The sequence below is a fragment of the Pongo pygmaeus genome, chromosome 11 (genome assembly GCF_028885625.2).
Source record: "Pongo pygmaeus isolate AG05252 chromosome 11, NHGRI_mPonPyg2-v2.0_pri, whole genome shotgun sequence".
NCBI classification, from domain to species: Eukaryota; Metazoa; Chordata; class Mammalia; order Primates; family Hominidae; genus Pongo; species Pongo pygmaeus.
In genome coordinates, this window is record NC_072384.2 from 26,147,327 (window position 1) to 26,291,505 (window position 144,179).

A 144,179-nucleotide genomic window follows, 5' to 3' on the forward strand; every position below is an offset into this window, starting at 1 on the left:
CAGGTGTTCCCCAAGTCCACAGAGCAGACAGGTGTGTAACAGGGCATAAAGGGAAAGCACACCCGACCAGCCACCCACTCCTCTTCCATCGTTTTCCTCCTGAGGGATTTTCAAGACAGGGAGAGAATGAACTGTGAGGCAGATTAGAGAGAGGAAGGAAGCCTCCTGCCAGCCATTCCTGCTAGGAGCATCACCAGCATTGACTTCATTCAAGTCCTGGGCTCCCACAAATTGTACTTCGAATCCAGAAAGAACTCACTGACATGAGCCCAGGGAATCCACTGTGTGGAATCACTGAAGACTCAGAATGGACAAAGGGAGGAGAAGGCTCACAACCAACAAATGCTGTCTGAATGTTCAAAATCCGAAAAAACAAAACAAAGTCAATTTCCAAATCGAAAACTAAAGGCCATTGACCTTGGCATTAATTCCTGGGAAAAAACTCCAAACGCAGTTGTTAAATGGTCCAGTGTGCATGTGTGAGGAGGGGAGCAGCTGGCCAGTGAGGGCTCACAAAGAAGAGCCATGCCACCTGGTCGATGAAGGTGTCTGCCCATCTGCAAAGCTCTTCGCAGTCTCTCAGTATTGTCTGGTTCATGAGAGAGAAGCGTGTGGGCTACATGGCTGCAGGGGGAGGACTCAGGTTGGATTTGACGAGGTGGCCCAGAAGCGTGTTCATGAGGAGACCTGAGTCAGTCTGAAGGGTCTCTAGTGAGCTGTCACAAGGCTGGGTTCAGGCATGCTCTGCTTTACTCAAAAGGGAGACAGACCAGCCAGGTGGTTAAAAGCACAGTTTTTGAACTTGGATGAACTTTCTATACTTAAATCTTAGCTCAATCACTTAGCAGGTGTATGATCAAATAAACTTAATGTTTCTGAGCCTTAGTTTCCCCATCTGTAAAATGGGAGATAATATCTACTTCCACTTACAAAATTATACATACACACATAAATTATACACGTACACACATACATATATGTGTGCGAACATGCATGTGTTTGTATATACATGCATGGCATATTTTACATATACATGTATAGCATATTTTATATATGCATTTATATGTATATATAAATGTGTTTTTATAGACATATGTGGACAATATACTATGTAGTATATTCTATATACACATATGTGTGTGCATGTATATATATCTATACATATATAATGCTTAGCACACGCATGGCGTGTTGCGGGTATTGAACCAGTGATTGTTGGGTGGTGGTTGTTTATCTGAGGGCAATATCACCTCTTCCTCTAGGCAGCAGAGGCAGGAGTTTGTGTCTGTGAAGGACAGGGTCAGGGTTGTTCCCAGGACACAAACGTATGAGAGCATCAGGAACTTTATGAAAGGGGAAAATTTAAGGTTGAAGTAAGCCTAAAAGAAAATAATAAATCTTGAGCAGATTTGCTAAAAGAGACTGGATTGCAGCTCTCTGGCCAGAGGGAAATTTAGGAGTTAGTGCAGCAATTACAGCCCTCCCAGAATTATAGGGAGCACCAAAGTCTTTAACCAATGCCCTGTAGCTGGAAGAATAATTAACAAGCCAGGGCTGTATGTCTAAAGAGAAGCCCCGCTCACAACCAAGCAGTTTTTTCTTCCAAATTAAAAAGCAATTTACATCTGTACATCACAAGCTGCTGAGTTCTCCCCCACGCCACTATGCAAATCTTATTCTATAGGCAGATAGATCGAGACTGCAGTTTTAAAAAATCACCACTCCATACAAGCTTCCAGAGGACACACTCTATGTGCCGGCATGCACCCAGTCCATTCACTTGCTGAGCTTCTGCTGAGCATGAGACAAAGTTTACATACGCATCTGAACTGCCAGCTCAATACAGAGAGCTCACCAAGTCCCAGAGGTCCAGCTGGATCCCAGGGAAGAAGTAGGTGATATTAAAATGAAACAGAAGAAATTCATAGCTGTTGAGCATCTATCATGCATAAGGAGCTCTCAAATAGGAATTTGCACAAAAGAGAGCCTCATAGGTATTATCCCCATTTTACCAACGAAACTGCTGAGCATCAGTGAGGTGAGAATTCTTCCAGATTCAAGGGACAAAAGCCCAATTCAATGTAGCTTAAGCAAGAAAGGACATTTAGGGAAAGGGTCCTGGGGGAGCTTTTGTTTTGTTTCGTTTTTTGTCCATATTCATATATTTATAGAGCTCATATGTCAAAAACTTTACACAGTGATACCATTAGCCCCTGGCCCACCCCTCTCCTGGACACTTATGTGTCCCACCCTGCTTAGACCCTGGCACACAAAGATTGATCAAAGGCAGTGGCCACCTCAGACTGGCACAGTGCTCATCCTGCAGGGGAGAGGCCTGGCAAGGTAAGGGTGAGGCACCCGCAGCCCAAGAGAGGTCCCAGATCTTGACCTATCCAGCGAGGACAAAGAGGCCTCAGGTCCCCAAACTTAGCTCACGTAAGAGCCACCACCCACTATTGCCCCTACCATACCAACTTGTATGGGCAGGACGCTGGCCTGGCAGTGCGGCAGGCTGAGGGCATGGTGGGCTCAGGCCCAAGAGCTGAGGGTGGCAGGTGCAGAGTAGCGCTGGAGAGTGAGCTTCTCACAGTGCAGCTCATCGCCTACCCAGAAGTGCCTGCGCATCTTCAGGTTCACAGAAAGGCAGCAAAGTGTTGTGTGAACCCTGGTGCTGTGGACCCCAGAGCCTTTGGCCCCACCTTGCTCTCTGCCCACCTCTCCTGGCTGTCTCACTCCCTGCACTCTCTCACCCTCCGCCTGGCAGTTCTGATGTTCTTCGATTTATCCAGGTAGGATTACGTGCCCACCCTCTGGACCCCTCATAGTGGCACCATGGCTGGCAAGCCAGTGGTGCAGCTGGAATCTGAAGAGCAGTTTTTCAGGGCAGTGTGTGGGGGTGGGGGTGCGAGTAATGAGTAGGAGGGTTATTGTCGCAGGAGATGAAAGGAGAGTTAGGCTGATGAAAACAACTATTGTCACTGGTTTTGTTCAAAGATACCTGACTATGAAGCGGTAGTGATCAGGTTTGAACACAGAGCAGTCTGCAGGGAAAACTTTCCCTCTCATATAGTGAAAAATTAGCAAAAATATCCACTGGACAACTGAGATTTGCATTGAACTGATTGTGGTGTTTTTTAATGTGTGTTCCAATGTCCATCAACATTGGAATCTGCTGGGGTTGCTTGCTAAAATGCAGATTCACAGGCCTAATGTCAGACCTAGTGAGTCAGACTCTGTAGGGTGAGCCCCAGCAATCTGCGTGTTTAACAAGTCTCACAGGGTGCAGAGGAGGACCTCAACAGTTAGGGCACAAAATGGTTGAGACACATTTTACCCACATCTTTCTTGTCACCGTTACATGGAGTAAACCTCTGTAGCTTTCAAACCAGGATGTCTTGAGGATACCACGGTCCTTTAAGAACATCTGTTCATCCATCCATCTATCCATTCATTCATGCATTCCTTCCATACCTACTGACCATCTACTATACGCCAGGCACTGGGCTCAGTGCCACGAGATAAGTGAGACATGACAGCTCCCATCTTCAAGGAGTCTACAGACGGCAGGAATTACATGTACTGACTTTTAAATCTTCCCAAAGAGGCTAGTTACATTTATTCACCAAGCAAACTCTCTGTAATTGAGAATGAATGAATGAGTGGAGTTTGTAGGACCACTAAGCTTTCATTTACTGCCTATAAAATACAAGCATATGATAAATAATTTTTAAAAACTAGAAAATTAGGGAGAAGACTGGCACCCTATAGAAATATGTATATGTATAGTGGTTTATCATGGGTTGAGATGATTATTATCTCGATTGTGTGAGCATTTAGGGCTCATCAGAGGCCAACCAACTTGCTGGACAAGGGCTGGCCAGATGTGGGATCTATAAAGTGCCTGAGGACATACCCATCACAGGTCTTACCTTGGGTTCTGGTCTATGTCATCAACAAAACCTATCTATTAGGTGCCTAATTGCCTGTTAAGCATGAGATTTCTCCCCCTCCCTGTTTGTTCACTTGCAGCCTACAGCTAATTTTGAGGTAGAAGATAGGGCTTTCCATTTCACATTTCATTACCCTCTTCATCCAAGAGAAGCCAGGAGCCAGCCAGCCAGGGAGAAGCAGGGCCATTGTGCTTCCACGAGAGCAGAGTGTGAGCCCTCTTGGGGTGGGCCATAGTGTCTTCATGTTCAGCTCTGCACACCGTCCCTGCACTGTAGCAGACACAAAAATGCTGGTTGAAAGATGCGGCTGGCAGTCTTGATCGCTGACCCACAATGGGGCAGCCAGCCTGTCTGGCCATCCAGGCTGCCCAGCCTGGAAACAGTCACCCTCACCATGGGTTCTCTGGCCTGTCCAGCAGTGCACCCACCCTCCCATCTGTCTGCCTGTCTCCCAGTCCTCCATGAGCTGCAAGAGTCTGCCAAGTCCTGGGTATGAAGGTTAAAGAATCCGCAGCTGTGGGCTCTCTGGGGTTGCTCCTCTTGAGCACCCTGGTTTCCTGCCTGCCATGGGGCCTTTGGCCTTGCATCCCAGCCTTTAGGTCCTCCTTAGAGGAGCTGGTTCTCATTAAACATCCACTAGCTGGTGTCCCACTCTGGCCAGTTCCCTCCCACATACAGACGCAGCCCCCCAGCCAGCCTGGAAGAGGCTGACCAGCTACACCCACATGCAGAGTCTTCTGTCTGTGGCCTGGTGAGCAGGCTGCTCATCTGCCAGTTGCCAGATGTGGCTGCAGAGTTTCCAGAGAATGAGAAGACAGAGGATCTCCCTCTAGGAGCTTGGAGTCCCTTTCAAGAGACAATGCCTGGGAACAACTAAACCATGGGAGAGCTTCATGGAGCAGCTGGGACTGTAGGTGGTGGGCGATCCTGGGGAATGAGGGCCTCAAGGGGAGGATGGGGCTAATGGAAGGGAAGGAACAATTCCATAGGCAGCTGGGGTGTGACTGGAACTTGGAGAAATGGATGAAGTGAGGAGGGGCATTTGCAGGCTCAGGCAGGCCTTGTGACATGTCCCACCCACCACTACATCTTACACTCAGGCTTCTTGTACTCACCTGGTACCACAAGAGCTGGCTCCCATCCCCAAGCCTTTGCATGGTGGCTTATCCCTGTCCAAATCTCTGTCCCCTCCTGGGATTTCTGCAAAACCCTGCGAGCAGCCTCTTCTCTCCAAAGCCCAAAGCCCAAAGCCCACAGCCCAGGAGACTGAATCACTCCTTCCTGTCCCTCTCCTGCTCCTCATGCCCCCACCACCTGCCACCTGACTTTCATGGCTTGCTCTTCCCCACTATTCCCTCCCTGGGACTGGCTGCCTCTTTGTTTGATTGTTTTTTAGAGACAGAGATAGGGTCTTGCTCTGTCACCCAGGCTGGAATGCATTGGTGGGATCATAGCTCACTGGAACCATAAACTCCTGGGCTCAAGTGATCCTCCCACCCCAGCCTCCTGAGCAGCTGGGAGTACAGGTACTTGCCACTTCGCTCAGCTAGTTAAAAAACTTTTATTTATTATTATTTTTTTTTGTAGAGTCAGGATCTTGCTGTATCACATAGGCAGGTCTTGAACTCCTGGCCTCAAGCAATCCTCCTGCTTTGGCCTCCCAAAACACTGAGGTTGCAGGTGCAAGCCACCACACCTGGCCAAAACTGTCTTACCTTACTCATTTCTGACCCCATCCCACCATGAGCCCTGGCATACAGCAGATGCTCCACAAATGCCACCTGGGTCAAACTGAGTTGCTAGCCAAACCCAGCCCAATGGCACCCCTGCTGTGAGGGCGCTCGGTATGTATGGTGTTGGTCTGGTCATCTCTCCTGGTGGCCCTACATCTCCACTCCTCCTCCCAGCTCTCCTTAGACCCTGCCTGCTGGGAGGTGTAGGAGGAATGAGACACTCTGAACTTCGGAGTCAGGCCTGGCCCTGCCACTTACACCATCATGCCTGGGCCACTTGCTTTGGCTCTTGCGGCCTCAGGTTCCTCTGAATCACTTGATCATCATAAGATCTTCACACAGTTGTGATAGTTACATGGCCCAGTGCCTGGCACCTTGGAGATCCCCAATAAAAATCCATTTCTCTCTCCAATGCTTGACACCTTTCACTGCCTCCACCCATCCCCTCCCAGCCTGTCTTCCCATCCTTCAATGTCATTCTCCACCCCTAACACCTCTCTTTGGCCCAGGTAAGCCTTTCAGGGCCTAGTGAGGCTTGCCCAGATGGGCAAAGCTTCTCTACAGCATCCTTTGGCTTGTACAGTTAAGGTGGGAGAAAACAACCATGGCAGAGGGAAGCCTGGAGACTGCAGAGGTGCGAGCGGAGGGCCCAGGGAGCTGGGCACTCAAAGAGGAAAATAGAAGCTCATCAAGCACCTTACCTTCTTGCTCCTCTAAGGGTGTGTTTGTTGTGGCTGGAGGAAGTGGGTCTGCCCAGTTGCAGACACCCTAGCCCTGTTGAAATGTAACAGAGACCAAGGGCAGGGGAATGTGACAGCAACTACACAGGCACTGGTCAGATCCTGCTTTGGTCACCTACTCTGCTGTGTGACTTCAGGCAAGCTGGTTTAGTTCTCTAAGCCTCAGATTCCCCAGGTAGAAAATGAAGATGGTGCTGGAACAGGCCTCATAGAGGCTGATGTGAAGATGAAATGAAACAATGCTAACACCATGCTTAACATGGTTCAGGGAACATAAGAAGCATTGAATGAATTATACACATTAGTAAATATGTGCATTTTCACAGCTTGAACAAGCCCAAAGAACAGAATGGTCCTTAGGGTGCCTGGAGCCCCAGGAAAACATTTGATTAAAATTGTATCATGAAATCCACGTGGAGTATAATGATTTACTGATGAAGATTTAGAATAACGAGCAGAGAAAAGGAAATTAAGTGTGTGCTTATTGTCCAATCAGTGGCAATGAAGATCGTTTGGAGTGAATAGCCACTGTGTTTTCCTGGTCAGGTCCAGGAGCCATCTTCCTGTCAAATGCACATACCTGGCTTATTTCATATTTCCTACTGTGAGAAAGAGGTGGCAGCACCATTGTAGCTCACAATGCCACAGCTTTTTGTAACCTGTATGGATTGAAACCATATTAGTCTTTTTACCTCTGTGGTTCCTTCATGCTGTTTACTTAACGCTGGTTACAACCTTCCTCACCCATGTGCTGCCCACCAGTGCTGACTTCAGTGACTGTCTCTGAGTTGTTATTGTGCTTTGTTGCTGATGACCACAAGCCTTGCCCTAATGTGCAAGAACTTGCCCTAATAATGCAAGAACAATAATTCATCTTCCAGTCGTGTTAAATTTACCACTTGGAATGTTTTGTAGCATAAACGTAAAACAGCACATCCTCCACCCACATCTTCTCTTGAACTTGTTAGGCTGTGATCGCTGCATCTCTAGAATGTGATCACTGTCATCGTGGCTCATGCCCCTGCCTTCCACACACCATCACAAGGGCAGAGGATAGGCAAGGAGATGAGGGGAGCAAGAAGACTGGTCCATCCCCATTTTAGTGTGTCTTAAGATGAGCGGAGGGAATATGATGTCACTACACCCATCACTACAAGAGCATGCATCCATTGGACGGGTCCATTGGCATTCTCTCCAAAGCCCTCAGAGATGGGCGTGGCCACCCCTGGAGGCTGCCAGACTTGGAATCTGTGGAGGAGGTGGGAGCACCATCCTGGGTCCAGTGACGGAAAGTGTATGGGGTAAAGGATGCCTGCCACCATCCTCACCATTCTTAGGTGCCATAGACTTGAGAGAGCATTGTGGGGGAAACATGCACGGTGAGACCAATACATGGGCACACAAATGTTGCTTGCACCCAAGGAGATAGTGGGTAGCTCAATGCCCTAAATTCCTCCTCTGCCCATCTTGAGTGAGGCTTATCCCCAGTCAGCATGTCAGCCCCATTCTGGAGGCCCATGTTCTTGCCATCCAGTGAAATAAATACTATCCTGGTCAGCAGTCACAATCCGCTCAGCAGAGCACCCTTCTGGAACCATGGGCTAGCCTGGGACAACCCTCCAGGCATGTGTCCTGGAGCTCCTTCAGTTGTCTTATAGATCTTATGTGCAGAGAAGAGGGCCTGCGAGCACCTGGAAGGGGAGAAATATGGACAGAGGCCTTGCTGGTTCAGGTCTGGGTGGCTAGAGATGTCCAGCATAGATGGCTCTGCCAGCCCTGGAGATTTTCAGGTACTAGAGGGACCTTAAGGAAATGTCACTGGGGGTGCTTCTAGAATCTCAGATGTACACAGGACCTGGCCTGGGCCTGGGATGCCCTTCCTGAACAGAACTCCTAGCCCTGACTGGGCCCAGGTACCCAAGGGGAGCTCAGAGAATTTCAAGGAAAGTACCCCAAAGTGGGGACTCCTGAGGCAAAGGGCCAGGGCAGGGCCTCCTTGCCTGGGCCTTAGGGAATACTTCTAAAGAAAGTGCTGAATGAGATTTTTAATCTAAGGTTAACGAAAAACTGAATTGCTTAGGAATCTCTCTGGCCTGTCCAGCATTCAGCCTCACTGCTGTGGGCCTGCTGGGCTGAAGCTGGGCAAATGGGCTCAGCTTGGGTGGTGATGGCTCAGCTCTCCCAGGGAGTCCATTACTTGCAGAGAATAACTCAACAGGCTGGCATTTCTCCCTGGGCCTTGCCTTCCTGTGCCAGGGCAGGGGTTCCCAACCTGGTGGGACATTGGCATTAATTGGGGATGTTCCCAAAGTTACACCAGATCAGTTTAATCAGGTTCTTTGGGATAAAAAGAGGGAATGAGAACAGCAAGGGCTTTGGGGTCAGCAGGTCTGAGTCCAAATCTAATTCCTCCCCTTATAAGCTGTGTGACCTTGAACAAATTAACTAACTGCTCTGAGACCCAGTTTCCTCCTCTGTGAATGGCATGCTTAAGCCTCATAGGACTGTCATGAGTACAGTGATGAAAGCTTGACTTGTAGGTCAAGCAGAGATGCTTGTTTTTTACTGGCTGAATGACCTTAGGCAAGGTACCTAACCTCTCTGAACCTTCATCTCTTCAGTTTTTAAATGGGTATAATAGTACTACCTCCCAGGACTGTGAAGACAGAATACGATAAAGTGTTTTGTTTTATTTTATTTATTTATTTATTTAATTTTTAATTTTTACTTTTTTTTTTGAGACGGAGTCTTGCTCTGTCACTCTGGCTGGAGTGTAGTGGCGCGATCTTGGCTCACTGCAACCTCTGCCTTCCCGGGTTCAAGCAATTCTCCTGCCTCAGCCTCCCAAGTGGCTGGGATTACAGGAGCATGCCACCACACCCAGATAATTTTTGTATTTTTAGTAGAGATGGTGTTTCACCATGTTGGCCAGGATGGTCTTAAACTCCTGACCTCAAGCCATCTGCCTGCCTTGGCCTCCCAAAGTGCTGGGATTACAGGTGTGAGCAACTGCGCCTAGCCAGGATAAAGTATTTTAAATACCTAACACAATACCTACACTTTATAGGAATTTTTACAATGTTTAAAAATAAAGACTGTTCACTTGCCTGTACGGAGTAGAGGATCCAAATCCCCCATCCAGCTCTTAGCTGTCTCCACTGTCGCTCTCCGGCTCCCCCGGCCTGACAACACACACCTCATCAATCCTTCTCTCCCCTAACTGTTCCAGTCATATTAATCTTCCTTGTTCTTTCTTATCTCGGAGCCTTTGCTCCTGTCAGGTGCGACTGAATGATCTGCCCTCTCCTCTCTGCCAAACTAGGATGAGCACCTCATTCACGCCTTTGTCAAATTAAGATTTTCTCCATGGTGAAAAAATACCATGAATGAAGCAAAAGGACAAACCAAGGGAATATATTTACATATTCATATCCATGCAACATGAAGGGCTCTTACAAATTAGTGAAAAAGAACAATAATTCAATTTTTTAAAAAGAGGGAATGAACGCGTTTAGGCAGTTTACAAATGGGGAAGTACAAATGATCACTAAGCACATGAAAAGAAGCTTAGACTCACTCATCATTAAAAAACTCACATCAACACAATGAGATGCCATTTTTCACAATTATATTGGCAAAATAATGATGATGATATACAATGCAGGCCAGGGCATGGGGAGGAAGGTGCAGTCGTGTACTGCTAATGGGAATGTAAATCAGTGCAGCCTCTTTGGATGAGAATCTGGCAATATTTACCAATATTTTTAAAATATTTACCAATATTTAAATGTGTCTTCCCTTTCAGAGGGCAGTGCCACTGGCAGGAGCTATTTTACAGTTGTAATACACATGCACCTCTAGTCACTTAACAAATCTGTAGTAAGCTCCTACTATGTGCCAGGCACTGGTCGTGACATTGGGAATGCAATGTGCAGGCAGCAAAACTACCTTTGTATTAGTTTCTTGTTGCGGTAGTAACAAATTGCTACAAACAGAATGACTTAACACAGATGTATTATTTACAGTTCTAGAGGTCAGCAGTCTACTGTGAAGGTGTCAGCAGGGCTGTGTTCCCTCTGGAGGCTCTTGGGAAGAATGTTTCCTTCTGTTTCCAGCTTTAGAGGCTGCCAGCACTCCTGGGTTCATGACCCCTTCACTCTTGCTCTGACTTTGACCCTCCTGCATTCCTCTTCCTTGGACCCTGGGATTTGCTATTGGGCCTACCCAGATAACCCCCGATCATCTTCCTTCCTCAAAATCTTTAAATGAATCACATTTCCAAACTCCCCTTTGCCACGTAAGGTAACACGTTCAGAGGTCTGGGGACTAGGATGTGGACATCTTTGGGGATCAATTATTCTGCCTGCCACACTGCCTTATGGAGTCAATATTCTAGGGATAGTGATACACAAAGATATTAATGGAAGCATTATTTGTAACCTCAAAGAACTTGAGAAGCAGCGGAATACCAGGCTGCTGAGGATGTGAACACGGTATTGAGGTTGTGGTCACAGGGATCCATCTCCCAGATACTTTGCTAAGTGAAAAGTGCCATGCAGAGCAGGATGAGTACTAAGGTGACACTTGTGGAAAGATAAGCACACATGCTTTTATATGTATAGAATATATTTGGAATGATACACAAGAAACTGTTAACCGAGACCAGGAATGAGAACGAGGGGTTTCAGTCAGGGTGAGACTTACTTTTCACAATATATCCCATTGTGTGGGTTGAAGGCATTTATGGGGCATCTGGAGGGTGGCAGAGCTGTGGCAGTGCTGTGGCAGTGGGCAAGGTGGCCCAGGCAGCAAGGTGACACCCAGGAGGGACAGAGCAGCAGTAGTAATGCTGGAGGGGAACTTGGCTCAAGGTTGCATGCACACATACAACACCCTGCTCTTGCTCAGATGACCCTCATAGAAGTAGCAAAGTCTTTGAAATATGTGTTCATTCAAGCTTTACTTAAGAATGAGAAAACACTCACTTTGCTGCTTTTTTTTCTCCTCTTCTCCCCTCTCTTTCTTCCTCGTCTGCTTTGGGGGTGCTCTTTGGGAGGAAGCAGATGAAGTTGGGTGGTAACCACCCCCAGCCACCCCTTGGTGTCATCCCTGCTAGGGAACATGTGGACAGAGAAGAAAGACGAGGGCAGTGTCAACTTTTAGGGGACAAGCTGTGAGAAAGGAGCCAGGGAGGAAGGCTCAGGGAGAGGCTGGGAGACAAGTGGCTTGAGACTCCAGAAAGGTTGAGAAAATCAAGAGCAGAAAATGTTTCAAAAAATACACAGTGCATTTGGCATTTTAAAACCAGTTTTTTAAATGGGGCAAAGCAAGGGTGAACACTGTAAAATATTTCCTGTATCCATCTATCTATTCATATCTATCTGTCTATCTATCTATCAATCAATCTATCTATCTATCTATCTATCTATCTATCTATCTATCTCGTCTATCATCTATCTATCTTATCAGTAAATACTTTAAGGCATACCTGCCAAACACAAAGCATTGTGTTAGAATCTGCAGGCAACATTATAAGCAGCTTACACTTTATTTGGGTGAAAAGTGAAATGAGCTATAAAATATTTAAATAACAGCTTAACCCCAAAGCCACAAAGGAAAAGACTGATAAATTTGACTACAAGAAAATTTAAAAGCTTTAGTACGGAGAGGGGAAAAAAAAGCTTCAGGATAAACTGTAAAGGTATTTGAAATGCATATGACAGACAAAAGACTAATTTCCTTAATTTACATTGAGAGAATCATTGAAAAAAAAGACCCTAGATGAGCAGATGTGAACAGGAAGTTCTTAAACATGAAAGCTTGGAGGAAAAATTCTCATCTCAACTCATAATTAAAGAAATGTAATTCAAAACAACAATGAACCTTCACTTCGTTAGTCACATCTCAGATTGGCAAATATTAAAATGAAAATTATTACCAAAGGTGTGGGGAAATAGCCACCCTCTTATTGCTGGTGGGAGTCAACAGCACAACCTTATTGGAAGACAATTGAGGAATATGTCAGCATTTCAAGTGCATATACCATTTAATCCAGCAATTCCGCTGCATCTGCCTCTGCAGAGATTCACCAAGAGGCACTGGGCAGGGTCTCCTGGCAGCACTGTTTGCGATAGCCCTGACTGCAAACAACTAACACCACCCACTGAGGACCAGGCAAGTGAGTTATGCAGCGTCTCTACCGTGGAATATGCCGTAGCCATAAGGAAGGATAAAAATCGGCTCGGCAGAGAACAATGTGTTCAGCACCATGCCATTTGTGTTAATAAAAACCTATATACTGTATATGGATTATAGTAAATTATTTTGGGGGAAGAATACATGTGAACTAATAACCACTTCTGGCTTGACACACTGTGTGAATGGTTGCTCCATCAAGTGAGATAAGAAAGCAGATTCCTAAGAAAAAATGTGTAAAAAAAAAAAAGACATGCCCCTTTGGTGTAAACCATGAGTCTGACTTTTGACTGTGGAGTTTAAAGTACATCTGGGAGAAGAACTGAGTGGGGTCAGGGTGGAAAGGAAGGCTAAGGCTGGTATTGTGTATTTTATGTTTTCAAGAACTGTTTTGGGAGGGGAACAACACACACCCGGGCATGGCGGGAGGTGGGGTGTGGGGAGGGAGAGCACTGGGAGAAATAGCTAATGCCTGCTTGTCTTAATACTTAGGTGATGGGTTGAAAGGTGCAGCAAACCACCATGGCACACGTTTACCTGTGTAACATATCTGTACATCCTGCACATGTACCCTGGAACTTAAAATGAAATTAAAAATTAATTAAAAAAAATAAAAAACAGAACAAAAAAATTTAAAAACTGTTTGAACTTTTTAATCAGCTAAATATGTTGCTATTTTATCAAATATTTTAAATAAAATTACATACTAAGACAACAATTGAGTAGCTGGCTCACACAGGAGAAATGTCATTGAATTGCTCAGCGAACAGGGGCCAGGAAAGGGAGTCTCTCTGACAATCCCTCTGACCACATTGTTTCTCTATTTTGTGAAGTCGTTTTGTCACTGTGTCTTGTTCACTGACGCCCTTAGGAAGGTCTCCTACAAAGTGTCTGAGATGTTCCCTACCACCAGCCCCCTTAATCTGGCCCAAGACACTCCCATAGCAGAAGTTTGTTCTGAGTAATTTCCATTTCATTGTGATCTCAAAACATTAAAGATTTGTGCTGCCCATGGACAGAATCATTCACTGATTTGAGCAACTCTGTGTGTGTGTGTGTTCCAAGAAGAGTGGCACAGCTTCTTGAGTGAATGAAGCCCTGAATCGGCAGCCAGGAGACCTGAGTTCTAATCCAGATCAGCAGTCAACCAGCTGTGTCCTGGGGCCAATCTTATTGCCACCGTAGGCCTCCATTGTCTCTAAATGAAGAACTTCAACTAAAGTCATGACGTTATTTATTTATTTATGTATGTATGTATTTATTTATTTATTTGGAGACTAAGTCTCATCTGCTGCCCAGGCTGGAGTGCAATGGTGTGATCTCAGCTCACTGCAACCTCCTCCTCCTGGGTTCAAGAGATTCTCCTGCCTCAGCCTCCCAAGTAGCTGGGATTACAGGTGTGTGCCACCATGTCTGGCTAATTTTTGTATTTTTAGTAGAGACGGGGTTTCACCATGTTGGCCATATTGGCCTTGAACCTCTGACCTCAGGTGATCCACCCTCCTTGGCCTCCCAAGTGCTGGGATTACAGGTGTGAGCCACTGTGCCTGGCCGTCATGTCGTTTAATAATCCTCCCACACTAGTATTCTGATTTTTCTACATTTTGTCCTAGGCCTTGGCTCAAGCCTTGGTTATGTATTCTTCCATTTCTCTACTTTACTTTACTATAGCTGCTCCTGCAGAGCGGAGCCTACAGAGGGCTGGAGTGCATGGCACTGTAGGATGGAGAGTTTGGGCCTTGGAGTCAGATGCCTCTGGATTTGAACCTCTTTTCCTCTCCTCACCAGCAGTGTGGGCTAGAACAAGCCAGTTATCCTTTCTGAGGGTGGTTTCTCCCGCTATAAATTGCCTTCTAAGTGGTGGCACAGATGAGAGATGCTTCATCTCAGGGACCTGGTAGATAGTAGATGCTCAATTAAAAAATTCATATGATTGCACCAGAAAGTATGATAGGGGAGCACAGCGTGCCCTGCTTCCTCCCCTTCTTCAGGTCTTCTCAAATGCCCTTCCTCTAGGCATTTATGTCACCATCCTGTAACTGTGTGTGTCATGCCCTGCTGGAATTGCCTGATGTCCACTAGACTGTGAAGTCCTGAGGGGCCTGGATCTGGACTTTCATCCCTGGATCCCCAGTACCTGGCACAATGCCTGGCCCAAAGAAGCTGCTCAATACACTTTTGTTAAGTAAGTGCATCCCTGTGGTTTCCTGCCACAGATAGGCCTGAGATGCCTGCAGGCTTTACAGGGTAATTTTCCCTCTGGTCTGCCATATGCCTCAGCTCTGTAAGCTAACCCTCTATGGATGGGAGTGAAGAGGGCTCTCTGGGCATACTGATATAAGCAGTGACACCTTGGTCTCCTTGCCCCATGGGGATTTGGCCTTGGGCTGTCAGCTTCTCCGAGGGTCAAGTCCATTCATCCAGGAGATAAAGTGCCATCGGGTGCAGAGCTAGGAGCATCTGTAAATGCAGCCGACCTGGGGAGGAGGCTGATTTTTAATTGCAGCCTCTTTTATCAACGACAGCAGGAGCCACAATCAGCATCACAGAGTTGCCTTTATTGTCTCTGAGAACTTTCCACACTTGGGGTGCCATGGGAGGGCCACCTCAGCAGGCCCAGGTAGCCCCAAAGGGTCCCTGCTGCCCATGCCAGTTGGACAGCTCTTCTCAGGTTCCACAGGGAAACCCAAGCCTATCTCTCCCTGACCTGCCTGTCTCCTGCATTCTCTGTTTTGGTGACACTCCTGGGCACCCCAACTGGGAACCTGGAATCAGCTAGGACCCTGTCCTCTGTTCTGTGCATTGCAGGTCCTCCCATCCCATGCCCCTTGGCCTGTCCCTGCCCCATGCTGTCGTGGCTCGGCTGCTGTGCTGGCCTCCTCACTGGTCGTGTTCCCTGAATGTCCAGCCCCACCCTGGCTCATGCAGCTCCCTCCTCCTGCAGTGTCTGCTTCTCCCCTTGTTGCCTTGTACTCAATTTCCAACTCAAGTGGGGCTCCCAGGGGAAGGCTCTCTGCCCTTCACCAGCCCAGGCGGGTTCCCATCCTCTTCTGTGTCCCTGCATCTCATATTAGATCATCTAGTTGTCTGTTGATGGTTCTGTCCCCCCACTGGGCTGAGCACCTTGAGGGTCCGGCTGGCTCAGGTCACATGCCCAGCACCTGCTGCAGGCCTGGTACTTAGAATGAACTGCCCAGGTAAGTTTGTTGAAACATAATTAAACCAGAAACACTCCCCAGGAAAAGAGCTGGAGGAGTGAGGCAGCTTCCAGCAGAGGGAAGGGGGGCTATCAAATGCCAGAGGGCATGAGACAGTAGGTGGCAATCACTGAGGCCATGGGTGAGTGCCCACTGGTGTGGGCCTGTGCTGCCCGGCCACCCAGGTGGACCTGTGGCTGGGGCCACTCTTCAGGGGCTCTGGGCCTCTGATATCCAGCAACCTCACTTCACAGGTGGCACAGCCCTAAGATGAGTTGCGTGAAGGCCTCCTCCTGGCTCTCTTCTCTTCTCACTAACCAGCCCTGATCCAGGAGTCTTCCATGCACAAACTGTAGGAGATGGTGGTGGTGTTTAAATGACCCAGTCCCACTCTTCCTAGTCCAAAGGAGGAAACAGGACCTGGAGGAGAAAGACTTGGCTTGACGTCATAACCCACTATTTGGCAGACTAGGGACTAGAACTCAGGCCCCTTGACTACTTTGATGCTTTCCCACTACAGAACTGCTAGTCTCCCCAAGCTCTTCAGAAGTCCCTCCGGCAAACCTGCTGGAGTAGCCACCTCCTCCTGCCCAAACTCTTTACCCTGTGGAGGTTGGCATGGGAAGATGGTGGCAGGTATAGGGGAAGACATGGCCTTCTGGGTCAACCTTGGGTTTGGACCACCAGTTCTGTTGCTTACTGGCTCGCTATGTGGCCCTGGGCAAATAACCTAACCTCTCTGAGCTTGTTTTCTTCTTACTAAAATGGGCAGTATAACGTGTCATGGGATTGTTCTGGGGAATTAATGTCTATAAAGAACCCTACAGGGTACCAGTTCACAGTCGGTGCTTAATATGTGGGAGTTTCCCTGCGTCCTAAGGGTGCTGGCCCCCTGCACGTAGCTTTTTGAACGCCATCTGTCCAGGGTCAGCAGTGGATTTGTTATTACTGGAGGGTCGGAAGGAGAGGGCAAGGAGGGAGTTTGGCGGAGCCTGGGGCTGGTACAGCTGAAGAGAGGCGTATGTCTTCCGAGGTGGGTGGGCTGGGTCCAGGAGGCGCCGGCCGCAGGAGCCTTAGCGGGGAGCCACAGCCTTTCCTGGTTCCAGAGCCGCCCGCGAGCGCGGAGACGGGCCGGCTCCTGGAGGGCTGAGCACGGCCTGCAGCGACCCCGCGTGCCGGGAGAGAGAAAGCAACCTCCTGCAGCGCGGCCGGCCGCCACTGGACGAAGCCCCCCTTCTACTCAGAAGGGACAGAGGGGTGGGGCAGCCCAGGTCATGTTTGTGGAGCCCAGCGACCTGAAACTCACCCTTCCCCAGGCTGTTCTTCAGTCTCCAGCCCTGCCACTACCCGCAACAGCCAGTCATCCGCCCAGGGTTTGCCAAGTTCCTCGGGGGCCAAGCACCTGTGTGTACCAAGCACTTTCTGTGTGCCATGGAGCACCTGCTACGTTCTTCCCAAGCCCCACCAAAACGTGTGGAAATGTGGAGAAAAGCTCTCATCAGCTGATCCAAGCACTGCAATCAGAAAATCCAGGAAAATACTGTTTTAACATGCATTTGAACAGACCTGCAAATTTCGTGTTTTATCTTTAATGTTATTTTGAGGAGACAAGGCAATTTTGTCCGTGTTCATTAAGGTTGTACTATATGGAGTTAGGGAGTGGGGTGCAGGAAGGAATACCAGTCTGGCCCTGGGCCTGGTAGGAGTTCACATCAGAGGCCCTGCTGGCCCTCACCGTCCTGGGCCACCCTAGCTCATCACTGTTTTGAAATCACACTTCCTCGTGGTTTTCTGTGGACCTTAGCCTTGGTGCAGGAACTGGGTCTCTGATCTTCCTAACAGCAGTGTTCAGCACAGTGCCTCATGGATAGTAGGCATGTGTCAATATCTGCTAAGTTGCGGTGGGGAAGATGCAAGCGTGAGATGGTGAGGTTGGGGGACACGGTTGTGACTGGTACAAAGGAAAACAGAGGTGCGGCACAGGATGAAGCAGTGAAGAACCCTTGGGTTAGGACATTAAACTATCAGCAGCCATCAATGTATTAGAGCTCCCAAATTTGCCATTCTCAGGAGATGGGACTTAACCAGGAGGCTAGCCATGGCAAGACTCGGTGCCCAGCTGGGTAGGAAGGAGAGGGAGCACATGAAGGTGCTGCGGAGGTGTCTTCAGCAGGATGAATGGAGGACCACTCTTCTCTATACACACCTGGGTTCAAATCCTGCCTCGGCCTCCTACCAGCTGTATAACTGTGAACACACAGCTCCTCATCTGTAGATGGTCCTTGTAGTATCCACCTTGCAGTTTGCTCTACAGATTACACGAGAGAGTGTGTGCCTGGCACAGGGTGAGCCCTCAAACGATAGCCTCCTGACAATCCCCGACACTTCCAGGAAAGGCGGCAGCACACCCTCCCCACTCTAGAGTTGGATCCTTTTCCCTTGACAACCCACCAGCACCTGTTCCTCCCCATCCGCTCAGCTGCTGACCTTGGCTCATGCCCTCTAAGAAAATAGAAGCAATTTTCAGATGAGAATTCCTTCATCCCTCATCTTTCCACCACCAGATCCACTGGTGACTGCATCTTTATTCATAGTTTTGCCTTCCTTACTGCTGTACTGGAAAAACTATTCCTGTTCCCACCAATTGCTCAAGATCCTTTGTCCTCTCATCCTCATAACAACTCTGCTCCTGAAATTATACCTTCTTTCTTGAATTATTGATTTCTCCCTCTCTACTGGGTCATTCCCATCAGCATACAAACAGGATGTATTATATTTTGCTCTAAAACATCAAGTTCTTCCCTGCACCCCATCTCTCTCTCCCCCCATCTTCAGTCCCATTTCTCTTCCCAGCCTGCCCAGTGTCCATGTTCTCTGGACACTGTACCTCCTGTCCTGGAATGGGCCCGCCCACCAGTGACACACAGCAGACCCATGACGACAAAGACCAAAAGCCTGAGCTCAGGAGGAGGAGGAGGTTTCTGGGTTCTTTGATGATGCATATTGCACTTTTATTGTTTGCTTTAACTGGCAATTTTTTTCTGTTTATAAACTTACACTCATGGTAGACAACCCCGAAGCCATGGAAAAGTATAAAAAATAAAATTAAAATCAATCATAATCCTTTTACCAAAGAGAAATATTTTGGTGTGTTTTCTTCCATTTCTTTGTAATATTCCCCTCAGAGTGTACATTTTTTAAACAATTCATTTATTAAATATATATATACACACTGCGTGCCATGCACCACGCTCAACAATCGGGTTGCAGCAAGGTAGATACAGCCCTGCCTCAGAGCAGAGAGAAACAGTGAGCAGTTCCAGACCTCTCTGAGTACCATCATGTTAGCAGAATCCAGGTGTTTGAGCCTCAGGACAAAAAGGGTAGAGGGAGAGATGAATGACCACAGGCACTCTGAGTATTTACACTAAGGTTGACCTCAGGCTGGAGAGTAGATTCTGGGTAGGTGGAAAGTAGTGATCTGAAAGCTGAGAGGTCATCAGGGCCAGATGACCGAGGACCTCTTACACTGTGGCTGGGAGTGGGGACTTCCTTGTAATGGCAGCAGGTGGTCTTGGAAGGGTTTTAAACAAGGGAAGTGACTAGATCTGAGGTCCTTCTGGCTGTTTTGGTCTAATGGATAGAAGGGAGCATGATTGAAGGGACAGAGATCAGTTCAGAGGCGACTGCAGTCTTCTAGGCCACGAATGGTGTGGCTTGGGCATGGAAGGGGTAAGTGTGGAGTGGCTGGGGGTGAGAGATAAGAGGACAGACCCAAGAAACATCAAGGGAGACTCACAGGTCTTTGGTGCTGGATTGAATCTGGAGTGGAGACGGTGAAGGAGAAGGAGAAAACTGTTCTTATTTCATTGTAGTCCTTCTGTACATATTGTTTTACAACATTTTTCCTTAAATATATCGTGAATACTTCCCCATATTCCTAAGCATCCTCTGTAATATGGTTTATAATATTTACGAGTCTGTAATTACATTTAATGTACTATCATTTAGTTAACCAAACCTCTACTGTTGGTCATTGGCTATTTCTAATTCTTCTCTAGAATAGAAGCAAATCTCAGCTCATGCGTATAGTCAAATAAAGTGAAATATCTTGGAAAACCTCTTAAGTCATCCATAAAGTACAGTATTCATTGTTTCATATACACACCATGTATACTAATGTATATGTGTAAAGATATAATGTGTAGCCTATAATAGAGAAGATACATATGAAATAGCACTTTGGACTACTGTTTAAATGGCTGCTTTCTTTACATGTTTCTGAACACAGGTAGTAGAATTTACATAAGTTAAAGGCACATTTGTGTGACTCCACAGTGCTCTTCACAATACTCCGAAGAGCTCACATGTACTTCTGTGGTTGGCAGATTGTCTCATTAGTCTGGTTCTGCACCCCTCCTGTCCACTCCCTTTTCCGTGTGGCTTTACCATGCTTCGACTCTAGGTGGAGTGAACTTCCCTGCTCTGACTTTGGCCTTGACCGTGTGACTTGCTTTGACCAGGGAAATGTGCCACTTCTGAGCCCAGGCCTTAGGAGAAATCAATGTCTTCCTGCTTGCCTTTGTATCCACTACTTTCACCAGAAGAGCTCCAGAGAGAAGACAAATGGAGCAGACCTGAGCCTGAGCCACAGCAAGGAGCCAAGTCCAGCTGGTCCTGTAGCTTGAGGCAGAGCTGCTTAGTCGAGTCCAGCTTAGATAGCCAATCCCCAGCTGATCCAAAGATGTGTGGGTGAGCATAAATAATTGTTGTAACCTACCATCTGAATTTGATTCATTACACAGCAATAGCTGACCAATACAGTGGGCATTTCAATTAGTTTTTTTGTTTGTTTCAGAAAGCTTGGGTTCCATCTTGCCATATTGCCCCTTTCCCTCACTGAAAATCCATCTCTATTTCTATTCCCAGTGGATACTGGGGCCTGTTTTCTTCCTGTCTCATCAACATCAAGGATTTTTTTTTAATTGCCAATTTAACGTGCAAATAAATGTTCTCTCTTTTTTGCATTTCTTTTATTATAAGTGAGGATAAACATTTTAAAATATGCTTACTAGCCTATAGTCTCTCTTTTTGTGAGTTTTTGGTTTATATTCCTAGGACTTGGCCTTATTCACTTCTGATTACCCTGCCACAAAGGGGAACTGAAGAGTGTTTCAACAAATTCCTTGAAGTCGGCTTAATCACCTGGCTAATCCCACAGACTTAGAACAACCCCATCAGGTGAGTGCTATTAGTGTACAATTTTAATACTAAAGATTCCTATATACTGTCTGATTCATTTTGCAACAATGCATGTTTTCTGAATGCCTCTTGAATCTAGCATGGTGCAAGCAAAAATGTATTTAAAACTGAAAGACCAGAAGATGAGTTTTAAAGACCAAAGGAAAATCATTTTATTTCTCTCAGCCTCAGTTTTTACATTTGTGAAATGGAGATAATAATGGAATTTTTCACTCAATGTTGCTGAGAGGAATATAAACAATCATGGGTATTCAGTGCAAAAATACAATGCATCTAGCATCTAGCATGCTACAAACCACATAGTAAGTAAGTCTTAGATTCTCACTGAACTTTCCTTCTTTACATGGATGGGCTATATGGATAAAGAGAAACGAAATACTTATCTGAAGTGAGAGCAATCAAAAAGGTTTTCTAAAGGAGGCACAATTTGAGCTGGGACTTAAAGGGTGGGGAGAATTCTGGAGTAGTGGAAGGAAGAAGGGAAGATATGTTGGGTGGAGATGTGGTAAGAATGAGGCTTGGTATCAGAAGCTATTCTAATCAAACTACAGTTATTCAGTCCCCAGTATGTGCCAAGAGCACAGCAGTGACTCCAGATGGCAGTATTTTCATTATCATTATTCGCACCTTACAGATGAGAAACAGAAACTCAGAGAGGCTTTGTGGCATCCTCAAAGCCACACAGCTGGTCATTAGTGCTGGGATCTGAATCTGATCTCAACTCCCACTCTCTTTTCAGCAAACCACCTAGCAGCCAGGGATTCTCTGAATCTCTCTAGTGCTTCTGAATCTCTGGCCTCTGGAGAGAACCTGCCATCAGGCCACAGAAAGCATGGGAGCCTCCAGCCCTGCAGCGGCACCTTCAGGACTCCCTTCCACTCCCTAGTCAAGGCTGTGCATCTGGGGCAGCCCCCGGCCAGGGACTAAGCAGGGCAGGGCAGGGCACTAGGATCTGCTACTCCTGCCCACGCAGGACTCCTCTGAGAGGCCATCCTTGCTCTGGGTCTCCTTGTCAATGTCTGGGGCATGTCTGCATTACAGTCTGAGGTTCTCCTGCTCACCCTGTTCCCTCCATGTTTTCCCTTTCACAGATGCTACCCCCAATACTTCTCTTGCACTCCTCACTCCATCACTATCGGCTTCTGGAGGAGCCACAGACTCGCTATCCTAGACCTCCCAAGCCTGGTGCTGATGGGAGGGCCTGAGAAGACCCATCCACCGTGTGCAGAGGGCTCAGTGGGGCCAATGTTGGGGTAGGGTGAGCTGGGAAGGGTCTTAAAGGATGACTACAACAAAGGCTGAGTGCCTACTGTGTGCCAGACACCATTTTAAATGCTGTCTTTTTGCTTATTATTTCAATGAATCCTCACAAGAACTCTACGAGGAAGAAACTGTTACTATTTATTTTACAGGGAAGGAAACTGGATCTGGAGAGGCTTGATGCCTTTCTTGTGCAGGTGACAGAGCCATTGCACAGCAGCACCAGGACCCTAACCTGGGCCACTGGAGTCCAGAACTTTTGTTCTCAGCCACACCACTATGATCTGCTGCTGGGAAGTGCCCTGTGGGGTGCCCTGCTAGGCGGGGGAGTGGCAGGAGGGCTTGTGCACAGGGTTTTTTTTGAGAGGCCCACCATCTCTGTCCTGCCCAGCCAGTCTGCCCAGAGTTGCAGGCCGCAGCCAGGAACGGAGCATAGGAGGGAAGACACATTTCAAGTGGACAGTGCAGCCACATCTCCTGCCACAGAGTCATGTGGAGGCCATGCCTCACATTCAGTGGCCCCAGATCACACCGTAGTGCTGATTTTACCCAGTTGCTCATCAGCCACAAAACCAGTGTCCTGACACACAGCAGTCATGTGCATGCGGCAGCCCCTGTGGATCTGAAAGAGAAATCTCTTCAGCTTAGCACAGCCTGAGAGCTTATGGGAGGAGTCACTGGGCAGAGATGCCAGCAGCAGCAACCCTCCTTTCTCTCAATCTTATTGGTGCCAGACGGACCTGGGTTTGAATCCCAGCTCTGCCCTTCCTAGCTGTGTGTCCTCTGTAAACTAATTTTTATCAGTTGCTGTATAACAAGCCACCCCCAAACCTAGTGGTGGTAAGCCACAGCCATTTGTGATTTCTCAAGAGTTTGTGGGTTGGTTGGGCAGGTAGTTCTTCTGCTGTGGGCTGGGCTTGACCAGCTCAGCTGGACTTACTAATGCAGCCGTGGTTAGCTGTGAGCTGGCTGATGAACAATGACCTCAGATGGGGCAACTGGGCCCCCTCCACCTGCTCACTCCCCCACTAATGGGCCAGCCAGTCTTGTTTTTATAACATAGCTTGGATTCCAAGAGTCAGCAAGCGAGTGCAAGGTCCCTTGAGGCCCAGGCTTGGAACTGCTTCCCAGCACTGCTGCCACTTTCTGTTAGCCAAAGCAAGTCTTGAGACCAGCCAAGAATCAAGCTGTGGGAAGCAGACCTTGCTTCTGGGGAAAGGAGCTGCAGTCACATTGTTAGTGTCATGAATATAAGCTGGGCAAAGCGCAGCCAGCATACCACATTGCTTCCCCACTCTGAGGCTGGGTTTGCTCATTTATAAAATGGGAATAATATTATTTATATTATGTGATGCCCTAGTGTAAGGGAAATGCCTGCACTTTAGTCAGGAATAGGCCAAGGCAGCCTGCCGGTGCAGCATGACTCAGTGGGTTTGGAGTGCAGGCGCACAACTCCAAACATTATGTAACCGTGCCATGTGAGGCACATTATGTAACCACTCACATGTGCTCATGTGATGCTTGGAGCCACTGTTGTCTGTAAAAGGTATAAATAACTACCTTGCTGACGCTGTACATACAGCTTGCACTCATGGCTTTCTTGTGCCCGTGGCTCACTTGTGCCCACAGCTGGCTTGTGTCCAGAGAGAGAATAAAGCCATGTCGAAACTCCCTACAATTCCTTGAGTGTTCTTCCAGCTACCTGCCACTCAACCACTGACTCCCCTCAGACCTCAGTCAAAACCTGACACCTGAGGTGTGGAGTCAAGATGGCCAAATAGGAACAGCTCCAGTCTACAGCTCCCAGCATGAGTGACGCAGAAGATGAATGATTTCTGCATTTCCAACTGGGTACCAGGTTCATCTCACTGGGGATTGTCAGACAATGGGTGCAGGACAGTGGGTGCAGCAGCACACCAAGCGTGAGCCAAAGCAGGGCAAGGCATCATCTCACCCAGGAAGCGAAAGGGGTCAGGGAGTTCCCTTTCCTAGCCAAGGAAAGGGGTGACAGACGGCACCTGGAAAATTGAGTCACTCCCACCCTAACACTGCACTTTTCCAATGGTCTTAGCAAACAGCACACCAGGAGATTATATCTTGCACCTGTCTCAGAGGGTCCTATGCCCACGGAGCCTCACTCATTGCTAGCACAGCAGTCTAACTGAGATCAAACTGCAAGGCGGCAGTGAGGTTGGGTGAGGGGCACCCGCCATTGCTGAGGCTTGAGTAGGTAAACAAAGCGGCTGGGAAGCTTGAACTGCATGAAGCCCAACACAGCTCAAGGAGGCCTGCCTGCCTCTGTAGACTCCACCTCTGTGGGTGGGGCATAGCTGAACAAAAGGCAGCAGAAACCTCTGCAGACTTAAATGTCCCTGTCTGACAACTTTGAAGAGAGTAGTGGTTCTCCCAGTACACAGCTTGAGATCTGAGAATGGACAGACTGCCTCCACAAGTGGGTCCCTGACCCCCGAGTAGCCTAACTGGGAGGCACCCCCCAATAGGGGCAGACTGACACCTCACACAGGTGGGTACTCCTCTGAGACAAAACTTCCAGAGGAACAATCAGGCAGCAACATTTGCTGTTCACCAATATTCACTGTTCTGCAGCCTCCTTTGCTGATACACAGGCAAACAGGGTCTGGAGTGGACCTCCGGCAAATTCCAACAGACCTGCAGCGGAGGGTCCTGACTGTTAGAAGGAAAACTAACAAACAGAAAGGACATCTATACCAAAACCCCATCTGTACATCACCATCGTCAAAGACCAAAGGTAGATAAAACCACAAAGATGGGGAAAAAACAGAGCAGAAAAACTGAAAATTCTAAAAATCAGAGCACCTCTCCTCCTCCAAAGGAACGCAGCTCCTCACCAGCAATGGAACAAAGCTGGACAGAGAATGACTTTGACGAGTTTAAAGAAGGCTTCACACGATCAAACTACTCCAAGCTAAAGGCGGAAGTTTGAACCCATGGCAAAGAATTTTAAAATCTTGAAAAAAGATTAGATTAATGGCTAACTAGAATAATCAATGCAGAGAAGTCCTTAAAGGACCTAGTGGAGCTGAAAACCATGGCATGAGAACTACATGATGAATGCACAAGCCTCAGTAGCCGATTCGATCAACTGGAAGAAAGGGTGTCAGTGATGGAAGATCACATGAGTGAAATGAAGAGAGAAGAGAAGTTTAGAGAAAACAGAATAAAAAGAAATGAACAAGGCCTTCAAGAAATATGGGACTATGTGAAAAGAGCAAATCTACATCTGATTGGTGTACCTGAAAGTGAAGGGGAGAATGGAACCAAGTTGGAAAACACTCTGCAGGATATTATCCAGGAGAACTTCCCCAATCTAGCAAGGCAGGCCAACATTCAAATTCAGGAAATACAGGGAACACCACAAAGATACTCCTCAAGAAGAGCAACTCCAAGACACATAATTGTCAGATTCACCAAAGTTGAAATGAAGGAAAAAATGTTAAGGGCAGCCAGAGAGAAGGGTCGGGTTACCCACAAGGGGAAGCCCATCAGACTAACAGCTGATCTCTCGGCAGAAACTCTACAAGCCAGAAGAGAGTGGGGGCCAATATTCAACATTCTTAAAGAAAAGAATTTTCAACCCAGAATTTCATATCCAGCCAAACTAAGCTTCATAAGTGAAGGAGAAATAAAATACTTTACAGACAAGCAAATGCTGAGAGATTTTGTCACCACCAGGCCTGCCCTAAAAAAGCTCCTGAAGGAAGCACAAACATGGAGAGGAACAATCAGTACCAGCCACTGCAAAAACATGCCAAATTGTAAAGACCATCAAGGCTAGGAAGAAACTGTATCAACTAACGAGCAAAATAAATAACCAGCTAGCATCATAATGACAGGATCAAATTCACACATAACAATATTAACCTTAAATGTAAATGGGCTAAATGCTCCAATTAAAAGACATGGACTGGCAAATTGAATAAAGAGGCAAGACCCATCAGTGTGCTGTATTCAGGAAACCCATCTCATGTGCAGAGACACACATAGGCTCAAAATAAAGGGATGGAGGAAGACCTACCAAGCAAATGGAAAACAAAAAAAGGCAGGGGTTGCAATCCTAGTCTTTGATAAAACAGACTTTAAACCAACAAAGATCAAAAGAGACAAAGAAGGCCATTACATAATGGTAAAGGGATCAATTCAATAAGAAGAGTTAACTATCCTAAATCTGTATGCACCCAATACAGGAGCACCCAGATTCATAAAGCAAGCCCTTAGAGACCTACAAAGAGACTTCGACTCCCACACAATAATAATGGGAAACTTTAACACCCCACTGTCAATATTAGACAGATCAACAAGACAGAAAGTCAACAAGGATATCCAGGAATTGAACTCAGCTCTACACCAAGCAGACCTAATAGACATCTACAGAACTCTCCACCCCAAATCAACAGAATATACATTCTTTTCAACACCACACCACACCTATTCCAAAATTGACCACATAGTTGGGAGTAAAGCATTCCTCAGCAAATGTAAAAGAACAGAAATTATAACAAACTGTCTCTTAGACCACAGTGCAATCAAACTAGAACTCAGGATTAAGAAACTCACTCAAAACCGCTCATCTACATGGAAACTGAACAACATGCTCCTGAATGACTACTGGGTACATAATGAAATGAGGGCAGAAATAAAGATGTTTTTTGAAACCAATAAGAACAAAGACACAACATACCAGAATCTCTGGGACACATTCAAAGCAGTGTGTAGAGGGAAATTTATAGCACTAAATGCCCACAAGAGAAAGCAGGAAAGATCTAAAACGGACACCCTAACATCACAGTTAAAAGAACTAAAGAAGCAAGAGCAAACACATTCAAAAGCTAGCAGAAGGCAAGAAATAACTAAGATCAGAGCAGAACTGGAGGAAATAGAGACACAAAAAACCCTTCAAAAAATTAATGAATCCAGGAGCTGGTGTTTTGAAAAGATCAACAAAATTGATAGACTGCTAGCAAGACTAATAAAGAAGAAAAGAGAGAAGAATCAAATAGACACAATAAAAAATGATAAAGGGGATATCACCACTGATCCCACAGAAATACAAACTACCATCATAGAATACTATAAACACCTCTATGCAAATAAACTAGAAAATTTAGAAGAAATGGATAAATTCCTGGACACATACACCCTCCCAAGACTAAACCAGGAAGAAGTTGAATCTCTGAATAGACCAATAACAGGCTCTGAAATTGAGGCAATGATTAATAGCTTATGAACCAAAAAAAGTCCAGGACCAGATGGATTCACAGCCAAATTCTATCAGAGGCACAAGGAGGATCTGGTACCATTCCTTCTGAAACTATTCCAATCAATAGAAAAAGAGGGAATCCTCCCTAACTCATTTTATGAGGCCAGCATCATCCTGATACCAAAGCCTGGCAGAGACACAACAAAAAAAGAGAATTTTAGACCAATAACCTTGATGAACGTTGATGTAAAAATCTTCAATAAAATACTGGCAAATTGAATCCAGCAGCACATCAAAAAGCTTATCTACCATGATCAAGTGGGCTTCATCCCTGGGTTGCAAGGCTGGTTCAACATATGAAAATCAATACCCATAATCCAGCATATAAACAGAACCAAAGACAAAAACTACATGATTATCTCAATAGATACAGAAAAGGCCTTTGACAAAATTCAACAACCCTTCATGCTAAAAACTCTCAATAAATTAGGTATTGATGGTATGTATCTCAAAACAATAAGAGCTATCTATGACAGACCCACAGCCAATATCATACTGAATGGGCAAAAACTGGAAGCATTCCCTTTGAAAACGGGCACAAGACACGGATACCCTCTCTCACCACTCCTGTTCAACATAGTATTGGAAGTTCTGGCCAGGTCAATCAGGCAGGAGAAGGAAATAAAGGGTATTCAAATAGGAAAAGAGGAAGTCAAATTGTCCCTGTTTGCAGATGACATGATTGTATATCTAGAAAACCCAATCGTCTCAGCCCAAAATCTCCTTAAGCTGATAAGCAACTTCAGCAAAGTCTCAGGATACAAAATCAATGTGCAAAAATCACAAGCATTCTTATACACCAATAACAGACAAACAGAGAGCCAAATCATGAGTGAACTCCCATTCACAATTGCTTCAAAAAGAATAAAATACCTAGGAATCCAACTTACAAGGGATATGAAGGACCTCTTCAAGGAGAACTACAAACCACTGCTCAATGAAATAAAAGAGGATACAAACAAATGGAAGAACATTCCATGCTCATGGGTAGGAAGAATCAATATCATGAAAATGGCTATACTGCCCAAGGTAATTTGTAGATTCAATGCCATCCCCATCAAGCTGCCAATGACTTTCTTCACAGAATTGGAAAAAACTACTTTAAAGTTCATATGGAACCAAAAAAGAGCCTGCATCACCAAGTCAATCCTAAGCCAAAAGAACAAAGCTGGAGGCATCACACTACCTGACTTCAAACTATACTACAAGGCTACAGTAACCAAAACAGCATGGTACTGGTACCAAAACAGAGATATAGACCAATAGAACAGAACTGAGCCCTCAGAAATAATGCCACATATCTACAACTATCTGATCTTTGACAAACCTGACAAAAACAAGAAATGGAGAAAGAATTCTCTGTTTAATAAATGGTGCTGGGAAAACTGGCTAGCCATATGTAGAAAGCTGAAACTGGATCCCTTCCTTACACCTATACAAAAATTAATTCAAGATGGTTTAAAGACTTAAATGTTAGATCTAAAACCATAAAAACCCTAGAAGAAAACCTAGGCAATACCATTCAGGACATAGGCATGGACAAGGACTTCATGTCTAAAACACCAAAAGCAATGACAACAAAAGTCAAAATTGACAAATGGGATCTAATTAAACTAAAGAGCTTCTGCACAGCAAAAGAAACTACCATCAGAGTGAACAGGCAACCTACAGAATGGGAGAAAATTTCTGCAGTCTACTTACCTGACAAAGGGCTAATATCCAGAATGTACAATGAACTTAAACAAATTTACAAGAGAAAACAACCCCATCAAAAAGTGGGCAAAGGATATGAACAGACACTTCTCAAAAGAAGACATTTATGCAGCCAAAAGACACATGAAAAAATGCTCACCATCATTTGCATCAGATGCATCAGAGAAATGCAAATCAAAACCACAATGAGATACCATCTCACACCAGTTAGAATGGCGATCATTAAAAAGTCAGGAAACAACAGGTGCTGGAGAGGATGTGGAGAAATAGGAACACTTTTACACCATTGGTGGGACTGTAAACTAGTTCAACCCTTGTGGAAGTCAGTGTGGCGATTCCTCGGGATTGAGAACTAGAAATACCATTTGACCCAGCCATCCCATTACTGGGTATATACCCAAAGGATTATAAATCATGCTTCTATAAAGACACATGCACACGTATGTTTATTGTGGCAGCTATTCACAAGAGCAAAGACTTGGAACCAACCCAAATGTCCAACAATGATAGACTGGATTAAGAAAATGTGGCACACATACACTGTGGAATACTATGCAGCTATAAAAAATGATGAGTTCACGTCCTTTGTAGGGACATGGATGAAGCTGGAAACCATCATTCTCAGCAAACTATTGCAAGGACAAAAAACCAAACACCACATGTTGTCACTCATAGGTGGGAATTGAATAACGAGAACACATGGACACAAGAAGGGGAACATCACACACTGGGTCCTGTTGTGGGGTGGGGGGAGTGGGGAGGGATAGCATTAGGAGATATATCTAATGTTAAATGATGAGTTAATGGGTGCAGCACACCAACATGGTACATGTATACATATGTAACAAACCTGCACGTTGTGCACATGTACCCTAAAACTTAAAGTATTAAAAAAACAAAAATACCTGACACCTAGTGTTCTTTGTTCTTTCAGTAGATGCTTAGTCAGTTGTTGCCACAAGAAGGGACACAGGAGAGGCTCAGGAAAACAAAGTCTTTTATACCTACAGGTCCTAGAGTGACAGAGTCACTGCATGCCAAGAAGGGGTCACATCCTCCCCACCCTTTAAGGTCCAGTTCAAATTGTGCTTTCTTCAGAAAACTTTTTTGATTACTCTCACTCCAGATAAATATTTCCGTTCTGTAAATCCCACCCATGTATGGAAGGAAAGATCAATGAGACTCTGACTGATTTCAGGCTTACTATGTGGTTTGCGGCATGGAGAGTGGGCTTAGCCCAGCAGGCAGGGCACTGAGAGAGAGCAAGAACCCACGGGGCAGGTGGAGTCAGGGCGGAGCACACAGCATAGGGCATGAAGAGAGTTCATGTGTGTGCTGGAATGTTACCAGGTCACTGTCAGGGGAGGACAAAAAGGGGGAGAGAGAGCTCACCATGAGAGATGTTATGTCTGAATGACTGAAGAGATGGTCAAGACTAAGGTTGACCATAGGTGACCTTCACCTTCTGCATCACCACCTCCAACCTCTCCTTCCCCTGGCTATGGACATGAGAGAATTCAATGAGATGTTGTGGTGCATGGAGTGGGCACATCAATGGGGATGGGAGGTATGAACACAATGACACTCAGCCACAGCCAATGATGTTGAGCTTTATTAATGGCCCCTCTCCAGAGGCTGCTCAGTTGTCCCCAGGGAACTCCTCGGAGATCCTCTGCCTTCCCATGTATGAGCCAGAGAACACCTCGGGAGTGGAGCAGAGCAGTGAAAGGGTTTCCCAGTCAGATGCTGCACTCCACGCCTGCGTCCTCCTCGTGGCTGCAGTCATGATAGCCCCAGCTATTCTTGCTGCAGCTCCACAGGGTACTCTCCGTGCCCCGACACTGAACATTATCCAGCCAGATCTGCCCAGTGCCTTGATAGAGAGAAAGCAAGAGAGAGAGCAAGAAGGGTAGGATCAGAGTCAAAGCAAGGCAGCCACATGTGTGCCTGGGAGCTTCCATCTGGGGTAGACTGCCGACTTCTCACTCATTCTGGTCCATTCTGGCCCAATGTGCTGATGGCTGGCTTAGCCTGCTTTTGTTGTTGTTGTTGTTTTATAATGACTCTGCCTCTGTTCTATTCTCTCCCCTTTGAAAAAAGTCTCAGGCAAATATTTAATACTTAAACCCCACACTATTTGAAATATCTTCCTAGGTGGGTGTCCTAGCGTTTAGTTTCCTCCCTGCTAATTCACTCCTGCTGCGTCTACCTTCCTCACATGCCTCTGTAATCAAGCCATCGCCCCGCTCTAAAGTGGGCATTTGCTTTGGGTTGGGTTAAGGACAGGGAGCACTTGGGGTTGGGAGCAAGGGAAACTGGCCTCATGTCCTGCTGGGCCAGCTCCTATGGCCAGAGAAAAGGGTTCTGCCTGGGGACTTAACTCCTTTGCTCAAGGCTTGAACTTTTGGCTGAAAGATATAGGCTGAGTCTCCAGCATCCGAAGACATTTTCTGCAAATTTTAGTAGGTGCCTGCTCTGATTTGCTTTCTCTTCCCTTCCCATCTTCTCTTTAAAGATGATCACAGCCAAGATTGCTTGCTGGTCAATCCAGGCTGCTGGTTTGCAGACAGCTGGAGTGAACATCTGCATTTGCCTGCCCTGAATCTTCTCCCTGTTCTTCCAGTTGCATCAACTCAGCTGTCCTTTGGAGAGCCATCCCCGGCAAACATCCTCAGCCATGTGGCATTCTGACTCCAGGGCCAGATGGACCTTGACAGAAGCCAGGCCAGCCTTCACTGTCAGCGCTGGAGAAGACAGGCCATCTTCTGCTGGGGTTGCCAAGCTGGAAGGATGCATACCTGAAGCCCTGAGCTGCAGAGCTTTTTGGTTGCTTGGACCAATAATTTTCTTTTAAAGAAAACCACAGTGAGTCACTTGCCAACACCCCACCAGTGAGAGAAAGCCACATCCACACCTCTGGGGAAGAGGCCCCTGGCTGGTGACTCACTTACCAGCTCCCACTTTGTACAGGGCCCTTCCTTTGGAGTAACCCAGCATGCGGCAGAAGACAGTGGCATCAGAATTGTGCCATTCATCATCGCAAATGGTCCCCCAGGTACCACTGTAGTAAACTTCAGCCCGACCTCGGTTACTACTGCCGACAATCCTGACGGACACTGAGTTTTCACCTGGGTGAAGAAACACACATAGGAGAGGCAAGGAAGGCCCCTTGGGGCTTTGGGTAAGTGCGGGCTCTTTCTTTTCATTTTTGAGTTCTACAGTTAAGGAAAAGAAATGCCCGTGCTTGACTGTCACCAGAGCCTGGAAGATCCCACTTTGCAGTGCCAACCCAACCTGGCATGCAGCCTCCATGCACCTGGGGCCTGCAGGCACAAGGCCAGGGGGGCAGGTGCCCCTGTGGCTGGTTTGCAAATCGCATACACCACTTCTTGTCATGTGTTGTGGAAAGAAAAAAAGAAAAGCTGAGAAAAGAGAAGGAAGGAAGGAAAGAATGGAGGGAGAGAGGGAGGGAGAGAGGGAAAGGAAGGAGGGAGGGAGAGGAAAGAAAAAGGAAAAGGGGAAGAAGGGAGGGAGGGAGGGAGAGAGAAAAGGAAAGAAAGAAGGAGAAAGGGGGAAGGAAGGGAGAGGAGGAAGGAAGGGAGAGAGTGGCTGGGGAGAGAAACTGCTGCTCTGTGCCGTGGGCAGGCTCATTCAAGGGACTAGACCCTCAATCTTCCCCAAAATGAGAAATTTATTTGAAAACCAAGGTCTCCTCCCCCAACACACACAATTTTCAGGTACAGAATTGACTTTAAAGCACACATTAAAGATAATATAAATAGTGATTACCTCTTTCACCTTTTTCTCCCTTTACTCCTTGCTCCCCAGAAGATCCTGTCATGAGGAGAAAACACACATGGTTTGAAAGAAACCCAGGCAGGATGGTTTTGCCTGCATTTGCAGGAGTGGGGAGCAGGTGGAGGGGTGGGGATGGTCAGACTCTCCCTGGGTCTCGCCTGTGGCCTGGCATTATGGGGATGGGACATCCTGCAGGTGTCAGTGACTGAGCAGGAAGAAACAGGCCTGAGCTACAGCAAGAGGGGTTGAAGTTAGATTGGTGAGGGACTCTTGGTCTGGTCAGAGATATGGAGTGGGATGGGCTCATCTCCTTCATGGAAACTGTCTAGGGGTGTTGGGTCATGGGGCATGGCTCAAGTGCACGTTCATGCCCCTGCCTTGGATGCTAGAGCTGCGCCTAACCCACTGCTGTGTGCTCCATGCTTAGGGCAAGCCCTAGCACAAGACTTGTCAATCAAGGAAATAAACCTCTACCCTCCTGGGTTCTGAAAATCCCCAGAACTCTTAAAACAGGGCCTTTGCTATTTTAAGGTACAGAATTGGCTGTAAAGCATAGTCCTAAGAAGCAAGGAATCAGATGCAGAGGCCTTACCTGTCACTCCCCGGTCTCCCTTCTGGCCAGCTGGTCCAGGGGCTCCCTTGGGACCTGCCAGCCCCGGGCTCCCCTGTTCTCCCTTCACACCTGCAGGGCCTGGAAGGACAGATAATGCCCTGGTCAGGTGCCCTGCTTTGCCTTCCCAAGAGAGACCCAAGGGCGTTACTGTTTAATAAATGAGTTATCCTTAACTGCCAGACCTCCACCATGGCTGGGCTATCTGAATTTTCAGCCTGTCTTTGGTCCATCTGAGGGCTGCACTGATCTCTCAACTCTTAGGTAAATGCTGTCGAGAACAAGCAGGCTAAAATAGCCAGTGGTATTCCACAGATTGTTGGTCCTTCTGGAATTACATAGTTACGTTGAAGTTCTAGCCACGCTGGGAGAATTTGCTAGAATGTTTCTAAGCCTCGATGTCTCCTTCAGTGAATTGAAATAGTAACAGAGGCCGAGTACAGTGGCTTACTCCTGTAATCCCAATGCTTTGGGAGGCGAAGGTGGGAGGATCACTTGAGCCCAGAAGGCCAAGGCTACAGTGAGCTATCCTGGCACCACTGCATTTGGGTCTGGGTGACACAGAGACTTTGTCTGTAAAAAAAATTGAAAAAAAAACCAACAACCGTAAAACTGTAATAGAATATCTAGCTTATGAGGAAGAAAAGTTGCTCAAGAAATATGTCTGAAAAATCTCACTTTTGCACCCACAGGGGCAGGGCTGTTGAGAGGCCTAGAAACACCCTCCAGCTGGTGCCAGCTCAGTATCCAACTGAAGCACAGGCTCTGGAGGTGAGGATAAGAATAAGAAAGCCCAGCGACAGGCAGCAGGAGGCAGAGAGGAGAAGCTTGGGGGCCAAGAAGAGACAAGTGGGCCACAGCTGAGGTGGGGAAGCAGCAGCCGTGGATGGAGCAGAAGGGGCACAGCTCCATGGTGGCTGTACAGCCTGGAGCCTCTGCCTGCACCCCCAGCTCTCCTGACATATTTCCCCTTTGCCATCCTCAGCCCCTGCCCCATACACTACACCCTTCAGGATGCTGAGTTCCTGTTGTTCCCAGGTTTTGCAGCAGAGAAATCTGAGGCTTGAGTGACAGAGCCCTGGAGTCTTAACCTCCACTTTGGGAGAGGGTCACAGCTGTGCATTCAAAGTCAACAAGACCTGCCCTCTGAGCGGGCAGGCCTTCCCTGTCATCACTCCAAGGGATGAAGATGCAGCCTGCCCTTTACCTGGAACTCCTGATTCTCCTTTTCTTCCTTGCTGTCCTTGAAGTCCTAAGATCAAAACAAAAAAGAGGGGGGGAGGAGATAATAAAACTTAGGTATTAGACATTTTTAATCTTAGACAACCTCTACCTTTTGTCTGATTAATGCAGACGGAAAGATACATTGGTTCTCCACAATTGTTTAAAGCCTCTTCAGCAGATCATAAAAAGAGACAGTCTGCAGATGAATGAGAACAGGTGTGTTGGGGGTGAAACAGCAAAGTACAGGATGAAAGCCTGGATTAGACAGACCCCAGATGCACCGCTGGCCTTCCCTGCCCACCAGTAACCTGACCTGGCATCTAAATCCAATCCCATTCCCTGCTGTTGCATTTATATTGGAAGAGAATTGGGAGATATTTGGTAAATAAAGTTATCTTTATTGCCAAAGACTGTGGAGGGGGCTCAGTGGCCACCAGGAGCTTTGGAGGTCCTCATGCATAGTAGATGCTCTACCAGTATTTGTTGGTTTGTTTCACTGTGGCCCCCAGTGGCTAAAGATTCGTGTGGCTAAAGGGTCTAATGTCCGGAAAATGGAAAAATAATAACCACAATCATTGGTGATGATCCTATTGTAGTTAATGTTAAAGGTCCCCCTTCCTTCCTTCTTTCCAACCATTCATCCTTTTTTCCAGTAAACTTTCATGGAAGGCCCACTGTCCCCAGCACCCTGCTGGGTCACTGTGAGATAATAATTTGTTCATTTAGCAAGATCATGTCCTCTTGATTTTAAGTGCCAATCTTTATTTTATTTCAGAGAAATAGGACTCCTCAAGGCAGTTACACAAACTTGGGAAGATACAAGCTCATTATTGACTATCAATAACAGTTACCAGAGGGTAATGAGGGGAACACCAACAGTGAGTCATAAGTATCTGTGCCCCCAGCCAAGCACGGAGCTCAGTCAGCCTCCTTGCAGTTGCCTCGGGGAAGTTTCTGCCTGCCCTGCCCTGCCTCTCACTTCAATCCCTGGATTTCCCAAGCACCTGCAGTGTGCTGGTCAGTGGAGGGAGAGGCAAGGGGCTGGCAGGCCTCTTCAGGGCACCTTCTTGGAATAATGAGCAAGAGAAGTTGTGACTCTGGGGGCATTTCAGATTCCATCTCCAGGCCTGGTGCTGCCTGGGGAGGAGGGCTGGAGAGCTAAGGGGCTGGGAGCTGCTGCTGCAGACCCAGGCAACAAGAGAAGCAGGAAGCACCAGAAGATTCTGAGAGGGCAGCTACTTCTGTTCTTCATGTTAGAACTGAGGTTGGGATAGGTTTTTGTAAGAGCTGGAGATGCCTTAGAGGTCAGCCCCTGGCAGACAGGTCCCAGCTTACACAGGGCCATTTGTGCATACACCCGTCCCTCTGAATAGAATGCCTCACCACTTTGGTTCACCTGGAGAACTCACATTTAGCTTGTAAACTCTGCAAAGATGTCAGATGTCACCACTTGTGAAGCCTTCCCTCCCTCACCCAAGACATGATATCCTTTCTCTCAAGGCAGTAAAGCAAAGTGGTTCCAAAGTCTGACAGCCAGGACTAGAGTCCACTTCTGTCTTATACTGACTTTGTATCCAGGTGTCCCTGCTCTGAGCCTCAGTTTCCTTCTCTGAGTCTCCTTGTTGCCTCCTGAGGCAGTTGTAAGGCTGAAATGAAATCGTGTGTGTCAAGTGCTGAGCCCAGTGCCCAGCCAGTGCTGAATAAATGATGTCACAAGACCCACAGTGTCCTGTGTCCCCTCCAGGAAGGGAGAACCTCAGGCACTGAGGTTGAGTCCACACATGAGCACCAGGATTGCTGCACAGCTAGCATCCAGCAAATGTCTGCTATTGACCTGAAGGGCTTAGCTGAGATTGCCCAGGAGAAGCAACAGATGTTTCTCTTCTGCTTACCTGCATCTGAACAGCATACGCTAAGATGGGTTGGGCGAAAGATCACATTCTATATGTCTATGATGGTGATGAAGTAGGAAACAGTCCACATCCAGGGAGGTCACAGTGTCTTGGGGTCCCTGAACCCTACCTCTAGGGACATGCTCTTAAGGTAGAGATTTCTGCAACATGGCACCCTCTGGGATGCAGATAGAAGGGGCCAAGAGTCTGGATGTGGACTGTTTCCGGCTTCATCACCATCATAGACATATAGATTGTGGTCTTTCTCCCACCAATCTTGACATATGCTGTTCACATGCAGGTAAGCAGAAGGGGCCTCAAAACACTGTGACCTCCCTTTATTGTAACCACCCAAAGAGATGCACCCCTCCAACTGTCCCCTAAAGCACTGAGCAGCAAATGCCCTCTAAAGACAGGAATTATAGGAAAGCCCCTGTTCACCAGGTCTGTAGCCCCAAGCCTGACCCTCCCTCTTCATTTCCCACACTCTCCCTTCCTAGCTCCTCACCTCCAGGGGACTCAGCATTTTCTGCTGCCTGCATCATGCCAGGCACTGTGCCAGGGGCTTTACATCCATTACCCTGTTTGATCTTTCAGCCACCCTCCAAGGCAGTGTGATTTCCCTCCTTTACAGAGGAGAAAGTACACACTCAGAGATGCTAGGTGAGTTATTCAAGGTCACATAAGAGTGAATGGGGGAAGTTGGGGCTGTCACCCAGGCCCAGCTCCCAATGTTCCCTGAAGGCACTTTGTTCCACTAGTACTAGGCTCACTCCTCTCTGGAGTTTCACCTGGTCTATGCACTTGGTTCCCAAGACACCTCCAGCCTTCCTGAGGCCATTTCTTCCCCCTAAAAGAGGAGTAGTCAAACTAGAGAATACATCAGAATCATCTGGGTGCATCTTGTTAGTAAACAACTTGCTAGGTCCCACCAGAGTCACTGATTTAGTGGGACTGGAGTGGGAATCCAAGAATCCACAGTACTAACAAGTTCCCAGGTGATGCTAATGCTGCAAGTCTCAGGACCACATTTTGAGTAACACTGCCCTAAACAACTCTCACTCATTCTTGAGTGACCAGCTCACAGCCCACCTCCTACGAGCAGCCTTCCTTGTCTGTATAGGAGCTCACAGCCCCTCTCGTGTCTGAACCCTTCCAGACCCACAGTTCATATGGCAGAGGTTGGACCTTGATGAAATGCCTTCTGATATGTATTTAATGGGTATTGGAAATTAGAAATGAGGTTTGTATCATTTCTCTCCAAGCCTCGCTGGACTCTAAGAGAACACTGGCTGAGTGGTTGTCCATGGACTAATCGATGGAGGAACTAGTAATTACTTCACTATAAATCAAGGCAGCATCCTGATAGGATCAGCTCCTGCAGAGTAGAGGGAGAAATGGCTAAAAAATAGGTTCTAGATCTGCATGTTGTAAAACTACACTGGAGAGCAAATAAATGCTGGATTTTTCTTCTTAACCATAAGCAAGCTGGCTTTCCCCGAGTATCACAAGCTTATCAAGCTGAGAGGGTTCCAAATATTTACTTGCAAAGTGTTTTTACAGAAATAATATTATCCCAAGAAATGTGTGTTAAATTAGAAAACATATGCCTTCCAGTTGTTTAGTGCTGAGCTGGTGCTCTGACTAAAGTCTTCAATTGTTCCTGCTCCCAGGGAAGCTGCCTATTTCAAACCCAGAGTGCTGTGAAACTGTCAGGGACCTGGTGTTCTTCTATACTGCTTGCACGCCACAGAAAAGGAAACAGGCTCAGCAAAGTCAAGTAGCTGAGCTTGTGGTCACCCAGCTAGTCAGGGGTAAGTTCAAGTTGAGGCTCAGATTGCCTGATTCTGAGTGAAATGGAGAAATCTCCAATACATTATGAAAACTTTCTTTCTTTCCCTTTCTTTTCTTTTCTCTCTCTTTCTTCTCTTTCTTTCTTCTTTCTTTCTTTTCCTTCCTTCCTTCCTTCCTTCCTCTCTCTCTCTCTTTCTTTCTTTCTTCTTTTTGACAGGGTCTGACTCTGTTGCTCAGGCTGGAGTGCAGTGGTGCAATCATAGCTCATTGCAGCCTCAAATTCTTTGGCTCAAGTGATCCTCCTCCTCCTCCTTCAGCTGCCTGAGTAGCTGAGACTACAGGTACATGCCACCATACCCAGCTGATTTTTTTATGTTTTGTAGATAGGGGGCCATTGCTGTCTTGCCCTGTCTGGGGAAACTTTCCTAAATACCATGCCAACTTGGAGGCTAGGTGCAACCTGGCAAATTTAGGATTGAGCTAATAACTGACAAATCGACCTTGTGGTAAGAAGTGAGATGAAGGATAAGGGACTCAAAACTGGGGTATGTGTAGACTTTTGCAGAGCTCTCTAAGAAACTTAGAGAAAAATGAGGAAGATTTTTATAAATGACAATTTAGTGATGTGACTTAGTAGAATTTAATAAATTATTGGACTATCTCAGAACTTAGATATGAAGAATGTAATTAACTGAGAAATTATATTCATGATATAGGACTCAATTGCTATTATGGATGATCTTTTTGGCTTATCTTTAAAGTAAAACATCTTCAAATACAGATAAGAAAATGGATTTTGAGTTATTTGCACTTCGGTTTTGCCCCAAGAGGAAAATAAAAGGGCATGGAAAATTCACATTGTTATAGTTTAGACATAAAGGCCATTGAGATAAAGAATTTCCAATCAGATTGGTGTTTTGGAGTTTAAATGTTTTGGCTGCTTCTAACGTTATTTCATGAAGTGTAAATGGTAAAAAGAGAAATGTCATGATTACAAGCTGAAGTGGAGTCCTTCCTTATTTCTAAACAAATATTATTTCAAAATAGCTAAGACATGTAGAGCTAAAATTGGATTATTCTTCTGCAATCTTTGAAAGTGAAAATGTTAGAAATACTAAGTGATGGAGGCTGGACAGGGTCTGTTTCTAGCAGGTAAAAAAAGTGACCCTGAGAGAAGGTTCTGCAGGGTATGGTGCCTTGCTTAATAGAATGTGGAGGTTATCTTCCCACCAGAATGAAAGGAATTTCCTCTTTGTCTTCTTCAATATGAGCTGGCTCCTCTCTCTCAAGAGATGCAAACAAGAGGAAGCATTTCACCTGAATGGGGTAGAGTGTGGTCAGTGGCTGTGGAGGAGGTAGAAAGGCTTGGTGACCAAGCCAGGATTTACCCATTTATGGAGGAGTAGGAGGTGTGGCTGGGGTGGGGACAGGGTGAAGGTAACTGATTTCTCTCAAATCATACACTCTACGTTCTTCTATAAAGCCGATTCTGGAAAAGCACAACTCCAGAATCAGACTTTGGGATTCACTTCTGAATTCAGTTCATGCTCCCTGTGACACTGTGAGCAAAGGGTTTACTCTCTCTGAGCCTTTGCTTCCTCATTTGTAAAGTAGGAATGGTAAGTTCAGTGTGATCAGGGGAGTCAAGACCCAGGCACAGTGCCTGGCCCAGAGGCATTGATAATAATGAACAGGGCACTGATCTTTTTAAAATAATTAATGCACAGTAATGAAACCTAGCTGTCACCTAGGTCAAGCCAATGCACTGTAATTTTTCTGTTTTCATCTAAAGTGACTAGATATTCTCTTGAGAGATTAAGGATTTTATTTACAAAATGGGAAATACATCAGTTTGGAAACCTGGCTTGATATATCAACACTGGCCAAGCACTGCAGTGGCTTTAGTTTGGGGAATACCGACATCCTGACATTGACAAGTATACACTGTCCTCCATGATGGGGAGATCGGGCTCCCACCCTCTGCCTGCCCCTCCTTCTCCCACTTCAGAAGTTGTCAAATCTAATTTCTCTGGAAGTTTATTAGCCTATGACTCCACGATGACCTACAGACCCAGCTAGATTAGCCAGATTATGGTCCTATTGGAATTCCCCTCTGAGATGTCCACTTGGACTGTCAGCTACTTAATCAAGGAAACATTTGGACTTGGGTGGGCAACCTGCGCAGTTTTAGATAAACGGGAATTATCACAAGCCCCAAATTGAAATGCAATTCCTCAGGTTTACTTGGTCAGCCAGAATTAAGGGGTAAACCCTAGAATTTGCTGGCTGATGCTCACCACTAGGCCTAATTACTGGAGAACCCCATAAGGGTATTCAACAGATATACAAGGTCTCGATGATGATGAAATTAAAATGATCCCCAAGCTATGGGCCAAAAGTCTTTTGCCAAAATGGGTGTGAGGTCCTGGTTAAATAACTAAGAACCATGATAGGGCCTGAAAGCTTCATGTTTCCTCCCAGGAATGGTACAAGCTGCTACCTTCTGCTCTGATCCTTTCCGAACTGGGATGAAGGGAGGAGGTGTCACTCATCAGCACACCCTGATGGTGGGGCTGGGGAGGGAGACCTCATGATAGACTGTACTAATAAGACCCCAAACTTTGTCTTCTACTGACCTAGATTTGAACCTGGCTGCATCTCTTAACAGCTGTTTGACTGTAAAGTTGCACTACAAAGAGTGCTTGTCCCACTGGGTGTCAAGAAGATGCTCATTAGCAGGAGCGCTTTTGTTCTGCAAATCCTCCCAGGATGCAAAGGGCAGGGCAGGATTCTCTACCCTCAGACTGTGGAAGACACAGGCTTGGGGCTTGGGGAGTGAGCACAATGCTCCTGTGGGTAAAATCATGTTTTACCTCCAATACTCTTGGTTAGTTGAGAACCATTAGTGTTAGTCTGGCAGTGGGGGTGGGGACAGAGGGTGACTACCATTTACAACCAAGAGATGAAAGCAGTCATCTCCATGAAACCACACAGAAGGTTCAGGGGCAAGAGAGCATCAGGTCTCATAGTCAGATGGACTCTGAGACTGGGGACCAGAGAAGATGGAATTATAAGATCAGAATGGACAGTAAACAAGTCAGGAACATCTGACGACTATACCCAGATGGAACCTTTCCCATGGTGAGACCCTGCTGGTGGCCTTCAGATGGCATCCACATGGAATCAGGTAGCAGGGATCCTCCCAAACTGACACACCATCCATAAAAAACACAATTGGTCTGGGACTGCACAGATTACAAGGACAGAGAGGGTGTAAAAGCTGCCCTTGCCATGGCTCCCAACAGCTTTCAAAAAACCCAAAAGCTCAATCCCAGAGTCCAAGGTTTGCCAGGAGGTGGTGATGAATGAATCATCAATCCATTAGAACTGTGGAGGACCAGGTCCCAGTGGAGGTCTCTAGCACAGAACAGGGGTAAGGGCATCCAGGTTGTCTGACACAAGCGTGACCTTCTTCTCAGGCAGAGGACAGGGGTAGAGGCAGACTGTCTACAGATGTCCTTGGCAGACATGCAGCTTTACATCACAACCCTGCCTTCCCCATAGCCCCTCCTGCCTGCTCCTGGCTTTCCAATGTATGCAACAGTTCTCCATAGAAATACCCAATCAGAGTGTGCCCACACCATCTGGCAACAGTCTCTGTTCACTGAAATACCCTGCATGTCTGAGGGCAGGAAGGCAGGAATTGGTCTTATGCATTGTGATAGTGGTCTGGACTTTCTAGACCAAGCGAGCACACTGTGACTGGACCAAAATGGCTTATAAAGTAGACTATATTGGTACAATGGTTTATGACCTAGACAAATAGACATGATGGTATATAACCTAGACTCTGTTGGCATTATGGTAAAAACTAGTCTTTGGCTAGTGTGGGTCAGTGCTCCCAGGCTGCCCCCCTAGGAAAATGTGGAAGAAGAGTTTTCTGGACCCTCCAGCCTGAATCCAGACTCCTGGACCCCCTCTTAGGGGTCCCAATGAAGAGTTAGCAGGAGACAGCAGAAACATACAGCTGGGAGGCAGACCAGGGAAATGGTATGGGCAAGGTGCTTTGCTCTCCTCCCTGATGCTGGAGGTTTGGTCATGGCATTCAAGGCCTTTCATGAGCCCTGAGAAGAGAAAGAACAGCCCTAGGCCCTTGGGCTTAAGGGGTCCTGGCAGGGGCAACTGCCCTCCATAACCAGAAACCTCAGAGGCCAAGACACAGAAGACCCTCTGCCTCCTCTTTGGGCCTAACAAGAGGCAGTTTTTCTCTCCATTCATTCTGCCACCCAGCAAGCCCACCTACTCACCCACTGCACCCTCTGTTACCTGTGTCCCCTTTGCTTCCTTTCAGACCTGCAGCTCCTGGACTCCCGGGGCTCCCTGGAAGTCCTGGACAACAGACACCACAGAGGGCATAAGGGCTGGACTAGGCAGGTTTTCACACATGACTCCCTGTGCCCACCACGGGACCCAAGACCTCACCTGCTCGCCCAGGGGAGCCAGCACTGCCAGGCTCACCCTTGGCACCTGGGTGTCCCACTGCACCAGGAGGGCCCGGAACACCTTGCAGTCCGGGTTGTCCTGAAAGGAAAGTAGTGACTGCCAGGCTGTGGTTGTTCACAGAGGGCCCGGCTACCCCAACCCCCGGTGCTTCTGTTCTCAGCAGTGAGACACGTACCTCTTAACACCTTACAGTCCTCTTAGCAGCTTTAACACCTCTCTTTAGAAGCCATGAGCTAGCCCTCTTAGTAGGAGCAAAATTATTCTCAGCAACTTACTAATCTTTTCTACCTGCAGGATCTGGGACTTATGGACTTACTAGGAGCTCTGGGTGTGACTGTCCAACTCCACCCCCTGGGTGGCAAAGTGGGCTAAAGTCTAGAGAGAAACATCAGTGAGGCCTGCCCCCCGGCCTCCCTGCTGGCTGCTCTGTTCCTCTTAGCCAGGGCCAGATTTCTAAAAAACCCCAGGTGCTCTGGGTGAATACTACAATGAAGCAAAAGATGGTGGAGCCAGGTCCCCAACTTCACTCTGCCAGGGACAGTGGTAGCTGGGATGATGCCCAGATTCCTGTAGTTCTTACCATGATCTCCTTTAGCTCCAGGAAAACCAGCCAAACCTAAGATGAAAAAGAACTTTTAGGAATTTGTTTCCCTTTGGCTCAGCCAGCCAGAAAAGAAATAAAGGAAATACCTAGAGGTCAGTGGATGTGACCACGCACCCTCTTACCTGGTGGGCCTGGCCTCCCGGAGTCACCTTTACTCCCCTGGGCTCCAGGAGGCCCCATGACCCCTGTGTCTCCTTTCATACCCCTGTCCCCTTTGCTTCCTGAAAAACCAAAAAGTCTCAGTCAGTTGTGGGAGGAACTCCAATCAGGCCACCATTTCCTCCTCTGACACTTCCCATTCCACTGAAATCCCAAACCCTAAACTCCTTGAGCTCCTACTTGGTGCCCATGAGGGGAAGATATGACCACTGCCCTCAAGGAGTGCACCACTTTGCCCCAGAGACAAGAAAGAAACTCATGAAAATTTGGTGAGATGACCAGGTATGGCTGACAGTCAACAGAAAGCCCAGTCCCCTTGGGAGGGACAATAGCAGGCTCAACCAGCACTGTTTGGCTTGTTTTAGTGTCTGCATTTTGGCAATTATTTGAATTCACTTCAAAAATTGAAACCTGAGTATTCTGAAAAGCAGATCCCAAATGCCGAGAATAGCAACTTTGAGGCATCTATAAGAGAAAAACACTGCAGCAGCTCATGTTCCTGCCAGCACTTCAGACATGGGCTTTCCTGGTACCCAAGATTTCAAATTTTCCACTTATCATCAGAATTCAGAGCTCATCCTAGCCTGTCCCCTTCTGAATCCTCTGTTGCTCCCTCCTCTCTTGCTGGTGCCTGGTGCATATCAATTGACAGAGGCTCCTCACTGGGGTAGGGCTCTGTGACTTCTTTGGTTTAGGGGTGGACTGCCTGGACCTTGCCAGCCACGCAATGCAGGGTACTACTGGTAGGCTGCCGAAGTCCCACCATCAACTGGGTGTCCGTGCTCAACTCCACTCCCCTGGGGGTGGGGAGAGTGGGGCAAAGGTCTAAAGAGGAATATCTCACCTCAACACAACATTTTAGGCTTTCAAAAAGGCTTATTGGGAGGCAATTGTGTTAAAAGGCATTTATTGCTCCATTCTATGATTTTGATAATTCTGAAGCTGGGGAGGACTCAGGAATGACACCAGCCTTCTCTCCAGTGAATTAGAAAAGGGGAGAGAGAGCTCTGAAGAGGTGAGGAAGAAGGGAGAGCCCTGGGTCTTAGCATTGAGTGCTGTGAATTCACGAGGTGTGAGGCTCATGAATCAGAACCCTTGAGATGGCTGAATACTTGAAGGGTAGCTGCTCCTTGAGGAAGATGAAGCAATCCTAAGGAACTTGGTTATGGCTGAGGCATCCTATAACAGCTGGAGGTGCAAAAAGTAGAGGAGGCTGTTCTTGGCTGTTCAGAGTGTCCACTCTGGAGAAGGGGTCGACGGCACCTGTTAGAAGGCACTGAGAACTGTTTCCCTGGAGGAATCTGTTGGCGCCTTTTTTGCTGTGGGCCAGGACCATCAATTTACAGCATTGCTGGGCCACATGAAGTTTCTTCAGAATTCTCTGGACCTGCATCTGTATTGCTATAACTTCCACTCCCCAGCAAACGGAATGGCTTTGGGAAGAGGGCAGTATCACATCAGTCAGAGGACCACACTCTGGCTCTAGCCAAGGAAGCACAGCTGCCTGACTTCAGAACTTTCCAACTGTAGCTAAGTAGTGGAGTGAGAAAAATAGGCTTATCCCCTGGGACTTCAAGTTGGTGGCTTATCTGTCTACTAGCAGGAAGAGAATAGGTAAAATCTCAGCACTATTGGGGTCAGATCTCCCTTGGTTTGCACAGCCCAGCCAACAGCAGTGGATTGAGCAAGCCATGGGTAAGAGAGATCTCATGATGTGGGGAGAGGAAATTTGGGAAGAGGAAGGGTGGGCCAGAGTCCTGATTTTTGAAGAACTCAAACTGCTGCCTTTCCCTTCACCAACCACGGCATTTCCAGGCCTGAGTCTGGGTTTGGATTCTATGCTTGCCTTTGTGACAGTGTGGTTGGGAAGCTGCATAACTCAGACTCAGTGGGCAAAGACCTGGCTGTGGCCCCTTCTCTGGGGCTGGCAGAAACACCTTGAGAAAGTCTGGGTCTCCCTTTCCCATCTACAAAGAGAACTGTGTTGTTCCAGCTTTGGAAGGATCCTCAGAGGTCAACCACCCAACCATCTTCCTGGTGCCAGTATCCCTCATCAGACCAGCCTAGGAGAATTCTGCAGCCCCTCCTCCCCTCCCAGCAGTCAGCTTCCCAGTAGGACCCATGCCCACCCACTTCATCATGGGTCAGCCCCAGGTTCTGAATCATTCTTCCTCCCTTGCCTTAGCACAATTGGTCCTCCTGAAACCTTAGTCCATTGGTCCTTATTCTTCTGCTGGGCACCACCCTGGGCAAGACCATTTTCTTTCCCACAAATGCCCTTTGAATATTTGAGGATGGCTGACACATCCCTACTAAGGGCTGTCTTCTTGAGGGCAAGCCTTCCCAGTTTTTTTGTAAGGAATTCCCATGTGCCAGGTACAGTGGTACACATCTCATATGTCTTATATTCCTGTAGTAATTCATCCTCATTAAAGGTTTGTATTATTATTAGTCCCCTTTTCTAGGAGAGTAAATTGAGGCTAAGAGAGGTTAATTCATTAATTCATTTGCCCAAGGTCACACAGTTAGTCAGCCATATCAGAACCCAGGTCTGTCTGATCTGGAAACTGAAGTCCTTCCCTTTCTACCTTACAGGATAACTACTACTACTATTACTATCACTAACTATCACGTATTTGATGCCTATTACTAGTTATCATGTATTTAATGCCTATCATGTGGCAGACAGCTTGAAAACATGGTCTCTAACCCTTATTACTGTCTTGTAAAATATGTCTAATTTAATTATGTTTTTAACTTAATTACCATTCTTTTCTAAAATGAGAACATTAAAGCTCAGAAGGGTGAAGTATTGCATTAGTCACACAGGGGAGCAGGTGCAGAGCAGAGATGGGAACCAAGCCCACCTGGCCCCGCAATCCTCACTCTCTGCCATTCACTGTAGAGCCTCCTTGATGACTGCAGGAGGCTGAGAGGCGGAGAGCGTGGCATGCTCAGTCAAGTCCAGAGCCCATAAGCCAGTGTTTCTCCGAGTGTGGTGCAAAGACCTCCAAGGTTAGAACCATCCAGGGCATTTGAAACAGACCCTCCCTGCATTTTAAGCAAGCACCCAAACAGCTCTTATGATATTGGCCCTTGGCTTGAGGAACACTGTTCTAGAGATAGCACCCTCAGTCAATGGGGGATTCTGGCTGCCTGGCTCCCTCCTCAAATCGATCCCCTCGCCCTTGCCACCAGTCAGTCTGCCCTGCTTCCCAAGGCCCAATGCAAGCCCACCCTCCTCATCCCCTTGGCTTCCTCTCTGAGCTCCTAGCACTGCCTGTGCCCCGGCTTGCCATAGTCATGCCTGGAATGACATTGTTCTGCCTCTCATATTGCATCTCTTTGCTCACCTGGAAAGAAGAGACCATGTGTGGTGCTCCAGAGATTCCCATAGACAGAGCACTGCCCTGCCCTCAGTGGGCACCGAATAGACCCAATGGCACAGAGGTCAGGCCCCAGTTCCCTCAGGCCTCCTGGCAAGCACCGACACTCCCAATACGGCCCTCACCTGGGAGGCCCAGGTCTCCTTTGTCTCCCTTAGTTCCAGTTTCCCCTTTTGGGCCAATGAGACCCCCATCGCCTTTGCTGCCCTTCTCTCCTTGGGGCCCTGGGGTGCCTGCAAAGAGAATGGCTGGTGAGATGGGCTCCCACTATCCTTTTGGGGACAGGCTACTAGAGGCAAAAGGGCAGGAAGCATTTGGGAGAGAAGGGAATGGGACCCCCAGATTTCCTCTGGGGGATGTGCTAGCTCATTTCTTGGGTGGTCTTGAAGAGGTGTGACAGGACTCAAGAGAAGAGGACTGTAGGGTGGGCAGTAACTGTCAGGGGCTGGGATGGGGCTGTGGAAAGAGGATGGGGGGTGAGGGGGGAACTGCCTCAGTGCCCCAGGCAATGCATCATTTGTCCCTAGCAGAGCAAGCACAAGTTACCAGTGGCTCCTTGCTTCCCTGGAGCACCCTGGGGTCCTTGGAAGCCTGTGAGGAAGGAAAAAAGAGCTCAGTTGCTGTAGCCTGAGAATGTCTAAACTGTCTTTAATCAGCTAACATTCTAGATTCCCTTAGTTGGGCAAGGTGCCCAGAAGGAGATCTTTCTCTCTCTCTCGCTCTCACTCTCTCTCTTTCACACACATATGCACATACACATGATTGCACAAACACAATCAGCAGAGTCCCTGGCAGTTCCAGGAAGTGTTTGCTCTTGCTACGGCTTGAAAGTGGCCCTCAAAAGTTCATGTATTGGAAGCCTGGTCCTTAATGCAACAGGTCCTAGTGGGGAGGTGTTTGGGTCACAAAGACAGATCCCTTATGAAGAGATTAATCCCATCTGGCAAGATGGAGTGAGTTCTTGCTCTTGTGAGACTAGATTAGTTAACAAGAGAGCTAGTTCCATTTCTCCACCACATTTTGAATCAACACAAGGCCCTCACCAGAAGCTGCCAGAGATAGCTGCCCAATCTTGAACTTCCCAGCCTGCAGAATCACGAGCTAAGTAAAACTCTATTCTGTGTAAATTACTCAGTCTCAGGTATTCTGTAGTAGTGACACAAAACAGGCTAAGACAGCTCTCTTCCCAAAGGTCCAGAACAGCACCTAGGAATATGTCCTGCATGGCAGTGTAGGAAAGGCTTTAGAGTCAGGCAAGTGTGTTTGAACTATAGCTCTGTCACTCTCCAGGCTGATAACTTTGGAAAAGTCACTTAAGTATTCTGCATCTCAATTTTCTCATCTGTAAAATGGGGCTGCTAATGACTACCTGGTCCTCAGCAGATGCATAATTAGTGCTCTAAGACAAAATTGGAATTGAGAAATGGCGATTCCCACCCATGTGGCCCAGGTATCCAAGGCTAGCATGTGGAGTACAGACTGGAGGTGCTGGGTGTTCCTGGGGCAGGGGCAGGGGCAGGGAGGGATCTGTTGGGGAAAGAAACAGTGACAGTATGAGGGGAAATTGAGGGATCCAGGAGGCAAAGTGGAAAAGGATGGGAAGGAGAGGAGTGAGAGGAGGTAGGTGTATATAGAGAGGCTCTAAGTGAGTTGCTGAATTACACAAGCTTTTCCTGAGGATGCCAGTGGGGCCCAAGCAGAAGGTGCAGATGGGCTCTGGACTCCACACTCTCTATGGAAAAACAACAGCCTACTTTGTGGATCTGTTTCATGTATGTGGGTTCCAGAGGATTTGGGCTGAAGAAGGGGTTGCCTGGTTTTAGTGCTAGTGATTGCACAGTCCTGCTCTGATCCCTCTGTCAGGGCTATGTGATGTGCCTACCTGCCAGAGTCCTAAAGAGAAGGGGAGGCTCCAGCTCTATTCCTTCTTGAAGGAAATGACTGTGCTCCTCAGGCTTCTGGCTTTTCCCTTCAAGCCAGCCTCAGTGGCTCCACTCTGGTGAGTTTCAGGCACTTAGACCGAGTCCCTCTGTCTCGAGAGGAAAGAGGATGGAGGGAGACCCACTCCCTTCTGAGTGAGCCTGCTCTGCTCAAGCCGCCACAGGCTGAGTGTGAGTGTGTGTGCATGGGGGGTATGAATGTCTGCAAATGTGTGTGAGCATATGCATATGTGCACAAGTGTGATTGTACTTGTGCAAGTGTAAGAATGCAAATATGTACATAGGTGTGTGCTCAGACACGGGTGTGCATGAGTATATGCGTGTATGTGAGTGCATATATGTGCATGAGTATATGTGTGTATGTGAGTGCATGTGTGTGCATGAGTGTGATTACGTTTGTGTGTGAGTGTGAGAATGCGAGTATGTGCACAGATGTGCCCTCAGACATGAGTGTGAATGTGTGTGGTGTGAATGCATGTGCACACCTCTGACTGCTCCATAAACCTTCCTTCTTATGGTCCGCCTATCCTCCCTGCTTAAACCCTCCTCAGAAAACCCCCTGCTGGACACAGATCAATAGGCTCTTTGGGGTCCCTTCTATTAAATTCCTTCCCAAAATCAATTTCTGGAGGATTCTCCCTCCTTACAAGTTTCCTTTCTTGTAACTGGTGGTGTTTTCTTTCTGCCTCAGCAGCCTGGCAGCTTAGAGACATGCTCTGTTTACTCCCCACTCCGTTGTAAATCCTCTGATCTGCCCTTTGTCTAGTAAAGGTCTTAATGTCTTTGCATCTTCACATCCCAGCAGCCTCAACCCCTTGTGGAATTTGCAAGTTGGAGGTTCTAAATGAAAGGTTGATGGGAGCAGAGTGGAATGGAAAACCGATGTTTGGGTTTGTCCCTGGGGAGGGACAGCTCTGGGGCCCTCATTCTCTGACCGGGCCCCATGAACCCATTTATATTAATAAGATAGCTGGGCAGAATTAGGCAACCGTCTAAAAAAAATGGAAACTAATACTTTCCAAGCAATGATTATGAGTTTTGTGTCATTGTCTCTAATCCCCCCAGCAGCCTTCTGCAGCCCTCTCATCCCCAATCACAGAAGAAGAAACTGAGGCTCAGTTTCTTTGGGAACATCAGGAAACATTCCCAAGGGCACAGAGCTAGTCCAAGGTAGAGGTGCATGTGCCTGACACCAGAGTCCTTGTTGGACCAAGGAGGCCAGCTTTCCAAAGTGGCACTGACAGACTTACATTCTCACACAGAGGAGGGGTTAGGAGTCACACCCACCAGCCCCACCCAGGATGAAGGCCATCTAAGCCATACCTGCCCCTGAGGGCCGCTGCCCAGCCCTACTCTGGCCACCAGAAAGGGTGCTTCCCAGCCTCTCAGCCCCTCTGGGGTCTCCCACCAGGCCTCCATTCACCGACAGACCCCTCAGAGGTCCAGACTCTGGAGGGAGGCTGCGTCTGCAGCCCGCAGCAGTCACTCTGAGAAGCTTGCTGTGTATTTCTGGGTACATACCCAGCACCTACTCACCCGCCTCTCCCTTGACTCCCGGTGGGCCTTGGGGTCCCGGGGGGCCTGGAAGGGAAAGGGAATTCAGAGTGAAGCCAAAGAAGGAGGAGGAAAATGATTAAGGGTCAGGAGACAAAGACCTGTACCTGTTGCTCCATCTCGTCCCGCAGCCCCCTTGGCTCCCTTCTCAGCAGGTGGCCCCGGCGGGCCAGGGGCACCAGGCATGCCCATGGCCCCCTTGTGACCTTGAAGACCTGAGGAAGAGGAGCAGAGACACTAATGAGTCAGCCAACAGGATGGGGCAACAATGCCATGCAATCACTTACATGGTGATTCATATCAACAAATGTTCACTGAGCATGGGGATGAGCCAACTGTGTGGAAAGAAGTAAAGAAGACAGAGCTCCTCCTGCAAGAAACCCATGGCCTAGAAAGCAAAAGAGAGACACTGAGTCAAATAGTCCTAGCTGCAGGTGTTAGCAGTACTCCTTTAGCTGGGTGACCTTGTGCAAGTTACATCATCATTTTGAGCCTCAGCTCCCTCATCAGTAAGACGGAATTAGTGTACTAATTACACAGGGTTGTCTTGAGGTTACCATGTGGGGACCATCATGGAAAACACACAAGGCAAGCTCTGGATAAATGGAGCCTATAATTTCTACAACTCACATGATTCTCTACCATTTCCAAGGACCACTTTGCAGATGGGGTTTCACTGGAATCTCACAACAATGAGAGGGGGCACACAAGGCTCCTTGTCCCCATCGCCAAGGAGGCAGTGATGTTCTGAGATGCCCAGGTCTTGCCTGAGGTCTCACCTTTAGAGTGTGGCCACAGATTCCCGGTCTCCCAAGGGCAAAGCCTGCACCATTGCCAAGGCACTGTGGTGGTGAAGCCTGTGATGTGCTTTCTATTTCAAAGTAGAATCCCATCCAATGTGTGGGATCCATATAGCCTATCATTTTATATATACAAGGCTGGAAGGAGGGAGTTCCAACTGGGGACTAGAACCTCTCACTTCAGGATGGGATCCCTTTTGGATGAGTCTCTGGAGAGAGAATTGTTTCAGGGTTTGACATCTCCTTCCACTGATGAGCGGCGTGACCTGGATAGGGGTCTTCACTTGGCCTAGCCCTGGTTTCTTGCACTGTACATGAGAATAGCACATCCACCCTACAGGGTCTTCGGGAGGACTGCAGAGGCCATGGCACATGGAAGAAACCCAGTGAAAAGGGCTCTTATTGTTGGCCAAAGGGAAGGGACAAGAACCTCAGAGACCCCACGATACCAGAGATAAGACCCCTCCCCTGCAGAGCTGTCCCTCCTCCTGGGTGATCAAAGCTGGAGGTTTCTGCCTCTGGCACTTCTGAGGGAAAGTGCCCCACTATTCCCAGGCTAGAAGGGGATTTTCAGGGTAAGCCCCTAGGATCCTGTGCCCATTAGTGTCAGAATCTCTACCATCCCTTCTCAGGCAGAGAAGTGCAAGCTGTTCTGGCTCCACTGTGGTGGCCTGGTCCCCTGGGGACAGGGATAGGGATAGGGCTCAGTTTCAGGACTCTAATTCAGCTTCTCCAAACATGCCTGCATCATCTTGAGTGAGTCGATGTGTCTCTGAACCTCAACAGCTGCTTGGGGTTAGTGTGAGCAGTCAACAAAGCATAAAGCAAAGTGCCTTGTGCTTATCTAGGGGCACCCTCAGGACCTCCTCATCCTTGCCCCTCTGTAGCCTCATCTCCCCGCACCATCCCCTTGCTCTTGTGCTTCAGACACATGAATCTTCTTTCTCTGTGATCTTTGACTCACCAAGCTCCCTCCTGACCCAAGGGCCTTTGCACACATGGCTTTCTCTGCCTTGCCTGCAGACAGCTCAGGCCAGCGCTCTGCCTTCTTACCCAGGGAACTGTCCCATGCTTTCAGAGCAGTGGCCAGGGCTGTGACTGCATCAGGCTCCAAATTGGTTGCCTCCTAAACAGGAAGGCTCATGAGGGCAGGGCCTTGTCTGTCTTCTTAATGTCTGGATCCCCAATGCCTATGCGACTTCTCATCCTCACGGAACTTTCAATAGATATTTGTTGGGAGGAAGGAAAGAAGTCCAAGATGGATAGGGGAGTGAAACAGAGAGGCAGGTGGGTTTTGCAGTCCCCTTCCCTGAAGCTTGGATGAGGAGCAGTTCCCCTGACTGTGTTCCAGGCAGCCTGCGTGGGAAGGCAGTTCCACAGGCAGGCTGCCTCCAGCGAGACCATGACTTCTGGGTTCCACACCCAGCCTTCCTCTCCTGCCCACCTATTAGTCTCTGGAGCCTTTTCAGCAAAGGAACCTCTGTGGAATCCTGACCAGGCAAGGCAAGCCATGGGGAAGGGGAGAGAACACAGCCTCCCTGGGTGGGAAAGGGCGATGGGCGAGGAATCCGGAGAGGCAGGTGGTGCCCGAGGAGGAACCGAGACTTCTATAGCCCCAGCTGCTGGAAGAAGTTTCCTGTCTGTGTTTTCTGGGCACAAAAAGAAAGAGTGGGAAGAGAGAGAGAGAGAGAGAGACAGAAGTCAGAGACAGAGAGAGACTGAGAAAGACATGGAGAGTGAGAGTTGGAGATTTTCTCTATGTACATACATCTATATTCAGAGAGAGAGAGAGAGAGAGAGGGAGACATTGAGAGAGAGAGTTGGAGATTTTCTCTATGTGCATACATGTATATTTAGAGAGAGAGAGAGTTGGAGATTTTTCTCTATGTACATATATCTATATTCAGAGAGAGAGAAAGACATGGAGAGAGAGAGTTGGAGTTTTTCTCTATGTACCCACATCTATATTCATACAGAGAGAGAGAGAGAGAGCCAGAGGGAGCCCATGTTCTGTGCTCTGGGGTGAGGTGGGCAGCACTGTGCCTAGGGCGGGTGACAGGCAGATTTTGAAGGTTGTACTGAATCCACTGGGTTGAGAAGAAGTTTAAGCATTGATTCGGTCATCAAAAGCAATTGAAATTGTTGAAACTCCCCCTCCTTAAAGGAGAGGAGCCAGCATTCATCAGGCTGGAGGCTCTCCTAGCATTAGCATTTAGTCTTCTCAAGAATAACAGAATAACAATCATAATAACAATGGCAAATAATACTCATAATAATAACGAAGACAAGAACATCATTGAGTACTTATTTTCTGCTGGACACTGGACTAAGAGGTTTACATTCATTGTTTTATCCTGACACCAATCCTAGGAGGTCCTACCATTGTCTCCATCTTATAGGGGAGGACATAGAGCTCAGAAATGTTAGGTGACTTGCTCAAGGCCACCCAGTTTACGGGGGCAGATCCAGGGTTTTCTGTAGGTCCACCAGTCTCCCAAGTCCCTGCTTCCATCACTTTGCAAGGCTGCCTCAAAACCCTCCCTGGCCAATGGTGTGATCTGGGCCGTCCTTGAAATATTATGGGACCAAAGGATTCTGTCCCAAAAATGGCATGTATATTTATCCTCAGGGGGAAATTTCAACCACTCAGCTGATTAAATGGAACAGGACTGTGAGTGAAGCGTGTGTGCAACACAACACATGTGGGTTGAGGAAGGAAGAAAAGGCAAACAAGCCATAGCCTTGTCCTCAGAGAGCACATGCCATTGTCAGACAGCTTTTGCACTCCCTTGCGTCCTACAGCAACTCCGTGAGGCGAGTCAGATTATCTCCACTGCTTCCTACACAGGTGAGTGGCTGAGGCTCCAGAAAACTTAAATAACTGACCCAGAGTCACACAGACAGTAAGCCCCAGACCCAGGATTAGAACTCAGATCGGCCTGACCACACAGCCTGCGCCTCCATGACACCTGCCTCCCATCATTACTGCCCTGTAGGAGAGAGGAGTCAGACACCATGGAAATGAGCACAGCACCTCTGGTGGGAAGTGCTATGTATGTGGTAGGTAAGAGTCACCCGGAAGGAGTGCTTACGGGAGACCAGGAGAGAGGCTGCCCTGGCAGCTGGGATGATGCCTGGCCAGGTCTGGGAAGGTACCTAGATTTGGATGGGGGCGTGGAGAGAGGAAGCCTCTTTAAGTAAGGAGGGGGATGACAGCCCAGGGTCTGGGAGTCCAATTACGGTCTGGGAACGGAGAGGAGACCCAGCTGAAGACAAAGGAGGCTGTGGGGACAGGGGAAGGTAAGCTGGGGTCAGATGTCCAGACTCAGAATGGCACAGGCCAAAGGGCCCTTTTGGGGAGGTTTTGGGGAAAGAGCAGGGTGGGTGTGAATGGAAATGAACCTACCTGGGGCGCCTTGTTCACCTTTGATTCCAAACATCCCTGCAAGGGAAGGAGAGTGAGCTGCAGCTGAGCTGTGGGGTACCTTTGGCCCTAGCCCCAACTGAGAATGCCCAGGCTCTGCAGTGGGAGGGTAAGCCCTCCCATGTGGGGCTCCCATCAGACTGTGGGGGTTTGGACAACAGGAGCCAAACACCTAGCTGTTTTTTGGGAAAGAGTCCTTGGAAAGAGCCAGATGCTTAGCTGCAACTAGCGGACTGCACTCTGAGACCTGTAGATCCCTGGGAGCCTTGGAGGTGGGGAAAGGAGGTTGCTTCAAACCAGCCTGAGGAGGTAGAACCACTTCGTATTGGTCAAAATGAGCTCCTTCACATTTCAAGGAAGGAAGAGACACTCCCACGGTGTCTGAGTATCTGAACCTGGATTCCATCCATCTGCCCACAGCTATTGCCCCTCCTCACACCCCCACTCAGCGTTCATCTTTTCTCCCTGGGGAGGCCACAGCCTCTGGAGGGATTTGCCTCCTGGGTCCTGTGCTGGGCGTACCCCTTGGTCAAAGGACCCAGCCATGGGATCACCCTCCTAAGCCTCAGCTCACATGGGGCCCAGAGCAAGGAACCCTACTGGGGCTGGAGCTCTGTGTCACAGGGTAAACCCTACAACAGTTGGGCCACGCCTAGCAGCTGGTTTTGCTGAAACTGTCTGAGGGTGAGGCTCTTCCCATTTTGGGGCAGCCTGAGAGAGGAGAGGGTGCAGCTGCAAGGCCCTGAGAGCACCGAGGGAAGGGGCACCCCTGGGGTTTTCACCCTTGGCTCAGTTTTCTTCAGTCTGCAGCCCTACCACCGAAGTCACCATGTTTCCCCCAGCAGGTCCGGGTGTCCTCCTCCCCACAAAGTCCCCACATTGTCTGAACTAGTTTGGTGCCTTAAGTTGCTCTCTCCCCAACCTCATGTCAGTGTAAGTCAGCTGTGGGGGACTGGTCCAGGGAACCACCCCAGGCTCTGTGTTTTACCCTCCCTCCCAGACATTCTGTATCCTTCTGGGGACTCTGGGTTCAAACTTGGCATTGAGCTGGTTGCTCTAAGTCCCTGGCTCTTGGAGGTCACACGTTGCTTGGACAGGGCCCTTAATTTCCTGGTTCCTGATCCTGCTGTCTCCCAGACCTCTGTTGAGAAGTCTCAACCCAGAGGGGAGGAGGCCAAACCTGGGTTCTGAGTGAAGTTGTCTACCCGCTGCAGCAAGTGCTCGTGGCTGACACGGACCCAGGTCAGTTGGGCCTGCAGGACTTGCAGCCTCGATGCACCCTGAGCCAGGTGTTCTCCAGGGTGTGTTGACTGCAGCAAGGAGAAGGACAGGCTGTCCTCAGCCGCCAGAGTGTCATTGAGGAAATACATCTCCAGGACCCGGAGCCGCGCCTGCAGATTCAGAACTGGGCCCCACCCCACAGCATTCTTTTAGGGACTGAGGCATTTGAGCACATCCCTGAAATTCTTGTGTCATGTGAGCATAATTTCTACAGGCCCTGAATTCGTAAACACAAATTCCACGCGCTGTCAGCACCTAGCATGAGCACACAGCTTTTTCTACATCTTGACCATGTGCGCTCCACACTTGGGCATGATATTGCACATCCACAAAACATTTCTGCATGGCCTAAAGCTGTGCCTACTGCATCCCCAATCAATCTCCAACCTTCAGGCAGTTAAGACCTTCCTGCATGCTCTGGGTGTAGATGCATGACAGCTAACATGCTGGTCTGACCTAAATATGTGCAAGCAGCATTCGTGTGTGATCTTAATACACACATGACGTGTTTATGACAACGGCTCATTCAGCGTTCTTGAGTGACTTCAGTGTCTGCTCATGCAATGACTTCATGACTTTAACCTTTAGATTGGGAATACTTCAAAAGTAAAATCATGTTCAAATGGACACTTGGATCAGCAAAGCCCTTCCCACTCAGAGGCTAGGAGTCTTAGATATCAGATGTGTGTGTCATAACCCATGTGAAATTATTGTGTCTTTCACTGCTTAGACACATAGGCTCACAAGTGCATTCTCAATGTCTCTCTCTCTCCCTCCCTCATGCACACATACACACAACATACACTGCCTTCTTCGCTCCTCTCATCACTGTGGCTGCCAGGGGCTGAGACTCTCTCCCAGCAGATGGGAGAAGTGGCCCAAGGCTCCCCATCAACCTGTGCCCTTCATCTGAGAGGCCCAGCTGGGTCACCCCTCTCCCCCAGGAGGGACTACATAGGACCAAGCCTGCTTTACCTTGGACCACCAGCAGCCCAGCGCCAGCGGTGAGCAGGATCAGGTAGATGACCACCACAGCCAGGGAGAAGTTCACCCCATTTCTCCTCTTGGGCTTTGGATCTGAAACACAAGCCAGGAGGAAGGTGGCTGCTGCAGAGAACACAGCACAGGGAGTCCCCACATGTTCCAGGCCCTACTCCATGTGAGCAGGGGGGCACCCTGTGAGGTCAGCTGGGAAAGACACCAAAAGCTCATGACCCCCAAATCATCCCCCGATCCTCTTTCTTGCCACAAAGCAAAAATTGCCACTGTTGGTCACTCATCTGTGTGGCTGGGCAAATAAACATCTGTGCCATATATCATTTGCTGGAAAAGGTGTCATATCAACCTTGTTCATCGGTGAAGCCCCAGCATGGTGCCTGGCCCTGCTGGGTTCTCAATCTATGTTTGTGGAATAAATTATGAATTAATGTGTTTAAATTTCAAAACTCTGGGAGGAGAAGGGTTGTTCCCATTTGGCAAACAAGTAGTGAGACTTGGAGAAATTAAATAACTTATTAGGTTATAAGAAGCAAATCTGGAATTCATGTCTAGGTCTCTTTTTCTTAAGATTTGTAAATTATAAAAGTAAAACATGCTTGATATATTTTATCAAATAATGTACAGGGCATGACAAGGGTTAATAATCATCCCTCAACTCCCTAAGATCCTAACCCAATGAGATAATCTCTATTAGCACTCTGGGGTGTGGTCTTCCTCCCATCCCTCCTGCCCAGAAATCCTACAAACCCATATAGTCTGAGAAAGCCTTTTTTTGTTTTAATCTTACAAACGATATCATAGTACATAAAATACCACACATTGCTTTTCACAGTGAAAGATTTTCATGGACATTTTCCTAGTTTTCTTTGTAGAGAGAGATTAGCTGCCTAATATTCCTCAGAGACAAAAGCCACAGTTCATGCTAACATTTTATGTTAACATTTCATGCTAACATTTCCCTTTTAATGAGCTGTTTCCAGTTTGCGACATTACAAAAGAGGCTGTAATATTTCTTGCCTGGAAGTCCTGACTCTAGTCTTTCATCAGCTGTTAAGCTGTCTTGTTTAGGGGTATTAAAGGGAGGGCCCCAGACTGCAGAAGGCCCTGCAGTTCCTACTGCTCACATTAAAGGAGCACCTATTCCACACCAGGCATTTACCAACGTCATCTCTAACCATTGCAGCAACCCTGCAAGGTAGGCATGGTTATGCTTCTTTACAGAGGAGAGAGCTGGGGTTAAAAAGTTAAGGTGGCAGGTGACACAGCAGGCATGTGACCCCAGGTTGGTCTAGCTTCAAGGCCTGAGCTTGCCTCACTAGCCTGCACTGACCACTGCCCCTAGGAAAGATCCAGTTGAAATGGGCCCCACGGGCACATCTGAAAGGGAAACAGATAATAATGAAGCAGCCCAAGGGAATGTGTGCCCAACCATGTTTGCTTTTGTGATAGGGGCAGGTGGGTTTTAACTATTGTGACAGATGCACTTAAACCTCAGATCTTTTCCTATCGCCTGTAGCTCCTGTGTTTACCCTGCTGATATTCCTTCCAACCCTTGCACAGCAAGAACCCCTGCTTGAGAAATGCCCAGATGAACAATGGTCTAGGGGTAGCTCTGGCAGCACAGAGAGGAGTGGTTTTGTTGGTGGGTTGGTTGTTTAGCTAGTGGTACTCGATTATACTCAGTTTAGCATGGAGTGCCCTGTCTCCTCTGCACCCTACCTGCCAGAATCCAGGCTCACACAGCAGCCTGAGTAAGCCCCACAACACATAACCTGCCCAAGTCATTCCCTGCTCTCAGCCCTTCAGTGGGGGCTCACTGCTCCCGACCTGGCACCTGAAGCCCCTCTGGCCAGCTCTCCTGTGGCTGCACTTCCATGTCACACCTCCACATGGATTCTGACCAATGGCCAGGCCAGATGACAATTGGTGGCATTCTTCTGACTTGGGGCAATGTGTGTCCCCTGAATACTGGCTCTCCTCCTTCCCTTTCACAAGACTAATTTCTGCTCATCCTTTGGAAGTTCAGTAGAGCCCGTCCTGCTTCAGGATACCTTCTCTGGTTCCTCTGGGCTGGGTGGAACCCCCCTTGGCTCTCCCACATCACTCTGTTTCCCTCTGCCATAGCACACTGATCACCCTGGATTGTGTATGTTTATGTTTCTGTCTCCCCAAATGGCCTGGAAGCTCTTTGAACTGTATTCCGGCACCAACATGGTATCTGGCACACAACATGCTGGGAAGATGATGACTGAATAGATGAATGAATGAGTGGCTGCAGAGGTTTGGGTGCTGAACATGTGCAGAGTTAGAAGTGTTGAAAGAACATCAGGAATGCAACTCAGGGCCTCGGGTATTCATGCAACCATCATGCTGAAGACAAGTAAAACACGAGGGGAGCCTCACATTTAACACAAGGTGGTGGATGGCAAATTGGAAAATACAGTGCCATGGACAGCACTGTTTTTGGACAGCGCTAAATTTTATGAAACAAACATCATGAGAATGGAAAGGTAAATTGTGCTTCAGAGACACAGGTATTACAGAGGTCAGAGGTTGGAGCAAGCATGGAAAATACAGATATTTTAAAACCATATGGTCAGAGCATGGTGGAAGGCATGTGAGTAAGAATACAATGAGAAAAAATAAGGTATGGTAATACTGTGACAGTAGTTCATGGATAGCCATCCAGGCCCAGAATGCTTTCTAAATTCAGAGCTACCACCTGGCACAGAGGCAAAGTGTTTTAGAAACTGGGAATGTTGAGCCTGTAGGCCTATCTAACTCACTCTGTACAAAATGGAGGGTCTGATGAAATCTTTAGCCTCTACACTGTTCATTTCATCTCTTAGAGGGTAGAAGAAACTATAAAGAAAACATCTATTCTAGATCAGGTTTGACCAAAGAGGAAGAGCTGCTTGACATGAGAGGATAAAAACAGCCTCTAGTAAATAAGAATGGGCTTCCCTGGAGTAAACCTTGGTGAGTATGGGCAAGGATTTTAGGCAAGCAGGTTTCAGAAATTTGACAGCTCTATTGTCTGACCCACAATGAAAACATGGCTCCAGAGGGAAATAAAAATAATGTTTCAAGTCTGTAAAAGATCCCAATGAAGAAAAAAAGCATGCACACAAATTCTAGTCTTTCCAGGTCTGCCACCTCCTGGGGTAGCAGGTAGTGCTGGTAGGGTGTCCTCCTCCCATGCTATAACACTAGTGGACATTGAGCAGGAGTCTCCACTCTACCCTAGCACTGGGCTGCCTAGTGAGCAGACCCAGAGAAGTGATGTCTTCCCTTTGGGCCTGATGTATCTCACTTCCTACCTGATAGCACCAGGCAGTGCTGGAACGTGCCTTCTGCCCTGCAGGAAAGACCAGCAGGGGACCAGCAAGAACACTAATGGCACCAGGTAAACAAAGTGGACCAAAATAACATGGACAGGGCTCTGAAAACTAAATTGTCATTGTACCATAGCCCACACAAGTAGGCCAGAACCTACATAATAAACCTAAACTGTGTGACTGTGTGACTATCTACTAAAATAGAAGTTTTAAATAGGACCCAGAATCTCCTAACATACTGTACAAAACATCCATTATATAATGGAAAATCACTCATCATACCAAGAATAGAGAAAATCACAACTCAGATGAGAGGAGACAATCAAGAGATACCAGCATTGAGATGACACAGATGTTAAAACTATTCCACAAGAATTTTAAAGCATCTGTAACAAAATGCCTTAGTGAGCAATTAAAACCATTCTTGAAACAAACTTTTTAAAAGCTCACCAAAAAAGTATAACATATAAAAAAAGAACCAAATGGAAACTATTGAACTAAAAAAATACCAATTAAAGAAAAAGGACTCAGTAGATGAGCTGAATAGTGTAATAGATGTGACAGAGAAAAGAATCAGTTAACTCAATGATAGAACAATAGAAATTACACATCTGAAAAACAGAAAATCAGCTGGGAAAACAAACAAACAAACATGAACAGAGCCTCAGAGACCTGTGGGCCAGTAACAAAACACCTACAATTCATATCATTTAATTCCTAGAAAAAGTGTGAGGCTTCAAAAATATTCAGAGAAATAATGGCTAAAAATTTCCCGAATTTTGTGGAAGATATAAACCTACAGATTAAAGAAACTGTCAAAATCCCAAACATGATAAACTCAAAGAAATCCATATCAAGACACATCATAACTAAAAAATTGAAAACATAAAAAGGCAGAGAAAATTAAACATCTAAAGAAAAAGGAAAAATCTAGAAAGCAGCCAGAGACAAATGGCACATTACTTATAAAAGAATACTTTTTTTTTTTTTTTGAGGTGGTATCTCACTCTGTCATCCAGGCTGGAGTGTACTGGCATGATCTCTGCTCACTTCAACCTCCATCTCCTGGGTTCAAGTGATTCTTGTGCCTCAGTCTCCCAAGTAGTTGTGATTACAGATGCATGCCACCACGCCCAGCTAATTTTTATATTTTTAGTAGAGACAGGGGTTTCACTATGATGTCCAGGCTGGTCTCGAATTCCTGATCTCAAGAGATCCACCTGCCTCACCCTCCCAAAATGCTGGGATTACAGGCATGAGCCACTGTGCCTGGCCAGGAATACCAATTTGAATGACAGAAAATTTCTCATCAGAAACTATGGAGACCAGATATAAGTGGTATAGCTTATTTTGTGTTCTGAAAAAGAAGAATTGTCAACCAGGAATTTTATTGCCAATAAAAATACACTGCAGGAATGGAGAAGAAATAAAGACACTCTCAGAGGAAGAGAAATGAAGAGAATCTTTTGCTGGCAGAACTAACTTTAAAGAATGACTAGAGGAGGTTCCCCTAACAGAAAGGAAATGATATAGTAAACTAGAATTTCAAAAAAGAAAGAGAATAATAGAACAAGTAAAAATAGGGATATATACTACAGAATCCTTCTCCTCATGAGTTTTAAAAATCACATTTGATTTTTAACACAAAAATTATACCACCTGATGTGGTGTTCAGTGAATGTAATAGAAAATGACAATTATATTTAAAAAGTGGAGAAGGCTAAAGAACATAAATGAAAGTAAGATTTCTACACTTGACTCAAAATGGTAAAATGTTGATATGTTCTGTATATATATTGCAATAAGTAGAGAAACCATTAAGAAAACTATTCAATAAAAAACGCTATAAATAAATCAAAATGGAATTCTAAAAATTGTTCAAATAATCCACAGGAAGGCAAGAAAAGAGAAATACATGAATGGGAAACAAAGAAAAAACAGAAAACACACAATAAGATGGCCAATTTAAGCCCTGACATATCAATAATTACTTTCAGTATAAATGGTCTAAATCAGAGGACAGATTTGCCAAACTGTGTTAAAAAACATAATCCAACGATGTACTATAAGTAAGAAATCAAACAATAGAACTTCAAAATACATGAAGCAAAAACTGATTTAACTGAAAAAAGAAATAGACAACACACAATTATAATTGAGACTTTAACACGTAGTTTCAGCAATTGATAGAAACTCTGCAAAGTTACAGAAGAACTAAACACTAGCACGACTGACGACAGTATCTATTGAACACACAGAATACTCCAGGTAGCAACAGCAGAATGTACATCCTTTTCAAGGACACATGGAACATTCACCAAAATAGACCATATCCTAGGTCATAAAACAAATTTCAACAAAATGAAAAAAAACCAAGGTCATACAGAATATGTTATTTGCCAATAATGCAATAAAAATAAAAATCAACAATGGATAAGGCAACAGGAAAATCTCCAAACATTTGGAACATTTAAAAAAGGACTTCTATATAATGCATGGGTCATTAAGAAAGTATCAAAAAATTTTAAAAATACAAATGAAAGGAAATGAAAATACACTATATTAAAATTTAAGGGATATTTGTTGAAAAGAAGAGGGGGAAGTGTGGGGAAAGGAAGGAGAGATCAGATTGTTGCCATGTCTGTGTAGAAAGAGGTGGGCATAGGAGACTCCGTTTTGTTCTGACTAGGAGAAATTCTTCTGCCTTGGGATGCTGTTGATCTATGGCCTTTCCCCCAGCCCCGTGCTCTCTGAAACATGTGCTGTGTCAACTCAGGGTTAAATGGATTAAGGGCGGTGCAAGATATGCTTTGTTAAACAGATGCTTGAAGGCAGCATGCTCTTTAAGAGTCATCACCACTCCCTAATCTCAAGTACCCAGGAGCACAAACACTGCAGAAGGCCACAGGGACCTCTGCCTAGGAAAACCAGAGACCTTTGTTCATGTGTTTATCTCCTGACCTTCTCTCCACTGTTATCCTATGACCCTGCCATATCCCCCTCTCCGAGAAACACCCAAGAACGATCAATAAATACTTCATAAATAAAAAAATAAAAAAATAAAAAAAATTTAAGGGATAAAACAAAAGCAGCTCTGAAAAGAAAATTTATAGCATGAACTGCTTACACCAAAAATAGAAAAGGCCTCCAATCAACACACTAAGTTTTTTCCTCAAGAAATTAGAAAAGAACAAAATAATTCCTAATCACCAGAAAAGGAAATAATAAAGAAAACAATATAAATAAATAAAATTTAAAATAGGAAGATAGAGAAAAATCAATGAAACGAAAGCTAGCTCTTTGAACAAAGTCAATAAAATTGACAAATCTCTAGCAAGACTGACAAAAATAAAAATGAAAGAAGACACAGATAGCCAATATCAGAAATGAAACAGGTGCTATTACTACAGATCCTGCAGCCATTAAAAAGAAAATAAGAAAATACTATCACTAACTTTATGCCCACAATTTAAAGGAAATGGGCTAGTTCCTGAAAAGCCACAAACTACCAAAACTCAGCCAAGGTGAAATAGATAATCTGAATATCTATAATCATTAAATAAATCTAAATTTTAATTTAAAAGCTCCCAGAAAAGAAATATTCAGGCCCAGACAGTTTTACTAGCATATCGTAATAAATATTTAAAGAAGAGTTAGCATCAGTTTTACACAACCTCTTATAGAAAAGGAAGAAACACTTTCTAACTCATTTTATGAGGTCAGAATGATCCTAATATGTAAATCAAAGATAGTCCAGTAAAAAGAAAGAAAGAAACAATCAAAACTATTTCATGAACTTTGACACAAAAATCTTCAGTAAAAGGCAAGCAGAGAACAAAATTGTGAATGAACTTCCATTCACAATTGCTACAAAGAGAATAAAATACCTAGGAATACAGCTAATAGAGAACGTGAAGGACCTCTTCAAGGAGAACTACAAACTGCTGCTCAAGGAAATCAGAGAGGATGTGAACAAATGGAAAAACATTTCATACTCATAAACAGGAAGAATCAATATCATGAAAATGACCATACTGCCCAAAGTAATTTATAGATTCAACACATTTCCATTAAACTACCATTGACATTCTTCATAGAATTAGAAGAAACTATCTCAAAATTATATGGAACCAAAAAAGAGCTTGTATATCCAAGAAAATCCTAAGCAAAAAGCGCAGAGCTGGAGGCATCACACTACCAGACTTCAAACTATTCTACAAGTCTACAGTAACCAAAACAGCATAGTACTGGTACAAAAACAGACACATAGACTAATGGAACAGAATAGACAACTCAGAAATAAGACCGCACATCTACAACCATCTGATCTTCAACAAACCTGACAAAAACAAGCAATGGGGAAAGGATCTCCTATTCAATAAATGGTGCTGGGAAAACTGGCTAGCCATATGCAGAAAACTGAAACTGGATCCCTTGCTTACATCTTATACAAAAATTAACTCAAGATGGATTAAACACTTAAATGTAAAACCCAAAACTATAAAAACCCTAGAAGAAAATCTAGGCAATACCATTCAGAACATAGGCATGGGCAAAGATTTCATGAGGAAATTGCCAAAGCAACTGTAACAAAAGCAAAAATTGACAAATGGGATCTAATTAAACTAAAGAGCTTTTGCACAGCAAAAGAAACTATCATCAGAGTGGACAGGCAACCTACAGAGTGAGAGAAAATTTTTGCAATCCATCCATCTGACAAAGGTCTAATATTCAGAATCTACAAGGAATTTGAACAAATTTACAAGAAAAAAACCAACCTCATTAAAAAGTGAATAAGACACTTCTCAAAAGAAGACATTCATGTAGCCAACATACATAAGAAAAGAAAGTTCAACATCACTGATCATTAGAGAAATGAAAATCAAAACCACAATGAGATACCATCTCACATCAGTCAGAATGGGGATTATTAAAAAGTCAAGAAACAGCAGATGCTGGTGAGGTTCCAGAGAAATAGGAACACTGTTACACTGTTGGTGGGAATGTAAATTAGTTCAACCATTGTGGAAGACAGTGTGGTGTTTCCTCAAAGATCTAGAACCAGAAATACCATTTGACCCAGCAATCCCATTACAAACCATTCTATTATAAAGATATATGGCACATGTATGTTCATTGCAGCACTCTTCACAATAACACAGACATGGAATCAACCCAAATGTCCATCAATGATAGACTGGATAAAGAAAATGTGGTAAATTTACTCCACAGAATACTATGCAGCCATGAAAAGGAATGAGATCATGTCCTTTGCAGGGACATGGATGGAGCTGGAAGCCATTATCCTCAGAAAACTAACACAGGAACAGAAAACCAAACACTGAATGTTCTCACTTATAAGTGGGAGCTGAACAATGAGAACATGTGAACACAAGGAGGGGAACAACACACACTGGGGCCAGTCAGGGGGTGGGGGTATGGAGAGAGCATTAGGAATAATAGCTCATGCATTCTGAGCTTAATATCTAGGTGATGGGTTGATGGGTGCAGCAAACCACCATGGCATACATTTACCTGTGTAACAAACCTGCACATTCTGCACATGTACCCTGGAACTTAAAATAGAAATAAAAATTTCAAAAAAAACTTCCATAAAAAAGTTAGTAAATAATATCAAGCAATATATTTAAAAAATTATATGCCACAACAAAGTGGGATTTATTCCAGATATGCAAGGATGGTTCAATATTTTAAAATTAATCAATATATTCCACCAGATCAGCCAGCTAAAGAAAAACAATAAAATTGGTGCAGAAAAAGCACTTGCCAAAATCCAATTCACAGTAAAACTCTCATCCCTATAATTCATAACTATGACTCATAACAAATAATAAACTCACAATAAAAATTCTCAGCAAACTAGAAATAGAGGAGAACTTCCTCAACTTAAAAAATTGCATCTACAAAATATCTAAAGCTAACGTCATACTTAATGGTGAAAGACATGACACTTTTCCCTTAAGATTCAAAACAAGGCAAGGATATCTGTTCTTGCCTTCTTATTCAACATAGCACTGGAAAATTCTAGCCAGCGCAGTAAGGCAAGAAAAAGAAATAAAAGGCATACAGTTTGGAAAGAAAGAATTTAAAATGTCCTTATTTGTAGAGTACATGACCATCTACATAGACAATTTCACAAAATCTACCAAAAAAGTTTCATTTTTATTTATTTATTTATTATTATTATTATTTTATTTTTCCATAAGTTATTGGGGTATAGGTTGTGTTTGGTTACATGAGGAAATTCTTTAGTGGTGATATGTGAGATTTTGGTGCACCCATCACCCAAGCAGTATACATTGCACTGTATTTGTAGTCTTTTATCCTTCACCACCCTCCCACTCTTGCCTCCAAGTCCCCAAAGTCCACTATATCATTCTTATGCCTTCATGGCTTAGCTCCCTCATATCAGTGATAACATATGATGTTTGGTTTTCTATTCCTGAGTTACTTCACTTAGAATAATAGTCTCCAATCTCATCCAGGTCACTGAAAATGCTGTTAATTCATTCCTTTTTATGGCTGAGTAGTATTCCATCATATATACACCACAGTTTCTTTATCCACTTGTTGGGGTTCCATGATTTTGCAATTGTGAATTGTGCTGCTATAAAAATGCATGTGCAAGTATCTTTTTCAAACAGTGACTTCTTTTCCTCTGGGTAGATACCCAGTAGTAGGATTGCTGGATCAAATGGTATTTCTACTTTTACTTCTTTAAGGAATCTCCACACTGTTTTCCATAGCAGCTGTCCTAGTTTACATTCCTACCAGCAGTGTAGAAATGTTCCCTGATCACCACATCCATGCCAACATCTATGGTTTTTTGATTTTTTTATTATGGCCATTCTTGCATGAGTAAGGTAGTATCACACTGTGGTTTTGATTTGCATTTCCCTGATCATTAGTGATGTTGAGCATTTTTTCACATGTCACTTGGCCATTTGTACATCTTCTTTTGAGAATTGTTTTTTCATATCCTTAGCCCACTTTTTGATGGAATTTTTTTCTTACTGATTTGTTTGAGTTTGTTGTAGATTCTGGACATTAATGCTTTGTCAGATGTATAGATTTGTGAAGATTTTCTCCTACTCTGTGGGTTATCTGTTTACTCTGCTGACTGTTCCTTTTGCCATGCAAAAGCTCTTTAGTTTAATTAGCTCCCAGATATTTATCTTTGTTTTTATTGCATTTACTTTTGGGTTCTTGGTCATGAAATCTTTGCTTAAGCCAATGTCTAGAAGGGTTTTCCCAATGTTATCTTCTATAATGTTTACAGTTTCAGGTCTTTGGTTTAAGTCCTTAATCCATATTGAGTTGATTTTTGTATAAGGTGAGAGAGGAGGATCAAGTTTCATTCTCCTACATGTGGCTAGCCAATTATCCCAGCACTATTTGTTGAAAAGGGTGTCCTTTCCCCACTTTATATTTTTGCTTTAAGTATTTGGGTTTATTTCTGGGTTCTCTGTTCTTTTCCATTGGTCTATATGCCTATTTTTTATACTAGTACCACACTGTTTTGGTGACTGTGGCCTTATAGTATAGTTTGAAATCAGATAGTGTGATGCCTCCAGATTTGTTCTTTTTGCTTAGTCTTGTTTTGGCTATGCGTGCTCTTTTTTGTTTCCATATGAATTTTAGAATTGTTTTTTCTAACTCTGTGAAGAACGATGGTGGTATTTTGATGGGGATTGCATTGAATTTGTAGATTGCTTTTGGCAGTGTGATTATTTTCACATTATTGTTTCTACCCATCCATGAGCATGGGATGTGTTTCCATTTGTTTGTGTCATCTATGATTTATTTCAGCAGTGTTTTGTAATTTTCCTTGAAGACGTCTTTTGACTCCTTTGTTAGGCATCTTCCTAAGTATCGTATTTTTTTTTTTTTTTTTTTGCAGCTATTGCAAAAGTGGTTGAGTTCTTGATTTGATTCTCTGATTGGTCACTGTTAGTGTAAGGAAGAGCTATTGATTTGTGTACATTAATCTTGTATCCGGAAACTTTGCTGAATTCTTTTATCAGTTCTAGGAGCTTTCTGGAGGAGCCCTTAAGGTTTTCAAAGTAAGCAGTCATATCATCAGCAAAAAGGGACAGTTTGATTTCCTCTTTACTGATTTGGATGCCCTTTTTTTTAATCTTGTCTGATTGCTCTGGCTAGGACTTTCAGCACTATGTTGAAGAGGAGTGGTGAGAGTGAGCATCCTTATCTTGTTCCCGTTCTCAGAGGGAATGCTTTCAATTTTTCCCCATTCAGTATTATGTTGTCTGTGGGTTTGTCATAGATGGCCTTTATTACATTAAGGTATATCCCTTGTATGCTGATTTTACTGAGGGTTTTAATCATAAAGGAATGCTGGATTTTATCGAATGCTTTTTCTGCATCTATTGAAATGATCATGTGATTTTTGTTTTTAATTCTGTTTATGTGGTGTATCACATTTATTGACCTGGGAATGTTAAACCATCCCTGCATCCCTGCTATGAAACCCACTTGATCCATGGTGGATTATCTTTATGATATCCACCATAACTAGCATTTTGTTAAGGATTTTCACATCTATGTTCATCAAGGATATTGGTCTGTAGTTTTCTTTTTTGGTTGTGTCCTTTCCTGGTTTTGGTGTTAGGGTAATGAAGGCTTCATAGAATGAATTAGGGAGGGTTCCTTCTTTCTCTGTCTTGTGGAATAGTGTCAAAAGGATTGGTACCTTGGTGTTCTTCTTTTAATGTCTGATAGAATTCTGCTGTGAATCTATCTGGTCCTGGACCCTTTGTTTGTTTGTTTTTGGGGGATAATTTTTAAATTACCAAACAATCTCGCTGCTTGTTATTGGTCTGTTGAGGGTATCTAATTATTCCTGATTTAAGCTAGGAATGTTGTATTTTTCCAGGAATTTATCATCTCTTCTAGGTTTTCTAGTTTATGTGAGTAAAGGTGTTCATAGTAGCCTTGAATGATCTTTTGTATTTCAATGGTGTCAGTTGTAATATATCCTGTTTTGTTTCTTAGTGAAACAAAGAAAGTTTTTCTCTCTTCTTTCCTTGGTTTATCTTGTTAATGGTCTATCAATTTTGTTTATATTTTAAAGAACCAGCTTTTTGTTTCATTTATCTTTTGTATTTTTTTGTTTCAATTTTATTTAGTTCTGCTCTGATCTTGGTTACTTCCTTTCTTCTGCTGGGTTTGCATTTGGTTTGTTCTTGTTTCTCTAGTTCCTTGAGGTGTGACCTTAGACTGTCTGTGCTCTTTCAGACTTTTTGATGTAGATCTTTAGGAGTATGAACTTTCCTCTTAGCAACACCTAAGCTGTATCCCAGAGGTTTTGATAGGTTGTGTCATTATTGTCATTCAGTTCAAAGAATTTTTAAATTTCCATCTTGATTTCATTTTTGACCCAATCCTCATTCAGTAGCAGGTTATTTAATTTCCATGTATTTGCATGGCTTTGAAGGTCCCTTTTGGAATTGATTTCCAGTTTTATTCCACTGTGGTCTGAGAGAATGCTTGATATAATTTCAATTTTCTTAAATTTATTGAGGCTCATTTTATGGCCTATCATATGGTCTATCTTGAAGAAAGTTCCATGTACTGTTGAATAGAATGTGTATTCTTTGGTTGTTGGATGAAATGTTCTGTATATATCTGCTAAGTCCATTTGTTCCAAGGTATAGTTTAAATCCACTGTTTCTTTGTTGACTTTCTGTCTTGATGACCCTCCTGTGCTGTCAGTGGAGTATTGAAGTACCTCACTATTATTGTGTTGCTCTCTATCTCATTTCTTAGGTCTATTAGTAATTGTTTTATAAATTTGGGAGCTCCAGTGTTAGGTGCATAAATGTTTGGGATTGTGATATCTTCCTGTTGGACAAGGACTTTTACCATTATATAATGTCCCTTTTTGTCTCTTTTAACCTCTGTTGCTTTAAAGATTGTTTTGTCTGATATAAGAATAGCTACCCCTGCTCACTTTTGGTGTCCATTTGCATGAAATGCCTTTCTCCACCCCTTTATTTTAAGTTTATGTGAGTCCTTATGTGTTAGGTGAGTCTCCTGAAGTTAGCAGATAGTTGGTTGGTGAGTTCTTATCCATTCTGCAGTTCTGTATCTTTTAAGTGGAGTGTTTAGGCCATTTATATTTAATGCTAGTATTGAAATGTGAGGTACCATTGCATTCATCATGTTCTTTGTTGCCTGTACTTTGTTTCATTTTGGCTTTTTGATTTTGCTTTTTAACTTATATTTTTGTTTTATAGGTCCTGTGTGATTTATGCCTTAGAGAGGTTCTGTTTTGATGTGTTTCTGGGATTTGTTTCAAGATTTAAACAGATTTAAACAGTTCAAGTTTTTAGCAGTTCTTGTTGTGGTGGCTTGGCAGTGGTGAATTATCTCAGCATTTGCTTGCCTGAAAATGACTGTGTCTTTCCTTCATATATGATGCTTAGTTTTGCTGGATACAAAATTCTTGGCTGATAATTGTTTTGTTTGAGGAGGCAGAAGATAGGGCCCCAATCCCTTCTAGCTTGTAGGGTTTCTGCTGAGAAATCTACTGTTACTCTGATAGGTTTTCCTTTATAGGTTACCTGGTGCTTCTCTCTCACAGCTCTTAAGACTTTTTCCTTCATCTTAACTTTAGATAACCTGATGACAATGTGTCTAGGGGAAGATCTTTTTGCAATGAATTTCCCAGGTCTTCTTTGTGCTTCTTGTATTTCCATGTCTAAGTCTCTAGGAAGGCCAGGAAAGTTTTCCTTGATTATTCCCCCAAATATGTTTTCCAAGCTTTTACAATTGTCTTTTTCCTCAGGAACATCAATTATTCTTAGGTGTGGTTGTTTACCATAATCCCAGACTTCTTGGAAGCTTTGTTCTATTTTTTTATTCTTTTTTCTTTATCTTTGTTGGATTGGGTTAATTCAAAGACCTTGTCTTTGAGCTCTGAATTTCTTTCTTCTACTTGTCCAATTCTATCACTGAGACTTTCCAGAGCATTTCACATTTCTAAAAGTGTGTCCAAAGTTTCCTGAAATTTTTATTGTTTTTTGTTTCTTTAAGCTATTTATTTTTCTGAATATTTCTCCCTTCACTTCTCATATAATTTTTTGGATTTCCTTGCATTGGGCTTCACATTTCCCTGGTCCTTCCCTGATTAGCTTAATAACTAACCTCCTGAATTTTTTTCAGGTAAATCAGGGATTTCTTCTTGGCTTGGATCCATTGCTGGTGAACTAGTGTGATTTTTTTTTCTTTTTTTTTGGCAGGCCAGGGGGTGGGGGTGTGGTGTTGATGAGCCTTGTTTCATCATATTACCAGGGTTGGTTTTCTAGTTCCTTCTCATTTGGGTAGGTTCTGTCAGAGGGAAATCTAGGGCTGAAGATTGCTGTTCAGATTTTTTTGTCCCACGGGGTGTTCCCTTGATGTAGTACTCTCCCTGTTTTCCTGTGGATGTGGCTTCCTGTGAGTCAAACTGCAGTGATTTTTGTCTCTCTTCTGGGTCTAGCCACCCAGCAACTTTACCCAGCTCCAGGCTGGTACTGGGGGTTGTCTGCACAAAGTCCTCTGATGTGAACTACCTAAGGGTCTCTTGGCTGTGGATACCAGTACCTGTTCCAGTGGAGGTGGCAGAGGGTGCAGTGGACTCTGTGAGGTTCCTTAGTTTTGATGGTTTAATGCTCTATTTTTGTGCTGGTTGGCCTCCTGCCAGGAGGTGGCAATTTCCAGAAAGCATCAGCTGTAGTAGTGTGGAGGGGGACTGGTGGTGGGTGCGACCCTAGAACTCCCAATATCACATGTCCTTTGTCTTCTGCCACCAGGGCAGGTAGGGAAGGACCATCAGGTCCAGGGATGGGGCTAGGCATGTATGATCTCAGAGTCTCCTTTGGCAGGTCTTGCTGTGGCTGCTGTGGGGGATGGGGTGAGATTCCCAGGTCACTGGAGTTGTGTACCTAGGAGGATTGTGGCTGCCTCTGCTGAGTCATGCAGGTTGTCAGGGAAGTGGGGGAAAGCCAGCAGTCAGAGGCCTCACCCAGCTCCCACACAAACCAAAAGGCCAGTCTCACTCCCACTGTGCCCCAGCAACAGCCCCAAGTGTGTTTCCAGGGGGAGGGGGAGACAGCCTTGAAAACTTGCCTGAGGCTTTCTCTGCCTCCCAGCTGCCAAAGACAAGGGCTTTAGTTTTTCCCCTGCCTGTGAAGTCTGCAAGCTGGATTCGCACCCTCCCCTGAGTTCTGGTCAGGAGGCTTCTCACCCTGTTCAAATTGTTACAAAGTTCAGCTAGAGAATCCTTTCTCCCTGTGGAGTTTTACCCCCTGATCCTCTGGCCACCTTCCTGATGGATTCCGGTGGTGCCAGCCAGGAGTGGGCTGCTTGGGGACCGAGCAAGCTCCCAGGGCCTTTCTGCTGCTTCCCCCACCCCTGTATTTCACTTGGCTCAGCTCTCTATCTTGATCAGCTCCAGGTAAAGTCAGAAACTTCTCCTGCAAACAGAACTTCATCTTCTCCAGCGAGGCTGTGTGTTCAGGAGATGAGGATCTCCTTTTCCCACTTACACGGCTGGGGCACTCGCAGTATTTGGGGTGTCTACTGGGTCCTTCAGGGGCAGTCCACTTCCTTCAGAGGGTCTGTGGATCCTCTCAGGATTGTTGGTTTGTTCTTGCAGTTGATATGGAGCTAAAATTCACAATGCAAGCCTCTGCATGCTGCTCTGTCTGGAGCGGAAATCTAGTCCCGCCTCTCATCCACCATCATCCCCCCAGCCTCCAGAAAACTTTTAGAATGAATAAATAAATTCACAAAGTTGGAAGACACAAGATCAACACACAAAAATCAACCACATTTCTATATACTAACAATAAATGGAAACCAAATTAAAAGCATAATAGAATTGACAATCACACCAAATGTGGAAAGTAAAAAGTTTCCTCTTCAAAGTTTTCCTTCTGTTGAAGAATAAATTGTGTGTTGGAAATGATGGTTTCTTTTGAGGACTAACTTTCTTCAAGCCTCCTTGCTTTGTGTTAATAACTCTTTGTTAAGCCCTAGCCTATGTAACTGTTGAATGTGCTCACAGACCCATTCCAGCTCACAGCCTATGCCCCTTCCTTATTTGGAAATGTTATTGCTTCCTTAAACCTTTTGTAACCAACTTCTTTGCTCTTCCCTGTACTTACCTATTTAGGAAAGTTGTAGGCTATTAGCAAATTGGATATCAGTTTAAGATTATGAGGTCCTGCTCCAGCCAATGGATATAGGACACACAGCAAGGACAACCCAACTGCGTAAGGGATAAATATGTCTGCTTTTCCTTTGTTCAAGTGTGCTTCTGCCACTGTTCCATCTGCAATTGAGCACGCTTTCTGCAGAAGGTAAAAATGGCCTTGCTGAGAGACCTTTTGTCTCTGTGCTGACTTTCCTTTGTGGAATCAATTATCTATTTCTAACAATTTTAATATCTCTAGCAATTTTGGTGGCAATCATATGGGGATACATTCTCCTCTGGGGGCATCTCTAGTCCTCTTTCATGTGGAGGTGCCACGCCACCTCTTGCGATGGCCTCAGGGGTAAGGGATCAAGACCCACCTGGTGCAAGGAATAACCCGAACTCTCAGCAATGCAGAAAGAAACTGGCCAGCAACCTAGATTAAAGGATCCTCACATACTGCAGTGACAACTTTGTGCACAGACCAAGGAAGGCAAAGCCACAGGAGCTGGTAAAGTACTTCCTTGGTCATGAAATTCTGGAGGGCTAAATGTGCATGTGCGTGAATTATCACAGATAACCCTGCTTGCGGTGTTGTTTGTGTGGATGGTGACAAGTCCTACTGCTGGATGGAGTGAGTGGGTCCTCTCTGCGGTTCCGTAGCTACCTCATATAGCTTAGGGCGGATCCTGCCATGGGATTTATACCTGCACGCCAACACTAAAAGAGGCCTAATTCTCCCTTGGGGGAGCGGCCAGAGAGGACAACACAAGTGGGAAGTGAGCAAGGGACCTTCAGAGAGGGAAAGGGAGAAACCAGGTCAACCTCCCAGGGCAGGCAAAGCAAGACACCCACTGGTTTGAGGGGTTGAGCCTTCCAGGACAGGCAAGGCAAGACATCTCCGGTTTGAGGGGTTGAGCCTTCCACAAATTTCAGGTGGTTGAACCTCACACAAACCTCCGGTAGTAAGAAAAATATTCAGAACTCCCCTTTCCCTTCTCAGGGGTAAGAAAGAGGATAAGCTCTACTCCTGCTGGTTGCTCCCCTAGGGGAAGGGGAAGGAGAAGGGAGAGCAGCAACATAAGTGGCTGGCAGAGGCAGGGAAAGACCAGCAGAGAGGAAAGAGAAACTGGGAGAGGAAGTAAGGGAGAGAAAGAGACAGACAGAGAGACAAAGAGGGAGTCAAAGAGAGAGAGAGAAAGAGAGAGACAGAGAATCAGAGAGAGAGAGAGAAAGAGACAGAGAGATAAAGAGGGAGTCAAAGAGAGAGGGACAGAGTCAAAGAGAGAGAGAGAAAGAGAGAGACAGAGAATCAGAGAGAGAGAGAGAGAAAGAGACAGAGAGATAAAGAGGGAGTAAAAGAGAGAGGGACAGAGTCAAAGAGAGAGAGAAAGAGAGAGACAGAAGTGTAAAGAGAAAACAGTATACCCTATTCATTTAAAAGCCAGGGTAAATTTAAAACCTATAATTGATAATTGAAGGTCTTCTCCATGACCCTATAACACTCCAATACCACCTTGTTGTCAGTGTAAACAAGGGCATAGCCCGAAAGCACTGAGGCCACTGACAACCTGTAGCCTTTCTAATAAAAAATGCTTAACCCAGTAACCTGTAGATGGCCCAAATGCATTCAATCTGTAGCAGCAACTTCTTTGCTAACAGAACAAAGTAGAAAAATAACTTTTAGAGGAAACCTCATTGTGAGCACACCTCATCAGGTCAGAACTATCCTAAGTCAAACAAACAAACAAACAAAAAAACCCAAAAGCTAAAAGGTAGCTCACTGACTCAAGAACCTTAAGGTATGAGGCTATTAGCCACTGAAAATTCCCTTAACTCAGTAGGTTTCCTAACAGGGAATCTAAATCTTAGTTACCATACAAAGGTCCCACCAGACCTAGGAGGAACTCCCTTCAGGACAGGATGATTGATGGTTCCTCCTGGGTGACAGGATGATAGTTGGTTCCTCCCAGGTGATTGAGGGAAAAAGACACAATGGGTATTCAGTAAGTGATAAGGAAACTCTTGTAGAAGCAGAGTTAGGAAAATTGCCTAATAATTGGTCTGCTCAAAAGTGGGAGCTGTTTGCACTCAGCCAAGCCTTAAAATACTTACAGATTCAGGAAGGAGTCATCTATAGCAATTCTAAGTTAAATCTGGACTAAACGAGGTCTTATTAATAGCAAAGGATAATTGAAATCCCAAACTTACAAGGTTTTCAACAAAAGTAAAGTTTGCTAAATGTTAACAGTGTCATATGTATTATCCTGACTTCTAATCTTGTGGCCTTAAACAGTCTAGTCCACAGACATGAAGGAAGCTCACTTTGGAAAAGAATGTCTATCATCTTTGAGAAAAAAAAAAGGGGGGGGGGAGTTTATGTAAAAAGGAATGTTATATGGTAAATTCTTGTCCTAAAATAAATTAACTGGTTGTTTAAAGAAAGCGATGTTAGCAACAACTCAGAAAGTTGAGGCATGTCGAAGGATTGTCTGTGAAAGTTGTGAAAAACAAAATTATAAAAGGGAATTTATGCAAGAAATATTGTATAATTTAAAAGTAATTAGGCCTCCTGAATGTAAAACTATTGAAGAAACAGTTTATATGCAAGGTATGTAAGGAAAGTAAAATAAACTTTTGGTAAAAGGATTATAAGGAGGCATAAGAATGTGGATTTCTACCTACATTAAAAGGTTAAAAAAATTTTCTTTTTGAAGGTTTAAGCAAGTTTTGAAACTTTAATTGTAAAGGAAATTCTGTGTGTAAACATATTGGCTAAAGTTAAAGGGGTTTCATCCAGTTTTTCTGTGAACCGGATATTAAAATAAAAGCACAAGAGGTTTTTCTTAAAGCACTAACCTGCTCTTTAATGAAAAATTATAAAAGGTTAAAAACAGTCTATAAAAATCTTACCTTATGGTCAGACATTAAAGTTGGATACGTATGTCAACAAGGTTTTATTAAAATTAAGTTTAACAATGACACACTAATATAAAGGTAAAATTTAGCTTTTCTAGTATAAAATCATACAGGAAGCATTGCCAAATATAAAATGGTGTTTGGCTTTCTTCGGTCTAAAAACTAATAAAAATAGGTGCTAAAGAAAATTTATCAGCAAGAAGGCACCAAGGACTATAAAGTCCACTGTTGATGTCCCCACATTTAAAACAAAAGATCAATTTCTTAGAAATTATATACTTGGTTTATCCTCCACCTTCTCTTCCCTTAAAACAAAAGGTCTTTTAGCACAGGTGCCGCCCTTGGAGTTTCCAGTACATCAGCATCAGCCTGGGGATCACATTCTCATCAAAGGATGGAAAGAAGGGAAACTCAGGCCAGCCTTGGAAGGACCGTATCTTGTGCTGCTAACCATCGAGACTGCTGTTCATGCAGCGGAAAGGGATGGACACATCACACCCGAGTCAAGCAAGTGCCGTTATCCTTAGAATCATGGGCCATTGTTCCTGTATCAAGCTCTACCAAATTAAAGCTAAGGAAAGCTTAGTCTATCTATCTTTTCCTTTCCTTTCCTTACCCAGTGCTTAAATCCATTACTATTCCTACCACCAGCAACTCTAACCCCACTGTAGGGCACTTCTGTGGTTTAGGAGCAGAGGTCACTGGAAAGGATCCTATAGACTTCTTTAAGGTGCACTTTTTTCTCCCTCCTCCACCTCCTACAGCTGCCCCTTTCCCAAATCTACAAAATCAAACTATGACTTGCCTCATGCCAAATGACTAAAGCAAGGTCTCAGTAGTAGAAATAGGAGACCTACGGCAAACCATAGCCATTGAAACGGGGTATAAAGATGTAAATGCCTGGTTAAAATGGATTAAATGTTCTGTTTGCACTTTAAACAAAAGTGACTTACTCTTGTGTGCATGGTAGGCCAGAGGCCCACGTTGTTGCCTTTCCACTAGCATGGTCCTCAAATCAAGGGGACATGGAGTGCATGGTAGCTCTTTTTCAAGATTCCACCCCCTGGAATAAAGAATTGTGCCAAGCTCTTTTTCTGCTATTTCCTGAAGTTCAACACCCTGTGGGTCAGCCCCCGAGGGCCATCCAGCCTCCCTCTTCCAAAACTAATTTTACCTCGTATCTCCAATGACAAGGGGAAAAATCTGGCATTCTTTGGAGACTTAACAGGATGCAGTGAAGTCAGGCACTTCCAAGAGCTGACCCATCTGTCTGCCCTTATTCATACATCCACCCTGAGCGGATGTATGGTGGTACAATGGGAGGGCCATTACTGGACACTCTGCCAAATAATTGGAGCAATACTTTTGCTCTAGTTCAATTGCCTATCCCTTTTACTCTGGTATTTCGTCAACCAGAAAACAAACAAACAAACAAACAAAAAACATAGCTTTAATTCTTACCTCTTTAATAACTGTAATAAGTATACTCCTTCTTCTTAGGTATTATGTTGTACTATACATCCAGGAGTTAATCAAAACAACTAAGCCAAGATGTGTTAAGCAAGTTTGAAGAGGAAAACTAAAAAGTAAAAGAGGAGGGATTGTAGAAAGTAAAAATTTCCTCTTCAAAGTTTTCCTTCTTGTTGAAGAATAAATTGTGAGTATTGGAAATGATGGTTTCTTTTGAGGACTAACTTTCTTCAAGCCTCTTGCTTTGTGTTAATAACTCTTTGTTAAGCCCTATCCTATGTAACTGTTGAACATGCTCACAGGCACATTTCAGCTCACACCCTGTGCCCCTTCCTTATTTGGAAATGTTAATGCTTCCTTAAACCTTTTGTAAGCAACTTCTTTGTTCTTCCCTGTACTTAACTATTAGGAAAGTTGTAGGCTATTAGCAAATCGGGTATCAGTTTAAGATTGTGAGGTCCTGCTCCAGCCAATAGATGCAGGACACAGCAGTAAGGATGACCTAAATGTGTAAGGGATAAATATGTCTGCTTTTCTTTTGTTCAAGTGTGCTCTCGTCATTGTTCCATCTGTGATTGAGCACCCTTTCTGCAGAAAGTAAAGATGGCCTTGCTGAGAGATCTTTTGTCTCTGTGCTGACTTTTCTTCCTGGCACCAATTATCTATTTCTAACAATTTTGGTATTTCTAACACCAAAGAAAGTGAAATACTTAGATATAAATCTAACAAAACATGTACAGGATCTGTATGCTGAAATTTTTTTAAAAATTTAGTTAAAAGAACCAAAGACCTAAGTAAATGGAGAGATGTGCATGGATTGTAAGTCTGCATATAATAAAGATATCAATTCTCTCTACATTTATCTATAGGTGTAACACAATGCCTATCAAAATTTCAACAAGATCTTTTTGTAACCATAGACAAGCTGACACTTAAATTTATATGGAAAGGCAAAAACCCTAGAATAGCTAAAGCAGTTTTGAAAAGAAGACTAAAATTTGAGGAATAACTCTATCTGATAATAATGCTTACAATATAACTATAGTAATCAAAGTACTGTGGTATTGGTACAGGGATAGTCACATAGATCACTGGAATAGAATAAAGAATGCAGAATGAGATGCATGCAAATTTACCCAAGTTGTTTTTGACAAAGGTGTAAAAGCAATTCAACAGGGAAATGATAGCCTTTCAACAAATGGTGCTGGAATGACTATATATCCATGGTCAACAAAATGAAACATGAAAACCTTGGCCTAAACATTATACCTTATATGAAAGTCAATTCAAAATGGATCACAGGCTGGGTGTGGTGGTATAAGCCTGTAGTCCCAGCTACTTGGGAGGCTGAAGTGGGAAGATCACATAAGCCCATGAGTTTGAGGCTGCAATGCACTATGATCACACCTGTGAATAGCCACTGCACACTTCAACTTGGGCAACATAGTGAGAGCTTGTCTCTAACATATAAAAATAAAAATAAAATAGAGAATGTACTTAACTGTAAAATGTAAAACTACAAAAATTTTAGAATAAGAGAGAAGAAAATCTTCAGCACCAAGGGCTAAAGAGCTCTTAGACTTGACACCGAAAGCATAATACATAGATGGAAAAATTGTTAGGTTGGACCTTATCAGAATTAAAAACTTTTGCACTGTAAAAGATGCTGATATGAACATAACAATGCAAGTTGCAGATTGGGAGAAAATATTTGCAAACTGCATATCTAGCAAAGGACTTATATATAGAATATATAAAGAACTCTTAAAACCAAAGAGTAAAAAATAAAAGATCCAATTAAAACATGGGCAAAAGACACAAAGAGACATTTCACTGAAGAGGCTATACATATGGTATTTAAGCACATGAGAAGATAGTCAACATTACTAGCCATTAGGAAAATGTAAATTAAATCTACAATGAAATATCACTATACACCTATGAAAATGGCTACATTTAAAAATAGTGATAATGTCAAATGTTGGCAAGGTTGCAGAAAACTGGAGCAGTTGTACATTGCTGCTGGGAATGTAAAATGGTATAGTCACATTGGAAAATATATCGTCTGCTTCTTGTAAAACCAAACATACACTTAGAATTCAGCAATTACACTTTTGGACATTTACCTTGGAGAAATGAGAACTTAAAGTCACACAAAAGCATTTACAGAAATGGTCATGGCAACTTTATTTGTAATAGCCCCCAAACTGAAAACAACTCAAATGTCTTTCAGTGGGTGAATGTTAAACAATCTTTGATACATTTATATCATGGAATGCTACTCAATAAGAAGAGCCAACTATGGATGGATACAACTTGGATGGGTTTCAAAGGAATTACACTATGTGAAAAAAAAATCAGTCTTAAAGAAGTCACATACTGTGTAATTTCTTTATGTAACATTCCCAAAATGGCAAAATTATAGAGATGGGAAGCTGATTAGTGGTTGCCAGGGGTTGATGATTGCTGGTGGGGGAGTGAGGGGTATGTGGGGTTATTTAAGCATAGAATTGGTACAACTATATACATACACAGAGATGAGTGCATGTAAAACTAATGAATAAGCTCTATGGATTGCACCAATACCAGTTTCCTGGTTGTAATTTTGTATTAATGCAGTGTAAGATGTTACCACTGGGGTAGAATGAGTCAAGAGTCAGAAAAGCTTCTCTGTACATTTTTTGCAACTTTCTCTGACTGTATAACTATTTCACCATAAAAAGTTAAGACAAAACTCTACAACAAAGCCAGATGTTTAAAAGATGTTGAGAAATATTGGCATGATGAAGAGCAAAGTCAGAACAACGACATGAAATAATAGCAGTCGTGTTGCAAGACTGAGCCTGAACAGACTTGAGGGTTTGGGTTTGTTGAAGGTCGCTCTAGAGTATGTTAAGGGTGGGAAGAAAGGATGGTTAGGCTCACTACTGAGAGACAATAGTTAGTGTTAATTAAAACAAACAACAATAAAAGCCTTAACTTTTCCACTTGTATTTTGTTTCAATCTTCTCTCTAAAGAACAATGTTCTTCAGACTGAAGTTGGTGGGAAGCCTGAAGTAGTTGAGAGGTTGGAGTAAGACGTCCCAACAGGGCCAGGTGGGTGGCTCATGCCTGTAATTCCAGCACTTTGGGAGGCCGAGGGGGCCAGATCACTTGAGGTCAGGAGTTGGACACCAGCTTGGCCAACATGGTGAAACCCCGTCTCTACTAAAAATATAAAAGTTAGTCGGGTGTGGTGGCGGGCACCTGTAATCCCAGCTACTAGGGAGACTGAGGCAGGAGAATCACTTGAACCCGGGAGATGGGGGTTGTAGTGAGCCGAGATCCCTCCACTGCACTCCAGCCTGGGTGACAGAGTGAGACTCCATCTCAAAAAAGAAAAAAAATAAAAAATAGAAAAGAGGTTCCGACAGATCACATTGCACAGCCTAGCAAGTGCTTGTCTTGTTAGGCTGTGGTAACCGTAGTCTTCCTTGAGAAACCAGACGGCCAGGAGTGTGACAGGAAGCCTAAAGCCAGGCACAGATTGCTAATTTTCAAAAAGGTAGAAACAGACACATTCCAGAAAGATATTGTCAACAGGTAAATCCTCTGGTTCAAGCCTCAATGTTCCATTGTTGAGGTGGATGATGGGGCAAAAGAGCAGTTTCTACGGCTCTGAGGAGAGACCTGGGATTCTGTGAGACCCTGAGGGCCACAGAAGCCAACCCTACGTCAAGTCCCCTCAGGAAACTAACGCAGTCTTTGTGGCGGTCATTCGTCCATGGATACATATATCAAATTATCATGTGTACATCATAAATATATACAGTTTGTATCGTTAATCACACTTCTAAAAAGCTAGAATAAAAAATAAAGAAAAGAAAGAGTACCTTAATTCTAGTGCAGATAATGGAACGAAGGAGGCTTGTTCTAATGAGGGAGGCTGGAGGTGATGGCAGGAAAGAGGGATGAAGGTGCACTGTGTTTCTAGAGGGTATACTGTGAAATTTACACTCCTCATCATTTTTTTTAGATTACTTTTAGAAAAAATGAAGGTTATATTCCAAAAGTTTCCCAAACTCACTTCTAAAATTTTCTTCAGCATGTGGTGAAAACTTTCCTAGTCCGGTATCCTTGGGTAATTAAAAAAAAACTAGTTTAATACTTTATAATCAGGGAAAAACAGCATTTTATATTTCAATACTAACAATAGAGAAAAATAAATGAGGAAAATGACATTAGAAATGTTTTTCAGTGCTGTTTTTCATGAACCATATGTGGGAAGTTTAAGATAATGTATTTTCAAAAGAAAATAAAACTATATATGGCCTAAATAAATAAATCTTCAGCAGACAAAAAATAAGTAAGGTGCAGAGCCGGCCCTGAGGGGTCACTGTGTTAACAGAGCCTCACAGTTATTATCTGCATAATGGCACTCTTCTAGAAAGTTTTATATGTTCCACAATCTTTGTATTAGAATGCAGGATGTTGTGAATGCATTTAAGAAAATGTTTCTTTCATCCAAATTGGAGTAGTTTTGGTTTTTTGGTAAGATACTTTAAAATTTTTATTTATTTTTTTATTGGTGGAGATAGGGTCTCACTATGTTGCCCAGGCTGGTCTCAAATTCCTGGGCTCAAGGAATCCTCCTGCACTAGCTTGGTTACATTTTTAATTGGTGACACACACAACCCAGGTCAGAAATCTAGGGTTCACTATTAACTCCTGCGTCTTCCTCCCCAGCCCTGTCCTGCCATTGTAGTCCAATTGATCTGATTTCCAGTGTTTCTCCAGAGCATTCCTTTATTTTCCTGCCTTTCATCCACTGCCCCTCATCACCTCTTGCTGCCAAGTTCCTCTCTGTCCTCAGCTTCTCTCTCCAGCCACCCCTGTGTAGGACAAAGAGCAACCTCACATGAACATTAGTGCCTTTCAGCCCCACATCGGCCCCTTCCTGCTTCCCCACTGACCTCAGGATGAAGTCAAATTTTTTGGTTCCAGCCTCAGTTCCCACTGGTCTTTCCCTCCCAATTTTGGCCAAACAATATGGCGTTATTTATATTTCTCCGAATATTTCTTGTGAATACAATACAAACATATGGCGCCCACCCCTGCCTCAGGCACTAACTTCTTTCTCTAACGGATCCCCTTTATCCTTTAAACTTTGGAAGAGGTGTCAGCTCTGCCCTCCAGGGCTCTACACCTGGTTAGATCTGTCCATCATGTCCTGTGGAAGTCTCAGTCACAACATGGAAATTGTCAGTTCATGGGCAGCTCACCCTGTCCCCTGTCCCCTCCTGCCAGAAGCCAGAGGCCAGAGGCTATGTTTATTCAAGCCTGTTTCCTCAGTGCTGAGTGCAGTGCCGTGCTGGAAATAGGTGCTGAGTATGCTTGATTAGCTGACTTTGCTTGAACATCTTCAGTCTCTTAAACAGTCATGTATCCAGAATGTTGCATTCTGAGAAGTTCTAAATAGCCAATGATTATTATAGTCATTAGCACTCACGCCTTTCCCTGTTATTACACTGTAAATTCCTAGAGGCAGAGCCTCTAGGCTTGTATTCACAAGAAATATTCAGACGCTTCATCTTTGTACGCCTAAAAGTTTCAGGCAGGGACCTGGATGGACAGGTGTGGGATGAGAAGGACACTCTGTCCAGGAGATACAGCCACCAATTTTCCTGCATAGACGACTTCCAGCAAAGCCTGGGAGTGGAAATGACTGATCAACTTGGAAGATGATCCCAAGAGAATGTTCTAGACTAGGAAATCAGAGATCATTTGTGGAATGCAAGCCCACCCATGACTTCAAATGCTACAAATTCTAGAATATTTTAAAAATGCATCACCTGTTGAACGCTGAGTGAGAAAATAAAGACAACAGAGTTGACTGAATATTACAGACCTGAGTTTAACCTAAGACAAACTAATTATGAAGCTATGAACATATTTCAGTCAACATGAAATACAGAATATGTTTCCTGACCAGCACATCAGTTATAACAGAAATCCCCTTAAAGAATTTTAAAGAAGCTGTGTTTTGAAAACTGTCATGCTTGGCTTCAGTTTTGTGGTCCCCTTTCAATGCCCTTGTTTTGCGTTTTCATTGTATCACCCAACCTGTGTGTCAGAATAAGACACTCATTAAAAAAAGGGTACATTTAATAAACATTAGCATTTTTTCAAGGGAAAATATTTAAATATGATTAAAAAATAGTGAAGCTAAGAAAAACCTGACTATATGCTATAAATACGGCATCTATTATTAGCATTCCAGAAATTCCAAATTGAAGCACTCCAGACAGGTATTAGTGATGGTTACGTGCAAAATGCAGCAATAAGCCAAACCTAGACTTTCTATTGACTTGTCTATTTTCGTATCTCGCTAGCAGAAAGACTACATTTCTGGTCAATTCCATTATTGGGGAATCGTACTTTACCATTGATTTCAAAAGGCTCCATTGCAATTTGGTGAAAAGCTGTTTGTTGGGTCTCACTCAAGAGCTCGTCCTCCTTGAGAATTTTCTTATTTCTCATTGCCAAGCTTTATAGATGGCCAAAGTCCTGGAGCCAGCAGAAATGCTCCCCTCAAGAGGAACCACTTGGAGAAAGATCCTTCCCATCGAACCACTACAGCTGGTTGTAAACCTTGCAGCACTTCCCTTTGGCTCTGATTTCAGAATTTGCAGGATGTTTCCTGACATGATCAGGATTGGACATTTCTCAAACACGGGCTATTCACATGTGGATCTCCTACACAGTGCTGCTGCTTGTTAAGGGGGATCGATGAGGCTTTGGGGCACAAGTCACAGAGGGGTGCTCTGAAAGCACCCCTCACTCCCAGGTCCCTGAGACCCAAAAGCTGGATAGCTCCAGAGAGGGCCAACCAAGCCCTGCCGTGGGCCCAGACTCAGCTCACTGTCCCAGGACCTCTCCAGCCCACAGTGAAATCTCCCTTCTCTGACCTGCCTCAACCTTTAGAGTTCATCCTTGCTGCTCAAAGTGTGGTCCATGGACCAGCAGTATCAGTATCACCTGAGAACTTGTCAGAAACGCAAGTTCACTTGTTCTGACAGTGAGTCTCTGGTCCCACCCCATCAGATCAAATCCAAATCTACAGTTTAACTAGATCCCCAGGTGATTTATATACACATTACAGTTTGAGAAGCACTGCTCTGAACCACACATTTTAGCACTTAGTATTTCTTCTCGTAGTTTTCCCATGTTCTCTCTCTGTGTGTGTGCACATGTGTACATGTGTTACAGGTGTCCTTGTCCAGGCCCCAGTGAGATCTGAGCTCCTTAAGGAAAGTAGCTTCTTCCCTCTCTCCCTCCTGTCAGGCATCTCTACCAGGGATGCTGTATAGCATGGTGGTTAAGACACAGACACTAAGAGCTAGAATGCCTGGCTTCAAATTCCACCTCTTCCACATAGGGGCTGTCTGGCAGTAGGCAAGTCACTTGAGCTTTGAGCATCTCACTATTCTGTTTGTATAAATAAGGAAGATATGAATTTTGTGAGCCTTAAATGAATTAAATCATATAAGGTGGCTAGGATTGAAGTATTAGGTAATAAACACTATGGTCATGTTGTTATTATCACTAGAGACATTGTGAGCCTGCTGGGTGCCAAGGAGATGAAGAAATGGCCTTTTTTTTCGTGAAAGATATTCACAGTCTAGCATGCAAGATGGTTGCGGCTACAACTAGATTCCAGAAAACTGCTGTGAAGTGGGGCAAAGGTTGATGTCCCTGAGAAGACAGAAGTGCCTGGAGGCAGGGCAGACAGGGCAGAAATATGACAAATAGCTTTATCATCTGAATTAAGAGATACCAGATACCAGAGCCGGACTTAAAGGGATAATGGGGGATTGATCCAGATCAAGATGAGGCAAAGGCCCTCCAAGGAGGAAGGAGGGCAGGCGCAGCCTCTCAGAGGTGGGACAGCCTGGAACAGGGGAGCTCTAGACTTTTGGCCTATTTGAAATGTAAGAGGTGAGGAAGACAGGTGGCAGGAAGTGAAGCTGTGCCAGGCAAAGTCACTTTCTTTGGCCCGTGGTATGTCAGAAAGTGAAAGGGGATGAAACTCAGGAAAGTGAGTTCCTAGCAGTGCCCTGAAAAGCAGAGGTCCCCCGTGGCGCCCACAATTTCAACATTCAGGAAGTCACTGGTTCCGCCAGAGGACAAGCAGCAGAAGCCAGGACAGAAAAATTTAAAGAGGAGAATTGGAAATGAGGAAATGATGGCTCCAGCTAGAGTCTGGCGGGGGTGGGGCGGGGGGTAGATAGGACCAGATAGTTGAGGACACAGGGGATTTGCCCACTGGAGGGCAATCCCCTAGGCAAAGGAACCTGTTCACTTAGCCTGGCAGAGCTCCCTGCTCTCCCTCTGCATCTGCCTGGTCAGCTCATCTTTGATTCTCATGGGTGTGGGGAGGGGACTTATTAGAAAATGTCATGGGCTAATTATTGAGGATCCCTGTTCTTAGAGGAAGCACTTAGTGGATGTCAAGTGTAGTCACTTCACCTCTGGCTAGAGACCAGAGAGACTTGGGTCCCAAATTCAACTCTTTCATTTACTTGCTGTGTGACCTTGGTTGACTTACTTCTCTGAACTTCCACACAAAGTAATGGCTTGTGCAAGCATTAATTCTTATCCAGGATTTACTGTTATGCTAGACACTGTGCTAAACATTTGCATACATTGCTCAACACTCGTAACTTGCAACTTGCCTCAAATTGTGTGGTTATAAAGAGCTACACCAGAATTTGAATCCAAACTCTCTGCCTCAATCTATAGACTGATTTAATTCTGGTTTAATCCAGGGGTTCCAATCCAGAGGTTTGCAGCAGAGGAATGCCAGTTTCCCATCCCAAACCTGAGGCTCTGGTTTTAATAAAAATTTCAGAAGGAGCTCTAATGTGCACCAGGCTTAGGACCACTGAGTGGTATAATTGAGGCACTCATGTGCAGTGTGGCCTCCTGACTCCATTCTAGGAGGATCCATTAGGTTGAATCATATGGAATGACAGATATTCATCTATTTTTTGTATGCAATAAATGGATACTTTATATGATTCAAGCTAATCCATTCACCTTGCAGGGCCTGAGACTCAGGGATTAGGATGAAGCAAATAATTCACTAGCCTTAAGTACAAAAGATTCATAATCAAGATAAATAATATTTTAGTGCAATATATTTAAAAAATCAAAGTTAATGCAAAAATTCCGTGATGAATAAAATATCAACATTTTAAAGGAAGACAGAATCCTACTTTGCATGTACAATGACTCTCCTCATTTGCTTACCCTAGTCCTGGCCCTCTCATTAGCTCTGTGTTTCAGCATCCCCATTACAAAATGGGATACCCAGAGTTGCCCTGTTTGCCCATAGAGTGGATGTGTGGATCAAATAAAATAATAAATGAGTAAGTACATTTGTAAACAAAAGTTCTATATGCAGAATAGCATTTTATATCAAAAGAGCGTGTCATACGAAACTCCTGCATTGTCAATGAATCCCTTAAAAATCCTTTAAATCTTCTATAAATACAAAACACACAATTTAGGAAATATGGTACAGTCTCTTCTGAAGTCTTACTCAGACACTTTTATCTCCAGGAACACAGATCCAGCAGTTTCTTCCCCGGTGAAGTGGCATTTGGAGACCAAGTTGTCCAAGAAATGCAGGGTCTGGCTTTATTTGTCTAGCAGCATGCATATAATTGGATTGGAGTATTTAAATGTGCATTTGGAGAGGGCTCAATGCCCAATGTAGTTACATCAAGTTCTGATATTCTCTGAAGTGATGGTCAAGTGGCTCCCAGTGCTTTATCACACAGGAGTGGTGGGGCTGGAGTCCCAGGCAAGTGTGGCCACTCTTGATGGTCTCCATGGAGCCTGATTTCCTATCAGCTGGTGGGTTCCAAATTAGTTCAGTCAGTGGGCTGCCTGGCAGATCATCAAGAAGAACCCTTGAGCAACCCAATTCCAGCTTAAAACTGGGGCAACCAAGTTAACGCATGATATAAAAATTACCGGCACAAACCCATGGGTCCAAAACCAACCAACCAACCAATCCACAGCAGACAGGTGAACCGAGCCTTGGAGACAACTCTGGAGTCCCTTCCACACATCTGCTCAGTTATCTGCCTATGCCCACCAGCAGAAGGGATGGAGAGCCCGGACTGAAGGGAATGTATAAGAGAGAAACATTTAAAAGTTCTATCTATTGACTTCATTTTTCCTGCCAGTTGTGAGCGCCCAGGCTTACCTAAGTTCCTGATAGTTAATGAAGCTCAAGAAGTTTTGATCATTTAAAACTTAGAGAAAATTAACAACACAAATGACCGTGAACAGGCGAATGAATTGTGTCCTATCTATGCAATGGAATACTGGTCTGCAGTAAAATGAAATATGCCACATGAATGAATCTCAGAACCCATTATGCTGAGCAAAAGAAGTTGGACTTCAGACAGGACATATGATATGATCCCATTTATACAGGCTTCTAGAACAAGCAAAACTCATTCAAAGGGTCAGCAAACAGAGCCATTGGGTCCTGGGATGGGAGTAAGGGGGACTCTACCACAGTTGAGCACAAAGGAAACTTCTAAGGAGATGAAAGTGTTCTGTATCTTGTTTGGGGTGTTAGTTACAAAAGTCACTAAACTTTACACTTGAAGTATGTGCATTTTATGGCATGTAAATCATGCCTCAATAAAGTTAATTAAAACAGAAGTTAAAGGACAAAAAAGAATTATTGTTGTTGAACCTTGGCCCAACTCACAGAGGTTTGTCTTTTGAGAGCCATTGGAATGAGAGGGTGACAGTGCCAGCCTCCCAATGACAGGTGTGGACTGGCCACCCACACCTTTCTTGCCTGATGAGGATCCTTACACATGCTAGTGTGGCAGGTCAATTCTCCCTGACAACCACACAGACAGGCAGGCATGACAGTCACACAGACAGGCCTGCATAGCAACCCAGTTACACAGACAAATTTCCACAGAGCTGCCTTAACATTGAGCAAATAGTTAAGCGTAGGGAAACAGTGCCCAGACATCAAAGCTAGAAATGAAATATGGTCAGTAGGAGCCTTGCATGGGCTTCTCCCTAACCTAGAGCAAACAAAATAATAGAGACAGTCTTACATTCCCAGTGCCAGCACTTCGTCTCAAGTAGACAAAATTTTAGATGAGTCAAGGTAACAGAGGCAGCTGTTTGAATAGATTCACTGGAGAGCCTAAGGCAGCTCTCTGGACCAAGCTGTAAAGGAGATAACATAGAAATAATCACTCTGGTACCACAGTAGACAGGCCTTGAAGGTACTGGGGCCCTTTTCGTTGGACTTAGCAAGCATTTTTTGCCTCTGACCTTATAGCTGAAACAAAATTAGTTACCAATAGACTTAAGTGAATGCTATACTGCATGTAGGCACATAACCCCAACTATATGAGCACTAAGAAAATGGTAACACTTTGGGTTGGTCTGGTGGAATTATCTCCGGCCTTCTCCCTGAACCCGGTTACAGCAATAAATTCCCTTCTTTCCCAGTTTGTCTGCTTCTCATTATTGGGCTTTGAGAAAATGTAGCCAGACCCGGCTTGGTTCTGGGAACACTGGGATTGCAGAATCCGGACAGCAAACTCCACTGTGAGAACAGAGGAAAGAAAAGAGAAGCAAACTGGTCTCTTATGAGACTCTTCCACTGACTCAGCACTCCCAATTCAGGGACCATAAAGGGCAGAGCCTGGGAAAGCAGCAGATTTCCTGGTCTGATTTCAGGAACACAAATTCTCCTGACCCCAGACAGCATGCCCTGCCTTCTTGACACCTGCAATGTTTTCACAGGGGAACAAATCTTATATTCCCTCAATTAGAAATGAGATGTAAACATACATCCCCTCTAGGAGAGGAAACAGAGACATACACTGAAGTGTAAATGAGCAATATTATTCTTTTCCAGAGCAGGTTTGGGGGATTGGAGGAAATGGGGGCACAGAAGAGAGTGGGAGCACCTAGGCCCTAGAAGCTCTGCACAGGAGAGTGATATAAATGCATGGAAAGAAAAGCAAGAGACACTAATAAAAACTTTACAGGTTTCACAGTTGTACCAAGGATCACCTGTGCTAATTTGCATTGACCTGAAACCATTTTGCCTCTCCAATCCTGGATTGAGAGCAAATGGATGGAATAGAGAACCCAGGAATTCAATTAGAGCTGTTGGGGAGGTGATAGTTATTCCTTATTCATTCATTCAATGGATGTTTAATGAGTGCCTACTATGTTCCAAGCTCTGTGCTAGTAAGAAAAGAAAACAGAACCTTGCCCTTTCCAATGAGCTTGCAATTCACCCTCCCTTAGTCATGTACTCGCGGGGTTGTGCCCTATCTTGTCATTTTTAGTAGCTGTAACTCCTTCCTAATTGTTTATTCGTTCCTCTTTCTGGTCATGCCTCCTATCTTTCCAGCTCATTTCTTTAGCACTAACTCCAACAATCTTTTGACTCTAGGACCTCTTATCTATTATTCTGCTACTCTGCCACTGCCCATCATCTACTTCATGTCCTCTCTTCCCTACTTAACCAGCTTAAATTTATGGTTACTCACCCCCTTGCACACATCCTTAACTCCCTTATCCCTTTTTTGCTTCATTGTCCTCATTTGACAAAACCCACAACCCTGGTTAGATCCAACTCTCAGTGCAGCTGAGTGTAACTGGAGAAAACGACGTGGCCATGTTGATGGTCTTACTTTAATTTTGTGACGTGAACTGCAAATAAACCTTAATCCTGTCTGGCAATAGTACAATAGTCTTTATTCAACTCACTCTCTCAAATAAATCTTTCATACCTGTCTTCTCTTTAATCTTGTCTTTGCTCTCATCTCACTTTCACTGAGGAAATCCAAACAACCAGAAAGAAAATTCTCTGTACCTCCACCATCACCAGTATCTGCACTAAGGCTTCTGCCTGCCTCTCTTTGATGCGGATGAACTTTCTAAGTTCCTATCAGGAGCCAGTACTTCAACCTGTGCACTAATTCCATCCCCTCTCACCTATTCATGGGCATTTTCTCAGCAGCAATTTTTCCTTCAATCTCCACTACAATATTGATTCTACAGTCCCTACTGAAGTATTTCCAACTGCTGAACATACATACTATTTCTCACATTCTAAAACTCCTACTCTTGACACAATTTCCTACAACTTACTACCTAATTTCTTGCTCTCTATTCAAGTAAACTTTCTCAAAAGAATTGTCTATACCCACTGTCTTCAATTTCTCTCCTCCTATGCTCTTTTAGGTCAACTCCAGTGGAGTTTTCATTTCCATCACTCAACCAAACTACTCATGTTAATATGACCAATGAACTCTGCATGGTGACATCCTATGGTCAAAGTCAAGTTTTCACTTTACTTGTCAGAAGCATTTCTTAGGGTTGCTCACTCTCTCCTCCATGAAATAATCTCTACATTTCCTTTAAGACCTAACAGTTTCTTGGCTGGGCACGATGGCTCACGCCTGTAATGCCAGCACTTTGGGAGGCTGAGGCTGGCAGATCACCTGAGGTTGGGTGTTCGAGACCAGCCTGACCGACATAGAGAAACCCCATCTCTACTAAAAATACAAAATCAGCCAGGAGTGGTGGTGCATGCCTGTAATCCCAGCTACTCAGGAGGCCGAGTCAGGAGAATCACTTGAACCCCAGAGGTGGAGGTTGCAGTGAGCCAAGATCGTGCCATTGCACTGCAGCCTGGGCAACAAGAGCGAAACTCTGTCTCAAAAAAAAAAAAAAAAAAAAGACATAACAGTTTCTTGATAGTCTTCCTATCTTACTGGTCACTCTTGGTTCATTCTGCTCATCCCTTCTCTTTTACTTACCTCTTAATGTTGCAGTGCCACAGGGTTCTAGCCTTTGTCATCTTTTCCATTCATACATACTTTCTTGGTGATGTTATCTAGTCTCATGGTTTTAAATTCCATGATTTTCAAATTTCTACTTCTGGATTAAATTTCTCTCTTGAATTTCAGATTTCAATTTTTACATATATGTTGCATAGGCATTTCAAACTATATCCCAAAACAAAACTCCTGATTTTTCTTCCATCTTAGTTAATGGGAATTTCATCCCTCCAGTTGTTTTAGTCAGAAACTTTGATGTCAACCTTGATCTCCTTTATCTCTCTCACTCTCTTTTCCAACATTCAATGTGTTAGGAAATCTATTGGCTTTACCTTCCAAATATATTCACAATTTGAAATTTCTCACCAACTCCCTGATACCACTCTGGTACAAGTAACTATGATCTCCCACCTGGATTAATTCAGTAACTTTCTAATTGGTATGCATACTTCTGTCCTTGCTACTATACAGTCCATATCCAATATAGCAGCCAGAGGGATCCTTTTAATATATGTCAGGAGTGATGACAGGGAAAATGGTGGAGTAAGAAGCAGCAAGAATCTGTCTCTCCACCTAGACAACAATTATACTGTTAGAAACAGTATGAAGTGACTATTTTGGAACTCTGGAGTTTATTTTAATGTTTGCATCTTCCAGGCAACAGTTTGGCTGGCAAATTTTAGCTATTTTTTATTTATTTCAGCCATCAGCACAGTTATGACTACCCATCTCAAATCCCCAGCTGGCAGCAGGCAGCTGTAGGGACAGCAACCAATGTTTCTTGTATGGCTCACTGGAGCTAGAGTGGGCAATAAGGACCTTGTCCTCCAAATATTAGGGTTCTGTGTTCTGACTATGGATTGCTGTTTCTGATCACTGATGGGGCAGGCATGGGGGCTGTTTGTCATTGTTTTAAACTCCATCAACTGAACAGCTTCCAGGAGACTTAAAAGAGAAGTGCCTGTTGTTTTGGACACCAAAAATTGAACAGATTCCAGGATACTTAAAAAAGCAGTACCTGTTGTTTTGGACACCAAAAACATGCATGTGAAGAAATTTATAAAGCCATTGTGCATTCCCAGGGAAACAGATAGACTCAGAAAAAACCTAAAAGACCTTACGTTTTTATTTAAACTGATTCTCAAGACAGAAACATCCCACCAAAATGCAAAAAAACAAAAGCAACACAAACTTTGAGGAAGGGAGAAAACCCAATTTCTGGAGTTACCATGTTACAAGATTCAAATGTCCATCTCTCAACAACAACAAAATCACGAGACATAGAAAGTATGACTCATTCAAAGGAGCAAAATAAATAAATGGAAAACATACTTGAAGGAGCCCGAATATTGGACTTACTAGATAAAGACTTTAAAATGACTCTCTTAAAGATGCTCAAAAAACTGAAGGAAGACATGAACAAAGACAGGAAAACAATGCATAGATAAAATGAGAATATCAATGAAGAGGTAGACAGTATAAAAGAGGACCAAAAAGAAATTCTGGAGCTGAAAAATATAATCACTGAAATGAAAAAAAAATACATTAGAGGGGTTCAAAAGCAGATTTGATCAAGCTGAAGAAAGAACCAGCAAACTTGAAGATACAACCATTGAGATTACTGAGTGAGGAACAGAAAGAAAAAAAATAAGGAAAAGTGAACAGAGCCTAAGGGATCTGTGAGGCATCATCAAACAGAACAACTTACATATTGTGGTAATCTCAGAAGGAGAAAAGAGAGGAAAGGGCAGAAATAATATTTGAAGAATTAATGCCTGATAATGCTCCAAATTTGATGAAAGACATCAATTTACAAATCCAAGAAGCTTGATAAACAAAGAAGTAGGGTAGACTCAAAGAGATGCACAGTGATGCACATAATAATCAAGAGACAAAGAGAGAATCTTAAAAGCAGCAAGAGAGAAGTGACTAATTACATAGAAGGGCTCTCAATGAGATTTCAGCAAGCCAGGCATGGTGGTGTGCACCTGTAGTCCCAGCTATTCAAGAGGCTGAAGCAGGAAAATGACTTGAGCCCAGGAGTTCAAGTACAGCCTAGGCAACATAACAAAACCCATCTCTAAAAAAAAGTTTTCAGCTGATTTCTCATCATCAGTCTAGAAGGCCAGAAGTCAGTGAGTTGATATATTCAAAGTGCTTAAAGAAAAAAAAAACTATCAACTGAGAATTCAATATTCAGCAAAACTGCTCTTAAAAATAAGTGTGAAATTACAATATTCTCAGATAAACAAAAGATGAGTTTGTTACCACTAGACCTTCCCTGCAAGAAATCCTTAAGTGAGTAACTTCAGGGAGAAATGAAAGAAAATTAGACAGTAACTAGAAGCCACATGAAGACATCAGGATCTCCAGTAAAGGTAAATACAGGGGCTATTATAAAAGTTAGTATTACTGTAATTTTGGACCATAACTACATTTTTAATTTTCTCTGTGATTGAAAGACAAATGCATAAAAATGAATTATTAATCTACATTATTGGGCACACAATTTATAAAGACTTAATCTGTGACATTAGTAACAGAAAGAGAAGACTGGGCACTATAAAAGCAAAGTTTTTATATGTTACTGAACTTAAGTTGGTATAAATTCAAATTAGACTTTACAACTTTAGTGTATTCAATGTAATCACTGAAGTGAGAACAAAGAAAATATCTATTGAATTCACACAATAGAAAATAATGATTGAATTCATTAAAAAGAATACGTATTTTAAAGTAAAAATAGACTTTAAACCCAAAAAGGTTATAAGAGGCAGAGAGCATTATATATTAATAAGAGGTTCAATACAGCAAGAAGACATAACAATTATAAAGATTTACAGACTGCTATGGTTTGAATGTGTCCCTTCCAAAGAAAATGACAAGGGAATCACATTCATCACATTTCTCCAGAGAGGCATAACCAACAGGAGATATACAAGAGAGGAGATTTATTAGGGGAATTGGCTCATACAATTATGGAGGCTTAGGAAGTCCCATATGCTCCCTTGATATTCCAGAGAGTGGCCCAGTCAAAGTCTGAAAGCTTCAGAACCAGGAGAGCTGATGATGTAACTCTTGGTCTTAGGGCAAAGCCCTGAGAACTCAAAGGGCTGCTGGTGTAAGTCCTGGGGTCCTAAGGCCAGAAAGCCTAGAGTTCTGATGTCCAGAGGCAGGAAAAGAGGAGCATTATAGCCCAGAAGACAGAGAGCTAGAATGCTCCCTTCTTCTGCCTTTTTGTTTCATCTGGGCCCCAAGCCATTTGAATGGTGCCTGCCCACATTGGAGAGGATCTTTTTCACTCATTCCACCAACTTGCACACAAATATCCTCTGGAAATGGCTTTATAGACACACCAAAAAGTATACTTTACTAGTTCTCTAGATATTACTTAATTCAGTCAAGTCGACATTCAAAACTAATCATCACAGGAATCAAAAAGTTTCACTACAAAAAAAAAAAAATCAACTAAACACAAAGAAGGCAGTAATGGAGGAAATGAGGAATGTAAAACTAGAGGGCATATGGAAAACAAATAGCAAAATGGCAGAAGTAAGTCCCTTCTTATCAGTAATTACTTTAAATATAAATGAATTAAATCCTCCAATCAAAAGAGAGAAAAATGGATTTTTAAAAAACCTACCATGATCCAACTATGAGACTCACTTTAGATTCAAAGATACAAGTAGGTTGAAAGTGAAAGGACAGAAAAAATTATTCCATGTAAATAGTAACCAAAAAGAGAGGTGATGTGGCTATACTAATATTAGAAAAATATAGACTTTAACCCTAAAAGGTCACAAGAGACAGAAAAGAATATTATATATTAATAAAAGACTCAACATAGAAAGAAGATATAACCATTATAAAGATTTACAGACTGCTATGGTTTGAATGTATCCCCTCCAAAATTCAGGTGTTGAAATTAATGGGGAATGTGATTAGGTCATAAGAGCTCCTCCACTTGCAAATGTGATTAAAGTCCATAAAAAAATGTTCTCTTCATGCAGTGTACCACTTTCTTGCCCTTCCACCATCTGCCATGTGAGCACACAGCATTTCGCCCCTCAGGAGGATACAGCAACAAGGTGCCATCTTGGAAGCAGACAGCAGCCCTCACCACAAAACCAAACTTGCTGGCACCTTGATCTTGGGATTCTCAGGCTCCAGAACTGTGAAAGAATTAATTTCTATTGTTTATAAATCACCAGTCTCAGGTATTTTGTTATAGCAACAGAAATCAACCTAATAAAGGACTCTTGAAATATATGAAGCCAAAACTGATAGAATTGAAGGGGGAAATTGATACTTCGATACCACATTTTCAATAATGGATAGATTAGTCAGACGGAAGATAAGTAAGGAAATAGGGGACTTGAAAGACACAATAAGCCAACTAGACCCAACAGACATGTACAGAAACTACATTCAACAATACAATGCACATTCTTCTCAAGGGCACAAGTAACCTTCTCCAGGATACACCCTGTTAGGCCACAAAACAAGTCTCAACAGATTTTAAAAGATTGGTATCATACAAAGTATCTTCTCCAACCATAACAAGATGAAGTCAGAAATGGATAGCAGAAGAAAAACTGGAAAATTCATGAACATGTGAAAATAAACAGCACACTCTTAAACAGCCAGTGGGTAAAAGAAAAACATCACAAGGGAAATTAGAAAATATTTAAAGATGAATGAAAATGAAAACACAGCATACCAAAACTTACACTTGTTTTTTTGTTTTGTTTTGTTTTGTTGTTGTTGTTGTTTGCTTAAAACAACACAAATTTATTCTTTCACAGCTCTGGAGACTATAAGTCAAAAATCAAGGTATTGGCAGGGTCATGCTCTCTTTGAAGGCTCTAAAAGAGAATCTTTCCTTGACTTTTCTAGCTTCTGGTGATTGGCAGTCCTTGGCTTGTAGATGCACACTCCAGTCACATGGTCACCTTCTCCCAGCATGTCTTCACACTCTGTTCCCTTTGTGCATGTCTGTCTCTGTGTCCAAATTTGCTCTGTTTACTTCCTTATATATCTCTTCTCCCCTTAATATAAAATCCCTGCATGCTGAAACTTTTTCTTTGCTGTCCACTATTGTATTCAACATTAGTCTTGTATCTCCACCTAATTATTATTAAATTGGGTACACTGTCTTTCTCTTCAGGTCCAGAACCTATTCTTTGCACAGGAACAATCAAATGTGTCATTCCTGGCTAATTTCATATCTTCCATTTTCAGCAGGCTGTGCAAGCATGATGCCAGTGTCTGTTCAGTTTCTGGGGAGGCCACAGGGAGATTTTACTCATGGTAGAAGGCAAAGGGGGAGGAGGCACATCACAAGGCCAGAGAAGGAGCAAGAAAGAGCCAAAACATATGTACACTTACAAATGGTTAAAATGATAAATACTATGTTTGGCATATTTTATCACACACAAACAAAATGTAAGTCAGATTGGCCAAAATGGCCTAATACCATTCCTTGCTAAATAGCAGAACTTTACACCCAGTAAATCTGGAGGATGGGTGTGTATTTTGCCTTTTCTCCATCCTCAAACCTGTTCCTGCCCACTGTCTCCAAGAAGTCTGGGTTCAGAGGGACACTGCCTTTGGAGAGAATCAGGGTTCATTCACTAGTTGTTCAGTGTCATAAAACCCCCTGGGAACCCCAAAGATAAATGGAGTAATCTGAACCTAAAAGATGGAAGTAGGTTCTTGTGAAAGAGGACCTGGATCAGGAAGAATTGCTTAGGTTTCTCTTCTGTTTCTGACTTTCATTTCTGAACACTGCTAGCAGTGAGGCTCTGACATGGAGAGGGGTAAATGGTCATGTGAACTGGAAATGTTGGATGAAGAATGATCCATTTACAGTCTCATGGAGATCCAGAGAGCACCTAGAGGGCTTTGAGAGGAAGGAGACTGGTGAGTAGCAGGTTGGTATAACTGACAGATGAGTAGCTAGATGATTGATGATTGCTGCATCATGGTGGACAGTTGGCTATGCAGGTCCAGATGTATTTCTGGTGTCACATTGTCTCTGATACAGTTTGGATATCTCATGTTGAATTGTAGTCCCCAGTGCTGGAGATGGGGTCTGGTGGGAGATGTTTGCGTCGTGGAGGGGAGATCATTCATGGTGATGAGTAGAGGGTCTCCCTCTCAAAGATCTCTTAAGAAAGGACTCAGAGGCAGCTCACGACTTGGTGTCAAGTCAAGAATGTGCCAAAGGCCCTGGATAAGGCAGTTTTATCCTTGTTTCTTTATGACTAACCTGTTTTTGAGCACCGTTTCAATGTTTGGAGTCTTCCCTGCCTTTGGAGAGTTAATGGCAGGCAGAAACCCTATTCTACTAAAGAGGCCAAAGGGTTGAATTGCTTGAGTTCTCAGCCTCACTTGCAGACAGGCATGGGCATGTGGCCAATCAGACATGCCACCACATTCCTTTAAAGAAGAGGGATTGCTGCACACCAGGGAAGGGGCAACAACTAGACAATGCCTCGGGTCCTACCCACTCCTCCTGCATAGGCAGCAGGGGTAGACACGGCAGCAGGGGTAGACACAGCAGCAGATGGGTCCTCACTGGATGGGTTCTGTGGCAGCATTTCAGCTGTGACCTGTTATCCTTGCCCCTGACCTTGTCCAGAGCCTTGTTTGGTGGTCTTACCAGTAAATCTGTGAGATCCCAACAGTCTTCCAGGAATTTCCTTCTCAGCTAAAATCAGCCAGTTATCCATTTCTGTTGCTTAGAGCATACTGCAGACTGATACAGAGAGCAAAGAGATGTGATCAGCAATTCAGACCCTCAGGAGGCCCAGGTGATTAGAGTTTTGGAGAATAAAAAGGTCCAAATTCCTTAGCTTGGCAAATAAGGGCCTTTGTGCTTGTCAGCACCACCCTCTCCTCCACCCAACCCATATTTCTCCTGTCATCCTGAAAATACTACAGGTTACCATGGTTGCTCCTTCAGCTTGAAGACACTTTCCCATTCCTGCATCTCATCTGGTGAATGCCTGTCACTCAGTCTAAAGGTATCCTTCTCCATAAAACTTACTGCCAAGTGGAGCTGACCCCCACACTCCCTACCTGCCTTTTCAAGTTATATTCTACATGGAGATTCATCCACAGCACAGTAACTTGGCAGTGCTTGTGTTTATTAGTCTCCTTCCTAAACTGTGGGCTCCTCAAGAGCAGGAACTACACATTACCATCTCCTCAACTCCATTTCAACCAAGACTGAAGTCAAGGCATGATTGGGAAATAGCCAGGTGCCAAGGAGCAGCTCCCGGGCAGCATTCCAGCTGCACCAGGGTTTGTGTATGTCCCCTAGAAATAAGTGGAAGGAAAGAGGAGGAAAGGGCAGGCCAAAGGCCCTTTTATTCTCTTGTTGACTCTGTTAGATGAGATCTCAAAGAATAGCGATCCAGAAAGGCTCTGTGGAACCTGTGATTTGTTTTTGTCCAGCACAAAAAGTTATGCTGTGAATGCTCTAAGGAAGTTTATGGCCAAGTGCACCTGAGGTTCATTCTTCAAGGTTCTTAACCTCAGCCCCTAGTTGCCAACAGCTGCTACTGACCCTGGATATTTATCTTCCCAAGAACTGCACATTTTAATAGGGAACTTAGACTATAAATTGGTTAAATTTTTGCAGAGAAGAGATGCTGAGGGCTAAGGGCTTTGGTGGAGGCTGTACCTCCTCACTTCCCTGCCCCTGCTGGGAAATTGTGTACACCTAAGGGCATTTCTAGTCATGCAAAGGTAAACTCTGCCTCTCTCCACATTTTAACCATTTTTGATTGAAAGATGTGCAATAAGCAACACAGCTTGATTCTTTCCATCCTTTGGACTGATTCTTTGTCCTTTCTTCTAGATGAGGCTGACATCTGGGGGCTCACAATTCTAAGAGCTGACTACAGTAAAATGATCTAAAACATAAATGCAAAGAATGATATTATTAGTCTACAAAATTCCCAGTCTATTATTATCTCTCTTCCTGTGTCATTTCTGATCACAGAAAGAAGTTAACTAATGGTGATTGTGCAAACTGGTTACAAATAAGAAGAGAAGCAAAGTCCTGATGCAGTTTTTAAGAGCTGGGTGGAGGGAGCTGAAGTGACTGTATTTCTATAGACTCACTTCCAAAATGGTAAATGGGATAGAATCACTTCCCCAGGAAGGAGAGGTGAACAGTTAACATTTTAGTGCCTACTCCAGGCCAGGCTTAGTTAGGCATTTAAAGACGTTCTTTCTCCACAACAATCCTCTTTAATGTAAATATCATTTTTTTCTTCCTTTCTACAAATGCAGAAACTGAGACAGAGGAGCCATTAAAAGCCACCCGTCCAAGGTCACACAACCAGCCCCAACTGGCTGCAGAGTCCAATGTGTTCACTGCCTCATACTGAATGCTGGAGTTACCAGGGCACTGAAGAGGTGCCAAACGTTTTTAAGTGGTGTGTTTATGGGAGGAGTTTTCTCTGAAGCAATATAACAGATGCCACCAACTGTAACAAACACAAAGTGCTAAGGAGCTGGTGAGCCCATAGGAAACTTGTGAATTACCCAGCACATATCTTTGACGTGTTCTTTTTTAAAATATATACATTGTTTCCCTGGCTTGAGGTCCTTGTTCTTCCTCTGCAAGAGGCTGTGCACTCAGCACTTCCCCAGCCTGAATTGCCCTAAAGAGATACTCACAGAATTCACTGTGATCAGAATACATTGCAGTATTGTTTGCCATAGCAAAAACCTGGAATTAATTTGAATGATCTTCAGTAGGGAACACAATCAATACATTCTGGAATGTTATGAAGACATTAACAAGAATATGGTAGATCTGATTAAGTAAGTTTGGAAAGAATTTCAAGAGTTATTATTATGGAGAAAACAGAGGAGTGGAACAAATAGATAATATGATTCTGGTGATGCAAGTTAAAAAGTATACACGTATGTACACCTATATGATGGGTTATTTATAATTTTTTGTAAAAATAGAATAGTACACCAGAATTTCAGCAGTAGCTGCCTTTGAGATAAAGGTGGGAAGAATGTCTTTTTTTAGATCAATTTTATTATCACTTTATTATAAGAATTGTAATTCTTATATAGTATTTATATCACCCTTGCCCTGTCCTGAGCTTTTTATGAATTTTAATGTATTTAGGCCAGGTATGATGGCTTATGCCTGTTATCCCAGCATTTTGGGAAGTCAAGGAGGGAGGATCGCTTGAAGCCAGGAGTTTGAGACCAATCTGGACAACAAAGTGAGAGGCTGTCTCTACAAAACTCTTTTTAAAAAATTATTGGGGCACAATGGTGCCCACCTGTAATCCCAGCTACTCAGGAGGCTGAGGCAGGAGGATTTCTTAAGCCCAGGAGTCTCAAGACTACAGTGAGCTATTATCATGCCACTGCACTCCAGTCTGGGCAACAGAATGAGACCCTGTCTCTAAAAAAATAAATTTTTAAAAAGTATTTAATCCTCTCGATAACACTACAAAATTGGTACCATTGTTATCTCCATTTTGCAGATGAGGAAATCTGGGTACAGGGGTTAGGTAACTTGTCCACGGTCTTACAGCTTTAAGGAACAGAGTAGGGATTTGAGCTCAGGCACTCAGGCTCATAACCACTGCACAATACTGCTTCCTAGAATAGCATAATACCAGTTGGGTATCCCTTGCCTGAAATGGTTGAGACCAAAAGTGTCTCAGATTTCAGATAGTTTCAGATAGTTTTGGATTTTGGAATATTTGCATATAGGTAATGAGATATCCTGGGGAGGGGACCCAAGTCTAAACACGAAATTCATTTATATTTTGTATACTCCGTATATACATAGCATTAAGATAATTGTATACAATCGTTTTAATAATTTTGTTCATGAAACGAAGTTTGTGCACATCAGAAAGCACAGCTGCCACTATCTCAGCAACCTGTGTGGACAACCTGTGGTTGTTTGGCATCACCATCATCCTGACTGAATTTGTACGCTATGGATAAGCAATCCTTTTCCAACACTACTCACACGTAAGTATTTAAGAGTAAAAAAATCTTACAGCATTAATAGAGTGAAAAAATGATGTGTTTATGGTAACTAGGCAGTGCAATAGCATCACCAGATACCTGGATCAGCTGCGAAACAACAGCCACAACAAACAATGACAGGTTTTCAGTCTCCATTTATAATGCTGTGCTTCAATTGAAAGATTACTGTACAGTATATTTTACTCTTTAGGTGAGGAAAATATCAGAAACAGTTGAGGGGCCAGGAAGTGGGTCCTTGAGGAATGAAGAGGCATTCTGCTAGACGACTTTTTAAAATGTTTCCTCCAGAGTCATCTGCCTCATTAGCAATGGTTTTTGTCTTAGAAGTCTGTCTTTGATTTTATAAACAGACTGTAAGAGTTAAAGAGGAAAGAAACATGAAAAGTGGCTCAACAGTCAAAGATAGGCTTATTTTGGAGAGTAAACCTGCAAGGGGCTTCTGGCTGATTTCGGTCAGGAGCACTCTCTCTTATAGACTAATAGTATTTATTGGTTTTAGGATGAGAGAGCTTATTACAGGCTTGGAATGTTTCCATGTGGGGGAGAAGTTTACGGCAGGGTTGGAATGTCTCTGGTTAGAGGGGAGGTTATCTTGGGGCTGACATCTCTCTGGCCAGAGGTGAGGTTATCTTGGGGCTGGCATGTCTCTGGTTGGGAAGGGGTTTACTTTATGGTTTTGGAATGTTTCTGGTTAGAGATGTCATTTGTGGTTTATGATCATGCTGACCTTAGCCATCAGGCTGATGCCCTTTGGATTTAGGCAGTTTTTGATCAAGGTGAACTTTAAAATGGCAGTGCTTGTCCAAGATGGTGATGCTCCTGCTCTGCCACAGACATGATTTTTGTTCTGTTATACTGCCCTAGTCTTTCAGTAAGCCCATCACATATTTTCACCACATCATCTATAGGCACTTTTTCTGCAGTATTAATATCATCTTCATCATCAATATTATCATGATCCCCTTGATTCAGAACCATTTTGGCACTTCACCATAGGTCAATGAATGAACAACTGGAGACTCCTTGTTGATGTCAAACACTTCTTTGATATCCACTTCTTCCAGCTTACTGACAGACTCTGAAGGTATATATCTGCATATACGAGATCACACATCATTTCATTCTCACTTGACTTACAGACTTCTTCAAAGTCACTGCCTTGTTCATCATCATCCCCGAACACAGTCATAGGCCAGAGGTTGTGCCAGGCAGGCACAACTATGTCTTTAGTCACTGTGTTCCAAGCATTGGCAACAGCATATATGGCGTCTTTCATGCTAAACTTCTTTTGAAAATCTTCCACACCCACACTTCTGTTCGCTGCTGCTAGGATGCTGTTCAAGAATGTGTTTTTATATTTACTCTTTATTTTCCTAAGGATATCCTGGTCACATGGCTGAATTAATGAAGTCACATTTGGGGGAAAGTATATTACGTGAACATTATTTTTGATGAGAATTTCAACTAGCAGACAAGCAGAACAGTTGTCAAGGTATAACAAAATCTTGCAGTCATCATCCAATCCAGTTTTCCTGCAGTGAGCACCAGCCACTGGTGCAAAACATTGTGAAAACAATTGGAAAAGATGTCCCTAGTGATCCATGCCTTTTTGTTAACATAGTAATGAAATGGTAAGAAATTCACCCCTTGAAAACAGTGAGTACACAAGATTTTTCTATCACAGCAACTTTACACTTATGCAAGCCAGCTGCATTTGCACATTCCAGCACAGTTCTGCCCTTGGCATCCTTAATTCCTACAAGGATTGTCTCATCAGCTGTAGTCAGTCTTTCTGGAGCAGTAATGCCAACACATTGATGTTTTATCAGCATTATATAATAGATTTCTTCTGACATCAGAGTTTCATCAGGGATGACCTTGACCTTGGCAAACTCATCAATGAATTTCTCTCCTGCTTTGTGATCAGCAGATGCTTTGTCACCACAAACTTTAAAATTAATGCCATGTCTTTTCTTAGATTTCTGAAACCAGCCTGTTGAATATTCACAGCTCTCTTCAATTTGCAGTTCACTGTGATAGATCTTTGCTCTTTTATGATCAGCATACCTTTTAGAGGCACGTGTTCACTGTGATGCTGATGAATCCAATCTTTCAATACATGATCAAGATCTTCCTTTTTAGCTTTATGCAGTGTTTTTCAATGTTTCATTAACTTCTGTTGATCACTATAGAGCTTCAGCAGTTTATCCTTCTGTTTCTTCGGGTCACATATGGTCGTCATTCCAATGTCATACTCTTCTGTAAGACATTTCACACTTACACTGCCGTCCAGGTTCTCCAACAGCTTGATTTTCTGTGTTACAGATAAATATAAATGCTTCCTCTTATTCTTATCACTGGGTTACCCATAGGGGTATCTGTGTGGTTTTCAACACCACAATTATCTTTACACCACAGAGCAGAGATGAATGAAAAAAACACAGAGTAATGCACACAGGTCTTGGCCCCGCGTGGGGCTTTGTGGGAACCTGCTGTTGGTGCGTCCGGCCTGCAGTGCCATTTTATTTTCCTTTGTGGATGTACTTGTGTCAGGGAATTTAGGCAGGCATGGAAAAGTTACATCGCAGCTGAAGGGGGCTGAGAGGTCTTTCTTCCCTTGGGAATGCCACTTAAACTGTGTGTTGTGTGCCTTCATTTTCACTGTGACCTGACACATGAGGTCAGATGTGGAATTTTCCACTTGTGTTATGTCAGTGCTCAAAAGTTTTGGATTCTGGAGCATTTTGGATTTGGAGTTTTGGGATTAGGGATTTTCAGCCTGTACATGCATGTAGATTACAACAGAAAAATTGATAAGATACTGATATTTAAAAAGGAGGCATCTGCTGGCTTACTCTCCCTCCCCAGAGGCAGTCATTTCCAAACTCTTCTGTTTCTTTTGGTTCATTACCTCTTTCTCTTATGTAGGTTTATGCTGCTATTTTTGATTTACCTATTTTAGAACAGAATCTTCCATTACAAGCATGACTTCTTGTTATGGAAGATGAGGCATAGCTCTCTTCTACTGTCACCTCTTATTTCTCCCACTCCTGCTCTCCCAACACTTAGCAAATGATTTGTAAATTTATAGGTAGTGCTTAAATCTTCATGACTATATATAGATATATAGTCATGAAGATATATATATATATATATATATATATATACAGCTGAGCCAAGTCATCTACCATAATTGTCTTTCCTTTCTGGTATGATTTTTGTTTTTTTAAATTAATACTTGGCTTTTTTCCACATTGTTTTCATTTTCTATGAATTCATCCTTAAGTTTTTCCAAATGTCCCATAAAATGTTTAATTAACAAATATTAGTTTTCAAATCATCAGACATATTCAGTACTCGAATAATTCCACTTTTCTTGGAGAACTCTCTCCTGAAGTTTTCAATCAAATAATTTTCTATACTGCTTGAATTTTTGTATCATGTGCTTATATTACCTTAAAAATACTAAATAAAGGTTTAAAGCACTTCATTGAGGTATGATTGACATACAATAGACTGCATATATTTAAAGTGTACAGTTTGAGATGTTTTGACATATGTATATACCTGTGATATAATCACCACAATCAAGATACCCATTACCCTGAAAAGTTTCCTTGGGCCCCTTTGTAGTGTCTCCATCCTGACCCCATCCCCAAGTAACCACTCATCTGCTTTCTATTATTACAGATTAGTTTGTATTTTCTAGGGTTTATATAAATGTAATCATATAGTACATAGTCAGTTTGTCAGGCTTCTTTCACTCAGCATAACTATTTTGAGACATATTCATCTCGTTGCTTGTTTCAATAGCCCTTTATTTTTATTACTTAGTAGTATTTCATTGTATGGATATACCACAATTTGTTTATCTATTCACCTGTTAATGGAATTTGGGTTGCTTTCAGTTTTTGGCTATTACAAATAAAGCTGTTTTGAAAGAACATGTGTACAAGCCTTTGTATGAACATTTATTTGCTTTTCTCTTGGGTAAATACCTAGGAGTGAATATCATATGGTAGGTTTATGCTCAACTTTTCAAAAAATTGCCAAACTGTTTTTCCAAATAATTGTACCATTTTACATTCCAATTGGCAGTGTATGAAAGCTCCAGTTCCTGCACATTTTTGCCAACACATGTCTCATGGTGACTTTTAAAAATCTGAGCCATTCTGTTAGGTATGCAATGTTATTTCTTTATAGCTTTAGTTTGCATTTTCTTAATGACTAACAATATTTATTTATTTATGTATAGTTACTTATATTTTATTACTACAAGTCCCTTATCAGATACACAGTTTGCAAAGATTTTTCTCTCAGACTTGGCTTGCTTTTTTTGTTTTTTGAGATGGAGTCTTGTGATTCTCCCATCTCAGCCTCCTGAGTAGCTGGCATTACAGAGGCACATCACCACATCCAGCTAATTTTTAGTAGAGACAGGGTTTTGCCATGTTGCCCAGGCTGGTCTTGAACTCTTGGTCTCAAGTGATCCATCAGCCTCAGCATCCCAAAGTGCTGGTATTACAGCCATGCACCACCATGTCCAGCCCTTGATTTATTTTTTTATTCTCTTGAGATTGTTAAAAGAGAAAAAAATTTAAAGGAAAAACTATATGGTTGTCTCAGATGCAACAAAAAACATGCGACATAATCCAACATCAATTACTGAAAAAGGCTCTCAACAAATCTGTAACAGAAAGGAATTTTTTAACCTGATAAAAGGTATTATAAAAGTCCTTAAATTAAGTATTATATTTAATGATGAAAGACTGAATGCTTTTCTCCTATTATAAGGCAAAAATAAATAAAGAAATAAAAGAATCTCAGTTGGAAAGAAAAAACTAATTCTGTCTTTATTCACAAGCAACATAATCATCTACATAGAAATTTCAATGGAATCTACACAAATGTTTCTAGAACTAAAGAGTAAGTTTAGCAGGGGCACAGAATACAAAAGAATATAGAACACCCAATTTTCTATATGCTAGTAATAAGCAATCACTAAAATTATTTAAAATTATACAATGTGCAGTAGTATCATAAGTATGAAATACTTAGGGATAAGTCTGAGAAGAGATGTAGAACGCCTATAGACAAAAATCAATAAAATATTTTTGAAAGAAATTAAATAAGACCTAAGTAAGCAGAGAGGTATACCATCATCATGGATCAGAAAACTCAACGTAGTTAAGATGTTATTTCTCCTCGAACTGATTTGTAGATTCATTGCAATCTCAAACAAAATTGATAAGCAAATTCTTAAATTTATATGGAAAAGTCAAGGGCCTAGAGTAGCCAAAATAAACTTGAAATGAAGGACCAAGTTGAAGGACTTACATTTACTGACTTTAATACTCATTTTAAAGCTAATCAAGACATTGCAGTATTTGCAATTTGGCAAAGTGTTCACATATTTTTCTCATTCTACATTGAGTTTTTGCTTTTTTATTACTTTTTGAGAGTTGTTTATATACTACAGACACAAGTCCTTTATCAGCTATGTGATGTCCAAATATTTTCTTTCAGTTTACGATTTGTATTTTCACTTTCTTACGAGTAGCTTTTGATGAGCACGTTCTTATTTTTGAAATTCAATTTATTTATTTATTTTTCTTTTATGTGTCATGCTTTTGGTGTTCTAGTTTTAAATTCTTTGACTAACCCAAGATCACAAAGATTTTCTCCTATGGTTTCTTCTAGAAGTTTTATAGCTTTAGATTTTCAATTAAGGTCTATGATCCATTTGGAGAAATTGAGAAGTCTGAGGCCCTTTCTAGGGATTCTGACCTAAGACCCAGGTAATCTTTAAGGCCACTGAGCTTGATTAACTTTAGATAGTGGTGTGTGGACTACAGTGTGTTCAGTTGCAAGTATCAGAACACCTATCTTAAACTGGCTTACACAATAGGGGAGCCATTGGTGCATCAGTTGTAATTTCAAAGTGAGGATGGCCTATAGGGTTGGTTTAGTTCAGTAGCTCAGTTATGCCACCAGTTGTTCAGTCTTTCTGCTGCCAGCTATATCCCGATTTGGGTTCTTTTGGGAGCTGAAGGTTGCTAACGCCTCCTCACTGCCTAGGAAGAGTGATGGACTCGTTTCCAGAAGCCCCCATCACACTCCAACTTGGACCACATGTCCGACTCTGAGTGTTTATCTGTGGCCAGGGGTGGTAGAGAGATTGTCATGGTTACTGTAGGTGTGAGCCACATGCCTCACTGCCAGAAGCAAGGGAAAGCAGCTTTTCCCAAAGCACATGGACAATGCAGGCAAGGTGGGGACGCTGAAGGGTCAGTTGAGGGAGGAGTGAAGGGATGTTGAGAAAGCCATCTCAATGGCTATTTCAGGTGGATTTAGGGGCAGAGAAGGGGATGATTTTAGTGATATCTTATAGGTAAAATAATTAACAATTTTATAGAAATTACCATTATTTGCAGATTTGTGATTACTTACCTGGAAAGCTCAAAGGAATCAACTGAAATAATAATAAAAACATAAAGAAAATCCTGTAAGGTGGCTGGCAGCAAAATTAATATGCAACTGTAGCTTTCTTTATAGAAACAACAGTCAATTAGTATAGATAATAAACATAAGAAAATACCTCGTTAAGACTGCAAAGAGATGAAATACCTGGAAATAAATGTAACCAAAAAATGTTAAGACTCAGCCCAACATGGTGGCTCATGCTTGTAATCTCAGCACTTTGGGCAGCCAAGGTGGGAGGATCGTCTGAGGTCAGTAGTTCAAGGCCAGCTTGAGCAACATAGTGAGATCCCATTTCTACCCAATAATTTTTTAAAATTAGCTGGGCATGATGGCTTGCACCAGTAATCCCAGCTACTTGGGAGGCTGAGGTGGGGGCATCGCTTGAGTCCAGGAGTTTGAGTCTACAGTGAGCTGTGATTGCACCACTGCCCTCCAGCCTAGGTGACAGAGTGAGATCCTGTCTCTGAAAACAAATGAACAAAATCTTAAGACTCCATGTGAAAAAAACAACTTGTAAATTCTACTGAAGTATATTTTTAAGAGACATGAATGAATGTCTTCGATAATGATATTCAACATTATAACAACATCAATTGTCCCTAAATGAATCTATAAATTGAATGCAAGTTCAATAAAAACGCTAGCAGAATTTTTCTGAGAGGAGAAAATTAGATACAATTTTTTTCTAAAACTTATGTGCAAAAAATAAAAAAAAAGCAAGAATAGCCCCAAAAGTGAAAATGAAGAGTTATGGAGGGGGAACTATCTTACCAGGTATTATAAAGTACTATAAAGGTACCGTAACTGAGTTTTCTCTTATTTACCTATGACTAAGTAACAGCAATGGAAGAGAAGAGAGAGTCCACAAATATGAAAATAGACATTAAAATTCAAGGTGTAGAATAAGGTAGCCTTTATACCAGAAAAGATGGATTATTTAATAAATTATGTTGGGACAACTGGTTAGGAACTCCTTACCAAAAAATTAAATGCTGATGAATCAGATATATAGCATTAAAATAAAAAGTGGGAAATACCTGAAGGAAAGGTGGTCTGTTTTAGTTTATTTTTTGCATTCTGGAATGGGGAAGAATTTTCCAAGCAACACCAAAACATAGAAGCTATCAGTTTGACTACATGAGAGATAGCTGTATGGGGAGAATATAATGTAAACAAAGTTTTACTTTAAGAGGATAAGACGCCAGGTGCGGTGGCTCATGCCTGTAATCCCAGCACTTTGGGAGGCCGAGGTGGGTGGATCACGAGGTCAGGAGTTCAAGACCAGCCTGGCCAAGATGGTGAAACCCGTCTCTACTAAAAATACAAAAATTAGCTGGGTGTGGTGGCAGGCGCCTGTCATCCCAGCAACTAGGGAGGCTGAGACAGAAAATTGCTTGAACCCAGGAGGTGGAGGTTGCAGTGAGCTGAGATCACACCACTGCACTCCAGCCTGGGTGACAGAGCGAGACTCCATCTCAAAAAAAAAGAGGGTAAGACAAAAAATGGTTAAAACACATTTCGCAAAGGGCTGATGTTCTTAATATGTTAAGAGTCCACAAACAAATGAAAATACTACCAGGAGAATGGACAAAGCACATAAACAGGGAGTCTAAAGCATCGGAAGTGGGTTATAAACAAATGATAATGCAAGTTAGTGTTTCTTTTTTTTAATCTGTCAGATTGGAAAAAATTTTAAAAGCTTGACAAAACATTACTGGCAAAAGTTTCAGGAGAATAGGCATTCTCATGCAAAATTGATGGGAATGTAAATCATCTCCTCCTTTGAGGAACAATTTGGCCATATCTGTGAATATAGCTGTCTTTTGGTTCAGTGATTCCTCTTCTAAGCATTTATTCATAGGTATTCTTATATATGTGGTCAAGGATGTTCATGGAGGCAGAGTTTGTAAGGAAAACACTAGAAAAACCTTGAATGTTTCTTAATAGGAAGCCAGCTAAATAAATTATGGTCCATTCATACAACGGAGCCTTATTATAACCCAGTAATGTTTTTGAAGTATCACCCCATGTAATTTCTGTCTTTCTAATTCTCTCTCTTTTTTTCTATTTTCTTTCCCTGTCCCTGGGCCATCAAGTCTAGTCCGGAAGCCTTGGGCTTGTGCAAAGTGCTTGCTGTCACATCAGGGTGGAGGAAGGTTGAATTGGCTTAGAACAGGGAAGTCTTTTTCCGTTTTGATTTCTGGACCTTATAAGGTTCAGAATGAGCACACACTCTTGAAAGTTCAACATTTCCAGAAGTAAAAAGGGGGTGCATCTCACAACTCCCAAAGCTGGATTTTCTTTTTTTTTAAATTTAATTTTATTATTATTATACTTTAAGTTTTAGGGTACATGTGCACAATATGCAGGTTAGTTACATATGTATACATGTGCCATGCTGGTGTGCTGCACCCATTAACTCGCCATTTAGCATTAGGTATATCTCCTAATGCTATCCCTCCCCCCTCCCCCCACCCCACAACAGTCCCCAGAGTGTGATGTTCCCCTTCCTGTGTCCATGTGTTCTCATTGTTCAATTCCCACCTATGAGTGAGAACATGTGGTGTTTGGTTTTTTGTCCTTGCAGTAGTTTACTGAGAATGATGATTTCCAATTTCATCCATGTCCCTACAAAGGACATGAACTCATCATTTTTTATGGCTGCGTAGTATTCCATGGTGTATATGTGCCACATTTTCTTAATCCAGTCTATCATTGTTGGACATTTGGGTTGGTTCCAAGTCTTTGCTATTGTGAATAGTGCCACAATAAACATACGTGTGCACGTGTCTTTATAGCAACATGTTTTATAATCCTTTGGGTATATACCCAGTAATGGGATGGCTGGGTCAAATGGTATTTCTAGATCTAGATCCCTGAGGAATCGCCACACTGACTTCCGCAAGGGTTGAACTAGTTTACAGTCCCACCAACAGTGTAAAAGTGTTCCTATTTCTCCACATCCTCTCCAGCACCTGTTGTTTCCTGACTTTTTAATGATTGCCATTCTAACTGGTGTGAGATGGTATCTCATTGTGGTTTTGATTTGCATTTCTCTGATGGCCAGTGATGGTGAGCATTTTTTCATGTGTTTTTTGGCTGCATAAATGTCTTCTTTTGAGAAGTGTCTGTTCATGTCCTTCACCCACTTTTTGATGGGGTTGTTTTTTTCTTGTAAATTTGTTTGAGTTCATTGTAGATTCTGGATATTAGCCCTTTGTCAGATGAGTAGGTTGCGAAAATTTTCTCCCATTTTGTAGGTTGCCTGTTCACTCTGACGGTAGTTTCTTTTGCTGTGCAGAAGCTCTTTAGTTTAATTAGATTCCATTTGTCAATTTTGGCTTTTGTTGCCATTGCTTTTGGTGTTTTAGACACGAAGTCCTTGCCCATGCCTATGTCATGAATGGTAATGCCTACGTTTTCTTCTAGGGTTTTTATGGTTTTAGGTCTAATGTTTAAGTTTTAATCAATCTTGAATTAATTTTTGTATAAGGTGTAAGGAAGGGATCCAGTTTCAGCTTTCTCCATATGGCTAGCCAGTTTTCCCAGCACCATTTATTAAATAGGGAATCCTTTCCCCATTTCTTGTTTTTCTCAGGTTTGTCAAAGATCAGATAGTTGTAGATATGTGGTGTTATTTCTGAGGGCTCTATTCTGTTCCATTGATCCATATCTCTGTTTTGGTACCAGTACCGTGCTGTTTTGGTTACTGTAGCCTTGTAGTATAGTTTGAAATCAGGTAGTGTGATGCCTCCAGCCAAAGCTGGATTTTCATATTTCAAGAACCAAAGTTTCGAGGGCAGGCCACAGAGTTATTGACAATAAAATGACATAAAGTGATCGACTAAGGGGTGGCCCTTCCTAGTGCTAAAGGAGCAGCCAACCAGGAGGTGCTGAAAGGAGGGAGTGGTTGAGCAGAGTGAGTGTTCAGAGGTGCATTCCCCTTGCGGTGTACCAAGACAGGAATGTAGGAAATTGGACCAGCCAGGGGCTGTTGTGCTGCTTTTCTGGGAAACTCCTAGGGAGAGATGAGCCTTCAGCTTAATGTCATGGCTCACCTGGTTAAGCAGCGAAAGGGGGCCACATAGGAGAGGCAGGTGGACCTGAGGGCAGATCTCATATGATGTGGCAAAGGCACTGGGGGTTCTGGGGCACCAAGGAGCTATGAATGCACCAGGAGACTAGACTCAGGCACTAGGAGAGGCTTGGACTTAGAATAAAAGGCCACCGAAGGCAGAATCTTGATTCTGAAAGCCTTTGCAATCTCTGAGGTCAATGACAGAGGGTGCCAGCACTTTATGGGACCAGTCACATCTCAGTGGATACCAGTGCAGGTGCTCCGGGCCAGCAGCTGATCACACTGCAGCAGATGATACAAAAAAAAAAAAATGTCTAATTTGCATTGCCTGCTCACACAACAGACACAAGAAACTGATGGCAGTGGTTCTTCCCCAGAAAAAAGGCTTAAGAGATTGAGGATGTGAGAATGTCCAGGCACGCTCACAGTACTATGTGAGCTCCCCAAGACAAGGGTCTGCATTGCCCTCATCGGACTAGGCACTCACCAAGGTTAAGGCCTGTGACTCTCCTATCAGACTAGGAGTTCTGCAAAGGCTGGGAATATGCTTTCCCCAGCAGGTGCAGGATCTGAGGGCTTCCTGATTGTGCCCATAAGGGCCTTAGGAATGGCCTTATTGAGTCCTGCCCCTCTGACCACTGTTCAGCTCCTCTTCAGACTTCAGCAAATTTGTGTTGAAGAAAACGGGAGATGAGCTGAATGGGAGCTGAGAGATGGCTGAAGAGGTGGCCCTAAGGAGTAGATTTCACATGTTTTGTAGAAAGGACAGTTCCAGTTTATACCTGTCATTATGCCTGTTGTTCCAGTGTGATGATTAATAGTGTCCTCTTTTACTCTTAAAAGTGACCCTGTTTTGATGATAAATCATGTCGTCACTATTTCTAGATCTCTGAAAACAGTGTCTCCCTCAGCTCCCAGAAGGGAGTGTCAAGACCCAAATTCCTCAGCCCTACATCAGCAATCACAGATTAATCATCTCGTGTAAGTCTCATGGGAATGCATCAGACACGTCCTGGGACTTAGGGAGGCAGGGACAAACACTACCAGTTGGGAATTATTGCATGCGCAACAAATGTTCCAAGAGCCCCAGAACTTCCCCTATTCAGCTTCCTCCTGGCTTTTCCCTCAGATAGAAACAAGATGATTGCAACAATGATAAAAATAACAGTAGCTACTTATTGTTTGGAACTCTCAAAATGTCACCACTTCCCTTAGAAAGCTCCCTGACCAGTATGGGGAAATGACTTTCACTCTGCTCATGGGACAGCCCAGTCCTGTGGGCAATGCATAGCTACAATCCTTTTAAGAAGAAGCAGGGACCCCTCTTAGGGGCCTGCCATTCTCCCCACCCCACACCTCATGCACGGAAATAAAGAAAACAAATTGAGTCCCTTTAAGGGAAATTCCAGGCATCTAGCTAGTCTTGAGAAGTAAATGAACCACACGATAAGAAAGAAGACAGTAGTAGTAGCTTACACGATAGTCACCCAAGTAAGCCTGAGTCATGAGATGTTTGCTTCCCCATAGAAATGAAAAGATAACACCTTAGCATATGTTCTTGAGTTTTCTTTCAGAAACCAGGACTCCCACTAGATGAAAATTGCCAACTGCTGTCACACAGACATCAGATAAGGGGGAGCTGAGGACTGAACTCTGACCACTGTTTTTTGTTCTAAATTTCTTCCTGAGAGACACAGAGAGAGTCAAGCCTACGGGCCATCAGTCTTGCTAAGCTGGTCATTCTGGCCCAGTATATTGCAGCTTGCTTGCATGACCTGACTCTGGCATAGCACATGGTAATTTATGGGTTTCTTTATCCTAACTAACCTATGTTAAGGCCAAGCCTTAACATTCCTTTCTACTGACCCCAAGCTTTCAGATAAACTCTTGCTCCCTTAATCAACTGCAATTCAATGAATCTCTGAATTTACTCATGACCTATAAGCCCTACTTGAAGATATTCCGGGCCGGGTGTGCTGGCTTACGCCTGTAATCCCAGCACTTTGGGAGGCCGAGGTAGGCGGATCACCTGAGGTCAGGAGTTCGAGACCAGCCTGGCCAACATGGTGAAACCCTGTCTCTATTAAAAATACAAAAATTAGCCAGGCGTGGCAGTGAGGGCCTGTAGTCCCAGCTACTCAGGAGCCTGAGGCAGGAGAATCACTTGAACCTGGGAGGCAGAGGTTGCAGTGAGCCAAGATTGTGCCACTGCCCTCAAGCCTGGGTGACAGAGACTCCATCTCAGACAAGAAAGAAAGAAAGAAAGGAAGGAAGGAAGGAAGGAAGGAAGGAAAGCAAGCAAGCAAGCAAGCAAGCAAGCTCACCTTTTTGGGCCAAACCAATAACTTACATATATTGATTTATGATTTTGCCTGTAACTTCTGCTTTCTGAAATGTATCCCTGCCCTTGAAAGCCCTTTTTTGTAAGCCATCGAGAAGCTCAGGTCTTAAGTGTTAGCTGCTAATTTCCCTTGCTTGGTGCCCTGCAATAAATGCTTTCTTTCTCTCCCTGCAAATCTCAGTGTCAGTGTTTGGCTTTGCTGTGCTGGGTGAGCAGACCCAGGTTCAGTTCAATAACACTTTGCAGTTCCCAGACTGAGGAGGAAAATCAGGCATGTCACTCAGAGAGTGACAGGAATTCTTTATAAAACCCTGCAAGACAACTGGTCTTATCCCCATTTTACAGATGAAAAAGCTGGGATTCAGTGAGGTGATATAACTTACTAAGGTCACACAGCAATTTGGTGGCATCGCTGGCTTCAAGCTGCAAATCCCATCATGATGCGATGTGCCACTGAATATGGTGACAGAGCTTAGAAGAAGGAGGGTGCCTTTTAAATCTACTTCCATTCAGAAGGGCACACATTCTTCTATTCCCTGAGAGTGGCTTTGGTTTCCATGCCCAGGAACATTGTGGTGGCACCTTCATCATGCACCCTGTACACATGGGCATCCTGTGCCACTTCCACTGGGTCCCACCTCCCACATGTTCTGTTTGGTGCCCTGAGCAAAGGCGAGGCCGCCAGAGGCACCAGGAACTAGGGACGGTCCTAGATGCTCTGCCACAAATGCAATGTTAATAATTTTTGTGATGCTGACCGGGCGTTCCTTTTAGAATGATAATCTGATATTCTCACTTTGTCAATTTTTTAATGTTGTTCAATTTTCTGTGTATCTGTATGAAACCTCAAATATTATGTGGAACAAGTTGAAAGAGAAAGAGACGGAAAGAGAAATAGTTAATGGTGAAGGCTAGTGGTTAGGGAAGGGTCAGAGACTCTCATGGGTCTAGCCTGTTTACGAAAGCCCCTTCCTTACATCTCTGACCAGCATCCTTGACTAGCACCCATGATACATAATCATCCTGGTCACTAATCCATATCCAGACATCAGCCCTGTGGTGCTCTGATCATACATTCGTGAGTCAGTGAATAGCACCATCCTCAGCATTTGCTGTTGTTAGAACAACTAACAACATTGTTCCTACTCAAGGAACTTGTAATCTTGCTAGAGACAAGAATCTAGATTCTGAAACAATCAAGGTTATAAACAAGGGACAATCAGAGGATGATACACAGGAGCAAATAAAAATGATTTTCCTTTTGAGAAGAACATTCTTTCTTCTATAACACGAGGAAGTGGACTTTGGCAATGATCTATGCAGAAACCTCAGGACACAGATCACTGGGAAATTAAGAGCCCTGCTTTGGCTTCCTGAGGACTCAAAGTGGCTGTCTACATGGTGTAGTAACTCAGATGAACCAGGCCTCCTCTCCATTAACTGTGTAGACATGGCCTCAGGCTTGGAGGCCTCTGGTTGCGGATTGGCTGCACAGAGTATCCAGGTGTCTGGCTGAACTTTTCCTTATTCCAGCAGATGTTCCGGAGTCAGAGACTGGATGAAGGTGTCTTGGAGTTCTCAAAAGATCCTCAGCCTTTATAGGAGCTAGATCCTTTCCAGATCAGGGCTCAAATATCTGGTTCTTCTCTTCTTCCTAGATCCATGGAAGATTTACTTCTCAGCCCCCTTGATTTAGTTGGAACCATGTGACTAGTTTTAGCCAGTGCCCCATGAGTACAAGTTACATGTAGTTAAAAGCAGGTGTGAGTGCTCTATGCTCTCTCTTGCTCTGCTACAGTGACTCAGAAAGCCACACACAAAGATAGTAGAAATACAGGGTAGAAAAAGTATGAATTTCTTAGTCATCACATGGGACTGCTGACCACTAGAATTCTACAAGGAAGAAATAAACTTTGGTTGTATTAGGCAGTTGAGATTTCAGTATCAATTTGTTACTGCAGCATGACCTAGCCTGCCCTGACTCTTTGCAACATCCCAGACTACTGATTGGGAGAAGAGTCTAGGAGAAGGGTAGAGCTTGGATGGAAATCCTTTTGTCTGTCTTTGGTACTCTGTCTTTGCATTTGATGCTCTTGTGCACCCTCTTCCTCCCCTTCCCTCTCTTCTTCAGTTATCTGAAGACCTACCATGGCACTTTTCCTCTGCTCTGCCACTACAGACAGAAGGACTTGCCTGATGGCCTTGTTTCATAATCCATTGTAATTCAGAAAATATTAGGGCCAAAGCGGGGACCAAAGCCTACGCAGTTCAACATTCTCAATGAGCAGAGAAAGAATCTATGGCTTAGGAGGTAATTTGAGTTGCCCAAAGCCACACGACACCTGGGCGACAGGACTCATACCCAGGTTTCCTGGCTCCAAGGCCCAAATTTTCTCCTCTGTCTCTATCCATTGACCTGAATCCTAGTCTCATCTGGAGGGTTCATTGTTATGTTATTCTACATTTCTTGTGTCAAGAAAAAAGTTTTGAAATCTTGTAACTAGACAGGAAGTACAGTATGTCCTTCAATGTTTTACCAGGGCATTGTTTAATAAACCGTTTTTAATTCTCAGGGAGAATGTACTTGGGCTTGACTATGCTATATGCTATTTGATTAGCACCTAGGCACTGGGAAATGACATGTTTAGCTGCAGATTTCTGTCTGGCAAAAAAAAAAAAAAAAGATAACCTCAAATATTATGCTGTTATTGCCCTGTAGGACATTAACCAGTTTCGATCTAGCCTAACAGTCTCCCTTCCTTCTTTCCTTCCTTCCTTCCTTCCTTCCTTCCTTCCTTCCCTCCTCCTCTCTCTCTCTTTCATACTTTTTCCTGATGGACTATATCATTCTAAGTCATCAAGTGCTCTTGGAACCAATTTTACCATATTACTGGTCTCTCATTATTTAATTCATAAGTTGAGTAAAATCTTTGGCACACATTCACCCTATATTGGTAAGAAAATTTATGTTTCTAACTTTTTGAAAATTAAATGCTGACACTTGAGAGAAGTGTCCCCGGTTTTTCAGCTTTGTACCACCAGCACCTAGCATACTGTGTGACCTGGAACTGGAGCTCATAATGTTTACTGAATGAACAACGGAACCTGGGCCCATTCATCTAGGTTATAGATCTGCATATCAGCATTTCTAAAGTCTAGACTCAGAAGTGAAGCTCTGATATGGGAGTCTTGGGATCCAGGATAGTCTGTTGGAGGAAAGGTTTGGGCTCTCACCAGCCATGACTGATCTTCCTCATAGGCATTAACTCCATCTTCACTCAAGAACATGGCACTTCTGTCCTGATGGCCTTGGAGAGAGCTTTTGCTCAGTGGGAGAAGTTGGAATGAGTGTATTCCTCTAGGGCCCCTCTTGGACAGACCCAACTGCGACCTCTACATTCCTTTAGCAGTTAGGAGGGAGGTGGAGCTGCATTCCACCCACTCCTCCCTTCCCCCTGTGCTCCATCAGCTTAGCCACCACCTCTGATATTCAAGGGAGTCCCATCAGGCAGCCTGAAGCCAGAATAGCTTACTCTGCGCCTTCCTACTTGTTCTAATTATAGCCTTTAAACCCAAGATCCCAGTCCTTTAAGACGAGGCTTATAATGGCGTCATTCCCTAGAAACTTTTATAGGGACTCCTTGGTTGGTTTTCCCTTTCACCTGGAGGCACTGCCAGGTCCTCAAAATCTTAAGGCAAGCTAGCTTTCCACCTCCAATAAGCAGACCTTCCACCCAGAGGAAGGTCTTCTGAATGTCACCAAGTAGGCTTTCTTCAAAAGAAGCAGTGTCCTTCGCTTATCCAGGAACTTCACTTGGGCTGAAGGAAACAGTTCATTCTGCCTTTCATGATTTCTTCCTTTCTATCAGCAGCCAGTGTTTATCATTCAGCGTGGGCCTTGGGATGGGACTGAGTGGATCGGAACTAAAGTAGCTGATTTATATTCAGAGCGGAGTTTAAATTAACTGCACAGAAGTCAAATCTCGCATTGCTCGTGTTTACTTTTTCTGAGCAGTGCTGAGGACTTATGCTCTGGTCCATCCAAATTCCTAATGGGCCAAATGCTCCAATTATAGATGATTTTGTGAACATCCGTAGCTTCTGAGCTGATGCAAGAATGATTCAGGAGAAGCTTTGGTGTCCTTCAGCTGGCTGTGGGCAAGTGACACTGCAGAAGCATGGCTGCTCCTGGCTTAGAATGGCTTTGGGCAGGGCTGGGTGACTTTCGCAACTCTCCGTGCCCCTTTCCTCAGCTGGGTCTTCAGAACACAGAGGCCTTCAAAGGAACTGGGGTCCCTATTAGCTCTTTTTTTTAACAAAATGGACCCTCAGTAGGGGAGTGGATGGTGGTACAGATGAAACAGGATTGGCCTGTTTGGGTCCATGTATTGACAAGGCAGAAGATACTGCGGGAGACAGATACATAAGGGTTATCGCACCATTCTCCCCACTTTGAATATGAGTGAACATTTCCATAGCTAAAAGTTGTGTACTTTTTTCTTTTTTGATTGGAGAAATCTTCTTTTTCCTAATTGGAAAGACCTTTTTATGTACCAGAGACCTGAGATCGAAGCAGCTTCAGAGAAGCCTCCATGGCCCAGGCAGACCCTACTCCTTCCCCATGCCCTGACTGTGATTAATAACCTGTCAGAGGAGCCAGGGGTCTGAAGCCAAGCTCTGCCACTGATGTCAAGGGGCAAACTGCTTGAGCGAGAACTTTCCGAGCAGCTGACACTCTTGCTCGTCTATCCAGCAGTTCCTCTGCTTTTGTTCTTGCTGACAGAGCGCCGCTGAGTTGCGCACATGCTTGGGGGAGGTGTGCCCAGACCCTGGGAATGCACCATACCAGTGGATGGTTAGGGGTGGCCATGTGACCCAGTGAAATGTCAGTGAAATGCAAGGAAAAGTTTTGGGGTGGGCTAGACTGCTGGGAAATCCTCTCTGTTAAACAAAAGGGTGGCTTTAGGGGAGGCCTTCTTTCCCCTGGTGCTTTGGCAAGCTGTCATTCCTTTCAAGGACCTGTGGCCCCCTTCGTTTCACTTTCTACAACAATCCTCCTCCATCACACCCCCCAGCCACCCTGGCCCCTTTGCTTTTCTAGAACATGCCAAGCACTCTTGGCTCAGGGCCTTTGTACTTGCTGTCTCCTAGGCTTTCCGTCCAGGTCTTCACTGGCTCCTCTTTCACATACTCCAGGTCTTTGCTCAGATGTCAGCTTTGCAATGAGACCTTTCCTTGCCAAATTAAAACAAATCCTTACCCTTCTCCTCCTCCTTTTCCCTTTTTTATTACTCTTCATAGCATACACCACTAACACACTGCGTTAGGTCCTTCTCGCACTGCTATCAAGAAATACCTGAGGCTGGGTAGTTCATAGGAAAAGAGGCTTAATTGGCTCGTGGTTCTGCAGGCTGTACAGGAAGTATAGTGGCCTCAGAAAGCTTCCAATCATGGCAGAAGGCAAATGGGGAGCAGGTGCATCCCACGGCTGGAGTGGGAGCAAGACAGAGAGCAGGGAGATGCCACACACTTTTCGACAACCAGATCTTGTGCAAACTCAGAGTGAGAGCTCATTCATCACCAAGGGGGTGGCCCAAGCCATTCATGAGGGATCTGCCTCCATGATCCAAACACCTCCCACCAAACCCCACCTCGCATACTGGGGATTACAATTCAACATGAGATTTGGGTGGAGACAGATATTCAAGCTACATCACATACCATGTAGTTTTCTTACTTATTTTGTTCATTGTCTCACCTCATCCCCAGAATAGAAGCTCCTGAGGGCAGGGATTTTTGCCAGTTTTATTCACTAATGTGTCCCCAGGACCTAGAAAAGTGTTTGATACACAGTAGCACTTACTAAATATTGGTTGAATGAATTAATGAAAGTTTTCTATGGTTGGAGCTTCAGCAGCCATTTTGCAACCATGAGGAGGAAGTGAAGAGAATCACAGAGAAACAGACCCACAGCTGTCATTGAGCTGCTGTATTAACAACCCTGCCTGCTGAGTTATTCTTATTGAGGTAATAATGTCTTAATAGTTTAAGCCACTGTTAGTTGGGGAATGTTTTACTTTTGGCTGAAATTATCTTAAATGATACGCCCTTCAAAGTTGTTGGGCTAATGGCCAAAGGAGCCTTTGTCATTCTATCCCAGGAGGACTTAGGCTGTGGGCTCCAAGAGAGAGGCAGGGAGCCCAGAGTCTGGCGTGTCTGGAATGTCATCAGCTGAGGAGCTGGCCCCAAACTGCTCCTTGGTGTACTCAGGGTCTCAGTGTTTCCATCAATGCAATGGACATTATAATACTTTCAGTAGAAATCCCCTTGGTGCTCAAGAAGTGACCTGCCTGCCAGTATGTCCATTTTGTAAAGGAAGCGGTAGAGGCTGGGTGGCATTGCAGTGAGTCCCTTTCAGCCACACAGCCTGGCAGCAAGACTGGGACACATGCCAAGGACTTGTACCTTCTACAGTGGTCTTCTTTCTCCCACTAGCTCCTGAAGCTGCAGTCATTCCTGGGAGGGCTGGGGATTCTCAGAGCACCTCCGTCTCACACAGGGGAAGTGAGGAGTTGACAATCACCTGGTCATCTCAATTTGCCTAGACAAGTAAAGCAAGTCACTGGCTGAGACTTGTGTCTAGTACCAACAAGGCTGAGAAGATGGGACTCAATCTGGTTGCCACATAGTAACTAGAGGGTCCTTTTACAAGATCCCTGGCTTGAGAGTCTTCCATTGATTTTAATTGCTCTGAAAATAAAACCCAAACTCCTTCACAAGACCTCCAAATCCTCACTGGTCTGGCCCCACTTACTCTCAGAATCACATCATCCTTCCTTCTTCATCTCACCAACTCCAGGCACGAACTTCCTCTCTGAACCTTTATAACCTTTTTCTCTCTCCCTGGGGTGCTCTCCCCAGCCCTCTGCATGACTGATTGATTCTCAACCTTGAAGTCTCCACTTATGTATCTTTCTCTTTGGAGAAATGGTCTCCAATCTCCCTACTCAAAGTGGCAGTGCCCCAGTTCCTCAATATCATCACCCTGTTTATTTTACCCATAGCACTTATCACAGTCTGTGATGATCTCAGTTACCTGTTTACTTATTTATTGACTGTCTTTCCAATTAGACTGTCCTGGAGGGTAGGGACAGTCCTCTGCTCCTACCTACATCTATAGTGCCTCACTCAACACCCAGCACATGATAGGTACTCAATAATTGTATGGGGTGAATAAATGCAAGAAGGAATGGATGCTTGTGTTTACCTCAGCCACAGTGCCAGGTGGCCAGGCCCCAGCACAACACTGGCCTAAAGACCCTGTCATGGCCCTGGACAAACCAAATATGCCACAGCCACCACAATATAGCGATGCTCCAGCTCACCCCAAAAGAAAATGGCCCAACAGACGAAGTTTGGATGTTGCTTTAACCAATGAAATGTAGGGGGAGTAACACATGTCACTCAGGGAGAAAGCAGAAAGGTCCAGTTGGGCCAAAACTGGTCCAACCCAACAAACCAGCCTGCCCTCCAGGGTGTGGAGCCACATCAAGCCAAAACCCCAGGTCCTGCCCTGGGCAATCCTGGACCTTATGACCATAAAGAAGCTTTGTCCCCTCAGGTTTGTTCACCACTATTTGGGGGAAGTAAGGCCTAACCTCCTGCAGCCAACTGGGCAGTTGAGTGGTAACTGAGGGGGAGCCAATGGGATGCTGGGCAGCACTGAGCAGCTGTCCTCCTGGGAGATGCCTCAGTCTTTCCTACACTGGTCTGATTCGTGGGAACTTAGGCAGAAGAGCATCCCACAAATCAAGTGTGTTTGGGGATTTCTGAGGACAAGGGAAATGGAAACCTTCACCTTATATAAAGGTGGAGTTTGCAGTATTAGAAAGATAACCAGAAAGGTCACATGTACCATTCCTCCTCACTCCACCCTCAGCAGGAGAATGGAAGCACAAGCACACACACACTCATATACAGACAAACACACACATGCAGGCATATACACCATGCACCTACTCACAAATACATGCACATAAACTCACATATACACAATATACACACATACAATCACACAGTTACTCCCACAAAAAAAGGCACATCTCCCTTCCTTCAAAACAATTTAATGTTTTGGGGAAAGCTATTCTGAAATCAGAAATTCCCTGGCCTGTATCCTCACCATTAAGGGGGTCAGAATTGCTACACTGGGTCAGCTTCTTGGCTTTACCCAGGCCAAATTTCTGTCTCTGCTGGAGGTCCCAGAGAAATGTTTAATGGAAAGATGGGGATGTTTTTCCTGATATCAAATTCTGAGTGTTCCCAATGTGAATGTATTAAGTTTCCCTTAATACGTTCCAATCTGGGTCTGTCATCCTTCTCTTAAATCTAGTTATAATTTCAGCTGTCAGTTTATTTCCCAAAGTGAAAGTAGCAAACAGGACTTTAATGAATCAATCAGCAAGTGCTGTTGTACAAACAGGAGCTGGGTAAGGAATGGATATTGTACTGGGAAGCAGCAGTCCTGGTTCCCGGGTCTCTTGCACCACTAACTGGCTGAGAACCCAGGAGTCACAACCTCTGGAGGTCTTGGTGTCTGCATCTGCACATGTGAAAAATATTAATACTTCCCTGCCTGAAGATGGGCCTGAAGGTTGTCCCTGAGGCTGAACCATCTACCTAGCACTGTGTTCCATGCTGAGGAGCTCGTGAGTCTCAGCTCCTGCCGTTGAAGCTCTGAATCTTTCTGTGCTTATTCATAAAGTGTCAGGGGTGAGCATGGACCATCCTCTTCTAACTCTTGAGGCGAGTTTTTGGTGTAAGGGACTCAGGTTCTTGAATCAACATTACAGCAAACACTACTGGGGACTTCAAAACTGTGCCCCTCCCCTTTCTTGCCAACAGAATTAGGTGACCTTCTGCTTCAGGGAGAATGGGTCCCTCATCTGCCCCAGGGAAAGGAGCTCAATCCGTCCAGCAAATCAATGTTGATTTTGTTCCCTTGGATACTTGAGTGGGCATGTGACACAGATCTGGTCAAGGAGGCTTGAAGGAAACTCCACTGGGGAAAGGAGACTTCTGGAAAGGCTGTGCTCATTCTTAGCAAGGGACACGTGAAAGGGAAGCTCTCTCTCTCTCTCTGTCTCTGATCCTTGGATATCTCTGTGTGAGGATATGATGGCTGGAGCTGCTGACGCTATTTTGCCCCTCTAAGGGGAGGAAATGAAGTGCTGGCCGTGGCAAGTGGAAAAACATCTGAGTCCTCAAGGACATCACTGAGCTTCAGAATTGTCCAAACTTGCAATTACTCTGTTTTCAGACTTTTTTCTACAGGAGATAATATATGTCCTTATTGTTGAGCCACTTTCTGATGGATTTTCTTTGCCCCACAGCCAAAAACATCTTAACTGTATCAATCAGGTTAAGTTAGGTCGTGCATGATGACAAGCACGCTCACACCCCAGGGGTTTTATACAAGTTAATTTCTCACTCAGGTGCCATGCCCCTTGGGGGTTGGCAGGGGAGCTCTGCCCATCTCAGCTGCTCAGGGATCTGGCTGTGGGAGGCTGGGAAGAGAGTCTTGGGAATGGCACACTGGCCCTAGAATCTTTCTCCCTGAGTGACATGTGTCACCCCCGCACGTTTCACTGGTTAAAGCAAGTCAAACAGATATGCTGTATTTTAGAAGTGTGCCATCTGCTCAGAGTGAAAGCTGGAATGATGTTGGGGAAGACACTAATTCTACCACAGTAACTGACATAAACTCTAAAAACAGCAAGTCATATGGTGCCAGACCAACAATTTAACTTCCTTGAACTTTGGTTTCTTCATCCATAAAATTTAATTTCTTTGAATGCTTCCTGTTTTTCCACTGTGGTAAGGTTACAATGAGTAATACATATGAAGGTGTTTTTAAAAACAGAATAAAGCCTACGGGAGTGGGTGGCTGAGGAGGTGTTCGTGCCATCTCAGCACAGATCACCAGATATCTCCATCAATGCTTCGATCAGATGTGCAACTTTCTCAGTCTCTGCCACACGTCTGCAGCCAGGCCACTTTGGAGACACTGGATATGTTCTATTTCCAGGATAAAACAGAGAAAGATGTTTATTCTGGAGGTGGAGGTAGAGGTGGGAGATTGTGGGAGACAGGAAATGGGGTAGGAATTATTTTCCCTATGGCACTTCTGAGAGGCTGGAACAGTCAGCTCAGGCTGCCATAACAAAAGACCACAGACGAGTTGGCTGAGACATCAAGAATTCACTTCCTCTCAGTTCTAGAGGCTGGAAGTTCCAAAATGAAAGTGTTGGCAGGTAGCTTTCTTCTGAGGCCTCTCTCCTTGGCTTGCACGTGGCTGCCTTCCGACTGCCCTCTCTGGGCCGGCCTTCTGTCCACTCACGTGGTAGGGTCTCTTTTTGTGTCCCAATTTCCTTTTCTTATGAGGACACCAGTTAGACTGCACTAGGGGCGGCCTTAACTGCCTCATTTAACTTAATCACCCCTTTAAAGACCCTGTCTCCAAATACAGTTCCATTCTGAGGTCCTGGGGTTAGGACTCCGACATCTGAGATTTGGGGTTGGGAGACACGACTCAGCCCATAACACAGGCTGTTCTTTTCCTCTCGGTGAGAAGATGTCCACAGGAAAACACATGCTAACTTCCACTGTAAGTGAGAGAGAAGGAGCAGATCAGGGAGAAGGGAAGGCAGAGAAGAAGGAAAAAGGAAAGAGCCCTGGGAGGGGCAGGGATGAGGCACACAGCTATCTGCAGAGGGCTTCAGTGGGTGTGGGCATCACTCAGCTCTGAGGGCCCACCCACCCGGACATCAGGGCCAAATCTGCAGACAACAACAGACACAGAAGCAAAGAGAGTCCACTGAAGCCACTTCAGGCCAGGGGATGGTGCCAGCTTGCTGTGTGCAGAGGGATTGGTGGTAATGAAAGCCAGTGCTGAGAAGTTTACTTACAGCTATAGTTGTAGAAGATATTCATAATTAATTGTGTAGGTGTAAGTGCTTATGAAAGTTTATTTATAATCTTAACTGTAGTCCCTGCATTAGGTTTATCTTAAACAGAATCCTAATTTGGGAACTTAGGAAGATATGCATCAGCTGGTCTGTTTCAATCTGGGTGAGCTCTGCTCTTCCTCTGGGCTCTTACGGCCTCTACCTGAGGTGGGCGGATCACAAGGTCAAGAGATCGAGACCATCCTGGCCAACATGGTGAAACTCTATCTCTACTAAAAATACAAAAATTAGCTGGGCATGGTGGTGCACGCCTGTAGTCCCAGCTACTTGGGAGGCTGAGGCAGGATAATTCCTTGAACCAGGGAGGCAGAGGTTGCAGTGAGCTAAGATCGCGCCACTGCACTCCAACGTGGCGACAGAGTGAGACTCCATCTCAAATGCAACAACAACAACAAATATATATACGTATATATATATTTAACATTGTGATGATGATTTGTTCCAGGTGAACAGTGAATGTGGTGCTATCATTGGCTTTTTAGTCCCTGTTATGGGCTCAATGGTGAACTCTCAAAATTTATATTTTGAAATCCTAACCCCCACTACCTCAGAACATGACTGTATTTGGAGATAAGGTATTTAAAGAGGAAATTAAGTTCACACGAGGTGATTAGGGTACCCTCTAATTCGATATAACTGGGGTCCTCTTAAGAAGAGATTAGGACACAGACACACACAGAGGGACAACTGCATGGAGAAGAGGGCTGGCTGCAAGCTAAGGAGAAAGGTGTCAGGAGAAACAATCCTGCTGACAACGTGTTCTCAGACTTCCAGCCTCCAGAACTGTAAGAACATAAATTTCTGTTGGTTAAGCCACCCAGGCCATGGTAGTTTGTTACGGCAATGCGAGCAGACTAATATGGTCCCTGAGATTCCAAGACCTAAAAGAGAGGATGGTTCACAGCCAAAGAAATAAATTCAGAACTATGCAGTGGTTGTGTCCATTATCTGAGCTGCCCCCATGCAGAGCTGGATGACCCACTGTGCAGAAGCAACACGGGCTGGGGGAAAAACAGAGAGAAGAAAAAAGTAATTTTAAAAATACTTGAATTTTTAATCTTTCCCCCAAAAGTCATTCAAGTAACCAGCAGGGAGAAAAGAGAATTTTATTGGACCTTCTTGCTGTTATTTTACAAATTACTGTTGGGCCAGGGACACTTAAATCATGATTCAGGACTTTAGAGAAATCTTCTCTTAAATGAGGCAGGTGAGTCTGTACCTATCACATGAAGTAGAGACTTGGAGGAGATGATTCAGTTAAATGAGGCCCCAAACATTGAATATATAGAACATCTAGATGATGATATAGAGGTAATTCCTGTACAGTCCTGGTATTTCCCTGCCTTTGGGTCACAAAATCCAGCCTCAGCCTGGTGTTGCCTCACAAAGGACTTTGTCCAACTGCAGACAGAAAGTGAGGATGAAACGATTTTTATTGTTATTTTCATCATTAATCCTTTAATTAAGGTCTCCTTTCATCGTGTCAATATCCTGCCTTTTTCTTCCCTCCCTCTCTTTTAAATCTCATTCGTTGGGCTGGTTTCTCCAAGCTCTACCAGCTCAAATTTTAATTAAATTGAGTCACAAGCCTTGAATCTCTAATGAGCCCCTCTTCCAAATTCCATTAGAAATCAGAGTTGCTGCACTCTCTGTGGTGTTGTTCATTAGCACGGTATTATTTTTTGAATACAGACACCCTTGTTCTGAGCCTTTTTGCTGTTATTTGATATTCAGATATGAAATTACTCTTTTCTCACATTTTGCAAAGGTGTAAGTGGCAATGGCATTGAAGATATCAACATGGAACAAGCAAAAAGTACATGAGCGGAACCTACCTCATCCTGAGAAAGGATTAGCCATTTATCCTACACCATCAGAGACGGGGGCCTGAAGAGTGGGGAGGCATACTGGGGATCTTTTCAGATGACTGAGAGCTCTCCTTCTCGACACAAGACTTCTTTTGTTTGAACGAGTTAAAAATGACAGTTTCCTAAAATGCATTCTCTTCTTAAACAGAGGATCTGAAGCCCAGATCAATGCTGTCTTGGTGCTTCAGACCCAGCCTCACATTGAGTGAGCAGCTGAGATTTGGTAGGGGGGATTCCTCCATCATTTGCTGGGTTACAGCCCTGCTCTGGAAAGTTGAGGTGCCTCAAATTGGACTTCCAGAAAAGTCTGGAGGAATGGGAAGAGAGTGGGTCACTGCATTCACTCTTCACCCTGCTGCAGAATGTTAGAGAACCTCAACAATCATCAAGTCCAGCGCCATAATTTCACAGATTAGAAACACAGGGAGGTATTTGGTCAAGGTCACAATGTAGTTGTGGCAGAGGTGGGCATGGAGCCAGCCCTGATCCAGAGCCTGTGCTTTTCCTGATCTGGAGCAGGTGGCTCACCACACAGGCAGCTTCCACCAGGCACAGTCTCAACACCCATCCAGTTCTCTGCTGCCACAAGGAAGTGGATCATCACCTGGGGACAGAGACAAGAGACAGGACCGTATGACCTTAACCAGATGATCACTCTTACTGGAAGACAATGACATTCTTCCTGGTTCTCTTGTCTAAATACATTTCATCATCCCCAGGTCCCCTCCACACACTCACTGTTATGATTATTCACCAATGTTTTATATATTTATTATTCATATAGTCCTTCCATCGAAGTTCATTTTTAAAATTTTTTAGCTTTTCAAAGACACATTTTTAAGCATATGCAAACATGAAAGAATAGGGTAATGAACCTTCACGTGCCTTTGCTCTGGTTCAGGAATCACCCACTCACAGCCAATCCTTTCTCTTATCTCCCCACCTGCTTCCCAGTCCAGCCCAGAGATTGTGTCACTTCATCTGAAAGTGTTTCAAATGTTTCAGTATGCATCTCTAAAATGCTACCATTGGCCAGGCATGGTGGCTCGTGCTCATAATCCCAGCACTTTGGGAGGCCGAGGCAGGTGGATCACTTGGGGTCAGGAGTTCGAGACCAGCCTGGCCAACATGGTGAAATCTTGTTTCTACTAAAAATATAAAAATTAGCTGGGTGTGGTGGTGCACACTTGTAGTCTCAGCTACTCGGGAGGCTGAGGCACGAGAATCGCTTGAACTCGGGAGGTGGAGGTTGCAGTGAGCTGAAATTGCGCCACTGCACTCCAGCCTGGGTGACAGAGCAAAACTCTGTCTCTAAATAAATAAATAATGCTACTGTTGGGCAGACATGGTGGCTCATGCCTGTAATCCCAGCACTTTGGGAGGCCAAGGCAGGTGATCACTTGAGGTCAGGAGTTTGAGATCAGCCTGGCCAACCTGGTAAAACCCCATCTCTTCTAAAAATATAAAAATTAGCCAGATATGGTGGTGCATGCCTGAAATCCCAGCTACTTGGGAGACTGAGGCATGAGAATTGCTTGGACCTCGGAGGTGGAGCTTGCAGTGAGCCCAGATCATGCCACTACACTCCAGACTGGGTGACAGAGTGAGATTCTGTCTGAAACAAAACAAAACAAAACAAAAGTTACTGTTGTTAGTGTTGTTTTGTTTTCTAATATTAATTTGCTTTTTAAAAGATAAATATAAGAATCCTTTCTCCTGCTTTTTTTTTGGTTTACCTTTTTTCCTTTTTGTAGATTTTTGAGTTGGTCTTTAATTAATTTACTTATATGTTTTTATTTTCATTGATAGAGACATGTAATGCTGTCAATTTCTTTCTGACTCCATAGCAACCAACACATTTTCATCATTATTTTTAAGAAATGCTGTAATTTTGTTTTACATTTCTCCTTTGACTCAAAAATTATTTAACAGCAAGATGTTTTTTCTTTCTAAATTTCCGAGCATAAGAACCTTTGCTTTGTTACATGTTTCTAGTTTTACTGCATTGTGACCAAAGAATGTTGTTTTTATATAATTTCAGTTTCTTAGAATGCATTGAGGGTTTTTTTGGAGTCCTAATACATGGTCAATTACTGTGAAAGTTACATGTATATTTCCTATTATCAGGCTTCAGAATTTGATATAGATCTTTAGATTTATCTTATTGATTCTGCTCTATAGGTCTTCTATATTATCACCAATTTTTAAAATCCATTTGATTTTCTTGTACTGAGAGTGTTATATGAAATTTCCCCTAGTATGGTGTGTCTGTTTACTTCTTCTTTCATCTCCAATAGCTTCTTCTTTGTAAAACAAACAAACAAAAAAACCTGCTGATTGGGTGTGTGGATATTAATAACCTCACCAGCGTTGTAGACTTCAGCACAATTAAAGAGTTCATGTATGTTTCCTTTAATGCTTTTTGATGTGAATTCTACTTTGTTAGGTATTAAAATTACAATTCTTAATTTTTTTATGTGTAGTTGCCTGTTATGTCTTTGTCTAACCTTTTATTTGAACTTTTCTGAATCTCTCTTATGATTTAATGGCATTGGGCTTTGCTTTATTAGCCAGTCTGAAATCCCATGAGCTATGTGTCAGCTCTGTCCCACTGCATGAATGTTTGTGTGTTTTAAGAGTCTTTCGCTACATGGTCTATTTTGTTTGCTGTCTTTTGTTAATATATCTTTTTGTTTTTAGGAAAGTTTGCATTTTGTTCTGAAGGTTACTATGACTAACATCCTCATATCATACTTTATATTAGCTGCCCCCCTTTAAGATCACTTCTTATCTATTGGTTCCCTCTTATAAACAATATTGAAACTAGCTAGTTAAGTGTTTTTATCCTTTCTTTTTGTCTATACTTCAGCATTGATCTGAAGTAATATCCTTTTCCTTTCAGTTAATAACTCTAAGAAAATTAGCACGTTTATTATATTTTTCAGGTATTTCCCCCTTTTAATGATTGTATTGTATCTACAATGGCAGGGCATATAGTCATTACATACAATACTGTCTCCCTTAAGAGCATCCTTTATTTTAGACCCACAGTTAACATATATTTAATATTTACCACCAGTCCTCACTTTGATGACTCTTTAGTCAACCAACCCTTTTGGTTGTTTGAAATTGTTTGATGACAAATTCCTGAGAAAAGAACCATAAGAACAAAATTTCCTCTGTTCTTCCTTAGTAGTAATAATTGTTGTGTTATATCTTATACTTAAAGGTTAGTTTGCTGAATATAGAAGTCCACAGAGTGTTGCTGTTGAACTCTGATGACAATTTGATTTTCTTTCTCTTAGAGATGAGATTATCTTTTTGTCTGAATTCCCACTGAATGTATTTTTTTTTTCTTTTAAAGTTCAATAGTTTTATTACACCCTGTCTCAGTGTTGCCATTTTGGGTCAATTTTTCTAGGTATGTGCTACATTCTTTCAATATGTGCTTTAAGTCTTCTGTTTTTTAATTTCAGGAATTTTTTTATTTATTTATGGATTTTGGTATTAGTTCTGTTCCATTGCTTTAGCTGTCTTCTTTGTGAACTCCTCTTTTACGTAGGTTGGATCATTTTTTTCCTATTTTTCTATATCTATTACATTTTCTTGAACACTCTAAAAACTTCTTTCTGTTTCTTCTTGATATTTAAAATGTTCTATTTTTCACCTTCTGTTGGTCTTAAGGCATTATCCACTGTCATCTGTCAGCCTTGTGTTCATTCTAGTTTAGTTTTTATTTCCTGTTTTTTCTTTTACTTCTAATTCTTTTCTGAATGCTAACCAGCCCCCTTTTCAAATCTCCCTTTCTCCAATGACCTCATTTCCAAGCTTTTCTAATTTGTTTTAATGTGGTCCTCTCTATCCTTTAAAACATTTTTAGCACACTTGGAATATTAGGGTGTCGTTTCACATGGTTTATGGGCATATCTTTTTCATATGCCTTCATCATTTGTGTAGGGACATGATTCTGTTCCTGGTGTGTGTGTTTTCTTATAATGACTTTGTATTCTTTGGCAATCCTTTTCTGTTGCTCATTTTTAAGGGAAATGACTCTTCTTGTACTCTTTAGAGGGTGCATAGGCCAGCTCTTCATAGCTCTAGTCTCCTTCTTCTGTTGTTTATATGAAGAAATGAAAAACATAGTCTTTCTACTTTGTAGTACCTGCGTCCTCTAATTCTTTTCCTTGGATATTTTCCTTCCTTTGCCTCTATTGTCCTTGTCTGCTTAATTTGAATTCTACCCACAGCACCTTCTTCTCAGGGTATATTTCATTTGGTTTTTATGAGTTTCCAGGACACACTCTATACCGATGCTCTTAAACCTTACTGAGGGCCCTGGGTGCTCACCCATTAATTGGATTCTGCAGACCCCCACTTCTAGTTTCAGGCACTGTGGTCAAATGGGCTCGCTGTGTATTTAGTGAGTGCCTATGGGGACTTTGGGGTTCTCCTGTTGCCAAGGCCATCAGAGGCTCCTTGTCTTCTTTCTGCACAAATACTCATAGCAAGCAGGGCTTGTAGCTGACAGTGGTTTGTCCTTACCTATTAATATTTTGGAGCTTGTGAACATATCTTTTCACTGTTTGGTTGTTGATATAGTCCATAAGTTTTTATTGTGCTATTCTGATTGTTATATGTGCTTTCATATGGGAGACTTAGAAAAATTTTAAAACTCCACTGCTACAGCTATCTTCCCAGAATCCATCCCAAGGCATATGAACATGGGTAGGCTGCTGGTTTCTGATCCTAAACTCCTTGAAGACAGGGAGACTGATCATCTATGTCCAGGAGCACTATATAAGGATAGGTTTAAAATTTTGTTAACTGATCATAAAAGTAGTACATTATTATTCCTCCAAATTTGGAAAATACAGAATAGTGTACAGGAAGAAAATTAACATCACCAGGTATACTACTACCTGAAATAGTGATAACCTCTGCTAACAGTCTGGTGTTTTACCTTCAAGTCTTTTATTCAAAGAAATTTTAAAAATATATGTTTTTATATATATGTATATATATGTGTATATATATGTACATATGTGTATATATAGAGAGGTGTGTGTGTATATATATATACACACATGTATATACACATGTATATATACATGTATATATACACACACATGTATATACACATGTATATATACATGTATATATACATGTATATATATACACACATGTATATACACATGTATATATATATACACACACACACACATATATATATTTAATTGAGATCATAGTGCAACAACCAGAGACCCACTCAGTTTACTCTAGGGAAAAGGAGATTATTATAAAGAAATTTAATGGAATGTTACCAGCAACAGTGGCTGCTTTAGGGACCAGAGAGTCCCACGGTTTCTCTCCTGGGCCACGTGCTGTTCTCTCTAGCTTCTCTATTTCTCTTATGTCTGTTCCATTATAATTTCATAATTCTGTGGTGTATCTTGACTTCTCTCTACACCACAGTCTTCCAGACTTAGCTCCTACTAGTCATGGACTCATTTTCTGGACATTTCTTAGTCCAGATTCCCCAGAGAGGACATCTGATTGTCCCACCTTATCTCGTCATAGCATTCAGAGGCTCATCTGTTTCCAAACAGTTATTACTCGGAGGAGGCAGTGCTACATGATGGGGAACAAGGATCCCTAAGGATCTGTAGGGGCTGCAAGTGATGCAAGTATAGTGATGGATAACAAACTATACACACACTCACATGCATATACACGTATGCAGATGTGTATATATAACATATATATATTGTTTGGTATGGCTGACATTTCTTAGTAATTAATTATAATTCTAGCACATATATGTGTAGCTATGATTCTTTACAATCTTTTTTAATGAAGAAAATTTTTTTAATTGATACCTATTGTACATATTTTGGGGGTACATGTGATAATTTGATACATTCATATAGTCAAATCTGGGTAACTGGGATATCCATCACCTTAAATATTTATCATTATGCTAGGAATATTCAAATTGTTCTCTCCTAGCTCTTTTGAGATGTGCAATCAATTAAGATTAACTATACTTATGCTGCTGATCTATTGACAGTCTTTATACACATGATTTGAAAATGGCAAGGCGAAGTTTTTAAATTTTTTTTTTACTGTGAAATATAACACATGTACAGAAAAGCATCAAATATAAATCTGCAGCTTAAGAAATTACTGTAGCATAAACACCCATTATCCAACACCCAGGTCAAGAGACAGAGCCTTGTCAGCAGTCAGAAGCTCCCAGCTACCCCCCCAACATTCACTAAGCCCCCAGCTTGCTTTATTGCTCCTGAATCCCCAGTATGACATGATATGTTAGGTGTCAACTTTTTACTCTTTCGGGAGATACTTTGATCTCCTCGTGGTAAAGACAGAGAGTGACATCTAACTGTGAGCCAATCTGTGCCCTGCTGCTTAATTCAAATGTCTAGACTGTTTCCTTTGGGGAAACAGAAATTCTAAGTGAGGGTATTCCAGATATTCCTCACTGAACAGGGATTATTTAGAAAAGTGGTTCTCAAAATTTTGTGGGTCTCAGGACCATGGATTGAAATCAGCTTGCTAAAAAATATGGGTACCTGTGCCCCAGTCCTAGAAATGCTGACTCAGTAGGCCTGGGTTGGGCCTGGGCAACTGTGTTTTTAAAAAGCCTCCCAGGTGAGCCAGATGCTCATGAAATTCTGTGCATCACTGATTAAGGAGACTATATTTCTATCTCCAGAGTCAGCTGCTGATACAGTTGCTTAAGAGGTGAGGTGCACCCATGGGCCTGGTGCAAGGCTAGAGTGCCTTTTGATGAAATGATAACATCCTTGTCTTCAATTGGTCATAAATATGAAAGACACACTTTATGGATGTTAGTGAAGGTGCTGGTTTCAGAAGTAAAGGCACCAGAAATTCTTCAGAGATTTTACCAGAAAACCGTCTGCCAACTTCCTAGTGGTACCTAGAATGCTTAAGGGACTGACTCCAATGGTGCAATGGTGTCTACCCGCTACTGCCACAGAGGTTTTGGCAATGGCCTCTTCTGACAATAAAGGAAAGTTATCCATTTAATTGATAACCCTACTTGGGAGGCTCATACTGAGAAAAAAAAAGCATTGGAAACAGGGGACAAGTCTGATGCATGATGATTGTTGGAGTGGTATTCCCTACAACAACAGACAAACCAACAACCTAAGTGTCAAACAGTTGGGAAAGGCATCATTACACCAAGGGTCATTTCTCATTTTGATAGCTGTCAATAATGAGCAGTTGTTACAATCTTAAAAATGCTTATGATAAAATGTCAAACAAAAAACAGATTGTGGTTTCAGAAAAAATTAGGTGTGAGTATAGTAACATCTAGCATGTAACACAGAAATATCGAAACAGTTTTTTGGAATGGTGGCAAAATTTATGATGAATTATTTCCTCTTTAATTTGTGGTATTGTTATTACAATATTATTTGCATAGTTTTAAAAAGAAGAATGATAAAGAAAACTTCTCATCATAGGACCCCGAGGGTAACCAGAATGGCATCAAATTCTCCAATAATCTCTGGAGCCCAGAGGTCTCTGCCTCTCTCCAAGGAGTTCAAGCAGAAGCTGACTGACCCTTGGTCAGAGGCAGACAGAGGTTATGATTGAGCTGGATGGGAGTTGCCTCTGTTCAGCTCTGCAATTATATAATATTAAGAAACATGTTTGGCTAGATCAGGGTTTCTCAACCTTGGCACCATGGACATTTTGGATCAGATAACTCTTTGTGGTAGGAGGATGTCCTGTGCATTTTAGGATGTTTAGCAGCATCTTTGGCATCTACTTACTAAATGCCAACAGGCGCCCTCCCCAGTTGGGACAATCAAAAATGCTTCAGACATTGTCAAATGTCCTGTGAGGGACAAAGTTGGCCCCGGTTGAGAGCCATTGGATTAGATCAAACAAAAGACAAGTGAAGAGCTTGCTCACTCTACCAGACGTGTGAGATATTTGGCCTTAACAAAAACCTCCTTAAAGTGCTTTGGTTTAAGGAAACGCATGGAGCTAATTTGCATTCACCATCAGCCAGAAGAATAACTTGTCTTCAGAATCCCTAGTCCTTCCTTCAAAATCTCCTTGTATTTTTCTCCTATGAACGATGAACATCCCCCCACTCCATCCAAGGAGTACAGTAGCTTCTTTTCCTACTGCCATTCAAATATAACATCAAGAAAAGAACTGATGAAGAACTTAAACATTGGTGCAAAAGCAATATGGTGTGAGAAATTGAACGGGGACCCAAGCATCCTGGGTTCTAGTCCTGCTTTTGTCATAATCAACCCCCCAGCCTTGGGCAAGCCAGTTAATAATTCTGGGCCTCATTGTCTCCTCTACAAAGGTGGGTTATTTGATCAGATGATCTTTCTGCACTCATTCTCACTAAAGGGTAAATGACTAACACAGTAAGCTGTGTTGGCCTTCCAAGAGGTGGTTGCACATTTATTGGAAATGATGCTTTCACTAGGCTAAGAAATAACTCAGCTTGAATGCCAGACTGATGATTATACATGTGTGGATAATGAGAAAGTACAGATGTTTCTGGAACATACATCCAGCTATAGAATTTCAGACTCTTATAGCTGGAGGGTATGTTAGTGATGACCTTGTCCTACCCTCTCATTTTACAAAAGAGAGACAGACAAAGAAGGAGTCAAAGAGAGAGAAAGAGAGAGATACAAGTAGTAAAGAAAAAAATAGAGGACCCTATTCCTTTAAAAGCCAGGGTAAATTTCTGTCTACCCAGCCAAGGCGTATTCTTCTTATGTGGAACTTCAACCTATATCTGCCTCTCAGGCAGTTTGCAAGAAATAACAAAATCTATCCTTCCTCTACAATCCCAAATAGACTCTTTGGCAGCAGTGACTCTCCAAAACCACCGAGGCCTAGATTTTCTCACTGCTGAGAAGGGAGGACTCTGCACCTTCTTAGGGGAAGAGTGTTGTTTTTACACTAACCAGTCAGGGATAGTAAGAGATGCTGCCTGGAGTTTACAGGAAAAGGCTTCTAAAATCAGACAACACCTTTCAAACTCTTATACCAACCTCTGGAGTTGGGCGACATGGCTTCTCCCCTTTCTAGGTCCCGTGACAGCCATCTTACTATTACTCATCTTCGGGCCCTGCATTTTTAACCTCCTTGTAAAATTTATTTCCTCTAGGATTGAGGCCATCAAACTACAGATGATCTTACAAACGGAGCCCCAAATGAGCTCGACTAACAACTTCTAGTGAGGACCCCTGGACCGACCCGCTGGCCCTTACACTGGCCTAAAGAGTTCCCCTCTGGAGAACACTACAACTGCAGGGCCCCTTCTTCACCCTTATCCAGCAGGAAGTAGCTACAGCGGTCATCTCCCAATTCCCAACAGCAGTTGAGGTGTCCTGTTTAGGGGGGGATTGAGAGGTGAAGTCAGCTGGACTTCCTGGGTTGAGTGGGGACTTGGAGAACTTTTGTGTCAAGCTAAAGGATTGTAAATGCACCAATCAGCACTCTGCAAAAACGCATCAATCAGCACTCTGTGTCTAGCTAAAGGATTGTAAATGCACCAATCAGCACTCTGTAAAAATGCACCAATCAGCACTCTGTGTCTAGCTAAAGGATTGTAAAATGGACCAATCAGCACTCTGTAAAATGGACCAATCAGCGCTCTGTAAAATGGACCAATCATCAGGACGTGGGCAGGGACAAACAAGGGAATAAAAGCTGGCCACCCCAGCCAGCAGCAACCCGCTGGGGTCCCGTTCCACGCTGTGGAAGCTTTGTTCTTTCCCTCTTCACAATAAATCTTGCTGCTGCTCAGTCTTTGGGTTCACACCACCTTTAAGAGCTATAACACTCGCCATGAAGGTCTGCGACTTCATTCTTGAAGTCAGCGAGACCAAGAACTCACTGGAAGGAACAAACTCCGGACACAAAAGGAGATCCTGAGGCCTAGAGAGGGGAGGTGACTTGCCCACTTCTTGCTGCCCAGTGGCATAAGCAACATGGTGTTTTAAACCCTGGGAACTTGAAGACATAGGGACAGTTGCTTTGGGGGAACCATACACATTGCTCAGCTCTGCACACTTTCAGGGTCAGCTGTCTGAAACCACTTAGCATACTCACTCTGTCTCCTGAATTTGGTGGCATGAAAGAATTTATTTCTTGATGCATTTCTACAAACAAGGTCCTCGATAAGCAGGACAAATACAAAAAGAAAGTCAAAAGTAGATAGATGTTGAAAGATGAAAGAAAACTATCAGACAAACAAGAGACCAAAACCACACAGGATTTTAAATGGGAAAGTTAAGAATTATTAACTAATAACAGGGAAGTATCAGGGTATTGGCTACTGAGGGTAAAGGGAGCACTTTACAGAGGTGGCAGATATACGGGGCAGGCACTAACTTAAGGCTAAGCGAAGTGCCCTAGGAGAAAACAAATTTGGGACACCCCACCCGCTTCCGCCCTCACCACCAAGGATGGGAATCAGACTTTGTGGGAAAGCATGGGGCTGTCCCCACTGGAGGATGAAGTTTGCCCAGGTGACAGGTGGAGACTGTCCAACAGGAAACTGCCTCCGGGGGTGACAGCAACCCTTTCCGGGAAGCTGCCTGGAGGAAACGCTGCTGAACTTTCTGAAAAATCGGCTGGGGGACTGGTGGGACCGCGAAGCCCTCAAGGCGTGCTTTTGAACTCACTGGAAGCTGGGCGAGGTGCCAGCAGAACTCACTAGAAAGCTGCACACAGGGGATGCCACTGCAAATCCTTGAGGGAGGCTGCAACTGGGTGTCCCAAACCCCGCGGGAGCAAGAAGGAAGCAGACCACAGAGAAACCAGCAGAGAAGCCCTTCCCCCTGCAGTGTGCCTCTAGCACCCTCTACTGGCAAAGCTGAGCATCGTGCCAGTTGCAAAAGAGAAGTGTTTACAAGATTCTCCTCCAGTATCACAAGCAGTGCAATGAAGTATGGGTTGGGAGAAGTGAGGCAATAAAGTGATAAGTGACACACTCATAACTTGCAACACAATTATTTAGGTAGTGTGCCCCTTTGGTCCTAGGCATTTCCCCCAAGGTCTCAGCCTTTCAAGTTTTCTCACTCTCTTTATTCCCCCAGGTCTTCCCTTATGGCTACATCGGATGGTGTTCATGAATGTCATGGAAGCTGAAAACAGTCCCGCTTGGGTCTCAGAAGCTGAGGGTATTAGACAGGAAGGGTCACTTAGCCAGGCTGACCTCGTGTCCAGGTTTGCACCTGCTGTCCCAACCACTGTCCTGTTAGTGCTCCCTCCCACTCTCCCAAGTGTCCTGCTCAGGTGATAAATTGCATGGTTCCCTAAAGGCAACCAGCCTGAGTCCAGTCCCCTGACTTTACAGATGAGGAACCTCCTACACTGATGTCGAAGAAGAGGCTCTGTGGGGACGTGGGGAGGACTGGACTTGGCTTTACTGTGCAACTTTGGCTTATTGTTAAGCCTCTATCTAAAATGGTCCACCAAGAGGTAAAATGAGGTCATGTGTGCAGAGCATCAGGCATACATCATGACCTGAGGGATGGGATGCACCAACCTCTGCCATGTAACTCTTCCATCTGCCCACCTCCCCAATCCCTATCTCACATTCTCCAGTCTGTCTTCCATACAGAAACAACAGGGCACATTTATAACAGTGGAGCACAATACCCCTTCAGAATAGACACTGCTAACAGAAAAGTTCCAGGGTGCAAATTTCAATTTGTTTAGAAAGGAGGATCAAGGCTGTAAACGCCCAGGGATTGCTAAGCAAGAAGAGGATATTGAGCACTCTCTCCAGTTCATGCCTCCCTCTCCTCAAAGTCCCTCTTTCTGATGGCTACCGGAGGCTTAGAACAAGCAACCAGGAGCAAACGCCTCTCTCTGGGTAGGCCGGTCCAGCTCAGGTGCACCTATTCCATGGGAAAGAGCATCGCACGATCTCCATCTGGTGGCCAAGCTACAGAACACACTCCGTGGCAAACTGTTGATGAACCTGTTGAGCAGCTACCCCGCGGCCATTTACAAAAGAAACCCAGGCTGGGACCTTCTCTACAGGTGACCTGATGGTGGCTGCTCCTGGAGGCTGATTGGAAGCACATGTCTTTCTGAGGCCACACTTTTACATGGCATGAGAGACTTCTCTGCCACGCTTGCTGCCCTGGATCCAGAACAGGTTACTCCAGGGTTTCTCAGCCTCAGTACTCTGAACATTTGGGGCTGGATATTTCTTTGTTGGGGATGGGGGTGAGGCCCTGTTGCATGATGTTTGATGGCACGATGTTTAGCAGCATTCCTGGCCTCTACTTACGAGATGCCAGTAGCAACCTGCTCAGTTAGGACAACCGAAAATGTCTCCAGATGTTGCCAAAGTCCTATGCAGGAGAGGCAAGACACAAAATCACCCCCAGGTGAGAATCGCTAGGTTACTTAACCAGTCAGCTGTTCATTTAACAAGCATCTCAGTTCTTAGGAAAATGGCAAGGGGAGCAGTGGTGACTCTGTCCAAGTCAGACCAACAGCAGTCTGCGGGCACCCACAGTGTGCAGGGCTCTAGGAAGCAGTGATGAATCAGCTCCTAGTCTCAGTCCTCTGGAACCCACCCCCCATAAAGTTTTGGCCACAAGCTCTCCCATCCCCTGTGCACAAGCACAGGCACACATATTTTGAGGCTGACCTCTTGTAGGTGTTATCTCAGGAGTTGACCTCTGGAAAGCAAAACCTGTTCTAATGAGATTCAGGTGGGTGCATGTGGCCTCCATCTCAGAATTGGAAGATCCCTTGAGTAATCATAAGAACAGCTACTATGGTTTTCAGCATAAAATACATGTCCAGCCCTGTGCTCAGTGCTTCTCCAACTTCAGTCTTCACTACAACTCTGAGAGGTGGTGCCCTTTCACAAATGAGAAAATTGGACCCAAGATAGGTTAACTTACCCAAGGCTTTGGTGCTTATAACGATAGAGACTAATTTTGGACTTGGGTTCCACACAGCCTTCTGCAAGCCATTGCAGTTTCCAGTGAGCTGCTTTATTGGACGCCAGTTAGAACCTGTCATCAGTAGCTCATGGTTTAGGTTTTGAGGAAGGTCTTTTTCTCTGCTTCCAGCATGCTAATTTTGTTTTGTTTTGGTTTTTTTTTTTTTTTTTTTTTTTTTTTTTTTTTTTTTTTTTTTTTGAACAAGCTAATGGCATCTCAAGGAAAGGGACCATGTCTTTTGCTTTCCTTGGGCTGCTTTCAGAGACAAGCATGGTGCTTGGAACATCATAGGTGCTCGGCACATAGGTGCTCCAAAGTGCCTGCAGGTTCACAAAGTCAGTCCCCTTCCATGGAGAGCAGTGTCTTTCAAAATTATGACTGCCCTGCCTGGAAACCTCCTTGGCCTCTTTTCCTTGGAACCATAGCTAATGAAGAGATCCATCTCATCTCCACCTACATCTCCCGCTGGTGGGTAATCTAATTAGGTTCCTTCTACAATTAACTATTCATAATTAAAGAGGAGCAAAGCCCATATGTCATTCTTTAACTCCATCCGTTAAACAACAATGTCCAATTTTGAAATCCCTCTTCAGACAAGTAGAAGTGGTGCATGTGTGGGCTAAGAATTCTCCAGATATGCTAACCTAAATTTAATTATGCAAGGAGAACAGAGGTTTCACTTCATTCTTCCTGGAAGTACTGTAATTAAAACTCAATTAGGGGCAGCACTGGCCAGCATCATTATTCGAGTGTCACCCTGTTGAAGAGACAAACAGCTCAGTGTGTTCATGCAGACATCATCCTGAAGCCCTTGCAAGTAAAGGGGTCATCCAGATCATCCTCTATCTTCCAGCATCTTCTAAAAGCACCATTTGTTTACTTGATTTCTCTTCATTTTTAACAGTTTAAAACTGTTCTAGCCAAGCTTCCAGGTCAAAAGATGAAACAGCCATTCAGATATCTTGTCTATTCATAGTTCATCAAGTACTTATGATGGGATGGGTGCTTCACACACAGTGTCTTATTTGATCTTTACATTAACTATAGGAAGTAGGCATCATCCTTATGTAAAGATAAAGGAATAAAGTCTCAAAGAAGTTAAAGAATCTTCCACTGGCATCAGTGGAAAGTGGTGGTGCCAGGATTTAAATTGACAAGTCTGCTACTAGAGTCTGTACTCTTAAACATTGTGTTATATTGGTGTTTTGAAAAAGTTTTCCAAATATCTGATATTTGACATCAGAGAGAGACTTCCTCTGTCTGGTTTTGACTGTAAACCCAACACACACATACCAAATACAGGGGATCCTGAATTCTTCTTGCACACATTGTGTTAGCAAGAAGGCTGATGAGCTGGAAGGCTTTGTGTGCCTCCAGTCAATGCACCACTGCCACAGAAACACATTCCAGGCCCAGTCCACAACTTTAGTGGGGCTGTCTGCAAAGATCACCCACTCCAGCAGACAATCCGTATGGCTCCTTCTCAGGAGATGCACCAAGAGTGCCTGCCAATGAGTGAGGCATCTTACCTGGGGCCACCACTTGCAGTTGGCAAATTGTGTCCTTCTCAGGGGCACCTACCAAGGGGTGAGTGTACCTGAGTGTCAGCTTGCACTGCATCCCAGACAAATAAATGGCAACTCTTCTACTTTTCTTTCTTTTTTTTCTTTTTTTCCTTGAGACAGAGTCTCACTCTTGTTGCCCAGGCTGGAGTGCAATAGTGTGATCTCGACTGACTGCAACATCCGCCTCCCAGGCTCAAGCGATTCTCCTGCCTCATCCTCCCAAATAGCTGGGATTACAGGCACCCACCACCACACCCAGCTAATTTTTGTATTTTTAGTAGAGACAGCATTTCACCGTGTTGGCCAGGCTCGTCTCAACCTCCTGACCTCAGGTGATCCACCTACCTTGGCCTCCCAAAGTGCTGGGATTAAAGGCATAAGCCACTGTGCCTGGCCCCTCTTCTACTTTTCAAAGGTGCCAGTGGGCTACCAGTGACTTGACCCTACTGGCTTTAGAGTGCTCAGGCTCACAGTCCACTGGACATGCTGCCTCTTGCTTTTACCACACAGAATACAGCGTAAATTAGAACCCTCTGAAGGCAAGCCTCTGAGTCCATTCCAGAACAAGGGGCAATAAATATGAGGACCTGGAGGGAAGGGCCATATCCCTCCCTTTCCCTTTTCCTGAGGACCTAAGGCCCTCTTTACCTGTATCTGCTCTGTACCATTACTTCATTTTTTTTTCCTCCCCTACCACCCTCTGGATGCCACTTCTCTACAGACAAACAGATTGTGTAACAGGAAACTCTCAAGGAATCAAGGTCCCAGAATGAGGACAGGAAGAGTTTGGTGTTGAGATCATTGCTTCTTCCAATATAGAGAACCATGGTCTGACATTTCAGAAAGCTCCAGGTGCAGCTGAGCTGTCAGGGAAGGGTGGAGCATGAGGGGTGGCTCACTGAAGGAGTGATGGAACTGGCACCTGAGCCCAGCCTCAGCCTCTTCCATTTCATAATCCACTGGATGAGTCACTGCCCACAGTTGACCTCTGAGAGCCCAAAACAAAAGAGGAGTGTGCTGGCACCCAGAGAGAGGGATACTCAGCTTCTTTGGATACCTGGTTGATGACAGAGCTGAGAGCAGTGCCTGAGCTGACTGCTCCCCTCTGTAGCCAACGGCATGGGCCTCCTGCTCCAGCTCTAGCAAAGGGAATGGGATTCCTTTAGGATGAGCCTGGCTGGATTTCCTGCCAAGGCATCTACAGTGGCAATGGGGTTGAAAAGCTAGGAGGGGCCAGCCTGGGTGGTGTGGTTTGCTGTGCAGATGGAGCCACCCTGAGTTCAAGAAACCCAGCAGGATGAGGCCAATGAGCACAGGCTCTGTGTTGGCCACATACTGGGTTAGAGGATAGCTGAATTGTTGGGTCTTCCATCCATCATTCATTCATTCCTTCACTTAAAGCTCACCTACTTCCGAAAGATATTTACGGCAGCTTAAAATACATCTAATATTGAAGGCTAAATGAAAGATAACATGACACAACCACTTTAGAAAACTGTCTGAAAGTTTCTAACAAATGTAAACACACACCTATCCTTTGGCTCAGCAATTTCATCTCTAGGTCTTTACCCAAGAGAAATGAATCTATATATGCCCACAAAAGACTTCAGAATATTTGTAGCAGC

General features: G+C 43.8%; 1 protein-coding gene across 1 annotated transcript; it reads right to left on the reverse strand.

The window, feature by feature from the left end:
* Positions 1 to 30,943: 30,943 nt before the first annotated feature.
* MARCO (macrophage receptor with collagenous structure) lies at positions 30,944 to 84,890 on the reverse strand. The gene is made up of 17 exons (XM_054478784.1): positions 84,687 to 84,890; positions 57,294 to 57,395; positions 56,218 to 56,442; positions 55,020 to 55,055; positions 50,921 to 51,028; positions 50,796 to 50,840; positions 47,866 to 47,910; positions 47,445 to 47,552; positions 43,897 to 43,995; positions 43,751 to 43,786; positions 43,150 to 43,248; positions 42,994 to 43,056; positions 34,965 to 35,009; positions 33,740 to 33,838; positions 33,139 to 33,183; positions 32,301 to 32,477; positions 30,944 to 31,222 (listed from the first exon to the last, which is right to left on the reverse strand). The coding sequence occupies exons 1-17, from the start codon at positions 84,781 to 84,783 to the stop codon at positions 31,089 to 31,091; spliced, it is 1,563 nt and encodes a 520-aa protein (XP_054334759.1). The 5' UTR covers positions 84,784 to 84,890; the 3' UTR covers positions 30,944 to 31,088.
* Between the last annotated feature and the right edge of the window lie 59,289 nt (positions 84,891 to 144,179).

Excerpts from the sequence above, each read along its gene's own strand:
- MARCO (XM_054478784.1), bottom strand. The coding sequence starts at position 84,783 with ATGAGAAATAAGAAAATTCTCAAGGAGGACGAGCTCTTGAGTGAGACC. Across the intron at positions 43,996-47,444 it reads AGGAGACCTGGGCCTCCCAG|GAAGCAAAGGGGACAGGGGT; the intron begins GTGAGGGCCGTA and ends TTGGTTTTTCAG. Across the intron at positions 32,478-33,138 it reads GGGAGAAAAAGGTGAAAGAG|GTGAAAACTCAGTGTCCGTC; the intron begins GTAATCACTATT and ends TTCTTCACCCAG.